Here is a 131,547-nt window from a genome sequence, read left to right on the forward strand (position 1 = left end):
CGGCTTAAGAAGAGGGGATCCTTAGTTCTTTGGTAGTGTTGTCCCAAGTTGGGTGGGTAATACTCAGGGGAATTGGGTGATTACACATCAATTATGTGCTTATTTTAATATATGTTAGGGGAAAAAAACAAACCTGTATTTTCACACAGATGTTACTGTGTGAAACAGTGCTACGTGGGTGGATTTAAAGTTGATTTTAGAAAAATATGAAATAAATAATAGTATAGGTGTTCTATGGAAATCACAGACTGACACTGAGATTTGGTATGGCAGGTAAGGTGTTCTGGAATTAGACAAGTTTGGATTGGGTTTGGATTCTATCATTGCTGGCTGTGTGACTTTGGGCAAGTTATGTACTTTTTCTGAGCCTCAGAGCTGCCTACCACAAAGGCTGTGGCCAGGACTGAATGAAGAATGACTGAAATTCTTGGTATGGAGTTGGCAGCTCCACAAACAGCTTCTCCTATCTCCTCTCCCATTTCACGCCCAGTGAACAGTTCTGGATAAGGTTTTCCCTTTTCTTGACTGGTGTGCTGATATTTTAGGACACTGGCTCCTTCCATCCTCCTGTCAGATCTTTTGACCTTTTCCTCCCATCTGACCTCTCAGCAGCCACCTTGGAATCTATGTGGATCATGTTTTCTGTGTTTGGACTCCCCATCCCCATCTCGGCCACAGAACTTCTCCTGGCCTCTGCTGTCTTCTGCCTGGTATTCTGGGTGGTCAGGACCTGGCGGCCTCGGGTCCCTCAAGGCCTGAAGAGTCCACCAGAGCCCTGGGGCTGGCCCCTGCTCGGGCACGTGCTGACCTTGGGGAAGAACCCACACGTGGTTCTGTCGCAACTGAGCCAGCGCTATGGGGACGTGCTGCAGATCCGCATTGGCTGCACACCCGTGCTGGTGCTCAGCGGCCTGGACACCATCCGGCAGGCCCTGGTGCGGCAGGGCGATGATTTCAAGGGCCGGCCCGACCTCTACAGCTTCACTTTGGTCTCTGACGGCCAGAGCATGACCTTCAACCCAGACTCTGGACCGGTGTGGGCTGCCCGGCGACGCCTGGCCCAGAATGCCCTGAAAAGTTTCTCCACCGCCTCAGACCCGGCATCCTTGTCCTCCTGCTACCTGGAAGAGCATGTGAGCAAGGAGGCTGAGTACCTCCTGGGCAAGTTCCAGGAGCTGATGTCAGGGCCTGGGCGCTTCGACCCCTACAGGTATGTAGTGGTCTCAGTGGCCAATGTCATCTGTGCCATATGCTTTGGCCGGCGCTATGACCACGATGACCAAGAGTTTCTTAGCCTCATCAACCTGAGTAATGAGTTTGGGGAGATAACTGCCTCCGGGAACCCAGCTGACTTCATCCCTGTCCTCCGTTACCTGCCCAACACTGCCCTGGACCTCTTCAAGGACCTGAATCGGAGGTTCTACGTCTTTGTACAGAAGATAGTCAAGGAACACTATAAAACGTTTGAGAAGGTATACCCTAGGGAGAGGCAGGTGGGTGGTAGGGGGCAGGTAGAGTCAGGGGTCAGGAGTCAGAGATAGCTGGGGCCCAGTGGAGTTTGGTAGGCTTTCACAGGCCTTCAGCCTGGGATTTTGAAGCCAGTAGTGGAGGGGATTCCATCCTTGGCAGGAAAATAGAACTTTTTATTGTCCAGCCCTTGTAACTATCCATCACACAGCAGTATCTACTGTAGAGCCAGTCCATGCAGGACCCTAAGTTAGTTGTGGTAGGAACCAAGAAGAGTTGGTCTTGGAAGGAACCAAGAAGAGTTGGTCTTCTGGCCTCATGGGAGAGAAAAGTGTAAAGGGCGTGTGCAGATGATAATGTTACTAGACTCTGTCAAATGTCCCTCGAGTTGGGGCTGCACATATTCTGGGTCAGGAGAGAGCCTTGGAAAGACAAGAGAAGCTGGGAGGGTAGGGGTGGGTGTGTGTGGTCACCTCTTGGATAAAGATGCTAGGGATGGGAAGGGACCAGGTCTGGATGGAGAGGCAGTTCTGGGTTTGGGATCTTCCTTACCTGTGGGCCTTCCCTACCCAGGGTCACATCCGGGACATCACAGACAGCCTGATTGAGCACTGTCAGGATAAGAGGCTGGACGAGAATGCCAATATCCAGCTGTCGGATGAGAAGATCATTAATGTCGTGATGGACCTCTTTGGGGCCGGTATGCATTACCCCATTATACCATTCCTATGGCCAGCTGGCCTGACCCACCAAGTACCTAACTTCTCCCTCTGTTCTCCCCTGGCCAGGGTTTGACACAGTCACAACTGCCATTTCCTGGAGCCTCCTGTACCTGGTGACAAGCCCCAGGGTGCAAAAAAAGATTCAGGAGGAGCTGGGTAGGTGGTGGCTTCCCTCAGAGTGCTCAAGGCAGGAGGCCCAGCCAAGGTCTGAGTGGCCCCTGACCTATCTGGTCCTCTGTGCTCTGCAGACACAGTGATTGGCAGGGCGCGGTGGCCCCAGCTCTCTGACAGACCTCAGCTGCCCTATTTGGAGGCCTTCATCCTGGAGACCTTCCGACACTCCTCCTTCGTCCCCTTCACCATCCCACACAGGTGAGGCCCCATGGATCTGCTGCTGTCTGATGCTGGGCCTGATCAGGGTGGTAGGAAGGACAGGGTATGGGAGGCAGGGAGATCTCCTTGTGGCCCTGAGCCTGACTGAGCTTCCTCCCTCCTCAGTACCACAAGAGACACCAATTTGAATGGCTTTTACATCCCCAAGGGGCGCTGTGTCTTTGTGAACCAGTGGCAGATCAACCATGACCAGTAAGTCGAGAAGGGGCGGGGAAAGCTCCCCAGCTCCTGAGCTTCACACTTTGCTGTCTCTGGGCCACTTGCCTGAACCCTATTCTTTTCAGCTGGGGCTCAACCCGCTTGATGGTTCCGAGTCCCCAGGCTGCCTCTTCAGTTGCTTCTCTCTGATTACAGGAAGCTATGGGAGGATCCATCTGAGTTCCGGCCAGAACGGTTTCTCACTACTGATGGCACCGTCAACAAAGTACTGAGTGAGAAGGTGATTATTTTCGGCTTGGGCAAGCGGCAGTGCATTGGTGAGATCATTGCCCGCTTGGAGGTCTTTCTCTTCTTGGCCATCCTGCTGCATCAGGTGGAATTCCACGTGACCCCGGGTGTGAAGGTGGACATGACCCCCTTGTATGGGCTGACCATGAAGCACGCCCGCTGTGAGCACTTTCAGGTGCGCATCCGCTCTTAGGGGAGCGTCCTGCAGCCTAGACAGCCCATGTGCTCTTGGGGGACAGACAGCCCTGCCCCTGTCTGGGCAGCCAGGCCAGGGGCCTAGCCCAGGGGAGCCTAAAACCCGCAGACATTGTTGGGCTGATTTTTTTGCTGTCTGAGCTATGGGCAAGCTTGAGGGATCATACCTGCCCCCCATCCTGGACTTGTCCTTCTGCACACTGACCACAGATAGCAGACACATCAGAGGCCACACAGGAGCTGATGGAGCCCTTCTGAAGTTGTGCTGGAAGGGCTAGAGGATCCTTAGGCCTCTGGAAACCTCTAAAGAGGTTTTGGGAAGCCCCTGGGCCCGGCCCACAAGCTGGTTGGCTTTCCATGGAGGCTGACTGGCTTGAGAAACATTCAGAGCAGGTCACACCAGGGCCTGACCAATCTCTTTGACAGTTGGGAGCCATCAAGACTGAAGGGAAGAGGCAGTCCAGAATACTGACATGGAAGTAGTCTCCCTGCTTAAACAAGACTGAGCAATCTGACCACTAGGGTCTGGGACACTCTGCCTGTGAGATGACCTTCCTCTCTGCAGGCAGGGGTGGGGCTGCTGCCTGGCCTTGTTCCTGTCCAGGGAGGGCTGAGAACTTGTGTCTAACAGAAGCAGAGAGCAGAGGGAGGGCCCAAATCCAGGCACCAGGACTGGATCAGGAGGGAGGGGGTGGTAATCGAGTCACTTTCTACTGCATCTCCTTTCAATATACCCTGTGTTAAGTCTTTTAAAAATTTTAGCCTGCATTGTATTTGCATGTTTGTATTTACCATATATGAGAGCTTAAGAGCAGCTTATTGAGAGCCATGAAGAAAATTCTAACCCAGGTATCCAGAAATGTGTAGGAAATATCTATCTACCTGAGCTAAATAAAGATATTATTCAGAAGTCCTTATTGGTGGAGACTTTAAAAATCTTGAATGAAGTCATCTACATGCCGATTCTGAGCCCAGTCTCGTGTCGGGTTTTGCTGTGGGAGGACACAGGGGGAGGAGGAGGCGGTGCTCTCAGGAGCTGTCAGAAGCCACTGCTCTCAGGCAGCTCGCAGTCTGGTTTGGGCACAAGACTCTCACTTCACTGCCTTCCTCCTTCTCTAACTGATCACACATTGATGAAGAGCATTCTCTGAAGCAGGCATTGGGGGAGATAAAATGAATAAAAAATGGTGCCTTCAAGAGCCTCCTAAGCTGGTTAGGGGAACTAACTTATTAACACATCATCCAATTCATTGTCCGTGGATGCATGCTAAGTTGCTTCAGTTGTGTCCGACTCTTTGTGACCCTATGGACTATAGTCTGCCAGGCTCCTCTGTCCATGGGATTCTTTAAGCAAGAATACTGGAGCGGGTTGCCATGCCCACCTACAGAGGATCTTTCCAATCCAGGGACTGAACTCACATCTCTTATGTTTCCTGCATTGGCAGGTGGGTTCTTTACCACTAGAGCCAACGGAGAAGACCCCAGTTCATTGTGACCGGGTCTCTAACAGCCAGATACACAACAGGAGGGTGAAGCACAGAGCCAGAGCGGGCTGGGTGGGCAGGGGAGTGGGTGTGGGAAAGGTGACCAGGTCTTGGGGATATAGGCACAGGGCCCTCCTTGAAAGATGGGAGGCAGACTCACTTGGGTCTCACAGCAGTAGATCTCAAGTCCAAGAAGTAGACTGTGGTCACTGTATTGGGTGGGGGTTCTCAGCTCAGAAGTCACGGGCTGCTTGCTCTTCACTAGCCATACCAGGCTCAGGTACTGCACTATATTAGATCCCACAGCTGGTCACAGGTGGAGAACAAGGTGTTTGATCATCGGGTCCCATAAGCTGACTTTGGCCCAGATTTCAACACTAAAGTCATAGTGGTAGCAAGTAGGGACAGAGACGGACCTACATGCTATGCTGTGCTTAGTCACTTAGTCATGTCCGATTCTTTGCAACCCCATGGACTGCAACACACCAGGCTTCCCTGTCCATGAGGATTCTCCAGGCAAGAACACTGGAGTGGGTTGCCATGCCATCCTCCAGGGGATCTTCCCAACCCAGGAATCAAACCCAGGTCTCTCACATTGCAGGCAGATTCTTTACTATCTGAGCCACCGGCTGCTGCTGCTAAGTCGATTCAGTCGTGTTCGACTCTATGTGACCCTGTTGACGGCTTCCTACCAGGCTCCTCTGTCCCTGGGATTCTCCAGGCAAGAACACTGGAGTGGGTTGCCATTTCCTTCTCCAATGCATGAAAGTGAAGAGTGAAAGTGAAGACGCTCAATCTGAGCCACCAGAGAAGCCCATGAATACTGGAGTAGGTAGCCTATCTCTTCTCTAGGGGATCTTGCCAACCCAGAAATCGAACCAGGGTCTCCTGCATTGCAGGTGGATTCTTTACCAGCTGAGCTACCAGGGAAACCCCTGGACCTACATAATCAGGAGCTATTCTAACTAACGGACTCCGAGAGGAGATGCATCTTGTGCTGTGACCCTAGCCCAGCCTTCTTCCTGAAGCACTGTGCAGTGACCAGGGGTTGCCACTCATGCACTGTGCTTTCAGTCAGGAAAGCACTCCCACTCATCAAAAGTTTCAGGCTACTTCCAGGAAGGAGCTGAAGTCAGCTGGAGCAACCCTGTTTATATAGGGGGATGAGGAACTTGGCCTCCAATCATTCTTATATTGATTTATTTTTTACTTAAAAAAAAAAAAGCTTGTAGGACTTCCCTGGTGGCCCAGTGGTTAAGAATCCACTTGCCAATGCAGGGGACGCAGGTTTGATCCTTGGTCGGGGAAGATTCCACATGCACTGGGCAACCAATCCCCCGAGCCACAACTACTGAGCCTGCGCCCTAGAGCCCACAAGCTGCGACTACCGAGCCCCTGCACCACAACCGCTGAAACTTGCATGCCCTAGAGCCTGTGCTCCGTAACAGAGAAGCCACCCCAGCAAGAGGCCCATGCACCACAACCAGAGAGTAGCTCCCTCTGTCACAACTAGAGAAAGTCCGTGTGCAGCCGTGAAGACCCAGCACAGCCAAGAATCAATTAAAAAATCAATAAAATAAAAAGCTTATATGATATAACATAAATGAGCCTTCAAATCATGATGCTAAGTGAAGAAGCCAGAGATAGCGGGCTACATATTGCATGTTTCCATTTATACGAAATGTCTAAAACATGCAAATGCAGAGAGACAGAAAGTTTTGAATAAATTAGTGGTTGCCAGGGGATAGGGGGCGGGGAGAGTGAAAGGTTCAGGATTTTTTTTAGGTTTGATGGAAATATTCTGAAATTAGATAGTGATGATGGTTGTATAAATTTGTGAATATACTAAAATCCACCAAATTATGCAGTTTAAAATAGCTGAAACAGTGAAGAAAAGAAAATCTATACCAATCTTTATTCTAAAGAAGGGACAGAATGGAGACAGCATATGCACAACAATTTATAGGACTGTTCTCACTAATAGTGTTGGTAATGGTAATGCTAGTATTTTTTATTTTGAGACTATGGAGTGTTGTGGGTTAAGGAGGTACGCATGTAACATACAAAAGGTTACTTTAAAAAATACATTGTATATATGTAATAGGTATTATATATTATACATCATAGCTCAGTTGCTAAAGAATCTGCCTGCAATGCAGAAGACCCTGGTTCAGTAGCTGGGTTGGGAAGATCTGGAGAAAGGAAAGGCTACCCATTCCAGTATTCTGGCCTAGAGAATTCTATGGACTGTATAGTCCATGGGGTCGCAAAGAGTCAGACATGACTGAGCGACTTTCACTTCACTTCACTTCACTTCATATTATATATAATATATCTTATGTATATATATTTCTAAATGTTAGAAACCATGACCAACTCAACAGTGAGCATCCTGAATGCTTAAATTACCATCCAAGGCTTCCTGGAGAAATGCTGGTTACAGAACCAGGGCAGAAAATGTAAAAGATGACCTGAAACAGTTGTTCATATCAGACAGCAAAGAAGCCACAAATACTATCAAGTCAATCAAGCCGTGCAGGAGCCCAACAGAAGAGCCTCCAGCAGGTCAAAGATTGGACAACTTGACTGTCATTAATAAAATTGCTGTGGATGAAAACCTATCAAATATCTTTGAATCCATGAGTCTGCAAGGATACATATATACATGCACATATACACATGTCTTTAGACTAGTTGTTTATCTTCAGAAAAACCAATTCATTACCTTAAAAAATGAAAAACAAAAGCAGAATCAAGCATTCACCCTATCTTTCCTGTATGAACTATACTTGCAGATAACAAAATAGTACATAAGAAGAAGCATCTCTTTTTAAAAATTTATTTATTTTTAATTGGAGGATAATTGGCTTACAATATTTTGTAGGTTTCTGCCATATATCAACAAAAACCAGCCATAGGTATACATATTTCCCCTCCCTCTTAAATCTCCCTTCCACCTTTTACTCCAAGAAGAAACATCTCTTAATGAAAATATTCCAATTAATAATTGAAAAAGAATTAATAGAATTGGATTATCACAACATTGTTAATTAGCTATACTCCAATATAAAATAAAATCTTAAAAAAAGAAACAATGGAATTGAAATGTCAGTATTTTGCATCCACCACTGCTTCCAACAAATGCCAGCATCATAAAAGGAGAGAAAACCATATATGTGCCTCCTGGTAAAAGAAGCCAGTACTGCCCATGGTCTTTCCCAAGGGGCTGAACCAGAGTCTGGTCAACTCTCTGCCTCCGGCTGCCAATTTGCAATTAATATAGGAGATGAAGAAACACGCTGAATGGAAACACCAGGGAATAACCAATAAAATTCAGACTTTGGGAAAATCTACAGGTCAAAAGCCCTGGGGTCTTCAACTGAAAAAGAGTAAGGAAAAGAAGCAGATGGAAGGAAAACTTGTCCACTTAAAAGACATATAAATTTTGGGGGGCTGCATTAGGTCTTAGGTACAGCATGTGGGATCTAGCTCCCTAATGAGGGATCGAATCTAGGCCTCCTGCATTGTGAGCACAGAGTCTTAACCACTGGACCACCTGGGAGGTCCCAACATATTGGATTTTTAGAAATGAACAGTGCTAAACAAAGGTGTCTAGGAAATACACACTTGGCTTGTAAGAATGAGGAAATAATTACTTCTAAGTCTTGTAAGAATGAGGAAATAATTACTATAACAGTTTGGAAAATGGTTACTTTTGCAGGGAGGGAATGAGTTGCAATTGAAATAGGATATATAGAAGGCTTTTTTTTGTTGCTCAGTTGCTAAGTCATGTCTGACTCTTTGAGACCTCCATGGACGGCAGCATGCCAGGCTTACTTGTCCTTCACTAAAGTTCTATTTCTTAACCTGGGTGTGGTTCAAGAATGCTTGTTTTATAAAAATGAAAGAAATAATATAAATAATTTGTATTGCTCGTTGCTTTTTAAGAAATAGAATTTTTAACGTTTTTTAAATTTATTTTTAAATGAAGAATAATTGCTCTACAGTATTGTGTTGGTTTCTACCAAACAGAAATATAATTTATGTTGTCAGTGCCCTTCAGTCAAAGGCCACCAAGAACGCACCTAGTTAAGCAAGCTGGGTTTCTTATTCATCACAGTGAGAGAGAAAACACATCATGGGGAACTGGAAGATCTCAGTAAAAGGATGTTAGGGAAGAACTTAAATGATTTGGGCTTTGTGGGGAGGGTTAGCTATAGACTGGATGTTGTCAGAAAGGTGGGACAATAGGGTATTTGGTGGGTAGCATTATGACCTTACTTTTATTTGTGCTTAGACAAAATTATAAAGTAGCTTTTTTTTCCATTAAAAATGTTGATAAAATATACATAGCATAAAATTTACCATCTTGACCTTTTTTTTTTTTTTTCAGAGAGTAGAAGGCAATTTATTGTGAATTTGATCCTGGCTAAGTTCAGTGATCTGGAAGGCAGCAGAAGTGAACATCACTGAGTTACTGATCCATAATGTATTTATGGAGGAACTAAAGAGCTTATTGATGAAAGTGAAAGAGGAGAGTGAAAAACTGGCTTAAAACTCAACATTCAAAAAATGAAGATCATGGCATCCAGTCCCATTACTTCATGGCAAATAGTGGAGAAACAATGGAAACTGTGACAGACTTATATTTTCTTGGGCTCCAAAATGCAGATGGTGACTGCAGCCATGCAATTAAAAGATGCTTGCTCCTTGGAAGAAAAGCTATGACAACCCTAGACAGCATATTGAAAAGCAGAGATATTATTTTACTGACAAAGTTCTGTCTAGTCAAAGCAATGATTTTTCCAGTAGTCATGTATGGATGTAAGAGATGGACCATAAACAAAGCTGAGCACCAAAGAATTGATGCTTTTGAACTGTGACATTAAAGAAGACTGTTTAGAGTCCCTTGGACACCAAGAAGATCAAACCAGTCAATCCTAAAGGAAATAAGTCCTGAATATTCATTGGAAGGACTGATGCTGAAGTTGAAGCTCCAATACTTCGGCCACCTGATGGGAAGATCTGACTCACTGGAAAAGACCCTGATGCTGAGATAGATTGAAGACAGGAGGAGAAGTGTATGGCAGAGGGTGAGATGGTTGGATGGAATCATCAACTCCATGGATACAAGTTTGAGCAAGCTCCAGGAGATAGTGAAGGACAGCGAAGCCTGGTGTGCTGTAGCCCATGGGGTTGCAAAGAGTCAGACATGACTGAGCAACTGAACTGAACTGAAGTGAATGCATTTATGGCCACACCTTCATGTCTCTTATGCTCAAATGAACCATCTTAACCAGTTGAAGTGTTTAAATTCATTCGTAATGTTAGGCAGGCATCAGCATCATCCATATCCATAGTATCAGAACCCTGAAACTCTATGCTTATTAAGCAATAACTCCCTATTCTTTCCTTCCTGAAGTCATTCTACTTCTATGTCTATGAAGAATTCATTTTATATGTTCTCAGAATAACCTGTATGGGACAGGTGTTCTGTGAGGAAAGAACCAGAGAAGGGGAGAACACAATGGCCTTGGAGCACCAGAACAGCCTGTAATAATACTGTGTGGTCCAGCTGGGAGCGTCACATCAGTTCCAACTGTCAGGAGCTGCTTTTTCTCCATCCTCCTTTTTGGTCAAGAAGAGACAAAGTTAGGTCTCAGGACACACTTACATTATATTCAGATTTTCATCATTGCCAAAGTTTTACTGATTAAGATCAATTTGCTAATTAAGAAGGACATTCACTGAATGCAATCAATCATTGAACTGGACCATCTGATATGACAATGGCTGCCCTACTAGTAGCGCCTCAGTGGTACTTAGATTTTGGATAGGCTGTTTTGTTATGTATTGGAACATAGGCAGTTATCAGAATCAAGGTGACTATTAGTTGTTATGATGGGTCTGGAAGCCAAGGACCTAGATTATTAACTACTTGCAATCAAAACATGTCCCAGAATTCAACTGGATCTATTTCAGAAAATCAGGTTGCTTTCTCGGTTTGCCCTGTAGTATTTGCATAGGTGTAGCAGTGTTGACTTGGTGGAGTAGAGAAAACCATGGGCTATATGATCATCCATGATAACTCCTGTTAATTGATTTAGAGTATTTCGTGGGCTTTCAGAGCAGAAGTGGGGTCCTATATGATTTCTGGTACGTCAAAGACAAGTTTTAAACATTTTTTAGCTGTGCTATTCCCACTCAAGGAACTGTAACTGGCAGAGTGTGTATAAAGAGGGAATCAGTTATTCCTCTTGGAAGTTCTCCTGAGTAATCTGTGCTTGCCTCATTATGGAGGCTTGCGTCCATATATTTTAGTGTTCATAAAAAGAAACACTCATATATCACTGTGAAAATGTACAATGATGTAGCTGCTTTGGAAAACAGTTCTTCAAAAGATTAACCATAGAATTACCATATGACCCAGAAATTCCATTTTTAGTTATGCCTAGTTGGTGATGGACAGGGAGGCCTGGTGTGCTGTGATTCATGGGGTTGCAAAGAGTCAGACACGACTGAGCGACTGAACTGAACTGAACATTCTTAAAATTTTTTACATGATTGTTGTGGAAATATTATATAAAATATCACACAAAAATCTGCACATAAATGTTCATAACAGTGTTATTCATAGCAGCTAAAAAAGTGGAAACAATTCACATGTTCGTCATTGATGAAAGGATAAGATAATGTGATATATCCATATTATTCACCATAAAAAGGAATGAGTCACTAATTTGTGAGATAACATGAATGTGCCTTGAAAACATTATGCTTAGTGAGAGAAGCCAGAGCACAGATTATATGCAGGTCACATATTATTCGATACAATTTATGTGAGATATCCAGAACAGGCAAATCCCTGGAGACAGAACGTAGATTAGTGGTTGTCTGGGGAGAGGGAGGAATGGAGAGTGACTGCTAATGCATATAGGGTTTCTTTTTGGGTGAGGAAAGCACTCTGGAATGAGCAGTGATGGCTGCACATCTTTGTGAATATAGTATTGTAAAAGCCGCTGAATTGCACACTTTAAAGGGGTAGAAACAAGACCTCCTGTATAGCACAAGGAATTCTGCTCAATGTTATCTGGCAGTCTGGATGGGCACAGAGTTTGGGAGAGAATGGATACATGTATTTGTATGGCTCCGTTGCTCTGTTGTGCATATGAAATTATCACAACATGGTTAATTGGCTATACTTCAATGTAACAGTTAGAAAAAAGCCTATACTACCTCAAATAAATAAAGGGATGACTATTACCATATACATATTACGTATATCTCAAGTTAACAAATCAGGGACCAGGAGGTCAGAATCAACAACCTTACAGAATGTTGAAGCTGTTCATATTCGGTGTAAGAGCTGATCAGAATTCTCTCTGCATATTCAGGGTAATGTTAACAGTTAGAGGCCTGGCTGAAAGGTTTGGGAAAGATGGTATTTCCAAATGAATGCACAACTCTATTGCTTGGCAAGTTAAATAAATTCAACTTAATCTTTCTGCTGATCTGCTTATTTTAACACCCTCACATCGTGGCAACTCCACAGAACCTTCCATGCTTAAGCCCTCTATTCAGATAGAATAGAGCCCTTCATTGTATACCCTTCCTTGATTATTTTCCAGTTTGTTGCTGGGTGTGTCTTGAGGACAATATTGAGCTTCACGTATTTCTGCTGAGTTCTCACTGCTGTATTCTGTTATCCTAGGATATCCTAGGCTCCTTTGTGGTTCTCTCTCTGGTTAGTACCTTGGAAAGCATTAGGCAATCTTTCACTAAACCTGTTTGTCTTCTGTTACTTTCACTTGATTCGTCAAATGATTTTTTTCCCCATTCCTTGGTAATTTTGCTCTGATTGTTATAAGGGAGCATTTTTTTTTAGGGAATAGAAGCACAGACCTAATAAGTCCCTTTCCACACTGGCTCCTGAGAGTTCTAATAACTTTGGGAACATACTTATACTTTAAAAAAATGTTTTGTTTACAGCAGTCTAAATTCAGCTGGGCATCCTATGTTTTTACTTGCTGAATCTAGCAGTCTTAATGATTGTAGCTTCATCAGACTCGTGGACAAATAGTGCTGGGCATTCTATGTCTTGTCTGGAGAAAGGCAGTGCCTTGGTGGCAGGAATATGGTATTTCTTCCTCCACAGCCTTGCTACAGGATACCATGGTGGCTGCTGGAAGTGAAAGTCAGAGATCTCTGCACCAGTGTGGTACTTCCCAGCTGTGTGCTAGGTTCAAACCTCCATATTTTGTTCTAATCATGCTATTTTCTTCCCTTACCTGTTTGGGTTTGTCAGCATCTTACCTCAAACTCCTTTGGGTTAAATTCTTGCTTCATGCTACTTCTCTTTGTAACCCTAATTCTTAAGCCCATTCGGTTAAAATAGCAATTTTTCATTAAAGACAGTTGGAATCAGGGATTTCCCTGGTGGTTCAGTGGCTAACCTGCACTCCCAATTCAGCGGGCCTGGGTTTGATCCCTGATCAATGAACTAGATCCCACGTGCTACAACTAAAAAATCCTGCATGCCGAAGATCGAAGATCCCATGTGCTGAAACTAAGACCCAACGCAGCCAAATAAATAAATTAATTTAAAAAAAGATTGTTTGAATCACAGTGGTCATTTTAGGGAACTTTTGTGGATTTTAAAAAATTACTTATTTATTTATCTGTTTCCGGCTGTGCCAAGTCTTCATTGCTTTGCGAAGGTTTTTTCCAGCTGTGGCAAGTGGGAGCTGCTGTCCGTTGTGTGCGTGGGCTTTTCATTGAGGTGGCTTCTCCTGTTGTGGAGCACAGGCTCCAGACGCAGGGGCCTCAGCAGTTGCAGCACATGGCCTTCAATAGTTGTGACTTGTGGGCTCTAGACCTTGGGCTCCGCGGCATATGGGATCTTCCTGGACTAGGGACTGAGCTCATGTCTCCTGCATTGGCGGGTGGATTCTTATTTTATAAGTATCTTCTTCAAAACAAAAAGGAAAATAACTCAGTTTTTTAAAGTCTTTTTGTTGGAAAGCCTTTCATTGAATGTACGGTTTAGAAATATCTAATCCATTTAGACAAATCTAACATTAAAAAAAGAGAGAGGAAAAAACTACTAAATCAGATTATAAGGTCCCTTAGAATCCGTAAGAGCCCTGTGTTATCTGTTACAGACTCGTGTGAATGTATAATAAGAAAACTCAAAGAATTTCTAAAAGAAAGAGAAGATTTTAACATACAGCATTTTAAATATGTTAATTCTTTAAAGGTTTTTAAAAATTTTTGTTTTTCTAGCTGAAGCTGAACTCCAAAGGGGAAAAAGGGGAATAATTAAGTTAATGGCCTTGGTTAATAAGTTGTAGTCAGTCAGTTCAGTTGCTCAGTTGTGTCTGCCTCTTTGCAACCCCATGGACTGTAGCACATCAGGCTTCCCTGTCTATCTCCAACTCCCAGAGTTTGCTCAAACTCATGTCCATCGAGTCAGCAATGCCATCCAACCATCTCATCCTCTGCCGTCCCCTTCTCTCCTGCCTTCAATCTTTCCCAGCATCAGGGTCTCTTCCAAGGAGTCAGTTCTTCGCATCAGATGGCCAAAGTATTGGAGTTTCAGCTTCAACATCAGTCCTCCAATGAATATTCAGGGCTGATTTCCTTCTGGATTGACTGGTTGGATTTCCTTGCAGTCCAAGGGATTCTCAAGAGTCTCTTCTAACACCACAGTTCAAAAGCATCAATTCTTTGGCGCTCAGCTTTTTTTATGGTCCAACTCTCACATCCGTACATGACTACTGGAAAAACCACAGCTTTGACAAGACGGACCTTTCTTCACAAAGTAATGTCTCTGCTTTTTAATATGCTGTCTAGGGTTAAATACAGGTCACTCATTTACCACGTCACTCTACTTAACTCCCCAAATTGTGTGTAATTATTTTATAATGTTAGGTTAATCATGTTTCCATTATGGCTTGCAGTTGTAAGGACCTTTTATTTTTTGTCTGGTTAATGATTGTGAAAATTGATAAACATCCTTTACTATTGTGATTATGCAACTATCATTCGCTTAGCACTATTGTATCATGATTGGTCAACAGAAAATAATAGAATTCTAAATAATGTCTCAAAAGCAGAGACGTTACTTTGCCGACGAAGGTCCGTCTAGTCAAGGCTATGGTTTTTCCTGTGGTCATGTATGGATGTGAGAGTTGGACTGTGAAGAAGGCTGAGCGCCGAAGAATAGATGCTTTTGAACTGTGGTGCTGGAGAAGACTCCTGAGAGTCCCTTGGACTGCAAGGAGATCCAACCAGTCCATTCTGAAGGAGATCAGTACTAGGTGTTCTTTGGAAGGAATGATGCTCAAGCTGAAACTCCAGTACTTTGGTCACCTCATGAGAAGAGTTGACTCATTAGAAAAGACTCTGATGCTGGGGGGGATTGGGGGCAGGAGGAGAAGGGGACGACCAAGGATGAGATGGCTGGATGGTATCACGGACTCGATGGACATGAGTCTGAGTGAACTCCAGGAGTTGGTGATGGACAGGGGGCCTGGCGTGCTGCCATTCATGGGGTCGCAAAGAGTCGGACACGACTGAGTGACTGAACTGAACTGAACTAACTAGACGGACCTTTGTTGGCAAAGTAATGTCTCTGCTTTTCAATATGCTATCTAGGTTGGTCATAACTTTCCTCCCAAGGAGTAAGCCTCTTTTAATTTCATGGCTGCACTCACCATCTGCAGTGATATTGGAGCCCCCCAAAATAAAGTCTGACACTGTTTCCACTGTCTCCCCATCTATTTTCCATGAAGTGATGGTACCAGATGCCATGATCTTAGTTTTCTGAATGTTGAGCTTTAAGCCAACTTTTTCACTCTCCTCTTTCACTTTCATCAAGAGGCTTTTTAGTTCCTCTTCATAGGTATTGCTATTCTTCTCCAAAGCTCCAGAAGTATTTCTAACGAGCAGCTGTCTTTAAAAACAACTGGCCTATCTGATGATCTTTTACTTTTATCTAGTTTGTTTCACCGTTTTTGTTTCATATTCAGAGCTCCCATTTCATTTAGTTTGTTTTCCTATTTCTCCATCCCTTTGTTGTTGTTCTTCTTTCTTAAGTCTTTATCAAGGGTAGTACAAAGCTTTTGTACACACACACACACACATTATGTAGAATATAATATATATTCTAGAAAGTTTATGAATTTTTGCCTAGTTAAAAAAAAATCTGACATTTTGATTCCAGTTACTTGACTTAGTATGAATAGAATGCTAGATTTCTAACTTATATTCACTCAAAACTTTGATATAGTTCCATAGATTTTGGCATCTAGTATTACTCCTAAAAGTCTAGAAAATTTTTTATCTTAGTGATTTAAAAAAAGATTTTTTGAATGAGGCTTGAAACTTCTAATCCAGTTCTGAGAATATAAAGAAATACTATGTTGTTAAAAAAAAAACAACCAGGAAATTGACAAGTGATACACTATTATTAACCAAAGTACAGATTTTGTTCAAGTTTCATAAAATTTTATACTAGTGTCCATTATTTGTTTTCATACCTTATTCAAGACTTCACATTGTATTTAACTGTATTGAGCAGCTTTGGCTGTGCACAACAAATTCTGGTAAATTCTCTTTTCACTTTTATTCCATTGCAAGTATTTTTTAGTTTTCCTTGTTATGGCTTCTTAGATATACCCATCATTTAAAAGTGGACATGTAATTTCTAAATACACGGGATTTTGTTTAAAGTTTTTAATGTTAATTTCTCATTTGATACTGATTTATCATTTAAATGGTTTATTCTCTGCAATCACTCTCTCTTTTTTTCAGTCTAACTTTACTGAGGTTTTCAACTTTTCAAAAAGTTTTCAACTTTTCTAAGTGGAGATCTCTCTTGGTAAATGTCACTTTGCTCTTGAAAATACATAAATTATTTAAAAATATCTTTTGATATTAATTTCTAACATAATTCCACCGTGATAAGAGAACAGACTCTGTATGATCTCAATATCTTTAGACCATGAAATTTTTGCACCTTTTTTTATGTCCCTGTGTTCCAGTGACTTCTAGTTTACAGTCTATGGGAACATGAATAGAATTTGTCGTCTACTATCTGGTCCCATCACTTCATGGGAAATAGATGGGAAACAGTGGAAACAGTGTCAGACTTCATTTATTTGGGCTCCAAAATCACTGCAGATGGTGATTGCAGCCATGAAATTAAAAGACGCTTACTCCTTGGAAGGAAATTTATGACCAACTTAGACAGCATATTCAAAAGTAGAGACATTACTTTGCCAACAAAGGTCCATCTAGTCAAGGCTATGGTTTTTCCTGTGGTCATGTATGGATGTGAGAGTTGGACTGTGAAGAAGGCTGAGTGCCAAAGAATTGCTGCTTTTGGACTGTGGTGTTGGAGAAGACTCCTGAGAGTGCCTTGGACTGCAAGGAGATCCAACCAGTCCATTCTGAAGGAGATCAGTCCTGGGTGTTCTTTGGAAGGACTGATGCTAAAGCTGAAACTCCAATAATTTGGCCGCCTCATGCGAAGAGCTGACTCATTGGAAAAGACTCTGATGCTGGGAGGGATTGGGGGCAGGAGGAGAAGGGGATGACAGAGGATGAGATGGCTCGATGGCATCACCGACTCGATGGACATGAATTTGAGTGAACTCCGGGAGTTGGTGATGGACAGGGAGGCCTGGTATGCTGCTGTTCATGGGACTGCAAAGAGTCAGACACAACTGAGCGACTGAACTGAACCGAACTGATTCTGTGAAAATTGTATAAATGTTAATTATGTTGAATTGGTTCACAGTGTTTTTCAGATCTACTATATCCTTCTGCTGCTGCTGCTGCTAAGTCACTTCAGTCGTGTCTGACTCTGTGCGACCCCATAGATGACCTCCTACCAGGCTCCTCTGTCCCTGGGATTCTCCAGGCAAGAACACTGGAGTGGGTTGCCATTTTCTTCTCCAATGTATGAAAGTGAAAAGTGAAAGTGAAGTCGCTCAGTCGTGTCCGACTCTTAGCGACCTCATGGACTGCAGCCTATCAGGCTCCTCCGTCTATGGGATTTTCCAGGCTAGAAGCATTGCCTTCTTCGACTATATCCTCCTACTTCTCTGTATATTTATTCTAGTAATTTTTGAGAGTTTGATATTGAAACTCTAGTTAAAAATCTTAATTTATCTACTTAAAAATTGTAATGTATAGTGGAACTATATGTAACCTTGTTCTGTATTTTCCAAGTCTCCTGTAAATGTGTTATCGTACTTTTATCATTTAAAAAATAAAAATCAAAAAAATTCAAAAACTTGAGGCATCTCACATTGTTGTACTGCCCAAACCAACACAACATTGTAAAGCAATTATCCTCCAATTAAAAATAATTTTTTAATATAATTTAAAAATGGAACTATCTATGTAAATTCTAAAAATTTCTTTTTTCTGGTAATTTTTCTTATTAATATCTTTTCATTTTTTCACATTATATTGTTTTAAGTAACAAATTTAGTTTTTAAGATCTATAACTGATTTGATCTCTTGAAAGTTGCTATTAATTATAAAATAAATAAGGCTTCTCTGGTGGTTCAACAGTGAAGAATACACCTGCCAGTGCAGGAGATGTGGGTTCAGTCCCTGGTTTGGGAAAATCCCCTGGAGAAAGAAGGAAACGACAACCCACTGCTTGTTCTTTCCTGGAGAATCCCATGGCCAGAGGGTCCTGGAGGGATACAGTTCATGGGGTCACAAAGGGTCAGACAATTTAGCAACTAAACAACAGTAACAAACAATTATATGATTCAGTTCAGTTCAGTTCAGTCGCTCAGTCGTGAATCGCAACCCCATGAATCGCAGCACGCCAGGCCTCCCTGTTCACCACCATCTCCCGGAGTTCACTCAGACTCACGTCCATCGAGTCCGTGATGCCATCCAGCCATCTCATCCTCTGTCATCCCCTTCTCCTCCTGCCCCCAATCCCTCCCAGCATCAGAGTCTTTTCCAATGAGCCAACTCTTCACATGAGGTGACCAAAGTACTGGAGCTTCAGCTTTAGCATCATTCCTTCCAAAGAAATCCCAGGGCTGATCTCCTTCAGAATGGACTGGTTGGATCTCCTTGCAGTCCAAGGGACTCTCAGGAGTCTTCTCCAACACCACAGTTCAAAAGCAGCAATTCTTCGGTGCTCAGCCTTCTTCACAGTCCAACTCTCACATCCATACATGACCACAGGAGAAACCATAGCTTGACTAGACGGACCTTAGTTGGCAAAGTAATGTCTCTGCTTTTGAATATACTGTCTAGGTTGGTCATAACTGTTCTTCCAAGGAGTAAGCGTCTTTTAATTTCATGGTTGCAATCACCATCTGCAGTGATTTGGGAGCCCCCCCAAAATAAAGTCTGACACTGTTTCCACTGTTTCCCCATCTATTTCCCATGAAGAGATGGGATCAGATGCCATGATCTTAGTTTTCTGAATGTTGAGCTTTAGGCCAACTTTTTCACTTTCCACTTTCACTTTCATCAAGAGGCTTTTTAGTTCCTCTTCATTTTCTGCCATAAGGGTGGTGTCCTCTGCATATCCGAGGTTATTGATATTTCTCCCGGCAATCTTGATTCCAGCTTGTGTTTCTTCCAGCCCAGCATTTCTCATGATGTACTCTGCATAGAAGTTAAATAAGCAGGGTGACAATATACAGCCTTGACGTACTCCTTTTCCTATTTGGAACCAGTCTGTTGTTCCATGTCCAGTTCTAACTGTTGCTTCCTGACCTGCATACAGATTTCTCAAGAGGCAGGTCAGGTGGTCTGGTATTCCCATCTCTCTCAGAATTTTCCACAGTTTATTGTGATCCACACAGTCAAAGGCTTTGGCATAGTCAATCAAGCAGAAATAGATGTTTTCTGGAACCCTCTTGCTTTTTCCATGATCCAGCAGATGTTGGCAATTTGATCCCTGGTTCCTCTGCCTTTTCTAAAACCAGCTTGAACATCAGGGAGTTCACAGTTCATGTATTGCTGAAGCCTGGCTTGGAGAATTTTGAGCATTACTTTACTAGCATGTGAGATGAGTGCAATTATGCGGTAGTTTGAGCATTCTTTGGCATTTTCTTTCTTTGGGATTGGAATGAAACGGACCTTTTCCAGTCCTGACCTTCAGGTATGACCTAAATCAAATCCCTTATGATTATACAGTGGAAGTGAGAAATAGATTTAAGGGCCTAGGTCTGATAGATAGAGTGCCTGATGAACTATGGAATGAGGTTCATGACATTGTACAGGAGACAGAGATCAAGACCATCCCCATGGAAAAGAAATGCAAAAAAGCAAAATGGCTGTCTGGGGAAGCCTTACAAATACCTGTGAAAAGAAGAGAGGCGAAAAGAAAAGGAGAAAAGGAAAGATATATGCATCTGAATGCAGAGTTCCAAAGACTAGCAAGAAGAGATTAGAAAGCCTTCTTCAGCCATCAATGCAAAGAAATAGAGGAAAAGAACAGAATGGGAAAGACTAGAGATCTCTTCAAGAAAATTAGAGATACCAAGGGAACATTTCATGCAAAGATGGGGTCGATAAAGGACAGAAATGGTATGGACCTAACAGAAGCAGAAGATATTAAGAAGAGGTGGCAAGAATACACAGAAGAACTGTACAAAAAAGATCTTCACAACCCAGATAATCATGATGGTGTGATCACTCATCTAGAGCCAGACATCCTGGAATATGAAGTCAAGTGGGTCTTGGAAAGAATCATGATGAACAAAGCTGGTGGAGGTGATGGAATTCCAGTTGAGCTGTTTCAAATCCTGAAAGATGATGCTGTGAAAGTACTGCACTCAATATGCCAGCAAATTTGGAAAACTCAGCAGTGGCCACAGGGCGGCGGTAAGGAGATACCCCTTGTCCAAGGTAAGGAGCATCGGCTGTGCTTTGCTGGAGCAGCCGTGAAGAGGTACTCCACACACAAGGTAAGAGAAACCCAAGTAAGATGGTAGGTGTTGCAAGAGGGCATCAGAGGGCAGACACACTGAAACCATACTCACAGAAAACTAGTCAATCTAATCACACTAGGACCACAGCCTTGTCTAACTCAATGAAACCAAGCCATTCCTGCGCGGCAACCCAAGATGGGCTGGTCATGGAGAGGTCTGACAGAATGTGGTCCACTGGAGAAGGGAATGGCAAACCACTTCAGTATTCTTGCCTTGAGAACCCCATGAACAGTATGAAAAGGCAAAATGATAGGATACTGAAAGAGGAACTCCCCAGGTCAGTAGGTACCCAATATGCTACTGGAGATCAGTGGAGAAATAACTCCAGAAAGAATGAAGGGATGGAGCCAAAGCAAAAACAATACCCAGCTGTGGATGTGACTGGTGATAGAAGCAAGGTCCGATGCTGTAAAGAGCAATATTGCATAGGAACCTGGAATGTCAGGTCCATGAATCAAGGCAAATTGGAAGTGGTCAAACAAGAGATGGCAAGAATCATACGATTACCTAAGAAAATTAGAATTTAAGGGACAGTTAGAACAAATGTGCTAAGTTAAGATAATAGCTTTTTCTTATTCTTTGGCTACATACAAACACAGTTATCCTTTATAAAGCTTAACCTTTCCCCCCAGCTTTATTGAAATACAACTGACAAGTAGTATAAGGATATTGGCTTCCCAGGTGGAGCTAGTGGTAAAGAATCTGCCTGCCAGTACAGGAGACATAAGAGATTTGGGTTCCATTCCTGGGTCAGGAAGATCCCCTGGAGGAGGAAATGGCAACCCATCCCAGTGTTCTTGCCTGGAGAATTCCATGGACAGAGAAGCCTGGTGGGCTACAGTCCACAAGGTCACAAAAAGTAGGACATGACTGAAGCCACTAAGCATGCATGCACACAGGGACCTGCTAGTTCAGTTCAGCTCAGTTCAGTCACTCAGTCATGTCCAACTCTTTGCGACCCCATGAATCACAGCACACCAGGCCTCCCTGTCCATCACCATCTCCCGGAGTTCACTCAGACTCACGTCCATCGAGTCCGTGATGCCATCCAGCCATCTCATCCTGGGTCATCCCCTTCTCCTCCTACCCCTAATCCCTCCCAGCATCAGAGTCTTTTCCAATGAGTCAACTCTTCGCATGAGGTGTCCAAAGTACTGGAGTTTCAGCTTTAGCATCATTCCTTCCAAAGAAATCCCAGGGCTGATCTCCTTCAGAATGGACTGGTTGGATCTCCTTGCAGTCCAAGGGACTCTCAAGAGTCTTCTCCAACACCACAGTTCAAAAGCATCAATTCTTCGGCACTCAGCCTTCTTCACAGTCCAACTCTCACCTCCATACATGACCACAAGAAAAACCATAGCCTTGACTAGACCGACATTAGTCAGCAAAGTAATGTCTCTGGTTTTGAATATACTATCTAGGTTGGTCATAACTTTTCTTCCAAGGAGTAAGCGTCTTTTAATTTCAATGCAATCTTAAAAACTGTTTGCTGGTTATTTTGTATATCCCTTGTCCTTTTTCCCTCTTTTGTTGCTTTCTTTTGTGAATTGATGATTTTCCATAATGGTATGCTTTGATTCCCTTCTCTTTGGGGATGACCCAGGATGAGATGGCTGGATGGCATCACGGACTCGATGGACGTGAGTCTGAGTGAACTCCGGGAGATGGTGATGGACAGGGAGGCCTGGTGTGCTGTGATTCATGGGGTCGCAAAGAGTTGGACATGACTGAGTGACTGAACTGAGCTGAACTGAACTAGCAGGTCCCTGTGTGCATGCATGCTTAGTGGCTTCAGTCATGTCCTACTTTTTGTGACCTTGTGGACTGTAGCCCATGAGGCTGATATAGAGCATGGTCATGACGTAGAGCATGTTATAGATTTAACAGCCTATTTTTTTTTACTAATTAGCATCTTTTTGTTTCAGCTTGAATAGTAAGAAGAGGACAAAGATTATAATTTATTCTAGGTCATAATTTTTGCTTAGTTATAAGTACCCTTTTCCTGTCATTTTTTTAATCTGTTATTTATTTATTTATTTTTAAAATTTTAATTCCTATCATATTTAAATTTTTTGCTTAGTAACGTTATTATATGGATACATGTAAAGATTTAGTCATACACTACAATGTTGGATGTCAATATTATTTAAAGTTTAACTTTAAAAATATAATTAATGTTATTAAATAATTTTATTAATTTTATTGCTATATTATCAGATAGCATATATCACATTCACTGCTATTTTATATTAAGCCCTAAGTGAGATAAAAGCTTTTCATAACAAACAAAAGCTAAGGGAGTTCATAATCACTAGATTTGCCTCAAAAGAAATGCTAAAAGGAGTTCTTCAAGCTGAAACAAAAAGATGCTAATTAGTTGTTGTGGTCCTTTAATGGACCAGAACCTGGTGGTCCAGCGATGATAAGAAAGCAAAAGAGAGAGAGAGGCTAGTATTCCCTGGGTTACGCAGAGAACCAATAAAGCCCTAGAATAGGGGTTGTACCGCTCATGGAGGCAGGGCATCCTTCGAAGAGGTCTTGAAAGCCTGGGCAGGAAAGTGAGCTCAGCACGTTCCTATGCTCCAGAGAATTAGCCAGAGGGAGAGAAAGAGAGAGAAAGAAAGTATGACACGGGGACCCAAGTCTCTAGTGGAACAAAGGTATTTTTTTAGCAGAAATGCAGGCTTATATATCTTTAGTAAAATGATTACTCAGCCATTACAAAGGATGAAATCCCACCAATTGCAACAAAATAGATAGTCTAATACATACAGGTTTGCTGACACTGAAAAGAGTCATTGAAGGGAGTTACTGAAAGGAATACAAGCAGGTACCTTTTCCCATGATCTCAGTCCTGAGAACTGTGTGCAGCTCTACTCATTCCTGGAACAGGAACTGATAAAAAACAGAGAATCCTTGAGAAATGGCACACAAAGAAAGAAAAGAGCAACATATTGGATTCCTTAAATTTGAACGTCTCCTGACAATTCCCCCTTTTAAAATTTTTTCATAATTGGGGGTGACTGTAGATACTTTAGTGAAAAAGGTCCTGACCAAATGAGTTTGTTTAGTTTGGACAATTTTAGTTGAAAGGCATCAGTATAATCTGCATATAACCATTAGGGACAATTATTAGCATTACAATTTCAGATCTAATACTATGTATAATGCTTTGTAACCATCCTCGAGGGTCTAGCCCAGATAATTGATCAGCTAGTTGTTCAGGTAAAGTTTCCAAATTAGTGGAAGAGGGCAGACTCTTAGAGAAGGCTTCAAAGATTTCTTTTTGTAATAACTGTACATTTAAGGAAGCATTATCATGTAAGTCTTGCAAATGAAATTTGATTTGTTTTCAATTGTAGGCACTATAGTTGAACTGAACAGGGGTAATACAAAATTGAGTAGAATTTCAATCATGTTATAGCAAAGCCCGTTTTTGTAAATCTATTAATTGATCTCCAACCCATTTGATGGCTGTTTTTAGTTCCTGTATTTCATCTTGAATTTCCCCATCTATCTGAGCCTGAGTGGCCCACATAGTATGAGCGTCTTTAGTCCAATTTTGGAGAAAATTATGTGTTTGAATTGAAGTTTGTAAAGCAACACCAGCGACAGCAGCAGTGGTGCAAATAGCTATTAATCCCCAAATGCCAAGAATCAGCCATCCAGTGAATCTTTTAGATAGGTGGAGTAATTTAGTAAGTAACCAGGAAGCGAGCCTGGCTATGGGGCCTTCTTCCCAGGGCCATTGGAGACTTACTGGTAACCACAAATTACATTGAGATCGAAGAATCAGATTTCTTAAGGAAATAGAAGAATTTGCAATTTACACAAGTAACAGAACGTAAAATCTTATTGAATTGTAAGTTTCCTCTAGCTAAAACAAAAGGAAGGGGAACACAAGCTTGTATGAAATATGATTGATTATAGCGAAAGAAATAATTACTATGACCACGACTGGTCCCTGTGAAATGTCCGGTCCAAGTCCCAAGTTCTTCAGTGCTTGTAGCGAGTTTCCAGATGTCCCATTGTTCAGGCCTGATCTGTTTATCGAGGACAATTCGAGGACGAGGGGGTGCCATTTCACCGTCAAGCCAGCCAAGAAGTCTTTTGCCATGGTACTGTTCCATCATAGCATTAGTCGAACTTTCTATGCTACTCGAGTAGCATAGTCACACACAGTACTGTTAATATCATCTGAACAGTTAGATAACCACATACCATGGGGTCCCCAATCGACAGTGGTGTGCTTAGCCAAAAACATTAATTTTCCTGATTTGGCTTGACACCTGTCCCAATGAACAGGAACATACTTAAAGTTCTTATAAGCAAACCCTTTGAATAATGTTTTTTTGTCCTTTCCCTAGAATTTCAGTAGTGTTGACATGGTTCTCATAAAAAGAAAGGGCATTAAATAATCCTAACAAGGTCTGAAAGTCCTTTTTCGGAGGCAGGACGAAAGCCCAAGTTTGTCGGCTAACATTAACGCGTAATTCCACGGGGCCCATGCACAGAGGAAGGACTTCATAACCTAGAGAAATATTAATTAGTCTTCCCTCCTCCTCAGGGTGTGAGGGCCCTTTCATGCTCCAGGGAGAAGGCATATGTATGGAATCATACATATGATGATTGATATGATCGGTCCCTTTTCTGTCCATTCTACAACATGTAATAAAGGGGGGTTGGGTATGTAAGCCCAGAAAGTATAATTAGGTAGTTCAGCTCAAGTGGGGGAAGTGAAAGCAAGCAAAGCAAGCATAACAACAGAAATATTTTCAGGACCCCGAGGCATTCCCTGTTGAGAAATCAGATTTTCAGCTTGATTAGTAAGGGTTTTTATCTGTTCCCAAGTAGGGAGATCATGAGGTAGATGACGCCGAGTGCGATTTTTGGAAATCTCTAAAGCCACCATAGCTTGTACTGGGCATTTCTTCTTTCCGTGGATTTGGTCTTTTCCTCTCTATCTTGAACGCCGGTGGTTTCCTGGGGGCAGATCTTCTGAAGAAGGAGCCAGCTGACTTCGTTGGATCCATCTGGAGAAATATAAGCATGCCCCTTTCCCTGTAAGATTAGTTACCCAGATTTCCATTGATTAGTTAACCCATCTTGGTACCAAATGGGCAGAGGAAGAGAAGTGTCCTTCAGTTCCTCAAAATGTTTTTCTGCTCTTGTCAAGATATCTCCCTGCGGTAAGTTTAAAAAAATTAAAATGAATAAAGCTGTATTAACAATAGTTATAGGTTCAAAGAATAGCTTATTTTGGAATCTATTAAAGTCTGTTTTAGATAAGGAAGATAGTAGTGTTCCGGTGTATTTTCTCTTTTTACATTTTTTAATTTGTAGTTTTAATGTATGATGTGTTCATTTGACTATGTCTTGTGTCTGTGGATTATAAGGAAAACCTATAATATGTTTAATAGAAAATGTTTGTAAAAATTGTTTGAAATAACTTGAAGTATAGGCAGGGCCATTGTCTGTTTTTATAGAACTAGGAGTTTCCATTGTAGCAAAACAAGCTAATAGGTGAGTTATAATGTGTTGTGTAGCTTCACCACGAAGAGGTGTGGCCCAGAAAAAGAAGAATTTGTGTCGATACAGACGTGTAGGAAGGAAGAAGGAAAAAGTTTAGGGCAATGAGTTACATCCATCTGTCATAGTTCATTAGGTTGTAATCTCTGGGGATTAATATCTTGTGCAATGGGTCGAAGATGTAGGAGTCTACAAGTAGAGCAATTATTGATAATTTTTTTAGCCTGGCGGTATGGGATTTTTCATAGCTGGTATAGAAAGCCAGCATTGTTGTGCACCAGAGCATGTTGTTTTTTCGGAGTAGCAAAGGAAACAAGTTTATCAGCCTGTTCATTACCATGAGTCATAGGACTGGGAAGATAGGAATGTGTTCGAATATGTGTAATATAAATGGGAGAAGTGTGGTTTTTAATAATGGATTGTAGTTTGAAAAAAATGTTGTGAATAATAGGTTGATTGGAGTTTATGGTGGAGGTTTTTATATTTTTTATTTTTATTTATTTATTTAATGGTAATTCCATTTTACTTTTATTTTATTTTTACTTTATAATATTGTATTGGTTTGCCATACATCAACATGAATCTGCCACAGGTGTACACGTGTTCCCCATCCTGAACCCCGCTTCCTCCTCCCTCCCCATACCATCCCTCTAGGTCATCCCAGTGCACCAGCCCCGAGCATCCTGTATCCTGCATCAAACCTGGACTGGCGATTCATTTCACATATGATATTATACATATTTCAATGCTATTCTCCCAAATCATCCCACCCTCTCCCTCTCCCACAGAGTCCAAAAGACTGTTCTATACATCTGTGTCTCTTTTGCTGTCTCACATACAGGGTTATTGTTATGATCTTTCTAAATTCCATATATATGCGTTAGTATACTGTATTGGTGTTTTTCTTTCTGGCTTACTTCACTCTGTGTAATAGGCTCCAATTTCATCCACCTCATTAGAACTGATTCAAATGTATTCTTTTTAATGGCTGAGTAAAGCTAGTGGAGGTGATGGAATTCCAGTTGAGCTATTTCAAATCCTAAAAGATGCTGCTGTGAAAGTGCTGCACTCAATATGCCAGCAAATTTGGAAAACTCAGCAGTGGCCACAGGACTGGAAAAGGTCAGTTTTCATTCCAATCCCAAAGAAAGGCAATGCCAAAGAATGCTCAAACTACCGCACAATTGCACTCATCTCACACACTAGTAAAGTAATGCTCAAAATTCTCCAAGCCAGGCTTCAGCAATACGTGAACCATGAACTTCCAGATGTTCAAGCTGTTTAGAAAAGGCAGAGGAACCAGAGATCAAATTGCCAACATCTGCTGGATGATCGAAAAAACAAGAGAGTTCCAGAAAAACATCTATTTCTGCTTTATTGACTATGCCTAAGCCTTTGACTGTGTGGATCACAACAAACTGAAAATTCTTCAAGAGGTGGGAATGCCAGACCACCTGACCTGCCTCTTGAGAAACCTATATGCAGGTCAGGGAGCAACAGTTAGAACTGGACATGGAACAACAGACGGGTTCCAAATAGGAAAAGGAGTACATCAAGGCTGTATATTGTCACCCTGCTTATTTAACTTCTATGCAGAGTACATCATGAGAAACGCTGGACTGGAAGAAGCACAAGCTGGAATCAAGATTGCCAGGAGAAATATCAATAACCTCAGATATGCAGAGAACACTACCCTTATGGCAGAAAGTGAAGAGGAGCTAAAAAGCCTCATGATGAAAGTGAAAGTGGAGAGTGAAAAGTTGGCTTACAGCTCAACATTCAGAAAACAAAGATCATGGCATCTGGTCCCATCTCTTCATGGGAAATAGATGGGGAAACAGTGGAAACAGTGTCAGACTTTATTGTTTTGGGGCTCCCAAATCACTGCAGATGGTGATTGCAGCCATGAAATTGAAAGACGCTTACTCCTTGGAAGAAAAGTTTTGACCAACCTAGATAGCATATTCAAAAGTAGAGACATTACTTTGCCAACAAAGGTCCATCTAGTCAAGGCTATGGTTTTTCCTGCGGTCATGTATGGATGTGAGAGTTGGACTGTGAAGAAAGCTGAGCGCTGAAGAATTGATGCTTTTGAACTGTGGTGTTGGAGAAGACTCTTGAGAGTCCCTTGGACTGCAAGGAGATCCAACCAGTCCATTCTAAAGATCAGTCCAGGGTGTTCTTTGAAAGGAATGATGCTAAAGCTGAAGCTCCAGTACTTTGGCCACCTCATACAAAGAGTTGACTCATTGGAAAAGACTCTGATGCTAGGAGAGATTGGGGGCAAGAGGAAAAGGGGACGACAGAAGATGAGATGGTTGGACGGCATCACCGACTTGGTGGACGTGAGTTTGAGTGAACTCTGGGAATTGGTGATGGACAGGGAGGTCTGGCGTGCTGCAATTCATGGGGTCGCAGAGAGTCGGACATGACTGAGTGACTGAACTGAATACTCCATTGTGTGTATGTACCACAGCTTTCTTATACATTCGTCTGCTGATGGACATCTAGGTTGCTTGCATGTCCTGGCCATTATAAACAGTGCTGTGATGAACACTGGGGTACACGTGTCTCTTTCACTTCTGGTTTCCTCAGTGTGTATGCCCAGCAGTGGGATTGCTGGGTCGTATGGCAGTTCTATTAATACAAAAACTGAATATAAGGAATCAGAGACTGTATTAATGGGGTAGGGATGTAAGCAAATAACTTGAATAAGGGCATATAATGTGTTTTGTTGAGCAGAATGAAATTTAGTGTAAAAGACTTTATATTTTTTGAGAGACCAGAATGAGGCTTTGGCATTTTTAGTCTCATCTATATAGAAAACTTTAGCTTGAGGTATAGGCTGTGGGCTGATGATGTGGGAAATACTAAATTTAGTATTTTTGAAGAAATTTTATAACTTGTTAGAGGGATAATGAAATGAAAATTTCCCAAAATATTTTAGAAAAGCTATTTGGAAATCGGTAGAAGTTTGTAACATATTTTTGAATTGAGATTTATTAATAGGTATTACAATTTTATGGGGATCAGAACCAATTAGAGTTTTAGTCTTATTTTTTTCATTGATAATGATTAGAGCAATTAAATCAATGTAGGGTATAAGTGACTTTATTTTTCTAAAATGGATATAAATCCATTTTATCAGGTGTTTTTGTTGGGCAAGAAGTCTCATGGGAGAATGAAGAGAGGGGAGTACAAATAATTTTAAAGGTAAATCTAGTCTGATGCAGGTAAGAAAATGTTTTTGTAGTTTATTTTGCACTAAATAGAGTTTTTCTCATGCTTCTTGAGAAAGTGATCAAGGGCTATTTAAAGTATTAAATAAATTAGTTAGTTGATAATTAGCAATGTCTGAAGAGGGCCTAATCCAATTTATATCGCCTAAAAGTTTTTGAAAATCATTTAAGGTGGATAATTTATCAGTACTAATCTGTGTTAATTGGGGAGTAATATGTTGTCTATTAACAACAAATCCTAAGTACTGGTAAGGCATAGAGGTTTGAATTTTTTCAGGGGCAATGATTAACCTAAAGTTGTTTAAGCATTGTTGAGCTATATCAAACACATGTTGAGTTTTTAAAACAGGTGGAGGTGAAAATAATATATCATCTATATAATGAATAACGAGAAAGTCAGGAAATTATAATTTTTTTAGCAGCGTGTAATTTCCCTTTTGTAAGAGGTCATTGCTCTGTCTAAATAGGTTCGTCATTTTTTTTTTAAGTTATTTTAATAGTTGTTTTGTTTGTTAAATGAGCAGTGGCCCCTAAGAAAAATGTGGAATGTATATCTGAGTTTGCCATTGCATAAGTAAATCTCTTTTTATTAGATTAAGGGGTGTATCTATCACATAAGGTCTTAATGTTGCAGGTTGGCCTTCTGGCCCCTCACATGTATAAATTCGAGTACTCTAATAAACCTCTTGTATTTTGGCTTGAGAAATTTCTGCAATTTGGCAAGTGATTTTTTTGTATAGGCCAGGATGTGGGCCATAAATGTTTGGATATAATAGTAATATCAGATCCAGTGTTGAGGAGGCCAGAAAATCTTTTACCATTAATTTTGATATTTATATTTGGTCGGGCATATTTAGATACCAATGATGTCCATAAGGATTATTTTTGATCTGTACTGTCGAATCCACCTGTCTGTACAGCATTAGAGGAGTTAATAGAAATGTAAGGTAAGAGAAGTAATTGAGAAATTTTGCCCCCCTTTTTGAATTGTCATAGAATCTGAGATGACATCATAGTTTGAATTTCTCCTTTATAATCTGAATCAATTACTCCAGGGTGAACAGTAATTCCTTTAGAAGTCAAACTAGATTGGCCAAGTAAAAGACTGAAGGTTTGTAGGGGCAGGGGACCAAAAAGTCCGGTAGGTATTTTAGAAGGGACTGTTTGAGGGTAAAGGAGAAAATCATTTAGGGCTGGTATATCGATGGCAGCACTGCTGGATGTTGAGGGTTTGAGGAAAAACATGGAATTTGTCCCTGGTTTTTGTTGAAGGGGACCTGGGCGTCCCCTGTTTGGAATTTCTCAGAATAGGTTTTTTTTCTTTAATATCAAATTTAGATTTACTATCTTTGACCCACTGCATTTTCCTACGGCAGCAAGGGCAGATTTTTGGAGGTTTTTTATTAGCCTTCTTAGGGCAGTCTTTTTTTTTTTTTTTTTTTTAGGGCAGTGTTTTTTTAAATGGTTCTTACCCACACATGTAAAATATCTTTTATTTCCCCTTTTAAAGTAAGCAGCCATTGTTTCAGCTAGCATTTGCATTTCTTGAGTTTTTGACCCTAGATTGTGACAAGCCTTCAAATAATCAATAATAGTCCCAGTCTCATGAATTGGAGCTATAGCTTTTTGACATTTTTTATTTGTATTTTCATATGCAAGCAGTTTTTCTGGTTGTATATTGGGGTTTTTTTCCAATCACACTATGGGAAATAGCAGTTTTTAGTCTAGCTAGAAAATCAGCATAGGTTTCATTGCTGCTAAGTCGCTTCAGTCGTGTCTGACTCTGTGCGACCCCAGAGACGACAGTCCACCAGGCTCCTCCGTCCCTGGAATTCTCAAGGCAAGAACACTGGAGTGGGTTGCCATTTCCTTCTCCAATAGGTTTCATTAGGTCCTTGTAATATCTTAGTGTAACTACCTTTAGGTTCTCCTTGAGGAGTAACTTGATCTCAGGCTTCAAGGGTAACTTTTAATTGTTCATACAATAAAGGAGGGCATTGTATTTGAGCTTCTATTGTCTCAAAGAACAGAGAAAGCTTCTGTCATAGATATTAACAAGGGGGTAGAAAGAGTACTTGTCTCATTAGTTTAAGTGGGACCTTATATATTTTTTAATTAGTTGTTGAGAATAGGTAAAAAGAATACCTGAATGCTGTAAGAGTTCTATTAGGCCCTTTCTCAAGACATACATCCACAAGATGAGCCAGGGAGAACAGGTTCTAGATAATGTCTCTGGGCAAGACATATTGTTGCTGTGCAATCAGGGGTACAAGTCTTGTGATACAAGTTTTTAGGCAAGATTTGTTACAATTATAATCATTAACATAGAGCCTAAGAAAAGCATTTTTATGAGTAAGACATTGTGTTGTGTAATCATTAGTTCTGGACGTAAAAAAAGGTCAGTTTTTCGGTAAGATACATTGTTGCACAGGGCTTAAGGAAAGCATGAGTAAGAATGCTGCTTTTTTATAGGGCCCTGGACTGTCTGCTTAAGCTCTGACTCTTTCATTTTCTCCTGTATTTAGGAGAACATGGTTGTCAGGGAAAGGGGTGGAGAAATCATTTTATAACCTCTTCCTGCTGGGAAGGGGCATAGGCCTTAAACTGTTGAGGCAATATATTATCCTTAGCTTTATATAGAGGGTCTCTGATCTAGGGGCCCTGAGTAACAGCTAAAGGAGGCAGTGGAAACTGCAGGAGCATGAATAATCATTTGTAACTTAAATGTCTAAGCCATTTAGATACAAAAATCATTAATAGTTACAGACATAAAAAGCAAACAGCAAGAATAAGATGACTGCAATTATTACAGTCAAGATAGTTTTCCACCATTTGGAGATAAGCCGCTATTTGTTTGCATGAAACTGAAAGTCTTTGAACTCTAAATAAATGATGAAGTAAAGTAGAAAAAATGATGGGGCTTTCCAGCCGTTTGACCGTTGTCTTAGTACTTACCAACCTCAATAGGTCCCAACTTCAACAGGTCCGGAGTCACTCCGTCCAAAATGTCACGTATACTGGGTTCCTGTTCGGGCACTACTTGTTGCGGTCCTTTAATGGACTGGAACCTGGTGGTCCGGAGTCGACGATAAGAAAGCAAAAGAAAGAGGCTAGTGTTCCCTGGGTTATGCAGAGAACAAATAAAGCCCTAGGACAGGGCTTGTACCACTCATGGAGGCACAGGGCATCCTCTCGAACAGGTCTTGAAAACCCACGCAGGAAAGTGAGCTCGGCAGGTTTCTATGCTCTAGAAAATTAGCCAGAGGGAGAGAGAGAAAGAGAAAGAAAGAACGACACGGGGACCCAAGTCTCTAGTGGAACGAGGGTGTTTTATTAGCAGAAATGCAGGCTTATATATCTTTAGTAAAATGACTACTCAGTCATTACAAAGGATGAAATCCCATCAATTGCAACAAAATAGATAGTCTAATACATACAAGTTCGCTGACGCTGAAAAGAGTCACTGAAGGGAGTTACTGAAAGGAATCCAAGCAGGTACCCTTTCCCATGATCTCAGTCCTGAGAACTGCATGCAGCAATAGGAACTGATAAGGAACAGAGAATCCTTGAGAAATGGTACACAAAGAAAGAAAAGTGCAACATATTGGATTCCTTAAAGTTGAACGTCCCCTGACAATTAGTAACATGAAAACATATGACAATAATAACACAATACTGGTAAAGGGACAATCATAAAAATACTTAATGGCATAAGTAGCTGATGAAAGCGTTATAGACGTGTATTATTCTCAACAGAGATTCTACTTTCCTCATGCTAGTATAGTTGAATATTAAAATAAATTAACTGGAGCCATTCAGTCTTATCATGCTCAAGTAGTTTCTGTTTTGTTTCCTTGCATTTGCCTAAAGGTCCCAGCTCCAAGTTATAGATCAAAACTCAGTCTTCTTGAAGGAACATCAAAAAGTTTCATCACAAACACTTGTCAGAATATGCCAAGTGACCAAGTCAGGATATCCAGGACCTCTGTAGTCCAGAGGCAGGGACTTCACGGAAATGGACACCTCAACTGCAAGACCTTTCAATCAAGATCATGCCTATGAAAAGCGCTACTGATTTACCTTTTAATCCTTTTGGTGGTGGTTTAGTTGCTAGTCATGTTCGACTCTTGAGACCCCATGGACTGTAGCTTGCTAGGCTCCTCTGTCCATTGGATTCTCCAGGCACGAATACTAGAGTGGATTGCCATTTCCTTCTCCAGGGAGCTTCCTGACCCAACAATCAAATCCAGGTCTCCTGCATTGCAGGCAGATTTTTAACCGACTGAGCTACCAGGGAAGCTTTTTAATTCTTTTAACTATTTTTAATTTTTCTAACTATTTTTAATTTTAATGGTCAGAAAACTTGACTTTTTATATAGAGATAGCTCATTTTTTTAGATTCAGCAGCTAGTTCAGGAAATGTAACTTACTGCTGGATTTCTCATTTGTCTATTCAAGTATACTGGTGAGGTCTCTTCTATTAGTGTGTTCTACTAAACTTGCTACCAGCTGCCATTACAATTAGGCTCATTGATGGAAACTTATTTCTGGATCAGATTAGTGCACAATTAATAACTTCAGTGTAAAAAAGTATATAATACAGGTTGATTATATTGAGGAAATAAGACTAGTTGGTTGCAGTTGTTCCAACAAATTACATTGCTTTATTATTTAAGCATTACATTGCTTTATATAATGTATCACATAGATACATTGCTGTGTTAAGTAGTCATTCCCCTTTCCTTGTTGAAAATCCATTGACAAGAGATGTATGGACTTATTTCTGAACCCTCAAGTGTAGTCCATAGACCTATATGTCTGTCTTTATGGCAGCACACACTGTTTTGATTATTGTGGTTTTGTAGGAAGTACTGAAATTGGAAACTGTAGTTCCTCCAACTTTATTTTTCTCTTTCCCTGATAGGATTTTGCTTTTGCTCAATCGCTCAGTTGTGTCTGACTCTTTGCAACCCCATGGACTGCACCATGCCAGGCTTCCCTGTTCTTCACCATCTCCCAGAATTTGCTCCAACTAAAGTTTGAGTCAGTGATGCCATCCAACCGTCTCTTCCAACAGCAAAATTTCTCAGGGTCTTATTTTTAAAAGAACAATATTCCTTAGCACTGTACTTGATGTTGATATAATTTCAAGGAATATGGTTTGTAATATCATACCCTTGATACTGATAAGAAGCACCATGTTTGTCCATTTTAAATCCCTTTCTTCTTCTTCTTTTTTTTTTTTTTTTGCCATATGTGGCTTGTGGGATCTTAGTTCCTCAATCAGGGATCAAACCCTGGCCCCTGGCAGTGGGGGTGCAGAATCCTAATCACTGGACCATCAGGGAATTCCCTTAAAATCTCCCTTTTGAACCTTTTTAATATAACAGAAGAAAAGACCACAAAATTCTGCTTTAGGCCCCCAGATCTTCACAGCTCTGTATATTCCTTCTGTGTGTCCAGGTGTCATCAGATGTATTTATATTGAGATGATCCCATAACTGATCTTTTCGCTACCTCTGCAATGTCATTTAATGAATCAGTTTTCAAAATAGTGGTTGTACAGTAGCTTTTAAGACTCTGAGGTAAAAATGTCAAATGATACTATAAGGAGGGTTTGGAAAATACCTCTAAACTACAATTTAAGGTTTTTCCAAGACCAGGTCATGAGAATTGAGTTCAAACCTCAGCTCCTTCACTTACTGTATGATCCTCAGTAAGTGACTTAAGTCCCCTCATGTTACATTTTCTTAACTACAAAATGAGATACTTCTTACCTATTCTAAGAATGTGTTTACTGGATATATTATGGTAAAGCTGGTGAGGCCATAGGCCTATTCAATAGTAAGACTTGAAAGAAACAAGTTTTTTCTCCCCCCATGGGTCCCAGAGAGGAGGTCCCTGCTTGCCATCAGGGCCACAGCGGAAGTGCTAGGTTTTGGCCAGGTGAAGAAGGCAGAAGCAGAGAAGCCTAGGCCAGAGTCTTTATTTTGGTTTCCAGGGAAAACACAAGGCAGGACAAAATAAACATCTTAAGACTGGCTCCTTTGAATAATTCCAGCGGGCTTCAAGGCATAGGGTGGTCTCTAATTGCTTAGTACCTGGTCCTGGAGTGTTTTAGGGCTGGAGATATATTTCTTGGTGTGTGAGAGTTAGATAAGAAGATAGCTGTGGGATATGGACCCTGGATTGGTTAGTCTGTATGTGAAAAATGTGCTTTGGTCAAGCCCTTTTCTATGTGTAAGAATTGATTATCCTTAGGAGGTGCAGTCTTTCCCAGCATTTATAAGGGTCATAAATGACAGAGCATCAATAATACAGAATTTAAGAAAATATAGTTAATGTAATTAGCCAATGGATGCCGAATAGAATGATACAGAATTTAAGAAGACGCAGAACAATTGATTCTGTGGCTTTTTGTCATTGTTTAAAGGCAACATTGTAATAATGATAATAGAGACCTTAGAGAGCAGGGCATGAGTTGCCTAAGCAGCATAGAAAGCCTTTTATTATGGGGATAAGAAAGGAGGAACACAGGTAGAACTATAAGGAATCCTGTGGGCTGGCCATAACTAAGTTTCCCATTTATATGGCATTAGCCAAACACAGATCGGAACTTTTTGGAGTTTGTAGCAATGTCTTGGTGGCATTGTGGAGTATATTAGAAATATGCTGAGTTCAAGGTGGTAGGTCTGAAAGTCATGTTGTTTGAGGATATAATCTGATAAGTTAGCAAAGTAAACATAAAGGTTAGTGGTATTGTATGTAAGGAGGGGTAGGAACAGTTGTAGTGTCAGAGACACAAGATAGAAAGTTGTGGTGGAAAGCTGGAGGAGAGTAGCAGGAGGAGGCACTGGGGAGTGAATGCTTCTCTTCCCAGGGTGGCACTGGAGTTGACCGACCTAAGATAATTATCTCCATAATGTCCACTAAGCTTCAGAATGGCCCAGACAGTATTAACCTCTATCAGATTTCTCTTTAAGCTTGAGAGTATAGAGGGTCTATGTTTTGGGAAGGAATATACGAGGATCATGGGCTAAGCAGACAGAAGACTTGAGGAATAGAATAGAATAGAATAGAATAGAAATCCTTAGTATCAAAGAAAAGCAGAAATGTCCTATGTCCAGTATGTGTTTTAGGAGAGGCAGTCTATAAGCTCTGCTGTGGTGGAGCTTTTAGCATCTGGGATGAAGTTGTCTTGGGCACAGAGGGTAAAGATATCTCCAACCTCAAGGAAGGTCTTGGATTGGGGCGATGTCACCTCCAGCAGTGAGCTTACAAGCCAGGCCAGTGTTGTCTGGGATGTAGAAGTTGGGGTATCCTTTCCAAGTGCATAGCCACTTGAAAAGTGTGTCTTAGCATTTTAACAAATTTGGTTGAAACAATGATTGGCTTGGGCTTCTGGGTTATAAATCACTGAAAGTACCCAAACCAATAGCAATAAGACCCTGTCCACACAGTAGGTGAAACAGAACTTGAGTGGTTTGCTACTCCTGTCTAAAAGCCATGTCCATGTCCGAGGACTGGGACCTGGTCAACTACCCCAAGCACAGAGTAGCCCTTAGCTATTTACTATTTTGTTTCGCTTGTTACTTGTTAGGAGTGGTCAGCTAATGGTGGCCCAATTTTTCTTTCCTTCCTATATCTATGTCCCTTGCAAAGTGACTTTCTACATTTCCTCCTGTAAAGAGGTATAGTCTATTTCCCCAGAGCTTGAATGTAGGCTGGCCTCATGACCAGCTTTGGCCAACAGAATGCATTGGAAGTGATGGTATGCTAGTTCTGAGCCCAACCTCAATAAACTTCGCACATGTCTATCCTCTCTTGGAATCCTGCCACCACCGTGAGAACAAATCCAGCTTAGTCGGCCCAAGGATAACAGACCAAATGAAACAGGAAGTTAACGAAGTAAAAGCCACCTTAAAGCAGCCAGACCCTAGTCAACGTTGCTTAAGTGAGTCCAGCCAAGACCAACCAGGCTTAGTCTAATTAGCAGAATAACCCGACTAATTCAAAGAGTAATGAGCTAAATAAATGATTGTTATTTCAAGTCATTAAATTTTGGAAGAGTTTGTTACACAGCAATAAAGAACTGATACACTATGTTAATTTTGTTTCCCTTGTTCAACAATAAGCTTCCTTAGGGCAGGCCTGTTTGTTACCTCCATCCCAACTTCTAGCTCTGGGGCTGAGCACATGGTTAGCATACCATGAATACTTGTTCATTAGTCAGATTCTCTCCGATAACTTTATGGATGACTTGGAGCATCTTGTTTTCCTCTCTGGGCTTACTTTTCTCTTGTTCACACCTCTATCTGATCTTTCCAAAGGACTGGGTGATGAGTAAAGATATATTTCCCTATTGGGACTTTTCCTGAGCATCTCTTGGTGGTTCCTTCACAGAATACTCTCAATCTACTTTAGAAAAAGAAAAGAAAGAAAGAAGGACTTCCCTGTTGGTCCAGTGGCTAAGACTCCACGCTCCCAATCCCTGGTCAGGGAACTAGACCCCACATGCTGCAACTGAAGTTCCACAACTAAAAAAGATCCTACATCCTGCAACAAAGATTGAAGATTCCACATGCTGCAACTGAGACTTGGCACAGACAAGTAAATAAATGAATACATTTTTTAAAAAGTAAATGCAAACTTGTGAAACAGAGCATTCTTGGGTTTATCACTTTTTGCAAATGTTTTTACCCTGTATGTGAAATTATTCATCTACTTCCCTCTTTTCCTAGCACTTCCCTTGCAAGGGGAGCATCAGATGTGTCAGGATATGGCTGTGAGGTGAGTGGTAGTGAGGCGGAGAGCAAAAGAGCAAGAAGATAGACAGCTTGCAGTGTTCACTTATTTAAGACATGGGGGATATGCACAAGTGTCCTGAACGTGTAAACATTCTGCACAGTAGTCTGATTCTTGAGATATGCTTGGGGAGGACACCTAGCTTCTAAGTCCCCAAGAGCACAACAAACCTGGAAGGAAGCCCAGACTGTGGACTGTTAGACCTGGTGAGCTGGGAGGCTTTCCCATCCAACCTCCTCCCCACCATCACCTCTGTTATGTCCACCTATGTAAAGGGATAGTTTTGCATTTTGGCTGAAGTCATCTAAGAATTGCCTTTCCCTTCTATCTCATTCTGATGAAATAAACTTAGGAATCACTGCAGATGAGGTTGGACTTGGAGGATTATCCCAAGGAGTCTGTGGTCCACCCCTACCGCTAGAAATTTCTCTCCCTCAATGCAATGTCCTCTCTCCTCCTATACCTCTCCCAGTCTGCACAGTGAAATTGCCTCTCCTGAGCATTTTAATAGTTGACTCGCAGGACCAGATGAGGAAAATCATGAGTGTGTCTGCACGCAACCCTTTAGTCTTGCCTGGGAACCTGAGAGTTGTGAAGCTGATGTTCATGAAACTATTGAAAGCCCCAGGACTGGAGGAAGAAGTGGCAACTCAGTGGCAGCATCTGAAAGGGCCAATTGTTGCTGAGCTGGTTTCTCTCTGAGGATCCCAGAAACGGAAGAAAGGGGAGGACACAGAGGCTGAGGGCTGGAGCTGGGAGGGGCCTCAGGTGAAGCTGGGACCTGGCCAGTGACAGTTGCTGCCTGTTCTCTTCTTGAGCATCTTTTCAGATGGGTAACACACCTTCCCCTATTATCCACCACAGTTCTAGATGTCCTCTGTTCTTTGCTCAATATCTATCCCTGCCTCATTAAAAAAAATTAAGATAATTCTTTCTAGTTTAGACACTGGGAAAGAAGCTTAAAATAGAAAACCAAGGACATGGTAAGGATTACAGGGTGTAGTGGGAGAAGTGTAGGAGGAGAGAGGACATTGCATCAAGGGAGAGAAGTTTCTAGTGGTAGGGGTGGACCACAGACTCCTTGGGATGATCCTCCAAGTCCGACCTCATCTGCAGTGATTCCTAAGTTTATTTCATCAGAATGAGATAGAAGTGAAAGGCAATTCTTAGATGATTCCAGCGAAGATGCCAAACTATCCCTTGACAAATCTGGATTCATTTCTTTGCGGATTCTTGTTTAATGAAATGAGGAATTTACAACAAGTTTGAGGGTGAGACAAAGTCCTATGAGATAAATCCAATTCTCCATTAACTTCCATGATAGACTTGATGTTGTCTATCAAGTGCTTCGCCCATTTTTAAATTGAGTTGTTCATTTCCTTATTGTTAAGGTGTGAGAGTTATTTTTTCTGGACACTATATCCCTATCAGATATATAATTTTCAGATATTTCTCCCTATTCTATGGGACATCTTTTAACTTTCTTGATATTCCTTCAAAGCCCCAATTTTCCTTCATTCTGATGAAGTACAACTTAGCTATTTTTACTTTTGTTGTTGGACCATAAAGAAAGCTGAGCGCTGAAGAACTGATGCTTTTCAACTGTGGTGTTGGAGAAGACTCTTGAGAGTCCCTTGAACTGCAAGGAGATCAAACCAGTCAATCCTAAAGGAAATCACCCTTGAATATTCATTGGAAGGACTGATGCTGAAGTTGAAGCTCCAATACTTTGGCCACCTGATGCAAAGAACTGACTCATTGGAAAAGGCATTGATGCTGGGAAAGACTGAAGGCAGGAGGAAAAGGGGACAACAGAGAATGAAATGGTTGGATGGCCTCACTGACTCAATGGACATGAGTTTGAGCAAGCTCTGGGAGCTGGTGATGGACAGGGAAGCCTGGTGTGCTGCAATCAAAGAGTTGGATGTGACTGAGTGACTGAACTGACTGACCTTTGTTGTTGGGCTTTTGATGTCATATTTAAGAAACTCTTGCCTAATCTAAGGTTTTTATTTTTAATCTTTATCTTTGTTTAGCATTTTATGGTCTGGAACCTGTTTTCACACGTTAGTTACCTCACTTATAAAATGATGTGTAAGAGTTTAAGACACTTAAACCTTTGAGATCACATAAAAGATAAATAATCATATACATAAATAGCAATCCTTGCTTGGTCCTAAAATTTATGCTATATAAATAAGGTGACTATGGAATTTTTTGTCTAACCGGAACATACTTAAGGATAAAGGTAGGTGATAATTATTACAAGTAACAGGTGTGAACTGAGATTGTTTTAGGCAGACTGGGGCATGTTCTGCCTACATATAAGTCATGGAGACCCGAGTCCCAATGTTGAATCCACCATTAATTTGCTAAGCCCTTACCCATACAATGGGGGATGAAGTAGATAATTTCAAAGGTTTCCTTTCATCTCTACCATTCTAGAACTCCATGACAGGTACTGTTAAGTCAAGAACTATAGATGAGTATTGTGCTGTTACTGATATAAGACTTTGTTTAATTCTTTGATGGTTGATATCCTTGATAGAGGGGCTTCCCTGGTGGCTCAGAGGTTAAAGCGTCTGCCTGGAATGCAGGAGACCCGGGTTCGATCCCTGAGTCGGGAAGATCCCCTGCAGAAGGAAATGGCAACCCACTCCTATACTCCTGCTTGATAGAGACTGTTAGGGTGGCCAAAAGCACATTAAGGCAGAAGCAAGTCTTGTTAAAACAATTGCTCCTTCCTATAGTCAGGAACGGAGAAGGCAATGGCACCCCACTCCAGTACTCTTGCCTGGAAAATCCCATGGACAGAGGAGCCTGGTGGGCTACAGTCCATGGGGGTGGCTAGGAGTCAGACACGACTGAGCAACTTCACTTTCACTTTTCACTTGCATGCATTGGAGAAGTAAATAGCAGCCCACTCCAGTGTTCTTGCCTGGAGAATCCCAGGGACGAGGGAGCCTGGTGAGCTGCTATCTATGGGGTCGCACAGAGTCGGACACGGCTGAAGTGACTTAGCAGCATAGGTCAGGAAAGGCAAGTGGGTGCTGTTCACTGGTTTTACCTACAAAACATTATCCCCAAAACACTTACTTCCTGTGTGTATCCTGTAAATGTTGGTGTCGTTCGAAGTTCTTTCTTTGGCCTTTGACCCTTCTTATACTATGTGTTACCCTTGGATACTCCATTATTGGAAATTCAATTACTGCCTGATTATTGATGAATTCTAAACCTCATATCTCTCTCCTGAGCTCCAGATCTATATATCCAGTTTCCCACGAGATGGCCACACGTTCCAGACTATTAAATGACCTACTCCTGGCATGTGCATGGCCAGAGCCAGAGGATACATGGAGGTCCCTATCCCTTCCTCCTTTCTTCCCGCTCCCTTCTGTGGTGAGGGGTTTCTCATGTTCACACATGTGTTCATCTCAGCCTGAATTTCCACTCTTCAGCCTCACTCCTCCCAAGTAGTCCCATTTCTGGCTACTCCTTGGGCTTGGGGGCGTTGTATGATGGTGAGGTTCACCATCAGGAAGACAGGCTTAGGGAAGAGGCTTGTCTACAGGCTGAAAGTGGGCTTGGAACCATTTGGGAGACAGTGAGGGAATCCTAGGAAGGCAAAATGGAGCAGGTCTGGAAGGAGGGGTGTGAGCTCTGAGCAGGCTATCACTTGAACACCACAGGAAAGGAAAATCAGAGCAGAAAGTACCTATAGAGTGGGTCAAGGGCAAGGCTGCCAGGGTCCCAAATCTAAGGATTTTAACTGCTCCCACAGTACCTTAAATGCAACATTAGCAGACCAGAATTTATCATCTTACTGTTTATCTATAAGATCTTCATCCTCTTCTATTCAGTATCTGAGCAAACAGCACCATCAAACAATCTTCAGTCTTAGCCATAAACCTAGGCATTGATTCTACTTCTCCCAAACATTGTTATAAACTGTCTTCTCCTTATCAGCCTGACTTACTAATGCCTTAGTGTGAATTATTGCCATTTCTCATCTGATCTCACTCCCACCAGTTTTGTTTCTCTTAAGTCCATTCTCCATAACATAAGTCTGACCAGGACATTTCTTTGCTTAAAATTCTGCATTTGTTTCCCATTGCCCTTGGCATAAATCCAAGCTCTTGATGGCATGGAAGGCTCTCTTGGATCTGGCTCCTGCCTAACTTTCTGGATCTATCTATCATCACCTCCTCTCTTTATATTTATGCTCCTTCCAAGCTGAACTCCCTGTGTTTCCCTGGGTGGGCTGTGCTAATGCACATTTCCTTGGCCTTCTATGTAACTCTCCCTTCACTGAAATGATCTTTCTCCAAGTTTCACCTAATTAATCCCTGTTCATCCTTTGTACATCAGCTCAGATGTCATATCTAGGAAACCCCGTGCTCCCCTGTCAGTATCTGCTTCTCCCAATTCCTTGTTTTATGTGCTTTCCTGGTGCTCTGTGCTTTTGTATCATGCTCATCTGTGGTTCTTTGTTTTTCCTTCTAGAATGTAAGCACCTTGAAAGCAGTGCTTTATTCCTATCCCAGTACCTAGCACAGTGCAGGACACTTAGTAGGCAGCTCCTCTACAAATGTTTCCTGAACCAATCAAAGAACTATGGAATGAGAATTTTCTTTATATTTTAAAATTTATTTTAATTTTCTTTTTGGTTGTGCTGGGTCCTCACGGCTGTGAGAGGGCTTTCTCTGGTAGTGGCAAGTGGGGGCTGCTCTCTAGCGGCAGTGCCTGGGCCTCACATTGAGGGGGCTTCTCTTGTTGTGGAGCATGAGGCTCTATAGTGTGGGCTCAGTAGTTGCGGTGCATGGGCTTAGTTGTCCCACAGCATGTGGAATCTTCCCAGACCTGGAATCGTTCGAGCCCTTATCTCCTGAATTGGCAGGCTGATTCTTAACCACTGGACCACGAGGGAAGTCTCTGTACTTAAAAAAAAAAAAACAACCTGTTTCTCTATGCTATTAGTAAGCAATTTTATATACTATCAATTGCTATAAGGTAGAGGAGTTCTGAAATAAATTTCTAGTATGGTTTTTGCCGATGACAATCCTCAAATGGGTATAACCATAAAAAGTGCCTCTGTTATAATCAGCCTGGATTCCTCCTCTTCCAAACTCTATGTAACTTTTTCTGGATGCCAAAATGTTGTCCTGGGATGGTAATGCCTACTGCCAGTCTCAGGCTGCCAAGCACATTCGTGTACTGTCGGTTTTTTTTTTTAATATAGATTTTTCATTTCTCTTGAATAGGAGTGACAGCACCAGGTGTACAGTTAAATATGTTTCCAATTAAGTTTTCAAAAATTATCATTAGTGACACATGGATCTTAATATATTTGATGAATTTCTATTGTTATTATTGATGCCCATACTGTCCTACTTTTGACCAATGGGAGCCTCTTCAAGTTGGCATCTGAGTTATTTTGACAAAAATGTAGTAGTTTTTGATAGCTTCTTTGCTATCTTGTACAACAGTATGTTTCAGGCACATAGTGTGTATTTCTTGTCCCAATCAGTGTTCAGTTTTAACACACTGAGTCAGTCTGTATATATGGTGGTTGTAGCAAGGACAAGGAGTTTGGAAGGACTTTATAGCATGACTTCCTGGCTTCCCTAACTCTATAAGATGCTGATCTTTAATCTGAATTTTTTGTGTAATTAGTAAACATTCCCGATTCTGCTGAGAAAACATACCATTTGTGTAAAACTGTGTGAAACAACGATTCTCCATTCTAATTCTGAATGTATTTGCCATTCTCTGTAGATCAAAGGAGAAACTCAATAATTCTTAAGAGCTTTAAGAAACTTAAAAGTCTGGGTGATTGATCTTTCCATGAGGTCAAAGTTCCAAAACAATGCAGCAGAATTCTCTAAGCAGAGCAATTCATTTAGTAGAATTAAGGCAGTTGTTGATCTTTTCCAAAGTTTAGTGACTGATCAGCTCAGACTTCAGATCTGACTAGAGACTCCCAGTTTGAGTTCCAGGGAAAGTCTATATAGAGGATCTTTGGACAATCCTTTCATTCATTCAATACACATTTATTTTAGAACCTACTATTTGGCAGGCACTGTGAGATCAACCCTGGGATTTCTTTGGAAGGAATGATGCTAAAGCTGAAACTCCAGTACTTTGGTCACCTCATGCGAAGAGTTGACTCATTGGAAAAGACTCTGATGCTGGGAGGGATTGGGGGCAGGAGAAGAAGGGGACAACAGAGGATGAGATGGCTGGATGGCATCACGGACTCGATGGACTCGAGTCTGAGTGAACTCCAGCATTTGGTGATGACAGGGAGGCCTGGCGTGCTGCGATTCATGGGGTCGCAAAGAGTCGGACACGACTGAGCGACTGAACTGAACTGAACTGTGCAAGGTGATTGGAGAAGGCAATGGCACCCTATTCCAGTACTCTTGCCTGGAAAATCCCATGGACGGAGGAGCCTGGTAGACTGCAGTCCATGGGGTAAGGCAGAGTCGGACACAACTGAAGCGACTTAGCAGCAGCAGTGCAAGGTGATGGGGATGCAAGAGTAGGCATAATATCCAACTGACCTCTGGGGTTACAGCAGTGTTTGCTACAGAGAACAAGATGAAAGGTTGATTCTCCTGTGCGTTTAAAAAATAACTTGGAGTGGATTATACTGAAGAGACGTAGCACATATGCATACCACCATAACCAAAGGGAGGCACAAGAGAATTAACAACCTTTTGTGTGTGTGTGTGGAATATCAATCATGGTCAGCAAATCTCATTAATTTCACAGTAACTGTTAGCTATTATTTCCAGAGAGGCACAGCTCCTTTGTAAAATGATAATAATAATTAAAAAGAAAAGGTAGAGCAAAGATTCAACTCTGAGTCTGATACACCAGGCGTTTCCAAACCTTGGTCTGCTAAGAATTGACTGGAAGAAACCTTTAAAATAACAGATGCCATGGACTCTCCAGACCTACTAAAACAGAATTTTTAGTGTCGGAGGAAGGAAAGGGACAGTTCTTGAAAACAGAAAAAAATTTAAAGTTCTTCGACTTATTTTGCATGAGCCAGATTTGGAACCCCTGCCCTCCTCTACGCTGCCTGCTCAAGCAGTGGTTCCTAAACCAGATGTCAGGCTTCAAGATGACCTTGGCAACTATAAACTTACTCATTACATTCAGTCTTGATCCTAAACGGCTGCTTTTTTCAAAATCAAGGCGACCGAGATTCTAAAATGCCACAGGAAGGAGAGTGGCACTTTCCCATGTACTGAGTACTAGGGGTGGCAGTGGGGAAAGGTATTCAAGCACAGTTTGGCTGACACTAAGCCCCAAACGAGCTGAAGCTGATAAACTTTGAAGATCAACCACGAAGGAAATTTTTTTCCTTTAATCCATCACGGGGATCTACTAATTGCATCCCACAGCTGCAACTGATCGAGGATAGGGGCCATGAGAACAGAGGCAGCCTCCTAGCCAAAGTCTTCCGCTCTGGTTCGGTGATTAGCATAAGAGGAACTGGCAGGAAAGTCGGAGCTTTCCATCAATGCTACGAGAGGGAAGACAGCTCCCCAGCAACCGAGCCTGGGACGCAGGCAGGACTCCAACTCGAACCCAGACTCCACCCGTATAGGTAGCCGGGGCACAGGGAACTAGGCCTAGCAGGCGCGGTTCTGGAAGGCCACACAGCTGGTCCTAGTAGTTATTGTTTCCAAATTCTCAAATTTCCCGGGCGCCCCGCCACCGGGTTCCGAAGCGTCGCGCCGGAAGTGACCTCACGACGGTGGCGTGGAGACGCAGGGCGCTTCCGGCGGCGGCCGTGGCTGTGGGGGTGGGTGTGAAGAAGACCCTTAGTTTCAGGGTCTTGCGGTGCTTCGAGGCAGGCTTGGTGTGGTGAACCGAGGAGGCGTAGGCTTGGAGGCGTAGAGGTAGGCGCGACGGGGGCCGGGTGGCTGGTGGGCGCTCGTGGGAGGGGTCTTCCAGGGTTGCCAGGGAGTTTGGTTTTAGGCTTCGTGGTTCCAGGCCTTGCAGACTTCTAGAGCGGAGGGTTCGAGATAGGGGCCGCTTCGGGTGCGCTGGGGCCCATTACTAGGACTTGCCTCCGGGGCATGGTTTGAGGTGGAGGTCGAGGGAACGGGACTCTCAGCAGTCGAGGAATTGTGGGAGGTGTGAGGCGTTAGCGGCCTAGGCTCTTAGTTTAGCTTTGTTAATGGCTCCTGCAGCCCACCCCCTCATTGCTCCCTGCCCCAGTTTCCTTTTGCACAGTGGAGAACGGTGGCAGGGAAGAACGCGAGTACCACATCCATGACAGATATCTGGGGGACGGAGATGAACTGGAGTCTGAGAGGAGAGGGTGGCTGAGAAATTAGTGATACCTGGCAGGGGGCAGCTTCTGCTATTCCTGGAGACTTACTTCCCCTTGATTCTTTACTGTTGTTAGTGAAAGTCTTAGTTTCTTATTATCGGTACTCTTTGTGTGATATTGGTTGAATTGATCAGTAATTGACTTGTTGAATGGTTCAAGTGTTTTGGTGTGGGGGAGGCATAGTCCTCACCTGCTTGGCCAGTTGGTTGTCAACAAACTTCCCAATTTCAGAGGTGGAAGGAGTCCAAACAGCCCTCTCCTGGCGTACCAGATGAGGATCTCGAGACCCAGATTGGTTTTGGTTCTCTTTCCTATGGGGTGGAGGAGCCTGGTGGGCTACAGTCCACCGGGTCGCAAAGAGTCGGACACGACTGAGCGACTTAACTTTCCTAGCCACAGACTAAACCGATTTCAGTTTGCGCTCTGTCAAATAAAGGTCTTAATCCCATCAAAACTTAAGTGATTGCCTCTGAGCAGGTCACTATTTCAGCTGGAAACCTGATGGAGTCTAGTCTTTTATTTATGAATGGAAGATTAAATGTACTGAGCACAGAATTCCTATTTTTTGGTTTCTCTGTACGAAATGGAAATGGTTACAAAAAACATAATTCTTTGAGTGCTAAGAATCTTTTGTTGAAGCCTTCTTGAGGACTGTGGGACTAATAGAGTGTCTCTAACTTTTTTGACCTGTGACCCACAGTTAATGTATTTTGCATTCTGACTCTTTGTGACCCCTGCATGCATAGAGTGTGTACACAGGAAACAAAAATTTGCCTTCTATGTGTGTGGTACCCTCTGACATTTTCTATTTCATTGAAAGGAAAAAAAAAAAGTTGATTGTAACTCACTAAACTGATTCTGACCTGTAATGGGTCTGACTGCTAAAGAACTGTAGTTTGAAAAACGCTGGACTAGAAAATGTTTAATTAAGATTCTTGAGAGTCCAGGATTCGTAAGTAATGCAAGGTGGAAAATACAGCATTTTTCTGTTATCAACTACAGGAGCAGGGTTATTAGAATTCTTCAATCAGAACAACAGGACATGACATCCATATTAGTATCCCAAAGGAGTACAGTATCTGTAATGATAATGTGTCCGAATTTTGGCAAGGCATTTGAGTCTTTTCTGGTGACCTGGTGGGTGAGATGGGGTGGGAGATTTGCCCTATTGTGGTTAAATTAGGTGACGGCATGACTTTGGGCATCTGTGTCTGTAGGGATTTGTTTTATGGATACAATTACAGCTGAGAATTTGGTGATCAGTGTTGAGGATCTGTCACTTTTTTATATGCAGTGTGTATTTGAAGCCTTATCTGAAGAGTGTTCTTATCAAATTTGTTGCCTAATGAAGTGAAGAGAGAAAGTATCATCTGGTTAATCTCATTTGCCCAGTGTAGTTTAATGAAATGGAAGGGTCATCATAAATTTAAGTAATTTAAACATTTAATTGAAAATGGTTTAGTATGTAATTTCTGTTAGGTTGTAAATATTGACTTTTGAGAAATAAATACAAAGTTTTCTAAATCTAATAGTAATTTGATGCTTTAAAAGTATATAGATAATCTTTTTTAGATATAAAAGCCCTCGAAGATATGGCTGTGTATAAATGGTGTATTACATTACCTGATTTTCAGATGTTAAGCCAGTCTTGTGTTCCTAGAATGGATTCTGTTGAATCTTGGTGTATCCTACTTTCTATATATTGCTGAATTCAATTTGCTGATATTAAAAATTTTTATGAGGAATATTGGTCTGAGGTATCCTCTTCCTGTGATGTCTTTGGACTGGACTCAGTATCAAGAGTAAAATTACCCTCATAATGTGAGTTGGAAAACGTTATTCTGCTGTCTTCTGAAAGAATTTATGTAGAATTGGTAATTATTTCTTTCTTTACGTTTGATAGAGTTTACCAGCAAAGTCCTCTGCGCCTGGGCTTTTTCGTGTGGGAAGATTTTAAAATTACTCATTCAATTTCTTTACTTGGTGTAAGTCTGTCTGGATTTTTTTTTTTTTTTAACTTTTTGAGTCAGTTTTGGTAGTTTTATCTTTCTGGGAATTTCTTATTTTCTTTTTTCTTTTTGAACTTGTATGCACCCCACAGAACTGTATCCTGAAACAGGAGTCAGCAAAGTTTTTCTGTAAAGGGCTTGCTGGTAGGCTTTGTGGGCCATGTGGTCTCCGTTAGTACTACTCAGTTCTCTCATTGACGTGCAGAAACAGCCACAGACAGTAAGCAGAGAGCTGTACTAGGTTCTGTTCCAATTCTGCTTTGTTAGCAGTGGGCCAGATTTGGTACATGGGTGTAGTTTTCTGACTCCTGTTTTAAAGTAATAAACTTTATGGTTGAAAGTCTTTATTTGCTATCTAGGCAGATCAGCTTCATGATAGAGTAGGGTGGAAGTTGATTCCCTTGCTTCCATGTCTTTGTGTACTCCTAAGGATGTGTGTATTCCACTTTGAAGATTGAGTCTTCATTTCCAAGATGTTGTAGAGGTAATTTAGGCATTTTTGTAGTTTTTCAGGTGAGACGGAAGGTGACCCTCGTAGTATAATTTTCTAGGGCCATAACTTGAATCCCCTATTTGGCCAGTATTCCTTCTGTGAAAAGGAGGTGTTTGTAGGACTTCGCTGGTGGCCCAGTGGTTAAGACTCTGCTCTTCCACTGCAGGGGGAATGAGTTTGATCCCTGGTCAGGGAACAGAAATCCTGCAAGCTGCCCCCCCCCACCCCCCGCCCAAAAAGGGAGACATTTGAAGTAAAATTTGGTATATGGTAAAAATTATATAGATTATCTCATTTAATCTTCACAGTGGTTCTATGAGATCGTTTAATTGGTATACAGTTGACTCTTGAACAGTTGGGGGCCAGGGCCTCCAACCGTCTGCAAAGTTGAAAATCTGAGACTAACCTATAGCTGGCCCTCCGTATACATGGTTCTTCTGTATCTGTGGTTCTGCATCTCACATTCAGGCAACTGCCCATCGTGTAGTACTGTTGTATTTGGTGAAGGAAATAGGTATTTTAAGTGGACCTGCACCATTCAAGCCCATGTTGTTCGAGGGTCAGCTCTACTTCCCATTTTATAATTGAGATAGTTGAGACTCAGATTAGGATAATTTGCTCATAATTCTGGCCTTTAATGTCTGACTTCAGAAGCCCGTGCCTTTTTCACTATGCTGCCTTTTGTGGAAGATAGGGACTTAGTACTAGGATTGTACTAGTAGATGTTTTCTTTCAAGATCTCTGTCATTTCCAAGCTTTTGATTCTATAGACACGTTTCTACATAGATACCTAGTTTTTCAGAAATCCATAACTAACCACTTATCCATAATTGTTGATTTAATTGTCCTTAGCCACTCCAATACTCTTGCCTGGAAAATCCCATGGACGGAGGAGCCTGGTGGGCTGCACTCCATGGGGTTGCTACTAATCGGACATGACTGAGCGACTTCACTTTCACTTTTCACTTTCATGCATTGGAAAAGGAAATGGCAACCCACTCCAGTGTTCTTGCCTGGAGAATCCCAGGGACGGCGGAACCTGGTGGGCTACCGTTTATGGGGTCGCACAGAGTCAGACACGACTGAAGTGACTTAGCAGCAGCAGCAGATCAAAGGATTGGATCTGAATGCTGAAGAACTCTGTCAGATGTGGATGAGATGGAAGTTTGTAGCTCTGTAATCAGCGATTTGCTTTTGAATCGTTTCTGACAGCTACTTTAATTGCATGATGAGTGGAAGACCATTTCGGTCTACCTGACTTTGTTATCTAAAGGCTTCTTACAAGAGAAATGATTTGGTAGCTTCTCATAGTGCGGCATTTGGTAGTCTGGAAATCCTAATAGCATTTGAGTAGAATCATCCTGTGTCTAGTGTGCTCAGTTGCTCAGTCGTGTCCAACTCATTGTGACCCATGGACTGTCGCCTGCCAGGCTCCTCTCTCCATGGAATTTTCCAGGTAAGAATACTGGACTGGGTTGCTGTTTCCTCCTCCAGGGGATCTTCCTAACCCAGGGATTGAACCTGTGTCTACTGCTTTGTAATATGTCCAGCATAAATGGGTACGTTTGTCCACTACAAAGTATATACAAAACTGTTTAATTCTCTATTCATAATGGCCCCCAAACTGGAAATAGTCCATCTTATCAGGACTACGATGGATAAATACATTGAGGCATAGTTATGTAATGGAATACTATATAGCCACTGAAAAGAATGAACTGCTGCTACATGCAACAGGGGTGACTCTCCCAGGTGTAACGTTGAGCAAAAGAAGGCAACACTTTGAGAGAACTTTTATGATTCCATTTATATGAAGTTCAAAAACAGGTAAATGACTCTTTTGTGATAGATATCAGAATAATGGCTACCTTTGTGGGAACACAGTGGAACCTTCTGGGGTGTTCAAAATACTGTGTCTTGATTTGGGTGTGTTCTCCCTTAGTGTGTTCATCTGATTAGAAATCCCCATGTTGGCACTCCACTTGTTTTAGATTTACTGTTTCCAGTTAATAAAGAAATTTTCTTTAAAACTATTAAAAATCCTACTTATTAGTTATTATTGACAAAATATAAACTTGTATGTGTAGTATCAGTGTCTTAAAGATATATGTTGAATGGAGAAGTAGAAGTCTTTTCCCATCTAATTGATTTCTGGCATTTCTTACGGCCAGTTGCAGCTTTTCGTTTTGCATCAATCTAAAGTAATCATCAAAGTAGGATTATGATGAAGTATAAATGATAGGAAAGGAACTTCATATTTTGTGGCATTAAGTAGACACAGGTCAATCAGGAAAGGGAAAATAAGCATAAAATCATGGCTGTTTTGTGCCTTTTTCTGTCATCAGTGTCGTGGAAATTGTGTTGCACTGGAAATTCACTTGATTTCTTAAATTCCTTGAGATAAATTGATAATTGTTGCAACTCAGTGATGAGTATGTGGGGTTCATTATGCTGTTCTGTCTATCTTTGTATATGTTTGGAATACTCTGTAGTAAAAAAAAAAAAATTATGGATGAGCCTGCTAATGCATTGTGTCTTTTATTGTCTGTTCTGTCAGCACAGTTTTGTGATACTTGCTCAGTTAAGTAATAGAGAACTACTGGAGTTTGTCTTTAGGTTTTTGTGTTTCTAATGAGACACTCTTTTTTTTTTTTTTTAACTGAAGGAGTGCTTTTTATGCTCCTTTAAATATATTTCTACTGTTTTTCTTTTTTTAGGCTTATGTTTCATGTAGATATATTTCTGAAATTAATATTTGAAAACTGTTTAAAATGTTATTCTATTTCTTTTCTATTTTTTGTGGAACAGCTAAGCCAGTGTTTCATTTTATGCTTAATATTGTTTGTTATTGTTTAGTCGCTAAGTTTTGTCTGACTATTTGCAACTCCATGGACTGTATCCTCTCAGGCTCCTCTGTCCATGGGATTTCCCAGGCAAGAATACTCGAGTGAGTCGCCATTTCCTTCTCCAGGGGATCTTACTGACATAGGGGTCAACCTCGGGTCTGGTGCATTGGCAGGCAGGTTCTTTACCGCTAAGCACCGGGAAGCCCCTATGTCACCTGCTGTTTGCTGACTTCCCTTTGTGTGTAGAACAGTGTTAGGTTTCATATCTTACATAGAATTTCACATAGAATATGCTTAGGGATATTGTGTTTTTGGAACCATTTCTAAGGAGAGCTAAGGCATTTAGATAACTCTAGATTTTGAGTGATTAACTTCTGTTAGGTTCATTATGTCTCCTTTGATTGAATTACTATTTACTGAGTTCCTCTTCCATTCTAGAGGCAATCTTATTGTCTGAACAAAACAGACAAGGTCCCTTGCCCTCGTGGAGCTTACATTCTGTTGGGGTGACACATACAATATAAATAAGATAATTCATGTGGTGAGTCATTTTGAAATTATAACAGAAAGTGTTGGAGAGTGATAGGGAGTTTAGCCACATTAAATTGGGTAGCCAGGGAAGGCCTCTTTAGTGTGGTGACATTTTCGAAGGTAACTGAAAGACAAGATAGAACTAGCCATTCGTATAACTGAGGAAAGAGTGTTCTGAAAATACCTGGTGCAGAATTTTGGAGAGAACAAGCTTGATGTATTTGAGGAACAGTGATAAGGTCAGTTTGTCTGGAGAACAGGGAAAAGGAGTGGTGAGAGATGAAGCTGTCTGTAGAGGTTAGTAGAAATGGGATTGTGTAGGGCTTGCAGTCTGTGGAAAGGAGGTTAAGCAGAATCATGACAACTGATTTACATTTTAAAATTTACTCTGGCTGCAGTGTAGAGAAAGAATTAGAGGGGCAGAAGTCGAGGCAGAGATATAACGGGACTGCTGCAATTGTGAGATGATAGTGACTTAGAGTAGGTAAGTGGCAGTGGAGGTGGAGAGAGATGGACTTATCTTTGAAGTAGTGACGATAGGGCTTATTGATGAATTGAATGTATGGGATGAAGGACAAGAAAGGAATCAAGAAGACTCCTGACTTTTTTCCCCTTTGTCTAAGCAGTATAGTGTATGTTGATGCCATTTATTGAGATGGGAAAAGCTTGAGGCTCAGTCGCTAAGTTGTGTCCAACTTTTGGTGACCCCCAAGGACTGTTAGCCGGCCAGGCTCCTCTGTCCAGAGGATTTTTCCAGGCAAGAATACTGGAGTGGGTAACCATTTCCTCCTCCAAGGGCTCTTCCCAACCCAGGGATCTAACCCACATGTTCTCCCTTGGCAGGTGGATTCTTTACTTCTGAGCCACCTGAAAAGCCGTGAGAAAAGCTTGGGAAGGAACAAATTGGGGGATGTTGAGTGTTAGGCTAAAGAAATTAAGAATTCTGTTTTGGACATTTATGAGATGCCTAATAGAAATCTTTGCGGGCATTGTCCAGTGTGTGAGTTTTCATCTTTATGTTTTATAGAAAACCTTTCTGGGAAATTAATCTCTTCTTATTGAAGGAATGACTAAATATTCTGTGTCATACTATACTGGTTATGTTGGCTGCATGTAGTTTTCCTCCTTTTTTAAAAAAATTAAGATACAGCTTGCATACAATAATAATGCACAGATGTTAAATGCCCAATTCAGTAAATTTTGCTAGATGTGTACATCCTTGTAACTACTGCATCAGTAAAAACAAAGAACATTTTCTTTACTCCATGAGTCCCTCTGCCTCTTTCTAGTCAATTTTCCGACCTATAGGTGGACGACTTCGGATTTTTCTCACTATAGTTACTCTTGTAGAAATTCTTATAAATAGGCTCATATAAATGTATCTTTGTGACTTTCAGTTTTTGAGTATCATCAACCTTGTATTAGTAGCATAAGTAGTTTGTTCTTTTTTATTGTTAAGTGGTGTTCTGTGGTATAATTAATACCATGATTTGTTTCCTCTCTCCTCGTTTCCAGTTTTTGACTGTTATAAAGGTACTTTGTACGCTTGTATACAAGTCTTTTTGTTAATATATGTTTTTATTTCTCCTGGGTAAATCCTAGACAGGAAATTTTGGGTCACAGATATATATTTAACATTATAAGAAACTGCTGACCTCTCTTCCAGAGTGCTTGTATCGTTTTACACTATCAGCAGTTAAGAGTTGTTCCAGTGCTTTGCATTATCACAGACATTTGGCGCTTTCATTTTTGATCTGTAGTAGTGGATATAATATCTATGGTGGTCTTTTCCCAATCTAATACTTTTTAAAATTGTGGTAAAGTATACGTTTTATCATTTGTATGATAAAGTATACATTTTATCATTTACATACAAATGATAAAATGTATCATTTTAACAGTTTTTAAGTGTACAGTTCAGTGGCATTGAGTGCACTCACATTGTCATGCAGTCATTACCATCATGAACTTTTTTGTCATATCAAACTGAAACTTTGTACCTTTGAAATAGTAACACTTCATTTCTGTGCTCTCCCAGGCCCTGGAAACCTTTCTGCCCCTGTGAGGTTGACTGTTCTAGAGACCTCATGTAAGTGGAATCATACAAGATATGTCCTTCTGTGTCTTACTTCATTTTCACTTAATGTCTTCAAGGTTCATTTATGTTGTAACATACATCAAAACCTTCCTTTTTAAAGACCGAATGATACTCCATTTTTATGGAGTGTTTATGCATTCATCCATCTTGGACATTTGGGTGTCTCATTATGTTTCAGTTCACATTTCCCTGATAATTAATGATGCTGAACAGCTTTTCATATGTTTATTGACTATTCACATAGCTTCTTTTGCCTGCTTTAAGAAACTGATGTTTTTTTTCTATTTATTTGTAAATATTCCTTATGTATTCTGGATCCTATCTATTGGGAATATTTTCTCCTTAACTGTGACTTTCCTTTTCTTTTTTTCTTTTCTTGTTTTGGTGTGGTTATAATAGAGGGCAGAAACATCTTTTTGCCATCATAAATCTGGGAGTTTTCTTGAAATTCTTGATCTTTGGAGGTAGCCTTCATTGGGATGATGTTGAAATGGGGCTAGATTATATGGAATACCTCCCTAAATTTTTTTTTTACAGTACCTTTGTTTTAAATGTATGATTATCTTAACCCATCCAGAGCATGATTCGGTTTGAAAAAAAATTGAAAATGATTTGTTTTGGAGAAAAGATAGTTTTCTACTATGGTGTATTGTAATCAAATCTAGGTGGTTTTACATTTTGACTGACTGAGGCTTTATCTTGAGAAAACTATTCAAGATAAGCACTGAATGAAATTGATCATTGTTGCATTAACTATAATTGTGAAAAACGGAATTATCTAAATTCCACTGAGGAAAAAACTGCTATGTGAATGCAGTGGAATAGCACATACACATGGAGAATATGCTATTTTACTAAGAAGCTGCCTTTATGCTCTGATTATAAGTGTGTAAATATCCATTTTAATCTCTCTGTTGTAAATTCCCCATCTGTAAAATGGGTTAGTAAAGTAATCATCTCATAGGGTTGTCATGAAGATTGAAGGCCCCTAAAGAAGGCCCTTAAAGTTTTAACTCAGTCCTGAGACATAGTAAATGAGCAATAAATACTAGCTGCTGCTATTGTTACATAATATGATGGTATGTGTGTAAAGGTTGTGGGATTACATGTGTTCCATTCACCTTTTATTTTATTAAGGGTGATTTCCCCCCATCCCTTTCTGTTACCTATTACTATATTAAATCATTACCAAATTCAGGCCATCACCTATATCAGTCTTGGTCTTGAATCTCAACTTTTTCCCTTCTCCATTGCTTCTACCTATTCCAGCTTACCACTGTCTCTTAAATAGACTGCTCTAGTTGCCTCCCAGCGTCTTTGTTTTTGACACGTCTTCCAATTTGTATTCTTTAATGATGATTTTTGATGAGCAGGACTTTTAAATTTTGATGAAATCTAATTCATCAGATTTTTTTTCTTTTATGATTAGTACTGTGTATTTCAGTTTTGTCTAAGAAATCTTTCTCTACTGTAAGGTCACTTAGATGTTCTGTTGTTTTGTTTTTTTTTTTCCCCTCAGTAGCTTTAGTTTTAACTTTTATATTATAATGAAAGTGAAGTCGCTCAGTCATGTCCGACTCTGTGACCCTGTGGACTGTAGTCCACCAGGCTCTTCCATCCATGGGATTCTCTGGGCAAGAGTACTGGAGTGGGTTGCCATTTCCTTCTCCAACTTTTATATTTAGATAGTTTATTTTGAATTAATTTTTTGTATCTGGTATGGGATAGGAATAGAAAGATATTTTTTCTCATATATATCCAGTTGGTCTAGCACCATTTATTAAAAAATACTTTTTGATTTCTCCATTGATTTATGTTGATACCTTGTGATCAGAAGTCAGTTAACCATGTTTGTGTAGGTCTGTTTCTAAACTCTGTTCGGTTCGTCTGGTTATCTCCTCACACCAGTACCACATTGATTTCTATAGTTTTATAGTAAAACTTGAAATAAGATAGTGTAAAACAACTGCCTTTGGTTTTCTTTTATATGATTGTTTTGGCTGTTCTAAGTATTTTGCATTTCCATATAGATTTTAGGACCAGTTTTCCAGTTTCTCCAAAAAGGCCAACTGGGATCTTTATTTATATTTGATCTGCAGACCAACTTGAGGAGACTTGACAACATTAAGCTCTTCAGTCTGTGAATGTGTACATCTCTCCATTTATTTAGATCTTCTCTTCCTGTTTCTCAGCAATCTTTTGTAGTTTTTATCATAGAGGTCCAGCACATTTTTCATTAGATATGTTCCTAAGTTTTTGTGTTTTTTAGCGCTATTTTAAATAGTATTTTAAAGTTTTATTTTTGGTTGGTTGTTGCTATTATATAAAATACAGTTGTTTATTTTATATTGAGCATGTATCCTGTGATCTTGCTAAAGTCATGCTCAGTTGCTTCAGTTGTGTCCGACTCTTTGTGACCCCGTGGACTGTAGCCCGCCAGGCTCATCTGCCCATGGGATTCTCCAGGCAAGAATACTGGAGTGGGTTGCCACATCCCCCTCCGGGGAGGGGGATCTTCCAGACCCAGGGATCGAACCTGTGTCTCTTAAGTCTCCTGCACTGGCAGGCAGTTCTTTACCACTAGCGCCACCTGGGAAGCCCTGCTAAAGTTTCATACTAGTAGGGTTTCTTGGGAGGGGTTACATTCCCTAGGGTTCTCTACATGCACAGTCAACAATAAAGTTTACAAATAAAAACAACTTTACATCTTCATTTCCAGTATTTATGCTTTTTATTTCTTTTTCTTACTGCAGTAGCTAATACCTATAATATAATGTTGAATAAGAAGTAGAGCTGGTGAGAGTTGATATTCTTGTCTTGTCCCAGTCTTCGGGGGAAAGAATTCATTGTTTCACCATTAATATGATGTTATCTATAATTGTTTTATAGATGCTGCTGCTCCTTTTTTATATCATGGATGATGTTGAATTTTGTCAGATTATCTTTCTGCATTTGTTGATGTGATCATACATAATTTCCCATTTGCTTCGTTAATGTGGTAGAAGACATTGATTTTTTTTTTTTTTTTACCTTTTTGTTTGAGATAGCTGTAGATCCATATGTCCTTATAAGAAATAATAGAGAGATTCCATATATCCTGCCTGGTTTTCCCTATTGGTAACATCTTTCAAAACAATAGTACAGTGTCACTACCAGGAGATTGGCATCATGTGGTCAAGAGGCAGAATGTTTCCCTAACCACAGGGATCCCTCATGTTGCTCATTTATAGCCATCCCTGTTTTCCTTGTGTCTCTGGCCCTTCTCTCACTCCTGGGAACCACTCTTCTCTTCTCCGTTTCTATAGCTGTCATTTCAAGAATATTACACAAATGGAATCATAAAGAATGTAATCCTTGGGGGTTGGCTTTTTTCACTTTTTCTCCATACTACGGTTTGTGTTTAACCTTTGACACGTGGAAAGTCATCTAGCCTGTTCCAGTTTGAGGCTATTAGAAGTAAACCTGATATAAACATTCAAGTACAGGTTTTTTTGTGAGTTAAGTCTTCCACTCTCTGAGATAAATGACCAGTCGTTCAACTGCTAGGTCATGTGAGTTGCGTGTTTAGGTTTTTTTTTTTAATAGCCTCCATTTTGGCTATTTATTTATTTTTTGGCTGCACTGGGTCTTTGTTGCTGCATGCAGGCTTTCTGTGGTTGCACTGTGCTGGCTTAGAAGTTGTGGAGATGAGCTTAATTGCCCCACAGCATGTGGAATCCTCCTGGACCAGGCATCAAACTTGTGTCCCCTGCATTGGCAGGCAGATTCTTAACCGCTGGACCACCAGAGATGTCTGCTTTTTTTTTTTTTAATAAAAAAATGGCTTCAGCATTTAGTACTTCCATCAGCTGTGTATGAATATATGAGTATGTATGAATGTATGAGTTATTTAATTTTTCCACATCCTTATTTGTACTTGGTGTTGTCAGTGTGTTTTATTTTAGCTGTTCTAGTGGGCATGTAGTGTGTCATTGTGGTTTTAGCTTACATTTCCCTAGTGGTTAATGTAGTGATGTTGAACATCTTTTCATGGACTTATTTGCCATCTGTTTAGTTCTTTGTTGAAATGTCTTTTGTGTCTTTTGCCCACTATGGATTGGATTTTTTTTTTCCATCACTGAGTTTTGAGAGTTCTATTTATGTATTCTAGATACTGGTCATTAGTCTTTGTCATATATATGATTTGTAAATTTTTTTTTCCAGTCTGTAACTTTTTTAAAAAAGCCGGATCCTTTTGCAGTATGAAAGTTTTTCATTTTCAAGAAGTCTGATCAGTTTCTCCTTAATAGGTCATGCTTTTGGTGTCCAGTTGAAGAAGTCATTGCTTCACCCTAGATCCTGAAGGCTTACTCTTATGTTTTTCCTAAAAGTTTTATAGTTTGACATTTTACGTTTAAGTCTATGACCCATTTTGATTAAATGTGTATATAAATTATGAAACTTATATCAGGGTTGATTTTCTACTAATGAATATCCATTACCATTTGTCTTAACAACTGAAGCAAGGTATATGGTATTTGTATTCTTTCATTGGAAATACAAAGCCTGATAAGATTATTAAACTCAGTATCTAGATTATTTTATTTTTAAAAATACTTGTTTTGCTGCTTGATTCAGTATAGAAGATTGTATTAATTCTCTTCTATTGACTTTAAAAATTCTTGAATATTTTATATACTTGTTTTATATTCTATATTATGTTTTGACATAATCATATTACCTAAATGGAAAATTATAGCAGTATATTATTATTAGTGAGTTGTACCCTCAGTGATAATATATATTGTTTAGGCATGAATTAACTCTTTTAATGTTTTTGCCTTAATCTTTTATCTGATGTTTTTACTGCAGCCCTTTCATTTCTTTTATTTATATAATTTGTTCAACTTAAAAAAATTTATTTACAGTTGATTTATAGTGTGTTGATTTTTGCTGTACAGCAAAATGATTCAGTCATATATACATTCTTTTTCATTATCTCTTCTATTATGGTTTTTCACAGGATATTGAATATCGTTCCTTGTGCTGTACAGTTTAGTAGGACCTTGTTGTTTATCTCTGCTATATATAATAGTTCGCATCTGCTAATCCTAAATTCCCAGTTCTTTCCTGCCCCACCTCCTGTCCTCCTTGGCAACCACAAGTCTGTTTTCTGTGTCTGTGAGTTTATTTCTGTTTCATGGATATGTTCATTTGTAGCATATTTTAGATTCCACATTCAAGTGATATCACATGGTATTTGTCTCTCTTTCTGACTTATTTTGCTTAGTATGATCATCTCTAGGTCCATCCATGTAGCTGCAAATGTCATTATTCCATTCTTTCTGTGGCTGAGTAACATTCAACTGTATATGAGTAATGTGTATGTGTGTATGTATATATACACACACATATATTTAAACATCTTTTTTTTGCTTTTGAAATTTTAATATAAAAAAGTAGAAACACAGATGGGGCACAAATGTGCATTTTATACCCGAAGATAATATGGATAATTTGGTTATTACTCATAACATTTTAACGAAATAATCAGAAATTTAGTGATTTACATTAGTAATAACATGAGTCCTTAAAGGAGTTTCTCATATATCATCTCCTACATCATCTCACGTTGGGAGATGATGTGTGCAGTGGGCAGATAGGAACAAAAAGCAATCAATAAAGAAAATGTGATAAGTAATCTGATAGAATTTTCAGAAATTCTGAATTTTCTGGAAAATTCTGAAAGAGATGGGAATATCAGACCACCTGGCCTGCCTCTTGAGAAGCCTATATGCAGGTCAGGAAGCAACAGTTAGAACTGGACATGGAACGACAGACTGATTCCAAATAGGAAAAGAAGTACGTCAAGGCTGTATATTGTTACCCTGCTTATTTAACTTCTATGCAGAGTACATCATGAGAAGCGCTGGGCTGGAAGAAGCACAAGCTGGAATCAAGATTGTGGAAGAAATGTCAATAATTTCAGATATGCAGATGACACCACCCTTATGGCAGAAAGTGAAGAGGAACTAAAAAGCCTCTTGATGAAAGTGAAAGAGGAGAGTGAAAAAGTTGGCTTAAAGCTCAACATTCAGAAAACGAAGATCATGGCATCCGGTCCCATCACTTCATGGGAAATAGATGGGGAAACAGTGGAAACAGTGTCAGACTTTATTTTTTTGGGCTCCAAAATCACTGCAGATGGTGACTGCAGTCATGAAATTAAAAGACGGTTACTCCTTGGAAGGAAAGTTATGACCAACCTAGATAGCATATTCAAAAGCAGAGACATTACTTTGCCAACAAAGGGCCATCTAGTCAAGGCTATGGTTTTTCCAGTGGTCATGTATGGATGTGAGAGTTGGACTGTGAAGAAAGCTGAGCGCTGAAGAATTGATGCTTTTGAACTGTGGTGTTGGAGAAGACTCTTGAGAGTCCCTTGGACTGCAAGGAGATCCAACCAGTCCATTCTGAAGGAGATCAGCCCTGGGATTTCTTTGGAAGGTGATGCTAAAGCTGAAACTCCAGTACTTTGGCCACCTCATGCGAAGAGTTGACTCATTGGAAAAGACTGATGCTGGGAGGGATTAAGGGCAGGAGGAGAAGGGGACGACGGAGGATGAGATGGCTGGATGGCATCACTGACCTGATGGATGTGAGTCTGAGTGAACTCTGGGAGTTGGTGATGGACAGGGAGGCCTGGCATGCTGCGATTCATAGGGTCGCAAAAAGTCGGACACGACTGAGTGACTGAACTGAACTGAACTGAATCTGATAGAGATAATACTGTTTCTAGGAGATAATATTGGAGGCGCTTTTTTAAAATTTTATTTTTAATTGGAGGATAACTGCTTTACAATGTTGTGTTGGTTTCTGCCATACAACAGCATAAATCATCTGTTATACATATATCCCCTCCCTCTTGAACCTCCTGCCCACCCCCACCTCACTATTTGTGAGAGTACCAGGTTAAACTCCCAAAATGTCTCCTCCCTCTTGAACATCCCACCACCCCCACCCCACCTGTTGTAACAGAGTGTCAGGTTAAGCCTTGAAAAGGAACAGAGATCATTCTGTCTGTCTGAGATTGCATCCAAGTACTGCATTTTGGACTCTCTTGTTTCTATGATGGCTATTCCATTTCTTCTAAGGGACTCTTGCCCACAGTAGTAGATAAAATGGTCATCTGAGTTAAATTCACCCGCTCCAGTCCATTTTAGTTCTCTGATTCCTAAAATGTTGATGTTTGCTCTTGCCGTCTTCTGTTTGACCGCTTCCAACTTGCCTTGATTCATGGACCTAACATTTGTGACATTGTACATGAGGCAGTGATCAAGACCATCCCTAAGAAAAAGAAATGCAAAAAGGCAAAATGGTTGTCTGAGGAGGCCTTATAAATAGCTGAGAAAAGAAGAGAAGCTAAAGGCAAAGGAGAAAAGGAAAGATAAACCCATTTGACTGCAGAGTTCCAAAGAATAGCAGGAGAGATAAGAAAGCCTTCTTCAGTGATCAAAGCAAAGAAATAGAGACAAACAATAGGATGGGAAAAACTAGAGATCTCTTCAAGAAAATTAGAGACACCAAGGGAACATTTCATGCAAAGATGGGCACAATAAGAACAGAAATTGTATGGACCTAACAGAAGCAGAAGATATTCAGAAGAGGTGGCAAGAATACACAGGAGAACTATACAAAAAAGATATTAATGACCCAGATAACCACGGTGGTGTGATCACTCACCTAGAGCCAGACATCCTGGAATGTGAAGTCAAGTGGGCCTTAGGAAGCATCACTACAAACAAAGCTAATGGAGATGATGAAATTCCAGTTGAGCTGTTTCACATCCTAAAAGATGATGCTGTGAAAGTACTGCACTCAATATGCCAGGAAGTTTGGAAAACTCACCAGTGGCCCGAAGATTGGGAAAGGTCAGTTTTCATTCCAATCCCAAAGAAAGTCACTGCCAAAGAATGCTCAAACTACTGCACAATTGCACTCATCTCACACGCTAGCAACGTAATGCTCAAAATTCTCCAAGCCAGGCTTCAACAGTACGTGAACTGTGAACTTCCAGATGTTCAAGCTGGATTTAGAAGAGGCAGAAGAACCAGAGATCAAATCACCAATGTCTGTTGGATCATCGAAAAACCAAGAGAGTTCCAGAAAAACATCTGTTTCTGCTTTATTGACTATGGCAAAGCCTTTGACTGTGTGAATCACAACAAATTGTGGAAAATTCTTAAAGAGATGGGAATACCAGACCACCTGAGCTGCCTCCTGAGAAGTCTGAGGAAATATGCAGGTCAGGAAGCAACAGTTAGAACTGGACATGGAACAACAGACTGGTTCCACATTGAGAGAGGAATATGTCAAGGCTGCAGTTGCCTGCTTATTTAACTTATATGCAGAGTACATCATGCGAAATGCTAGACTGGATGAAGCAAAAGCTGGAATCAAGATTGCTGGAATCAATAACCTCAGATATGCAGATGACACCACCCTTATTGCAGGAAACGAAGAACTAAAGAGCCTCTTGATGAAAGTGAAAGAGGAGAGTGAAAAAGTTGGCTTAAAACTCAACATTCAGAAAACTTAAGATCATGGCATCTGGTTCTGTCACTTCATGGCAAATAGATGGGGAAGCAATGGAAACAGTGACAGACTTAATTTTCTTGGACTCCGAAATCACTGGTGACTGCAGCCATGAAATTGAAAGACGCTTGCTCCTTGGAAGAAAAGTTATGACCAACCTAGACAGCATATTAAAAAGCAGAGACATTACTTTGCCAACGAAGGTCGATCTAGTCAAAGCTGTGTTTTTCTAGTCATGTATGGATGTGTGACTTGGACTCTAAAGAAAGCTGAGCGCTGAAGAATTGATGCTTTTTTTTTTTTTTTTTTTTGCTATTTTCTGTTTTTACTTGGGCTGGTAGAAACAATACAATAGTTTCCTTTTTTTTTTTTTTTAATTTTAAAATCTTTAATTCTTACATGCGTTCCCAAACATGAACCCCCCTCCCACCTCCCTCCCCACAACATCTCTCTGGGTCATCCCCATGCACCAGCCCCAAGCATGCTGCACCCTACGTCAGACATAGACTGGCAGAATTGATGCTTTTGAACTGTGGTGTTGGAGAAAACTCTTTGAGAGCCTTGGACTGCAAGGAGATCAAACCAGTCCATCCTAAAGGAAATCAGTTCTGAATATTCATTGGAAGGACTGATGCTGAAGCTGAAGCTCCAATACTGTGGTCACCTGATGTGAAGAACTGACTCATTGGAAAAGACCCTGATCCTGGCAAAGACTGAAGGCGGGAGGAGAAGGGGACAACAGGATGAGGTGATTGGATGGCATCACCGACTCAATGGAAATGAGTTTGGGTAAACTCTGGGAGTTGGTGATGGACACGGAGGCCTGGTGTGCTGCACTCCATGGGGTTACAAAGAGTTGGACACAACTGAGTGACTGAACTGAACTGATGGTTCCATATAAATTGGAGGATTGTTTTTTCTAGTTCTGTGAAAAATATAATGAGTAACTTGATAGGTATCACATTAAATCTGTAGATTGTTTTGGATAATTATGGCCATTTTAACAATATGAATTCTCTCAATCTAAGAGCATGGGATATCTTTCCATTTCTTTGAATCATCTTCAGTTACCTTTATTAATGTTCTGTAGTTCTCAGCGTCTTTCACCTCCTTGGTGAGGTTTATTCCGAAGTTTTTATTTTTAATCTTTGGTGATTTTTAAAAAGGATTGTCTGTTTATATCGCTTTCTGATATTTCACTATTAGTGTAAAGAAATGCAGCCAGTTTCTGTATGTTAATTGTATCTTGTCACCTTGCTGAATTTGTTTTATCAGTTCTAGTAATTTTTGTCCATTACCATTTGTTGTTAAAAACTATATTACCTCCTTTGAATTACTTTTCCACTTTGTCAAAAATCAGTTAGGCATATTTGTATGGATCTATTTCTAGCTTTTTTGTGTTAGTGATTGTGTCTGTTTTACACTTGTATCACTTTTGGTAACTTGTTTTTTAAGGAATTTCTTTGTTTCATCCGAGTTGTCAAATTTACTGACGTAAGACTATCTTTTTAATGCCTGTAATGTCCTGTTGTTCATTCCTGACATTGACAATATATGTTCTCTCTCTTTTTCTTGGTTATTCTAGCTAGGGATTTATCAGCCTCATTGATATTTTCAGGAGAACAGATTTTTGGTTTTGTGTATTTTTCTTGTTTCTTATTTCATTGATTTCTACTCTTTGATTTCTTTCTAATACCTTTGGTTAATTTGCTCCTTTTTGCCTAGCTTCTTAAGATGGAAGCTTCAATCATTGGTTTTAAACCTTTCTTCCTTTCTGATATAAGCATTTATATTAGAAAATATAAATATATAAATTTCTTTTCAAACACTTTTTTAAGCACATCCCACAAATGTTGATATGTTCTATTTTCATTTTCCTTGACTTTGAACTATTTTCTAACTGTCCTTTTGATTTCTTCTTTGACTCATTGGTTATGTAGAGATGTTTTGCTCTATTTACAGTTATTTGGAGAGATTTGAAAAATCTTATTATCGAATTCAAATTTAATTCTGACTTTGGACAAAAAGTATACTCTGTCAGATTTCAGTCCTTTGAAATGAATTGATACTAGTTTAAGGCCCAGCATATGTTGGTGAACTGGAAAAGAGTCTATGTCCCGTAGTTGTTAGGTTTAGTGTTCTGTAATGCCTTCAGTCAACTTTCAAAATAAATTTTGTAGAGGATTTTTTATTATCATTTAAAGTATGTCTAGGTAAGTAGCTAGTACATATGGTTGAAAGTACTTAAAAGAACTATATATGTAATGATATTGCTTATTCATCAGTATGCTTACTCCTAGTGGGGAAAAAAAAGCTTTATTTTTAATGCTTTATTACCTCAGTTAAGGTTGTGATAGAATATGTGTTATTAAGCAGCACCTATTATATAACCTGATACAATGTTTGCTAAATTTTACTGGAGATTTGTCTGTTTCTCAAGGTGCACTGCATGATTCCTTCTCTCCACGGAAATCTCACATCTGAAACATGGCTACAGATTGGCTGGGCAGTATTGTGTCCATCAACTGTGGAGATAGCTTGGGTGTCTATCAGGGAAGAGTGTCAGCAGTGGATCAGGTCAGCCAGACGATTTCTCTCACCCGGCCTTTCCACAATGGAGTGAAGTGCCTTGTGCCAGAAGTCACTTTCAGGTGAGTGTCCTAACTGACTCTTCAAATCCAGTCTGGTGATCTGCGGAGCTTGACCTAGGTCTCATTGCCGATATTCTCTTGCTTAGGACTACTTTTGTCAGGGGGTAGATTTTACCACCTTAGATCTTCTAGTTCTGATGCTGTTTCAGCAGACTTTGTGTAGTGATTAGCTTTCAGCTGATGATTCAGGGTTTGTGAAACATTTTTTTTTATCTCTGTCAGACATGCAATATTATATTTAAATGTGTCAGATTTAGAATCATCTTTCTGTTTTGTTTTTTTTTTTTTACGATTTCAGATTTCCTTTCTCAGTTTTGTATTATTTGTTCTTTCTTATATGTAAGGCCTTTATTGATTCCCCCTTCCCGTCCCCCCACATAACTATCTCTCTTTGTAGATTTGTATTATAATTTATCTCCAGAGACACACTCTAACTAGTAGCTAAAGTCCTTAGCTATAGGAATGTATTTTTTCTTTAGTGTTTGCCAACAGATCTCAAGTTTAGATGTTGTCTTCACATCCCTCTTTTCACAAGTTTCACAGAAACCTTCCTTTCGTAACGTTTTTTTAAAAAAACACTTTCTGGCAAGAGCTTCCTTGACTTACTAAACAACACCCAGACCTAACCTTTTCTGTAGGTGTGTATCCCTCCTTATTGCTTACCTCCTCTGAAGTCTTCACAGAAGGTATACCCTTTGTGTTCAAGGCTAACCTTATCACATATGCTTTGTGTTAGCGTTTTCTGTATCCTTTGAGACCCTACCCCTTTTCTTTTGTGTCTTCACTTTGAACCTTTATACTGTCTCTCTTCTCATCACTTTCTAACTTTCCCAGGCCTCTCCCATAGTAAAAACACTCCTCCCCTTAGCGCACACACCTTGCATTTGCCACTAGTCCACTGTATTTCCCTGACTAAGGACACCTTTCACCCAGGTTAGAAACTTAGGAATCATAATGAATTCTTTGTTCTCTTGATCTTCATGTTCAGTTAGTCACCAAATTCTTTGGATTCCAAATGTTTTTTTGGTTCCATCCTCCTTTCTCTCTTTGCATTGTCACTTGCTGTATCAGTTCAGTTCAGTCGCTCAGTCGTGTCCGACTCTGCGACCCCATGAATCGCAGCACGCCAGGCCTCCCTGTCCATCACCAACTCCCAATGTCCACTCAGATTCATGTCCGTTGAGTCAGTGATGCCATCCAGCCATCTCATCCTCAGTCGTCCCTGTAAGAAACGCAGCAGGAAGAAAGAGCCACCCCTATGGACCGTTGATCAGGGCCTTTATTGGGCGGTCGCTCTCGGGCAGAACTCCAGGGGGCGGGTGAGCAAGGAAGCAAAGGGAGTCTGCGAGGTATGAGGGGTGGAGAAGGGTTTTATAGCCAGGGCCGGGCTCCCATATAAGGAAGAAAGCGTGGGCTCAGCGGTGGTTGGTGTCCAAAGGCTCCGTGTCGGCACCTGATTGGACGGCTTGGTTGTTGGCCCACCTCCGGGACTTGTCTGTGGCACTTTTCCGGGGCATGCCTCAGCACGCCTGGGCATGCCTCAACATGTCCAGGCATGCCTCAACATGCCCGACCTTGCCCGACCTTTCAGTCCCCTTCTCCTCCTGCCCCCAATCCCTCCCAGCATCAGGGTCTTTTCCAATGAGTCAACTCTTCGCATCAGGTGGCCAGAGTACTGGAGTTTCAGCTTCAGCATCATTCCCTCCAAAGAAATCCCAGGACTGATCTCCTTTAGAATGTACTGGTTGGATCTTCTTGCAGTCCAAGGGACTCTCAAGAGTCTTCTCCAACACCACAGTTCAAAAGCATCAATTCTTCAGCGCTCAGCTTTCTTCACAGTCCAACTCTCACATCCATACATGACCACTGGAAAAACCATAGCCTTGACTAGACAGACCTTTGTTGGCAAAGTAATGTCTCTGCTTTTCAATATGCTATCTAGGTTGGTCATAACTGTTCTTCCAAGGAGTAATCGTCTTTTAATTTCATGGCTGCAGTCACCATCTGCAGTGATTTTGGAGCCCCCCAAAATTAAGTCTAACACTGTTTCCACTGTTTCCCCATCTATTTCCCATGAAGTGATGGGACCAGATGCCATGGTCTTATACATCCCCTCTTATTTCTGCCTCATCTCCTAACTGGTGCCCCTGCCTCTAGTTTCTTCACTGTTCTTATAGACACCAGAAAAACCCAGTGTGATTATGATCTGATCCCTAATCTTCTCTTCAGCCTTACCTCCTGATGGCCCTCTATAAGCATTTGTCTCTTTAGTAACACTATAACATTTACGCTAACAACAGTAACTTTTGCAGTTCCTCACATGGCCTCAGTCTCTGAGCCTTGGCTTAAGGTGCCCCTTTCCCTCCCATACTCTGCTTGGCCAACTCTTATTTTCCCTCCCCAACCAGACTTGGCTTAAGTGCTTCATCCATCTCTACCAGACTAACATGTATTTTGCTCTGGGAGGCTCTAGTCCCCAGTACACACCTCTGTCATAGTATTCAACACTTTTGATTACCTACTTGAATTTTCTGCTGAACAGACTTCGAGTTCTGTGTGAGCATATATTACTTTTCGTCTTTATATACCCCACTTCTACTACGGGGGTTACCACATAGTAAGTACCCTGTGTATACCTTTTGAGTGAGCAGGTAGGTAAATGAATGAAAAAAGCCATTAAGCATTCTAGAAATCTAAGATATTAATGATGGTTTTATGATGAACAATAGGTCTCTTTATTGAAGTATAGTTGATTTGCAGTGTTGTGTTAATTTCTGCTGTACAGCGAAGTGACTCAGTAACACACACACATTCTTTTCTATGTTCTTTTCTATTATGGTTTATCCCAGGATGTTGACTATAGTTCCCTGTGCTATACAGTAGGACCTTGTTGTCCGTCCATCCATATTTAACAGTTCGTATCTACTAACCTGAAATGCCCAGTCCATCCGTCTCCGACTCCCTTAACAATAGGTCTCTTTTTTGTTTTCCTTTTCTAAGCTTTTAATTTATTTTTTGTTTCTTTTCTAAAAAATTTATTTATTTTTAATTGAAGGATAATTGCTTTACAGTATTGTGTTGGTTTTTACCAAATGTCAACATAAATCAGCCGTAGGTTTACCTATGTCCCCTCCCACTTGCACCTCCCACCGACTTCCCTCCCCATCCCACCCCTCTCGTTGTTACGGAGCCCGGTTTGAGTTCCCTGAGTCATTCAGCACAATCCCATTGGCTCTCTGTTTTACATATGGTAATGTATGTTTCCATGTTACTCTCTCCATACATCACACCCTCCTCCCTCCCCGCCTCAGCCGTATCCATATTGCCTGTTCTCAATGTCTGTGTCTCCGTTGCTGCTCTGCAGATAGGTTCATCAGTTCCATCTTTCTAGATTCCATATACATGCATTAGTATATGTTATAACAATAGGTCTCTTTTAAAGGTCAGTGCTGTGTCCATTGAATGTTGGTGGCTAAGTCTTGTCTTTAAGTACGCCACCATCTTTTTTAGGTTTTGCCTTTGATGACTCATTGAAATGAAGCCCTCCAAAGGTGTGGCTTGTTGCTGATAATCTCAGTTTCATCACCGTTATCACTATTTTAGTTTTGAGACTTGGACTCTTTTATGTATTTCAGGGCAGGTGACATTACAGAATTAAAAATTCTGGAGATACCAGGCCCTGGAGAAACCCAGCATTTTGGAGATCTTCATCAGACAGAATTAGGCTCCTCTGGTGTTGGTTGCCAAGTTGGTATCAATCAAAATGGCACAGGCAAGTTGGTCAAGAAGCCAGCCTCTTCGAGCAGTGTCCCTCAGAACATCCCCAAGAGGACAGATGTGAAGAGCCAAGATGTTGCCATCTCTCCCCAGCAGCAACAGTGCTCAAAGAGCTACGTGGACAGGCACACGGAATCCTTGAGTCAGTCCAAGAGCTTCCGTCGTCGGCACAACTCTTGTAAGTTGGATTAAGTTAATGTGTTTTCTTAGCTTGATGTTTCATGTCCACTTATCCACTGCTGTTCTTTAAATAAGTCCTTTATTACTCTAATAAAAAAGATCCTGGCAGGGTTTCGCAAAAATATAGCATGGTTCTTTTATTCCAGTGGTATTTCCTCAAGATGTTAAAGGGAAAGGAAATAAGCTGTTGAGGTTCACACCTGCTCCTTGCCCTCTCCCAACATTTCCTTTCCTTCAAAAAATGTCAGTGATCTGGCTCGAGTTCACATAGACAGAAGTGATGTTTTTGATCTGGTAAATGGTGGTAGTAGTGATGTCTGAGTTGAACCTGCATTCAGGCTGTTCTAGGGGATTCTTGAATACGTTTAGTTCTTATGGTTTACCTCCCATCCTCAGTTAGAGGAGAGGAAGGGATGGGCCTAGACATCTCTGTGATCTTACAGTTTCTGACAGACTGACAGTTTTAAATTTACTGTTTTCACTCTCCCTGCCAGTCCACCAAGGAGAGCATACACTGATGTGTGTGGATGTCCAGTTCTGTGTGGTACTGACAAATTGTTGAGTGCCGTTTGCGTATTAGAGAACTGTAGTTAATTCACCCTGAGTCAGGTATGCTCTTTAACGTATTTATTGGAATAATGTTATAGTAGTGAATTATAACAGATTCACTAGAAATTTATGTGGCCCTTCGGAAGCCAAAATTTTTTAAGTTTTGAAGTTGCCTGATTTCTATGAGTATAAACTATTGAAATTTTTGGGAAAAAAAATTAAAAAAAAAAGGTATTTCAAGGCACTTTTCCTTCAGTGCTTCTTAAATAACTATTTGAGTTGACCTGAGACTGAAATTGAATTGTTAATTCTTCTCTGTCCTTTGAAAAACTGTAGAATGCTTGGGTAGAAAATGACTTTTCCCATTTAGACTTTAACCTTCTCTGTTTCTTTATTCTTTCTTTAAAACAAAACAAAACAAAAAAAACGCCTTTTTTCTTTACCAAAAAATTGGCTTGTTTGTTAAAAGTTTGAATGTTCAAGCAGTTTATAATCTCTCATGCAGGAAGATAATCTTCATTAGCAATTTTCAAATTATTTTTTCCTGTATATTTTCCCCATTAGTAATATCTTACATTACTGTGGTACATCTGTTACATTTAATGAACTGGTTTTGATACATTAACCAAAGTCTATATTTTATTCAGATTCCCTTAGTTTTTACCTAATGTCCTTGTTACAGGCTTTCATCCAGCACGCCACGTTACGTTTAGTAGTCATGTCTTCTCTTGGCTCTTACGGTTTCTCAGACTTTCACTGTTTTTGATGATCTAGACAGTTTTGATGAGTACTGGTTAGATATTTTGTAGCATATTCCTCAATTGGTATTTGATGGTTTTTTTTCATGATTAGACTGAGGTTATGTGTTTTGGGGAGGAAGACACAAAGAGAGAGTGTCATTTTCATTGCACCATATCAATAGTATGTGCCGTCAGCATGATAACGACTTTTTTTCTCGGCTGCCCTCAGTCTTGTCGCTGGTTGCAGAGCATGGGGGCTACTCTCGTGTTCTTCGGGCAGGCTTCCCATGGTGGTGGCTTGTCTTGCGAAGCACAGGCTCTTGGGTGTGCAGGCCTCAGTAGTTGTAGCACGTGGGCTCGTAGTCGCTGCTCACGGGCTTAGTTTCCCCGTGGCTTGTGGGATCTTCCTGGGCCAGGGGTAGAATTGATGTGCCCTGCATTGCCAGGTGGATGCTTAACCACTGGACCGCCAGGGGAGTCCCACATTGTATTTCTTTTGACACTGACGTTGATTGCCTGATTGAGGTGGTGTGTGTCAGATTTCTCTTTGAAGTCAGTATGTGCAGCTCACATCCAAGGAGTGGAGAGTTATGCAGACTATCTACATAAGTTACTTGGAATTCTTCTCTACTAGAGATACATCTCTTCTTTCTCATTTATTTGTTCAGTTATTTATTTTTATTAGTATGGACCTACAGGGCTTCTCTAGTGACTAAGCGGTAAAGAATCCACCTGCAATGCAGGAGACGTAGGTTCGATCCCTGGGTGGAGAAGGTCCCCTGGAGAAGGAAACGGTAATCCACTCTAGTGTTCTTGCCTGGGAAATCCCATGTCAGAAGGAGCCTGGTTGGCTGCAGTTCCTTGGGGTGGCTAAGAGTTGGACATAACTTAGCAATTGAACTACAACAACAGGGACTTACAAGTGTTTATTTTACACTTTGGCTTATAATTCAGTGCCACTTTATTTTGGTAATCAAATTGTTTCGACTTTGGCCACTGTGAGCTCTTGCAGTTGGCTCCTGTGTCCCTTGGACATGCTCTCATCATTGTGGATGGGTTCCGCCTCCCTCAGTACTTCCTTACTATCTACCACTACAAGGTGCTCCAGGTTTATCTTCTATATTTCCTGCCCCAGCCCTAGACTCAGCCATGTCTCCAGGGAGTCCTGTCTCCTTTTATTGGAGAATGGCATTACAAACTGCTGTCTAGGTACTAGGTGTGCTCCTTGCTACCGGGTGTCACCCTTTCAAAGGCTGACAGAGCAGGAGAATATATATGTGTATACTTAACCAGCATAGATACATATATCTGTAAATACTTCTATATGTAACCGTCACTACTAGATTAAGCTAAATGAGTTCATGATGTGACCAAGTTTAATCCATTACCACATGGATCATCTAGCCTCCTCCTCATCTGTAACCTCTCCCTCCAGCTGTGAGAAACCCGTACTATCTGCCATCTGACTTAAATTATTCAATTCCAGTGTATGTATCAGAACTACGGTACTAACCCTAAGGCATACCCCCATTCCCTTCATTGATTTGTTTCATGTGTTTATAACAGATTGCTTCCCTGCATTCTGCATCCCATCTGGGGATCCTCCAAACTCCTCCCTCTTTTGCATATATTAAGGCTCACTCTGTACTCTAGAAAAAGTTCTGTGGGTTTTAACAAATACATATCTTATATCTAATATCTTTACAATACTAAGCAGAATTCCTTGTGTTTCACCTATTTAGTCCTTCCCTTTTTCCCTCCCTGACTGCCTGCTGCAACCCTCCTCCAAACAGCTACTGATCTTTTTACCATCTACCTCTGTAGTTTTGCCTTTTCTAATCACATAATTTAAATCACACAGTATATAGCCTTTTCAGAGTAGCTTCTTTCACTTAACATTATTTATTTAAGATTCATCCATGTCTTTTTGTGGCATGATAGCTTATTGCCTTTTTTTGATGAATAATATTCCATTGTATGGATATAACAGTTTGTTTATCCATTTACCTTTTCAAGGACATCTTGGTTGCTTCTAGCTTCTGGTGATTATGAGCAAAGCTGCTGTAAATATTTGTGTGCAGGTTTTATGTGGACAGGACTTTTTAGATGAGTTGGGTAAATACCCATGAGTATGATTGCTGGATGTATGGTGGAACTATCAGTTTCTTTCTTTTTCTTTTTTCCTCTGATACTAACAGTTATAGCAACTCTTTTGAAAGAGTACAGTTAACTTCAAAACAAGTAATTTATTTGATCTTTAACAAGTCACTCTGATCTAGTAAAAAGTGGGGTCACTCTCAGAAGTATGCTCTGGTTAGTTGATGCTTCTTTTGCTTTTGCTGTTTGATCCATTCTCATTTCCTAGATTATTACTGCATGTAAATAAGGTTAAGAGATCATGGCAGTAAAATGTTGGGTTCTGTTTCCAAAAATTTATTTTGAATCCAGATTTGTGTGGAAGATGGCCATGGCCTGGGAGTTCGGTGATTGGATGTGATGGAATTGGTTTGTGATGGAAAGCAGAGTAAATTTATTTAATCAGCAAACCCTGTAAAATAAGAAGAAAGGTCTGCTGGGAATTGACTGATTTAGCATTTATGTAGCATTTTAAGGATGTCAAGGAAGTATATTGGTTTCTTCCCACCACAACTGTAGATTATTAATGTTTTTTTCCATTGATGGAAATGGAGATTAAGTATTTTTTTCATTAGAGAGCTATAAATCAGGTTTTTTCTGGTGTGTGTAGATTGATGTTGAGACTAGTAGATTGATAAAGCTATAAAAATATAATTTCTCATAAATTCTGGCTTTTAACTGTCTCTCAAAGTTAGTAATGAGTTGTTGAAGGATTTGTTGGTTCTAGTTACCTAATCCAACATTGATGAGAGATTTAGCACGGGCAGATTTTAATCTCTTCTTTTAGGTTGAGAGTTGAGAGGGTGGTTATAAAGAATAGTTTCTATAACCGCGATTGCTGAACTAACACTTGATTGTCAAGTAGGAACATTAGTTGAATGGAACATTAGTTCCACAGAGCAGAGGGAAACCTCTTAAGTCCTCTTATATGGTCTGTTTAATGTAACAGTGATCCCACCATCTAAGGTCCTAAGATTATTTTTTGCCAAGTTTTCATGGTCCTTCTGAGGTCCTAATGTGACTTCATTACCTCCTTGGATGTGCTTCATATATCCAGCAAACTTGAAAACCCTGGTGCTGCTGCTGGAACCCAAGAGGTTGATTGATTACTAGGGTCTAGAATTTGGGAGTTGAAAAGAAGGTACTAGATACTCTCAGGAACCTCCTCATAAAGCCCATTGAGACTGGCACTAAAACGTTTGTAATTTGACCTTCAAGTGCCCTTTAGCGTGCTAAGTGCAGGACAGAGTTCCCCTTTACAATATGTGTGTGACAGACTCCAATAAATAAGTAGCACTGAGTGTTACACAACAATGGGTTTGTTATAAGTCATCCTGGCCAAAGAGCCTCTGTGCCAAAGGCTGGCAGCAAAATGGCACAGGAAGGTGGCCAGCCTCTAGTCTTAACACACACTTGGCCCTGGTAATTGAAAGGTAAAGAAATCTGGGAAGCACTGTTTATCTTTTCCAAGGGAAGTGCTTTTCTCTCCCAGGGGCCAAAGGCCAGTCTAATACAGGGCCAGGCCCTTTGGGGTGAGTAAGCCAAGTTTTGAGATAGTTTATTCCCCTAGGACTTCCCAATATTTTTTTTAAAGTATGAGGAAAGGGAAGAATAAGGGACAACTAAGCATGTTAGCCTGCCTTTAATTTATCTTAACATTCTCTTTATCTTTTTCTTGCTAATATGTGATGTCATAGTATTTCCTCTTAGAAGGAAATTATTTTTTTTGCTCTCTGCTTTATTAAAAGCATTTGGAGCATAGCTGATCCTTAGTGTATCTCTGTCAAATGAGTGAATGGAAGTTCTGTATTCAGCGGGAACATGAGAAAATAGCTGATGCTTTCTAAAATAAGAACTGTGGGTTTGTGAGTTATGTTTGTAGTTTGTGTCAAGCCGCCAATGGTCTCCTGTTTTGCTGCTTTTCCTCTGTCTTCTTTCCCGTTGATTAATTGCTTGTCTTCATCTGTCACTGAGATAGGTTCAGGACAGTTTAATGTCAGTTCACGCTGCACTTGACTGAACGCCTTTCCTCTGGAGTCCTTGCCTCGTGCTCCCTCTTGTATTGTGTTGACTTCATCTTCCTGTCCTTTTCAGTCACGCAGCATGCTTGGCGTAGTTTTTGATGGTTCCCTTTCTTTCTCATAGGTTAGTCTCAGGTTTCCCTTTCTTTTATAACCTCTTTAGAGTTTTGTTTGTTTGTTTGGGGGTTTTTGTTTTTTGTAGTGGCTGTTTTGATTTTTAATTCATCAGAGGTGGTTTTTTTGGTATGCTTATGGTGTAGGCGTGGTGCTGGCTGGCAGATCTGAATGGCAAGTGACAGACTTAACACCGTGAGTAAAACAGAGATGCAGAGAATTCTGGTTAAGTTCAGTGAATTTCAAGAAGAAAATATTTTTCCTTTTTAATTTTAATGGCAGTCTTAGCTGGAGAAAATACCTCTGAGAGGCATGATGTAGAGCAGAGTGAGCAAACTTCTTCTATAAAGGGTGAGATATTAAATATTTAAGGGTTTATGGGCCATAAGGTCTCTGTCTCAAACATTTAACTTTGTCTTTGTAGCCTTAGACAATATGTAAACAAAGGAATGTGACCATATACCCATAAAACGTTATTTACAGAAGCAGGTGATGTTTGGGCTGGATTTGGCCCCAGGGTTATGATAAAGAGTATACACTTAGGGTGAAGTGGTAATCCATATTGATTCATGTTTGGAATAACTTTGTTTATTTTTTAATTTTGGAGGCTATCTTCTTAGGTCTGGTTAATTTTTAAAAACACTCTGGTTAAAGAAGGCCTGTGAGAGGAATAGAGGAAGTGTTATCTCTGCCATTCTTTGGTTCACTTATGGTTGCGTTATTGGCATTATCTTTATTGCATTGTTTTTTTTTTTAAGGTATCTTTTAAAGCCACTTACTCATTTTTGTATGCTTCAGTAGTTAAAAATGTATATAGTTGTACGGCATGAATGTACTTAATACTGTTGAACTGTACACTCAGAATGGTTTAAATGGTAAATTATATGTTATGTATATTTTACAGCAGTTTAAACATTTTGATGTAAATCCACTTGTTGTTATGGAACATTACTCATTCTTCAGGTAGCTCAAATACTGCCAGTGACTGGGTAGTATGAAACTTCTTAAGGGTGCTGATTCCCATCTGTGCCTTAAGTTCCTCTTTTTAGTTAGAAGAAAAAGTAAATAAAATACTCAGTATCTTTTCCCCACATCATCCTTTGTGGGTCATCAGTGGGTCGTCCTTTGCCCTCCTGGGTGTGCACACAACCACTGGAGAGAGACCGCTGGGCCAAAGACCTATGTCCTAATATTGATTTAATAATATTGACTTAATATAGAGGCAGTACAATGATAGTCCGCAAACTGGACTTTTTCTCTGTTTCTTCCCTTGCTTGCAAATATTGCTAATGGTGTTATCCTGACCGTGTATTTTCATGCTTGTTCTCTCCCGTTCCTAATCCAGCTCTCTTTTCTCATCTGTGCTTCTATAGCACTTTGTGTAAACTTCTCATTTTATTTTATTTTAGTTATTATATCTCTCCTTCCTTATGGGTAACTTGTCTTGATTATGTACTGTATTCCAGGTACTTAGCTGTTGCACACAAAATGCTCTCATTAAATGTTTTTGTCAAATTATTGAAACTAGAACTTCATCCACACTTCGACAAACCTCTCAGTGGTTCGTAATCTCAGCTTTTTATGGTGACTCAGCCAACTCTTCCTTCCTTTTATAATTTTGGTCAGCCTTCGATTTTTCTCTGAGGCCTAAATCTCATCTTTACTGCCAGCATAGCCCTTTTCCATATCAATATTTGGCACCAGGAAGATTTAGACATGAGTTACATATGCATAGTATACATCTTGCAGAATAATTGTAATTAATCTTGCTGATGTGGATTTATTCGTTAAATATTTATTGACGGACTGCTGTGTACTAGAAACCCTGTTAGGGGTACCACAGTGAGCATTTTGCATACAAGGAAATTGAGAAGTTGAATGATAGATATAAGATTATATAACATGTTAATAACGGAACTGAAACTAGGTCCTAGGTCTCCTGACTCATGGTCCACTGGATAGAAGGGAGTTGCTGTGAGAAGTTAGAGCAGTATAGTTGGGATGATCTGTATGAGGGGGTTTGCTCATGATCATCCTAACCTCTACTTGAGTGTTTTAAAAATTGAGGAGCTCAGTCTTACAAAAGGAAGTACATTATGTTTATTCAGACTATGTTGAAGGTTCCATTTGGCATACCAGTCACCTGGTTCATCCTTTTGGGGTGGTCAGATGGGGATCAAACTATAAATTCAGTTCAGGATTCTCTGGGATGGTGTGGTTTGGAGAATTCTGTGGGGTCTTTGCTGCTGGAGGAGTAGTTGACTGACATGTGGTGGCCAGATAGAGTCTCAGAGACAGAGAGTGACTTGAGTGCTGTGGTGTTGATATGCACCTTGGTATGGCCTCTACAGGATTACGTCAGTATGGTCCTTGTCATCATTTGATGGTTCAGAAATTGCTAACCCAGAGTGATAAAATTTTAAGAAAAGAGGTCACCAGAAGATCTAAACACAGGCCTGTAAGTCAAAATACATCAACTTATAGTGACAGATGTATATCCGTCTCAAGATCTGTAATCTGTCTAAACCCAGGGATTCCCTTCCTGCTGAGGTCTAGCCTGAGACTGAGTTAAAAAATCAGAAAATGGCTTGCTTGGTAAGCATGGGATTCAGAGCCAGTTGGCCAGAATCTTTCTTTGAACTTCAAGTTACGAGGACTTGGCCTTCTTTTACTCTGGTTATTTCTCTCTTAATCAATGGCTGGACATTCAGAATCAGACCACCTGGACTTGTGTGGAGAGACTGCTGTATTCTTGCCCTCCACTTTTTTGATATAGTCAGTTGTCAAAAAAGCCTTGATCATTACCAATTCCTTTATGAAGGGCAGAACTTCAGATTTTCAGGAGTACTGTGTATTTCATATTCACTGTTACTTGGGTACTTTATGAAATCTACTATTCCATGAGATTTGTGGTAATTTGTGTTCCCCACGGAGCACTTTGTGTGAGCATACTGACTTTAGTCCCTGTTTTTTTTCTGCAGGGTCATCTAGTAGCAGGCACCCAAACCAGGCAACTCCAAAGAAAAGTGGCTTAAAGAATGGCCAGATGAAGAATAAAGATGATGAGTGTTTTGGGGATGATATTGAGGAGATCCCAGACACAGATTTTGATTTTGAAGGGAACTTGGCCCTTTTTGACAAGGCAGCTGTGTTTGAGGAAATTGATACCTATGAGAGGAGAAGCGGTACCCGTTCCCGGGGCATCCCAAACGAGAGGCCTGCTCGGTACCGCCACGATGAGAACATCCTGGAGTCAGAGCCCATTGTCTACCGTCGGATCACAGTGCCCCACAGTGTGAGCAAGGAGTTCTGCACAGGTACGTTAACCGCACACCCCACTGGCTATTCCTCACCCCCGCCCCACTTTTTTTTGGTGCTTGAATCAGAGAGATGCAGATTCTGAGTCAGAGCCTTGTAGTAGGAAGTGGCTTAAGTGGCATGGTCATTGGCCCATTATATCGTCTTTTAGAGATTGTGGCCAATTTATCATCCTGCTTACTGCTCGATTGGGATGGGGGCTGATTTTTCTACACACCCATTTATATCCTGTGCCTGGCAGGATCTGGTCTGCTGTTTATTAAGTAGGTTATGGTTAACAACTAAAGGCATAGAGGCTAACTCTTTAGCTTGACATACATAGTTAGATCTGTTTTCACTTTGGCTTTCCTATTACTGCCTGTAGATTTTACCAGAATTTCAGCTGTTGCGCTGGTTGTTTGCTGGGGTAAGAAATGGTCAGAGCTGAGTGGTTGAAACCATTGGCTAAAAGTAGGGTTTCCATAAATTACCTTTGTGTACTATACTGTCCTCATCTCCTGCTGGCCCTGGTCATTAAGGAGCTAGTCATAAAGTTCAATGACAGTAATCTTGTAGTAGTACCTATACTTGGTACCTTGGTAGTTATGTATAGGTCACTGTGTCTGTTAGCTCAGTAATTTTAAAGTCTTTATCTCTCTTTTAGCATAAGAAACTTTTCTTCAAATGTGGCCTTTGAGGCAGCTGTGGGACAGGTGGTCTGTGTCATCCCTGTCTCTGTCCCTTCCGCCCAAACTTATTAACTTGGCTTCTTGGAATACAAATAGAAACTATCGTTATTGAGTGATTTGGGAGCTAAAGGGGGAATCATGTTCATTTTAATAAGGATAATAATCATTTTGGCTTGAAGTCTTGAAAATAGGGTAGCAGTAGCTTGAAAGCTAGTAGCAGTTACGGGAGATTTATGGAGACAGCATAATTTCATTTTGGGGAAAATCAGATACGGTGTGGCATTTTTGTAGACATCAGTGGGGCTCTGTTGTATTTGGTTTTGCTGGGTGTAAAAGGTTCCATGTGAAAAGAAAATAAGCAGATTGTCAGTAAAAGATAGAAATTAGTAGTTTTTCTTAACCTTTCAGACTCTGATAGGCATGCCTCTTTGCTAACGTAGATTACTTAAGTGATACCAGCAGTGTGACTTGATGGATTCCTTTAATTTTTTCTTTTTTTTTAACCACCCATGTTAAGGCAAATAACTTCATTCAGCAGGCTAGCAGTATACTTAGATCCTGCCACCCATCCACTTTTGACTGCTCTCCTTTTTACTGCCCTCAGTGAAAAAATAAGCTGCTTCTACTGGTAACTCTCTGGAAGCTGAGGTGGTTGGCTCATGCTGTATGTGACTTCCTGGAGGTTCCTAAGCTTGGGGAGATTATGGCCTGCCTCAGAGTGAAGTGGCTAAAAGGGAGACAGTAGCTGCAAAAATCAGGAAAGATTCTCAGATCCAAAAGAACCTAAAAAAAACATTTGCCAAGGTAGACAACAGGAGACGTGGGAACTTTTTCTTACTATGTACTTCATTTTCCCAGCTTAGTCTTCATACTTTGTTTAATTTAATGAAAGAAATGAAAGTTCCCTCCTCTTATATTTTTAAATCACAATTGTGATTAACAGACATACTGCAAAGCACATGTGCTAGACGTTGGCCAAGAACTCAGGTATGGCGGCTTGTGGTGTGTCGCAGCCAGTTGGATTTCACTGGAGCGTCGACATTGAGGGGAGAAGACGTCCTGTAGCGTCATCTGTCTGGTTTTTCTCTTTGTTCTCAGCAGTGATAAGGAGTGAAATTGAAGTCCTTTTGTCAGGCAGGGTCTGTGCTGGAAACAGAGTGAGCACGCAGTTATCTTGCTGAGCAGTTTCTCCCACAAGTGATTTTGTCTCTGCTCCGGCTTCAAGGCACAAGTCTTGAAGCAGGTTTTTACTCAGTGTTATTCACATAGTGCCTGGCTGGGGGCACTTCTCCAGTTGGATCTCCTATCCAAATGTTAGTATAAGAATAAGGCGGCTGCTGCTAAGTCACTTCAGTCGTGTCTGACTCTGTGCGACCCCATAGACGGCAGCCCACCAGGCTCCCCCGTCCCTGAGATTCTCCAGGCAAGAACACTGGATTGGGTTGCCATTTCCTTCTCCAATGCATGAAAGTGAAAAGTGAAAGTGAAGTCACTCAGTCGTGTCCCACCCTCAGCGACCCCGTGGACTGCAGCCCACCAGGCTCCTCCGTCCCTGGGATTTTCCAGGCAAGAGTACTGGAGTGGGGTGCCATTGCCAATAAGGCAAACTGTCTGGAAAATGTGGGGAAACAAGCTAGGACCAAAAGAGTTAGGTTACTTGATCACCTAATGTAATTTTCTCATTTTTGCAGGTTGAGGACATTGAGGTCCAGAGAGGCAAAGGCACTTACAAACCTTGTCTGTCACTTTTCTTTTCCTTTTCTGAATGTAGATAAGTTAAAAGAGAAAGAAGGATATGAGAAGGATAGTGTAATGGCACTTAGATTATAATATAGTCTTTTCTCTTTACTTCCCTTATAAGTAGACCAACTTAGATCAGCAATTGTGAAGAGTGGCTTGGCTTGCTCCCCAGTCTAGCCTGTGGCATTCACGTCCTAGAACTCCAAACCTATTTTCTGCGAATACCAAGAGTTGCAAAAGAACAACGTGTTTACTACCCATTTGGTAATGGTTTGGGTGTCAGGAATCTGGCAGCTCGCTGCTGGTATCCTACACATTGGCTGCATGCTAAGTGGTGTCAACAGTTTCTAAGCTGTTATTCTCTCATTGCTCATATTCCTCTTGGCAATACTCTTTGCCAACTGTGTGTGTGGTGGGGGTAGTGTTATAAAAGGTCTATTGATTGGGAAAACACATTCAGGAAGCAACTAAATTTAGCTCTTTGTTTAACCCAAATCTTTTCTCTCTGGAAAGCCCCTCTGGGTCCTTGAACTGTGCTCCTGTCTCCAGCAGATTGTCGGACACTGCTCCAGCTTGGACCTACCCTGCTAAATAATATTATCCAGCGGCTGCAGACATGTTAGTGAAGTTTGGCTATAGAATGCAAGGTGTGTGTGAGCACTCTTATGTTCAGAGGTGAGAGGTCCCAAAGAACACCAGTTAGGAGAGTGATAAGTCTTCAGAGAAGAATCTTTGCTCAACATTAATAATATTGTAAAAGTCATATTTAAGATAGTTTGGGCCAGTCAAAATGCTGTGCTTATTATGTGTAAGTCACTCTAAGACAGTCCTTGCACCCATGTTGTTAAGATGTACTGGGAAATGGAAAGATGCCATATATGCTTGAAGTCCAGTGAGAATGTGGACATTAAATCCATGGGGTGTTGAGAGGCAGGAGAGGTCCTGAAGGTGGGGTGATCAGGGAAAGCTTCATAGAAGGGGCAGGGCAGAAGCCTTGAAACAGTCTTGGGCAAGATTTCATCAGAGAGGAAGAGGAAGATATTTATGGGTAGGCTGGGCAGGTGCTGGTGCAGAGTGTGAGTAAAGGGCTGTGTGGGAGATTGGCTGTTGGCAGGTTTGACCAGGGTAGAGATTTTTGTGGCAGGTGGAGGGAGGAGTGGGAGTTGAAAACAGCTTTAGACCAGAGCACAGAGAGCCTCATGTGCTAATGCTGTCCCCTGTTTTATGGCCATGAAGAGCAACTGAAGGATTCTGAAAAAGACATGATCCAAAAATCTGTTTTAGAAAGATTCATTAGTCTTTAGGAAGACAGGTCTTATACAGAATTCAGGTTAGAATTTAAGGAGAGAGACCAGAGCAGGAAGAAAAGTGAGGCTGATGACACAACTCATGTGTCAGGAGTTTGGACTTATGAGTAGAAGAGAAGACAAATGTGGGAGAAGTGACAGAGGGGAATTTGATAGGATTTCATGATTGAAAACAAATTGAAGAGGGTTGAATGAGCAGGAGGATTCGAAGGCATAGTATGTGCGGGGCATGAATGGCGATGAGAGTCTAGTTGTAGTTAGATTGCATGAATTTAGAATAGGCCAAGTCTACATGTTTTTGTGATTTTCTTCCTGCAGTGCTTTTTGGCTGAGCCCTAAGAAAGCAAATAGTAGTGTTGCCACAACAAGGGACTTACTAATCATTAAAGGCTTCCGTGAAGAGACTTCTGTAGGGTCAGAGAATTGAGTTATGTAGCCATGTGGGGACTCCTGAACCTATTTCCTTATCTACAAAGGGATACTACTTGTCATTTAAATGAGGTCATGTGATTGCAGCCAGTCAAGCTGACCGTGCTGTTTTCCCCGCTTCCCCCGGGGGCCTGGTGTGCAGTGGCTGCAAACAGCGCCCTCCCCGATAGTGTGTGCAGCGTGTTGCCCTAAGGGGCCTTGGAGATAGCCCTTTCCAGTGGACGTTCGTGACGGCCATGCTGTCATCAGTCTAGGCTCCAGACTTGTATGTTAGGTGCCTTTGGAAAGCCCCAGGGCACAGTGACCAGGGTCCACACTGGCCAAGCCATGATGTCCATTCATACCAGGCTTCAGAACAAGGAGCATGTGATTGAGGCCGTCTGCAAGACCACGTTCAAGTTCCTTGGCCGCCAGAAGATCCATATCTCCAAGAATTGGGGACTTGCTAAGTTTAATGTGGATGAATTTGAAAACATGGTGGCAGAAAAGCGGCTCTTGAATGGTTGTGGGGTCAGATACATCCCTAATCGTGGCCCTCTGGACAAATGGTGGGCCCTGCACTCACAAGAGCCTTGGCGCTGCCCCTCCATACTCATGCTCACCAATAAATCCTGCTTTCCTGTCAAGGAAATGTAGAAAGCAGCTAGTGCAGTGCCCAGCTTATAATTATTGTTCAGTCAGTAGTGTGAATTGCGGAGACATTCATAGTAAAGTTACTTCAAAGCATCAACATTTATAAAATTTTTACTAGGCACTAATTTTTCTGGATCCTCTGGATAAGTCATTGTCCATCACCTTAGGGGCCTTAGAGTATAGGGTAACCAGATATGTAAACAAGTAAATTATGGAGGCGTATGCAAGATTTAGAGGTGGCAGAAAGGGGAGGGGAAGGAGAAACATTATAGTATTGGATGTTCGGGGGTATCAGCTGTATCCTGGGCACCATTCTAAGCTCTTCATATGCTTATCACAGTTTTCGTAACATCTCTGGGGTTACACTGTTATATGCTTCTTATGTATTTATTTTAAAATTTATTTGTTTTTGGTTGCACTGGGTCTTCTTTGCTGTGTGCAAGCCTTCTCTAGCTGTGGCAAGCAGGGGCTACTCTTTGTTGCAATGTGCAAGCTTCTCGTTGGGTGGTTTCTCGTTGTGGAGCATGGGCTCTAGGTGTGCAGACATCAATAGTTGTGGGCTTAGTTGCCCTGCAGCATGTGGGATCTTCCCAGACCAGGGATCAAACACGTGTCCCCAACATTGGCAGGCAGATTCCTATCCCCTGTGCCGCCAGGGAAGTCCCAGAGTTTTAAGAGTTTAAGTTCAAACTAAGGGCTGGGGTTCTGGAGCCATCACATTATAGCCTGACACCTGAGTTTTGATCAAGGGACCAGTTTGTCATTTTAAAAACTGAATTGGTCTCTGCAAATGTGACTTTTTTGCTGTTATATGCTCTTTGCCATTTCACAGCCACAAGTGTCTAGCCAGAGCAAGGAACAAGTTTGATTTGAGTGTATCCACCATCCTGCTTGAATTCAGTATATCAGAGCTAAGTTAGTTATTTACTCCCACCCATATCTTTTACTGCTTAGTATTCCCATTTCTTTTAGTGGAATCACTATTCTTTTAAGTGTCCAGCGTGAAACTTTGTGGCTATCTTTGCCTCATAAAAATTCATGACTAGAAAGAACCCTGGAGGCCATTTTTTTCTAATTTAATAGACACTGATTTCTTTGCAGCAGTTTTGACAAGGAGTTTACCTTTATCCTCAGTGTTCATTGACTCCAGAGTCTCTTCTTCATGTGTGGCCCTTGAAATTGTCATGATCTTCTAGTTTATGGTGCTACCCTGCAGGCTCCCTTTGTCTCTTGAAATTAGTTCTGTATAACATCATCCTGTATGAAACAACCTGGCTTATAATGCCTTCTGACGTCTGGCCCCGCCCACCATCCTAAGCTAGCCCTCCTGTGGGCCTTGGACTCCTGACAGGGAGTTTTCATCTGCTCCTGCCACACCCATTCCAGCCCCTGGGTTTGTTCATAGCCCCTCCCCCACCCCAGTACGCTCTCTCTCTCTTATCACTGTGATTAGGATTCTGCCTCTTTCAAGTGTGGTTCAGATTGAGGGTTTCACACTACCTGCAACTCCTGGCTTGAAATCCACATTTTACACTTGTGGTCAGGCTAACACAGTTTTGTGTTCTCTGGGATTTGCACACATATAGTTTTTTCTTCCAGCTAGATTGTAAGACTAAGAATGTGGTTTGTTCTCATATTCTTTCTATTTATTCTGTTTCCTGCCGTTCCCCACCCTACCACTGGCTTGATGTATTATTACATTTGTAAACATTTGTTGATCATATTTGGATCTTTCTTTTTTCTCCCCACCTTTAAAACATTTTTTTATTTATTTGTGGTTGTGCTGGATCTTGGTTGTGGCCATGTGGGATCTAGTTCCCTGATCAGGGATCAAACCTGGGCCCTCCTCATTGGGAGCATGGAGTCCCAGCCACACTGGACCACTAGGGAAGTCCCTCCCCAACTTTTTATATTGAAAAAAATTCAAAATTTCAGAAAAGTTACTAGAATAATATAATGAACAAATTTAGATTCACCAGTTAACATTTTGCTACATTTACTTTATAGAAATAAACACACACCCCTGAACAACTTGAGATTTAGTTGAACTCATTATATTTTGTTTTTTACATTTCACCCCTACTTATGTATGTATTCAACAAGATGTTGCTCTCTTCAGTCACACTACAAGTTTGCCCTCAGAAAATTTAAAATTAATACAGACGTATTATCTAATATATATTTCATATGCAGAGTTTTCCTGTTGTCCCAATGGCATCCTTTATAGCTGTATTTTTAATCAACCATTACGTGCTACATTTATTTGTCAGGTCTCTTTCATGTCCTTTAATCAGGACAGTTCCCACAACTTTTGTTGTCTTTTGTGATACTGACATTTGTGAAGAGTCTAGACCAGTTGATTTGTAGAATACCCCTTAGTTTTGATGTATTGATTGTTTCCTTCCAATGTGTTTCGTGTTAAACATTTTCCCCAGAGTTTGGTGGCGCTCTGTCTCTTGCGGGGTATCACATGGTAAGAGGACACAGCATCAGTTTGTCCTTCCCTGAGGCAAGTTTGATCACTTGGTAAGGTGTTGTCCAACAGATTTCTTCTTTGTAAAGATACTTTCCCCTTTGTAATCAATGAGTCATCTTTGTCAGGAAGTCCTTTACCTCTTGAATCCAAAGCTTGTTCCACTAGAGCTTTAATCTGAAGGAATGAGGTCCAGTGAGGCTAGGAGGTTGGTCTTGTTGTTACTGGGGGAAGGAACAAGTGGGGAGTCAGAAACATCTTACCCACACTTGCCTTTGGTTACAGCTGGACTCTTATCCAGCTGCAGGATGGAATGCCCCAAGGCTGTTGTACAGGTTTCCTTCCCATCCGTTGGTGAATTCGGCACACACCTCTGTAGCCCCTCCACTAGGCACTGTGCTAGCACTGAAGGCGCGGTGGGAAAGGGGATATGGCAGTGAGCAAGGCAGACAGAGCTCCTGCCTGCGTGGCGCTTACAGTCTAGCAGAGTAGATAGTCCAGAGGAAGGCACAGGTTATTTACAAATGCATTAAGCACAATGAAGGAAGTAAGCAACACGCTGAGACTGAGGGGTATTTAAACTGAGACCTGAAGAAGGAGGAGTCAGCCACGTGTGGTGTGGAGGAGCATTGGGAGAGAGAGGAGAGCGCCAGAAGAGGGGGAGCACGCGAGGGAGCGAGCTTCCTAAGCCCACACAGAACCTGGAGCACTCAGAACCCAGAAGGCAGCCAGATGCCTCGAGCCTCTAGGGTTGAGCTCCAAGGTAAAGGAGCTGTAGTATGCAGGGCCAGATCATGGGAGGCCTTGTGGACTCTTATAAAGAGTATTAGGAGTGTTTAGCTTTCTTGTAACAAATTCTTCTTTCACAGGTACACCTGACACCAAATTGCGTTTTATGGCAGCCTTAATATACGTCTACAGAGGCTGTCTGTACATTGTGTGTCTGAAGGTGTGAATTTACCAGTGGTTTTATACTCCAAAAAAGAACTCATGATATCACCACCCAGTTATGTGACCACCACAGGGTGGAATAAAAATTTATACTCCTAGAGAAGTCCCTGTGCCTGTAACTGAGCTCTGCTCCTCATTGATAAGACATGGGATACACACAGCCTTTCCAAGTACAAGGCCCTGCCAGTGTGAGGATTGAGTTTGGATTGGAGAGGACACTTTGCTGTGGGAGCCTTGTTACACAACAGAAGGGCTGGGAGGTTTGAAGGAGTGGGAGGGATGTACATGCAGAGGCTGTGGAGGAAGACTTGACATGCATGGCACTGGAAGGCTTCTGAGGGTGGGGAAGTACAGTGGAGGGTGTGAGGACATGTCCGCGTGTCCATAAGGGAGGGAAAGGCCCCAGGTGGTGTGTGCTGAAAGAAGCAGTGTGAAAGTGACAGAGACAGGAAGAAGGGGCAGCGTACATGATGCCGAGCCTCGGGGCTTCACGGCCCTGCCTCTATCTGTGGGGCGAGCTGTGCGGGGAGGAAGCGTCTTCTCTCCTGACCTGTACTGGGTGTCCTTAAGCCGTTTTCCTTGATACCCTAAGGTTAATTAGATCCTAAGAAGGGCTCTGCTTGTCACGGACTGGCTATAATTATCTCTCTCTTATTTCACCGACAGCTGTAAAGAACATATTAATATTGAGAAGCCCTACCCACTAATGTTATTGCCTTGGTTCCCAAACAATTAACATCCACCTTCCAACCCAAACATAACTGGGCTTGGCCCATGTTCAGGCTTCGGCAGTGTTATTGTCTGCCCTTCACACGCTATGTTCTTGGTGTCCTTCCTTCGGAGTTTATTTTATTCCCTCTGCCTGTTTCTGATAAGCCAGGCTGCCTGTTGGACTTTGTGCGTAAATGTTGAAAAGGAACATTTTGTGGTGCTGGCATGTTCCTTTTAGAGATACAGAGTAGAGTACGGTGAAGTCCTGGATGCCGTGACTGGTAGACTGAACAGAAAGGATTCCTGGCCAGATCCTTCCCTGGGCTGCAAAATGTGCCAGTTCATCAGGGCCCCTTCCCCCTGGCACAAATCAGTGAGATATTATAGACACGGTTTCCGGCTGCAGTAGCCAGCCATCGAGAGTAGGGTAAGCTCTCTTCCCGCTGTACCATCAGTCTTGTACCTCTAAGAACTGTGAGGAGAAAGCAGAAAATGCTCAATCTGCCCCTGGAGAGCCCTCAAAACTGGAGAGGAGGCACCTGCATATGTCACGCAAGACCTAGTTCCGGAAAGGAAGTTTGGTTAGTGGAGTGCCAGGCACAGGATGCACTGCCCTGGCCTATTTCAGATTCACCAGAAAGGGAATAAGTAGGCAAAGAGCTGCACAGACTGAAGGGGAAGCTCGCCTTGCGTGACTCTGCAGGTGAAGAGGGTGTTTGAAGTAGGCAGGTGCGTGACTTGTCTGACAGGTTTAGGGTTGTTAGTGTCTTAGGATTCCTGAGAATTCATTCACCCTTTTCACACTGCTATCAGTGGTTCCCAATTAGTTCTGATAATATGTGCATGTCTGAAACCGACCATAATAAATGGCTGTTTAATCAGCTGTTGACATGCAATCAGGCTACAGCCTCCAGCATCAGCATCTGGGGTGTCAACGGCTCACATTTCAGAAGGGGCGAGGCAAGGCTCACTGCCTGTCATGTCTGCCCCCAGCAGGATTAGGACTCAGACAGGTGGAGGAGCTCAGTTAACCAACAGGGCAGTGTTCATTTTGACATGGAGATGGTTTTTATTATTACATTATTATTTTGCCTTTCCTTGAGAGAATACAGATGTGGGTACTGTAAGTTCAGTCTTTATGCTTGGGTTTCTGTTGTTAAAATGTATAGCCACAGCCTGATTCTCTGTGGTTTTAGGGATCTATGTAGGCAGGACTGGATAACTGATAGAACCTCAGGAAATTTCTCCTGAAATCATCAGTGAGGAAGAGAAATTTTTCTATACAGGGTTCTGGAACCAACAGGATGGTGATGAACTTTCTGATGAAAACTTCTGCCTTAGAGTTTTATACATTTGAGTACCTAATGAGATCTTGTCTCTTTTGGTAAATAAATACAGCTGAGATGACAGAACTGAGGTGGGGATCGAGGAAGGAAGAGGCTTATTTCCCTACTCTGAGGGGTTTACAGTCCAGTATAGATGAGGACACCGGATCTAAAAAGGCACCTGAGGGACTTCCGTGAGCATCCAGTGGTTAAGACTCCGCACATCCAATCCAGGGGCCCCAGAGTACATCCCTGGTCAAGGAACTAGATCCCACATGCCAGCAGCAGATAAATTTTTAAAGTGGTGTGGGGGGCATGTGATCCATCCAGACAAAACTAGATATATGCAAAATCCCTTGATAACTTGCTGATTGGAACCTGTATTTCTCGGTCTTCCAGGCAGAGAGTTTGCTCCCTTGGGGCCAGTCCAGTGGCTTTAACCTTTGTAAGGTGGCATTGGATATCAAGGCAAAAGATCACAATTTTTGACTTTGCTGTTTCTTTCCTATCCTGGTTTTCTGGGCTCTGAAACAGCACCTTGCTACTGGACATGTAAGGCTCTAGACTTCTTCAAGTGTACCAAGCTGCTGAAGACTTTGACCTTGTAAAACCAAGTATTTTTGATGGTGTACTTTCAGTGACTGTGATTTTCCCTAACCTTTATAGAGTTGCAGTTCGTTTATAGTGAGTAAAAGATTTCTTCTGAGTAGCTTAAAGGAAACCATAGGTTACTTTCCATGTACTCTTTCTCTTTGGTAAGAGTTTTAGGTTACAGTCACCCAAAGGGGGAGAAAACAACAAATTATTCGAGAAAGCAAGTTTCTAGTTGAATTTCTTTGGTCAAACAGAAGGGGTAAGTAGAGTAGAGTAGGAGGAGGAGGATGTGGGGAGCAGGTGGGATGAACAGGTCATCCTGCCTGAGAAGTGAATAGCGGGGACCAGAGGGTCAGGAGGGTTAGCTAGTGTCTGTTCCCCTCTAGGCAAGAATAAGGGGTCTGCTTATGAGGAAAACCTCACAGACGGGAGTGGCATTTCCCCTACTTTGAGAAAAGCATGTTTTAATGTGGTTGGCAGCCTTTTCTTGATAGTACCAGGTACATGTTGGTGGATTTGGCCTTCATGGTCTAAAGGTAAACTTAGAGGTTAAGTTCTCCCCAGCTCTGTGGTAGCCTGAACAGGTTGTTACGTAGTTCCATATCCACTGCTTGAGCTCTGGAGAGCTGCATAGCATGCCTTTGTCTTGGACTATGCAGATGGGCTGAAGAGGGTCAGTCTTGAAGTCTTGGCTTTCATGGACAACTTCACTATTTGAAGAACTGATTTCCTGTAATCACTTTGCCTTTTTCCTCACGTCCTTTCAAACTGCAGACTCTGGCCTGGTTGTCCCAAGTATTTCCTACGAGCTGCATAAAAAGCTGTTGGCTGTGGCTGAGAAGCATGGCTTGACTCTGGAGCGGAGACTGGAGATGACAGGCGTGTGTGCCAGTCAGATGGCATTGACCCTGCTCGGAGGACCCAACAGGTAAATGCCCCCAGGTGGGTGGGGGCTGAGTGTGGGATGACGCTGCTCTGCCTCGGCACCACCATGGTGCCTCACACACGCAGGGGTTCTGCTGCTGCTCTTCTAACGTGAGTCTGTGTGAAGTCACTTTCCTGGACACTTCACAGCTTTTGTTTGCCATTCTCACCCTGTCCTGGGAGTCCTCATTATTCTTCCAATGCTTATGCATGCTCAGTCGTGTCTGACTGTTTGTGATCCCATGGACTGTAGCCCCACCTCCGGCTCCTCTGTCCATGGGGATTCTCCAGGCAAAAATACTGGAGTGGGTTGCCATGCCCTCCTCCAGGGGATCTTCCCAACCCAGGGATTGAACTCGTGTCTCTTAATGTCTCCTGCATTGTTGGCAAGCAGTTTTTTTTTTTTACCACTAGCACCACCTGGGAAGCCTCTTCTCCAACAAACCACTCTTTGATTCTTCCTTCCTGGTAGCAGTTGACTCTAAGACTCCTGCCAACTAGCAGAAGCTTGCCTTCTAAGAACCTCCAGAGACCCAGTTTTGGTACAGCTGAGTGATAGGGAACTGCTGAGGGTACTTCAGTAATGCTATAACATGATTAGTTTTGTGTTTTAAAAACTTTGGCTGAGTAGATTAGCAGAGACAAGATTGGTGGCCGTGAGACCAGTTAGAAAATTGTAACAGAAAACTGAGCCAGGGGCCAGGTGATGGTAATCCCAAGTAGGGAGGGCGGGGATCAGAGAAGTGGGTAGACTAGGGAGCTTTTTAAGGTAGAATCAAGAGGGCAGGGTATTGAGTGGATATGAAAGGTGATTGAAAATAAAGTGTCAGTGATCACTGAACTTAAAGCATCCTAGCCTGGATACTGGGCTAGACAGTGACAGCAGTCACTGTGATAAGGAATGTGGGAAGAGGAGCAGGCATGGAGGAGGTGGTAGGCTTTGTTTTGGATATGTTGAGTTTAGGACTGTGAGATATGCAGGTGGACTATTAGCAATCTGGATCTGAAGTTTAGAAAAAGGTCTGAGCAGAAGATAGAGATTGGAAGTCATCAGCTGGTACGTGGTATAAGAATAGGCAGGCTCCTTTAAGGAGAAGGTATGAAGGGAGGAAAGGGCCTGGGATAGAATTCTGGGAAACATCAGCATTAAAGCCTAGTTAAGAGATGAGCCTTCCAAAGTAGCTAAGAAAGTTGAAAGCCAGAGAGGTAAGAGAACCAAGAGGGCAAGGCTTAAGAACCAAAGAAATGGTGTGTGAGGAATAAAGGGATGGTTAGCAGTGCTGATGCTGAGCGAGCAAGCACATTTAAGGTTGACAGGTGTCTGCTGGGTTTGTCAGCGAAGAGGAGGACATTGCTAGTCTTGTGGGAGGGTTGTGGCTAAGGTGATCCACACTGACAGTGAGGTTTCCCCTCCTTGCTTCTCCACGCCTCTCCCTGTAGAGTTGTGTTCATCCACCTTGCCCCTTGACTCAGGCCTGCTTTCCCACCCGGATCTCTGGCCTGGCCTGTGCTGGGGAAGAGCCAGTGGAGACGCAAAGGAGGACATAGTGCAAGTTGCCCTCTGCAGTATAGCATGCTCTTGGGTCTGCTGACTGTTGAACCTCCTCCCAGAGCAGCCATAGGGGCAACCCTTGGAATAAGCTCTTCCTGAAAGTATTTGAGGCCATTAAGTGGCTTCCCAGAAATAGCAGTTTGAGGGCAGGACCTGAATGTCCTTCTCAAGTCCATTCCTCTTTGGTCAGCTTCTTGTGGTTGACTGTCCTTGTGCCTGTCTGTTCTCTCAGTGTTTGAGCTTTCAGAAGGGCTAACAGTACTGTTCTTTGCAACAGTTGCTGGCTTTCCTTTGAAGAAGATACCTCCATAATCACTTTCATGTTTGTTAATTGTTGCTCAGTGATGTCCGACTCTTTGCGACCCCATGGACTGCAGCACACCAGGCTTCCCTGTCCTTCACCAACTCCTGGAGCTTGCTCAAACTCATGTTCATTGAGTTGGTGATGCCATCCAACCATCTCGTCCTCTGTTGTCCCCTTCTCCTCCTGCCTTCAATCTTTCCCAGCATCTGTCCGTTCTAACGAGTTGGCTCTTTGCATCAGGTGGCCAAACTGTTGATTGGAACTTCAGCTTCAGCATCAGTCCTTCCAATGAATATTCAGGATTGATTTCCTTTAGGATTGACTGGTTTGATCTCCTTGCAGTCCAAGGGACTCTCAAAAGTCTTCTCCAATACCACAGTTCAAAAACACGAGTTCTCTGGCGCCTTCTTTATGGTCCAGCTCTCACATCCATACATGACTACTGGAAAAACCATAGCTGACTAGACAGACCTTTGTTGGCAAAGTAATGTCTCTGCTTTTTAATACACTGACTAGGTTTGTCATAGCTTTTGTTCCAAGGAGCAAGCATCTTTTAATTCCGTGGCTGCAGTCACCATCTGCAGTGATTTTGGAACCCAAGAGAATAAAGTCTCTCACTGTTTCCATTATTTCCCCATCTGTTTGCCATGAAGTGATGGGACCAGATGCCATGATCTTAGTTTTCTGAATATTGAGTTTTAAGTCAGCTTTTTCAGTCTCCTCTTTCACTTTCATCAAGAGGCTCTTTAGTTCCTCTTTGTTTTCTTTGCCATAAGGGTGGTGTCATCTGCATATGTGAGGTTATTGATATTTCTCCCAGCAGTCTTGATTCCAGCTTGTACTTCACCAACCCAGCATTTCGCATGATGTACCCTGCATATAAGTTAAATAAGCAGGGTGACAGTGTATAGCCTTGACGTACTCCTTTCCTAATTTGGAACCAGTCTGTTGTTCCATGTCCGGTTCTAACTTGCTATATATATCTGTGTCTCTTTTGCTGTCTTGCATACAGGGTCATCACTGCCATCTTTCTAAATTCCATATATATGTGTTAGTATACTGTATTGGTGTTTTTCTTTCTGGCTTACTTCACTCTGTATAATCGGCTCCAGTTTCATCCATCTCATCAGATCTGATTCAAATGAATTCTTTTTAACGGCTGAGTAATACTCCATTGTGTATATGTACCACAGCTTTCTTATCCATTCATCTGCTGATAGACATCTAGGTTGTTTCCATGTCCTGGCTATTATAAACAGTGCTGCAATGAACATTGGGGTACATGTGTCTCTTTCAATTCTGGTTTCCTCGGTGTGTATGCCCAGCAGTGGGATTGCTGGGTCATAAGGTAGTTCTATTTGCAATATTTTAAGGAATCTCCACACTGTTCTCCATAGTGGCTGTACTAGTTTGCATTCCCACCAACAGTGTAGGAGGGTTCCCTTTTCTCCACACCCTCTCCAGCATTTATTGCTTGCAGACTTTTGGATCGCAGCCATTCTGACTGGTGTGAAGTGGTACCTCATTGTGGTTTTGATTTGCATTTCTCTAATAAAGAGTGATGTTGAGCATCTTTTCATGTGTTTGTTAGCCATCCGTATGTCTTCCTTGGAGAAATGTCTGTTTAGTTCTTTGGCCCATTTTTTGATTGGGTCGTTTATTTTTCTGGAATTGAGAGCGCAGCACTTTAACAGCATCATCTGTTAAGTGATGTTAAGTACCATGGTATGTTAAGTACCATGCGTGTTTTCACTGTGCCTTCCAATGGCATTTAATTTGCTCCCCACTGCCTCACCTCGAAGGTGAGTAGTAGACCGGGGTTAAAATGAGCGAGCCAGGGCTCAGGAGAGCAGAAGGACTTGGCCCACGTGACGCTGGCGGCTCTCGGTGAAGCTCTGTCTCCAGCGCCTGGACTCTGACCCCTGCCGGTGGGTCTGTGGGTGTCTGGTCTGCTTTGAGTTCTCAGATGGGGCATGCCTCTGTGAGAGGAAGAGTTCATTTAGGGAATAAATCCGGGCGAGTCAGATGAACTCTGCAGTTATCTGTGAGCAGGAAGGAGTACTCACCGTATATTTCCTTACGATGCAAACGTGGTGGAGCAAAATGAATAACTTGGTGTATATGAAAGTACATCACCGAATTCCCCTGAATTTATTTGGAGAGTGAGGGTTTCCTCTTTGGCTTGACATCTGTCTTCCTCTCTTTGGGGAAAACCCATAAGTGACTGTCCCTGCTCCACCCCAAGCAGGGACCTAAGCCTCTTTCTGGCTGTTCATCTCCCCTGCCTTCCTGCCCAGGGGCAGACAGCACTGTCTGGGAGTTGGGCATAGCTCTAGGGCTGATTTTAACTCCCTTATTTATGGCTTCTCTGGACCACAGGGGTCTCAGCCTTTCTTTTGGGGTGTGTGGGGGTGTCTCCTCTTTGAATGGCATAAGAAAGTGACTTCATCAGAAGTGAGTGTCCAAGGCAGCTCCCAGCCGGGGAGCCATTAGCCTTCTACGTTCTCTGTGACCAGAACTATAGTGATACCAGCATCAATTGAGCCCTTTCTGTGTCGGTTCCTATTCAGAGTGCTTTACATCCACTCATCCACCCAGCAGTCAATGAAATGTAGTAGCTCCAGCGTTGCCCGTATTAGCTTACTGGCAGCTCAGAGACGAGAACTTGGACTTGCAACTAATTGAGTATGATATACAGCTACCCTCTTTGGTACTTGCTGTGAGTCTCTTAGGAACTGAGCCAGAGTAACCCTAGAAGGAGTGGGTCAGAGATTCGTAAGTGAGGGGCTCTCTGGGCAGGTGAAGTAGTTTGAGCAGAAGCAAGAAAGAGCCTTCAGGTGCCAGAGAGAGTGATGAGACCAGTCTTGCTGCAGCAGAGCAGGCACACTGGGGAAGAAGAGTCAAGAAGGCTGCAGAGGTGGGAAAACCTCTTTGCCGAGAAGTGTTTGATGTAATAGGTCCTACAGTGTATAGAGCAGAAAGTGTTCTTGGTTAGCAAGCAGAGTTCTGGCAGTGGTGTTTCACCGAACAAGGTCACCGAACTACCTAGTGCGTGTTAAGCCGCCTCAGTCGTGTCTGACTCTTTGCGACTCTGTGGACTGGAGCCCGCCAGGCTCCTCTGTCCATGGGATTCTCCAGGCAAGAATACTGGAGTGGGTTGCCATACCCTCCTCCAGGGGATCTTCCCGACCCGGGGATCGAACCCAGGTCTCATGTCTCCTGAATTGGCAGGTGGGTTCTTTACCACTAGCGCCACCTAAGAGGACCCAAAGATGAAGTCTGGGACAGTGGGAAGGCCACCCTGTGAGCTTGGCCTATAGTGGACTTTGTCCATCCCCTCTAGAACCTTGGCCCTGAGAGCAGCTGGTGCCAGGGGGTGTCCAGTATACCAGTATAGGGGGCAAAGTTTTGGCAAGTCTCGGCTGATGATGCTTCTTTACCTTCTGTTCCAGGCTGAATCCCAAAAACGTTCACCAGAGGCCTACAGTGGCCCTGCTATGTGGGCCTCACGTGAAGGGGGCTCAGGGTATCAGTTGTGGAAGGCACCTAGCCAACCACGATGTCCAGGTCATCCTCTTTCTGCCCAACTTCGTGAAGATGCTGGAATCCATTACCAATGAGCTGTCTCTCTTCAGCAAGACCCAGGGCCAACAAGTGTCTAGCCTCAAAGGTGAGCCCTTGCACGGGGTTGGGGAGCCCTCAGTGCTTTCATGGTCTGGTGGCGCCGCCCAGTGGCGACAGGCGGAATAGCACCACAGGTGTAAAGAGCACTTTGCTCATGAGTAGTCTTAGAGTCTTAAGGAAATAAATACCTTTGGTGTCGACTTGCCTACTTCCCATCCCTTCACCTTCCTCCTCCTCCCACCACTCAGATGGAGAGGTGGGGATCCATTTACTCGTTTCACAGATAAGTACAGAATGGGCGCTGTTCCTGACACGGGATATGGCGATAGATTTTTTTTTTTCCCTTAATCCATGCTTTTGTGGAGCTTACATTCTGGTTAGGACAGATGACAAGTGACATTTCTCTCAGGTCAGATGGTAGTAAGTGTTATGGAGACAAATAAAACAGGGAAGGGAGCTCGAGAATGTTGGAGGGCTGGGTGGAGGGAAGCGGTAGACTTAGACATTTCGGGGCCCATCATACAGGGCCTGTGGGTCTTTATGCAAGGCTTGAACTGTTAGTCTGAGTGAGATGGAGAGTCACTTTAGGAATAAGTAGCAGAAAGAATCCAGCTTGGGTTCCAGACGATCATTATGTCTGTTGTTTGAGCGCAGACTGTAGATGTACACAGAATTATTAAGGCTGTTGTAATAATTAGAATAAGAAGTGATGGTGGCTGAGACAGCATGAAAGTGATGAAAGGTGGTTAGTTTCTGAAGCAGTATTGAAGATAAGAGTTTATAGATTGGATGTAAAGGATAAGAGAAAGAGAAGGGTAAAGAATGACTCCAAGGTTCTTGACCTGAGTAACTGGAAGGATGGAGGTGCCATCACTGAGATGGGAAGAGCTGGGAGAGGTTTGGGGAAGAAGAGCAGAAGCTCAGTTGGAGATGCCCTTTGGATAGGCAGGTGGAAATGTTGATTGATGGAGATGAGTCTGGAGTTAAGAGAAGGGATCCAGTCTGGAGTTACAAGTGTGGGGAGGTGGTGTTTAAAGCTGTAATGAGCCTGGATAAGGTATCGTCTAGGAAGAGAGACTAGATAGGTTGTTAGAGTGAGTTCTTTGGATAGAAGTTTAAGGGACCAGCTAAGAGACAGGGAAAGAGTGGTCATTGAAGGAGAAGGAAAGCCTGGAGAGTCTGGTACCTGGAAGACAAGTAAAGAAAAGAGGGTGTGAGCAGCTGTGTCAGCAAGCCTTTCTAGGTTGAGTTCAGATGGAGATCGAGACTTCATCTGAAGTCTTCAGCCACCATCACTTCTCGATCCAGTTATTACGACAGCCTTAATAATTCTGTGTACGTCTACAGTCTGTGCTCAAACAACAGACGCAATGATTGTCTGGAACCCGAGCTGGATTATATCTTTCTGCTACTTATTCCTAAAGTGACTCTCCATCTCACTCAGACTCAAAGACTGGACTGCTGGATCCAGCAGTGTGGATGCCCCTAGTGATCTTGACAGGGGCAGTTTTAAGTGGTGCAGTGAAGCGTGGTCTGATTGGAGTGGGTTGAAATGAGAACAGGGGAGAAGTGGAGCAAGTAAATGTGGCCCAGAGAAAGGGCCTTGCCAGGGATCAGATGGCAAGATAGGGCCAGAACCTCAGTCTCTTACCTCGAAGGGAAGATGCCATTCCCACTCTCAAAAGCCTCAGGGCTCACAGGGACACCCCCATCCCCACCTGTGGTGGCCTGTTCTGAGACTCTAATTAAGGTATGTTAGTACTTAAGGCTGAGACCTGGGGAGGGGTTCTCATATGTGGATTCCCCCTCTTAAGAGCTGTAATATGATGCCCTTTTTCAGGCAGTTATTCTTCCTTAGCTGCCCACAAGGCTTCCTATCCCAGTTGCTCCAGGATGTTTACCCTTGAGTTTGGTCTGATTTCCGCTAGTCTCAGTTTAACCTCTTAGGCTGGTCAGGACTTACGTGCTTATTGAGCCATCTGTTCTTACACTGTGCCAGAGGCTTGGTGAGAGCAGAGAAGCCTTTTTAAACACCTGGGAGAAGTGAGAGATTCCTTCCCTGTTCTTAAGTTTGGGCTGCAAGAAGGACTCATTTTTATAATAGGGGACCAGCAAGGCCAGTGTGGGAGCAGGCCAGACTGGTATAGAGTGAGCACGCTCTTGCCTATTCACACTTCTTGGGCTAGACGGCAAATGGCAGTCAGCCCAATTCTCCTGGGCCCTGGTCACATCCTCCCCCTCAAGGCTGACTTGGTAATAGAGCCCACCTTCCCAGAGCTTATAATTTACCAGGAAGTTAGATGTGCAGAGGAGGCAGGCGCCTCATGTCCTGAGAAGCTCTGCTCACCCAGCACGACAGTGCTTCAGCCTGGGAGCTCCACGAGGACAGTGGTCCATTGGGCTGACATACCCTTGGTCTCCAGCACCCAGCCCAACCAGGTCTTGGAACTCCTGGAGCCTGAGTCCCAGCCCAACCTTGAAAAGCCTGGCCTCTGCAGAGGCATTGGAGTGGTGTCTGAATAAGACACTCTTGGTTGGGGTCACTGAGGTTCTTGTCCCAGCCTGGACTGCTCTCTGCTTTATAGGGGTTACAGATGGCACTCTTTCCACCTGCAGATCTGCCCACTAGCCCTGTGGACCTGGTGATCAACTGTCTGGATTGCCCCGAGAATGCCTTCCTGCGGGATCAGCCCTGGTACAAGGCAGCTGTGGCCTGGGCCAACCAGAACCGGGCACCAGTACTCAGCATAGACCCTCCTGTGCATGAAGGTGAACAGGGCATCGATGCCAAGTGGTCGCTGGCTCTGGGCCTGCCTCTGCCTCTGGGGGAGCATGCAGGCCGTGTCTATTTGTGTGACATCGGCATTCCCCAGCAGGTCTTCCAGGAGGTGGGCATCAACTACCACTCGCCCTTCGGCTGCAAGTTTGTCATCCCACTGCACTCTGCCTAGAAGGGCTCTGGGTGGGCTGGACCTCGTAGTCCCCTTCTGCTCCTGACACTGAACTTGACAGCGAACGCCTTAAGGATGTGAAGCTTCATGGACCTTGTTGTTGAATTTTTTCTCTTTTCATTTTGTTTCTTTGAAAGAACAGATCATATTTAAAACTGACCTGTCATGTGCCCTGAGCCAGGGAAAGCTTCCCTGCTGGGGGCACGGGGTGAGTGGCAGGCTTAAGTGCACAGTGGCTCCAGGCATCTCTACACTCGGCCCCCTGCATGGTCAGGTGGGGCTTTGTTTACAGACATAGGCAGCTCACAGACCGTACATGTCAGGTTTACAGCCGCTGGGTCTGGGCCGACGCCTCACGGGGTGGGGCAGCCCTGTTCGGGGGGGTCTGTGCTTGCTCTGGTTCAGAGCTTGTGGCTTTGTCTCCCCTGCTTCCTCCACCCAAGCGGCCCTTCCTCTGATCGTGTAGAACTGGCTGCGCTGCCACTGTCCGCTAGAGGGCAGACTTGCATTCTCGGTTCAGTTTGAGGGCTTTGAGGCCTTCCCCGAGCCCCACCGTTAAGATGATGGGGGCTTTGACCCTTTCTCCTGAGCTGATCAAGTTTTATGCTAGATTTTTTTTTTCCCCCCCAAGGGTCCTTCCTCCTTTCCACTCCATCACTCTGAGAGGCAGGGAAGGGGGAGCCAGGGTGGCATCTGAATGGTATTACTGTATTGGGATTTTTTTTTTTAACTGTTTTTCTGTTGTCTTCAGCACAGGTAGTATAAGCTTATGTTACTGTAGAACCACAGTGCCCATCTTGCCAGCAGTGCCCCCCAATCCCATACTCTCTAGCTGGGGACTGAGCCTTTGCCTAGTCTGGGGCCAGACCCCTCAGGGTGCAGCTTTAATGTTCAGTATTGGGGAGGCCCCTGGGGGAGCCTGGTGCTGAACCAGAAGAGGCTCCCTGGTGCTTCTGTCCTAAGCCACCACGCCCCCTCCTCTTTGCCTGCACCCAGACCCCTACTTTCCTGCCCCCTCTGCCCTTCCCCTGAAATGGTCCTTTGCAGCTGTGGGCGCATGTCCCTCCCACCCCCCCAGCTTTTAGCATCTGGGCCTTGAACCCTTTGATTGTCCTCTCTAGATGTATAGGCTCAGGGCCAGCACCCTGTCTCACAGATGCCAAAATGAGGCTAGTTCTGGATGAGCTAGCTGGTGGGCCTCAGCCTTAGGAACACAGTGCTGCTCAGATCCTAAGGCACTGAGCCCCTATTCACAGTCCCTGGAAGTTGGCAGAACGGGAGCCATGTCCTGAAGTTCCCGAGAGGGGCCCTTGCAGAGGCTTGTGCTTTAAAGCCTTTTTCAGAGCTTCAGGCTTCCTTCTGCTCTATGCCCACCCAGTATGGTTAAGGGGTTGAGTGGAAGGGCTTGCCAAGGATCATGGACGCAGGGTAGGCCCTGGTACCCTGGGTTTCAGGATACTTACCACTTTCCTTATAGGAGCATAGCTGGGGCAGATTAGGCAGGGCAGAGAGGGCTGGTCCCTCCTTTCCTCCCAGCCTCCCTCAGAGAGTCTCCAGCAGTAGAGGGAGGCCAGTGACTGTGAATCCCGTGCTGTGTATCCTTCCTGAACCTCTGCTCACTCTCAGGGCCGAGAAGCTCCTGAATGAGGCCCTCTCTTCAGAGGTGGGGCCGTAGTTTGAGGAGCAATGCTGGGTTACAGGCATTTTAGTAAGCAACCACTCAACAGGCTCTGGCTGCCTGTTAATGCGGTGAGGTCTCCTCAATGGGTCCAGAGAAAAGCAAGCTAGAACCCTGGCCCAGAAGACTCTGCTTGCTCCAGTGAGTCATGGTGACCCTGTGGCTGATGGCCTTGTGTTGAGGGGCCACTGGGAGTTGGTGCCCAAGCCTCTATTTTCTCCCCAGGTGGCACTGGAGCCTCTTCCTGCCCTCAGCCTGGGCCTTCCCCAGTGGTGGTAAAGATGGCATGATTCCTCCATCTTCACCTCTTTTCAGAGGCATCCTACCCACAGTGCCCAGCTCCCACGGGGCCCGTCAGGTGGCCAAAACTCATGCAGCTCTTGGGGAACCAAAAACCAGCACTAAAATAAAGCTGACGACAGGAATCTTGTGTGCTGTGGTACATTGCTGTGTGGGCTGCAGTGCAGTGAGGCACTGGATCCCCAGCCCTGAGAACCTGCCTTGATCCTCACACTTGACCTCAACAAGCCAGTTATTGGGCATACACAGCCTGACGTCTCGGCCAGAGACAGGGCTGGAAGGAAAGGTAAAGCTGGTGGGCCAGTCTTGGCATGTTCTTTGGGGCTGAGAGGCACAGGGGCCAGCAGGGAAGCAGGTGCAGGACAGGCCCAGGTGCCTTTCCAGACTTGAGCAGGCCTACTGCTGCTCTCCTGGGCTCGGGGACACCCGAGCTGCTGGCTAGCCTTTCCGGGCCTGGCCCAGTTCACACGTAGCTCTCCACAAGTGGCACCGCTAAGAAAGACTTTATTAATAAGGTAGGGAGGGGAGAAGGCAAGGAGCCTGGAGATGGACAAACTGGTACCAGGGGTTACAAACAGTAAGAAACACTTTATTATAACTTTACAACATATAAATAGCTTGGGTCAAATCTGTGCTTTCTGGCAGCTGGGCATCAGGTCTCCTCCCCTGCAGGCTCCTGCCTTCCTTCACATTGCACTGTTCACTGCGTGGCTCTGGCCCTGGGGCCGGTGGTAGAGGTTGGAGGAGGGGCCGGGCAGTCCAGTCCCGCTCTCCATCTCCGGTGCAGTGGCTGCACGCCTGTCATCTGCTTGGGTTGCGGCTGGTGTGGAAGGACCGCTCCTCAGGGGTCAGACCAGCAAAGAAGGGGTGCAGCAGGGCCTCCGCCAGTGTGATGCGCTGGGCAGGGTCAAATTCTAACATCCTCCTCATCAGGTCAAACAGCTGCACGTGCTCCAGAGTGTCTTGGAGCATGTAACTCTGCTCAGGGACACAAGGTGCCTCAGTGTGATGGCGGGCCGTGGGAGGCCACAGCTGGTCCCCTTGCCTCTGGGAAGCCTTGCTGCATGGCTGAGGAGGCAGCATGCCCCCCTGGAGGACGACTACTGCCCTCCTGGACAAGGAACAGCTCTTTGCTTTTCGCGCCTACAATCATGTCTGCTCTGAACTTTGTCAGGCTACCGGGTATCTTGCTGACTTGATGCCTCTGCCCCCATGTGCAAAGTTCTGACAGGTGGGTACACAGCCCCTCTGTGAAATTCACTTGTCCAAGCACCAAATGCAGTTGACAGAGGCTTCCTGGCCATGTCTAGGTCTTCCCTCACCCTCCCCTCAGTCCTGCCAGGTGAGAAAAAAGGGAATGGGAAGTAGCAGGGTCTCGGATATCTGGCTCTTCGGATGCCCCGATTACATCAGAGCCACCCTGTGGGGAAGGGGAAGAGCTAAGGGCCCCTCTAGTTCAGTTTGCAAGAAGCCTCACTGCCAGCACCTGGCAGCCGTGGGCACAGGCTCCCACAGAGCTGGAACGAGGAGGCCATTTTTAGCTGTCTGGCCTCTGCCCAGTGCCTGGGGTCTCCTTGGCATGAGTTGAGCTGAGGGAAGCCAGAAACTGACCTTCAGAGGTTTGCAGTTCTCCTTCACATACCGGCCGTCAGAACTGTTCTCATCCCAAACCAGGCCCCCCTTGTAGAAATATTTCTGCTTCCTGAAAACAAAAGACAGGAAGGGTGGAGTCTTAAAGCCAGAAAGAGCAGCAGCGCAGAGAAGAGCAGCGAAGCAAGGCAGGGGACCCTGGCCTGACCCAGCAGGAAGGTCTGGGCAACAGCTCAGCCAGGTCACTCCGAGACACATCCTTACCTTGTCCGGTGGATCATGTGTGATGGGATGGGCCCTAGGATCTTCTCCATCATCACCAGATGCTCTCGGTTCTCGTGGGTCTGTGGAAGGGTGAGGGACACAGCAAGTGGGAATCATGACAGCCTCCACCCCCTCAAGGTCCCTCGGAGAATAAGGGATAAGAAAGACAGTCAAGGTTTCTCCCTGCCCCAGGAGGTGCAAACCCACCAATGGGATAGCAGCCGCAGCCCTTCTGATGTGGTGGCAGCCTGGGACCAGGGAGGAAGCCAGCCTCTTCCCTCAGGGTGACTTCTCGACCCTTCCAGTGTGCTGCATGAGGACTCATTCTGGCTAGTTCCTCCCTCTCCCCAGAAAGTGCCCTGCCCCGGCCCACCTCCATGCCCTCACTCACGCTGTGCCCCTTGCCTGGAACACTCCTCCCACCCCAGTTCTCCGTCCCTGATGACTGACTGCAGGAGTCCCTGAGTGTTCCAGCTACCCTGACTGACCTCTTCCTTCCCAAGCACCTACAACCCTCAGGAGTCTAATCTCACAGCATGCTGATGGGTGGGTGGGGGTCCCTCCCACACCAGGCCTCTGCAGCTTAGGGTTGAGGGGTGATGAGGGAGAGGCCTTACCTGGAAGAGTGTGAAGCCCCGGTAGTACTCAAAGAGAATGCAGCCGATGCTCCAGACATCGCAGGGCTGTGCCCAGCCCAGCTCTGAAAGCCAAGATGGGGTGGGCTATGAGACTCAGCTCTGTGCTCCCAGCCTAGAGGTCACAGGGCAGCTACCACGCTGTCTGGCAAGACTCCTGGCCCAAACCCAGTAGAAGTCCCTTTCTTAAGACCAAGTCAACAACCACAGAGACTCAAGCCATGGCTCCAGGTGTGGACAAGCACCACACTCCCTGTTTTCATAGCTTGCCAAACAGTGCCTGCTCTATTGGGCTCGGAGCTGCAGTCACTCACCAAGGATCACCTCAGGTGGACGATAGTGACGGGTGGCCACGATGGTCGTGTGATGCTCATGGTCAAAGGTAGCACTGCCGAAGTCAGCCACTCGGATGCTGGTGTTCTTCACTGACTTCTCCTCACAGCTCTGAAGGGCAGGGAAGGGGAGCCAGGTCAGAAGTCTGCACTGGTAGGTAACCGACTCCTAGAACAGGGCCTCAATCTTTACCCCACCAATAAATACCTTGTGCTCATTGTAGAGGGTTTCAAACTCAGAATTCACAAATAGGATGTTCTCTGGCTTCAAGTCTGTGTGGGTCAGTTGGTTCTCATGTAGAACTGGGGGAGCAGGAGAGGAGGGAAGCAGACACTGAAAACCTGGGCTTCCTCTCTGGCCCGCCTGCCAGCGCTAGGCCAGCTCCCTCCTCCAGAGCCAGCCTGCTGGAGCCCTCAGCCCCTAACCCCAGCAGTGGCACACTGCCTCTGCCAGGGCTTCCCTCTCAAGGGTTCTCTGTACTTATGAACTCAGAGGGTTCTAATTCTTGAGGGGGCAGGGGAGATGCCTTCCATTTAGAAAACCTCCTTCCATCTGTCTGCAGGGGACCAGGTCTCTCACCAAAGCTGCAGGATCAGTCTTGGGGTGGTTCCCTCTCCCAAGCACCTGCTACATAATTTGCAAGGCCCAAGGCAAAATGAAAATGTAGGTCTCCTTATTCAAAAGTTACTTAGAATCTAAAGATAGTAGTAGGAGAGCATTAAACCAAGCACAGGGCTCCCTATGAAACAATGAAGCCAGTCCTGCCTTTCTCCCCTCATCCCCGAGCAGGGGGACGTCTGCCTTTTCCCTCCAACCCTGTCCCACCGATGGTTGTACCCTGCCATTCATCACTTTTTCCATCTGGCACTCGACCCCCCCGACAGTGTAGCCCGTCTCTCTTTACATGGGCCCTCTCTTCACCACAGTGAGCTGCAGCACATGCCAGGCTCTGTGCCAGCGCTGGGTGGCTCACCTGGCTTGGAACGCTCTCCCCAGTCCCGCCATCTATGCAGACCCTGCTAGTCTAGCTCTAGGTCTAGCCACCTTCTCTCCAGTGAGCCTTTCCAACCTGTTTCAACCACTACAAATCCTGCAGCACTGAGCACAGGTACCACCTTAAGAGACTGGCGGACAGACGGGAAATGATGGTGAGACATGGTGTCTGTGTGACAGGATCTGTGGGTGGGATCTACCAGGTCAGTCTGCGACCTCTTCATCTTATGCAGGAAGGTAGGCATGGGGATGGTACGGGGCTAATCCTAGAGCAGCTCTCTCCCTTCTCTTCCGGAGAGCCTGGGGTCAGAGGCCAGCTCCGCAGGCCCCTGGAGGGGACTGCAGCCTCTCCGTCGTCACAGATTCCTACTTGGAGGCCTTTCAACCAAAGGGGCCCTAGTGTCTCGGGCCCAGCAGAACAGTCAGCAATGTGTTGGAGCACCTGATGGGAGGGCAGGGCCACCAGGTGCCTCTGCTGCAGACAGGAGGCTCCCCCTGCTCCACTTGAGGTGGGAACTTACATCTAAGGGCGTGGCAGAGCTGGTAGGCCATGTGCCGGACATGTGGTAGAGGGTAAGGCTGGAAGTTATTCTCCTTTAGGAACTCAAAGGTGTTCTTGCCCAGGAGCTCAAAGGCGATGCACATGTGACCGTGGAAGTTGAACCAGTCAGACATCAAGACGCACAGGCTGGAGAAGGACGGATGGGGCTCAGGGTCTGTGCTGGGGGCTGGCTGCCCACCTGCTTCCTCAGGTGAAGACAGTCCCCACTCCCTCCCAGGATGCTGGGTCACAGACAGGATGCAGATTCACAAAGAGAAAACTATGGGCACAGTCCCTGCTCTCAGAGAGAGATGGCATAACCAGGCCACTCCACAGGACAAGTGCCCTCTGCCGAGCTTCCTGAGTCTGCAGGGCTCAGCACAGTGCTTAGCGGAGGGGAACGCTCCGTGTCTGTGTGCTCCTTCGGATATCTCTGACTACATGAGCACCCTGAACAGTTTTGGGTTTATATCTTGTCTAATGCCCACCACAACCCAGTGAAGCCTCTAATTCACAAATGCAGGGCAAGGAGGCCACCTCAGAACAGAGAGCTGGTTGCAGTGGAGCTTAGACTGAAACCCAGATGTTCCTTCCAGCAAGACTCACTCACCGGACTCCCCTTGCTCTGGCTGTTGGGAGAAGGCATGGTGCCAACCCGGCAAAAGACACTGCTCAGTCCCAGTGGGTCTGGGCCACTGGACCGGACACACACTGACCCCTAGGAAGCTTCCCACCCATTTCCTGCCGACACTCACAACTTGTTCTCTTTGTCCTTCTCCTTGATCTTCTTGAGAACGTTGATTTCTAGCCGGGCGGCCTCCCGGTACTTGCCTACGTTGCGGATGATCTTCAGGGCAACCTGAGACTTCCCTCTGGACCGGGGAAGGAAGCAGCAGTCCTCATGAAAAGGTATGCAGCCCTTCCCCCACCCTCCACCCCAACCCAGCGACTCCTGGCAAATGCTACTTAGGACTCCAGGAACAAGGCTGCCCTGAAGACAGCAGACTCTTGATGCCCAGCCTGCCCCACACAACTCCAGACCTCTACCTGTGCAATACGAAGCTGCTGTTGACAACCGTGCCAGTCTTAGGTTTTTATGATCTCAGCTGCTGCCAGCCCCTGGGTGGAGTGGGCAGAGGAGCAGAGCCCTATCCTGCTGACCAGCACCAGCCCTAGAGCTTGCTCAGTTACCTGACCTGGAGTCCAGTCAGTCCTGACCCTGGCTAGGCCACCCACTCAGAACCCTCTGCTGCACCTGCTGACTTTCCTGAACACATCACCAACTCTACACAAACTGCTCCTCCTGGGCTTCCAGGAGGGAGTGAGAGCCTGGCAGGAGGGAAAGGTGCCAGCAGAGGCTCTTCCCCTCACTGAACCCCAGGACCGATCCCTCAGTGAACCTCTTGGCCCCACCTGCCTCAATACCAGCCATGGCATTTGTCAGAGACCCTGAGTGCCAGGAACCCTTATTTAGTGTCCAATGAGGATTTTAATAACTCCTGCTCCACACCTCCCACCTTACCCCCAGAACTACCCCTGTATGCCACGAGCAGGTGCCCAGCAGAGAATGACTGGGGCGGTTAGGCTACCAGGCGCAACACTCTCAGGAAGGGAGAGCCAGTGCTCATATGCCCAGTGGGAAACCAGAGTGATAAGCCCTGGCCCACAAGGGTGTGGCCTAAGGCCTCTGGGAAGCTGGCCTTGGTGCCAGAAAGGTTCACAGGTCGAAGGGCAGAGGCATTTTCTAGAACACCGTGCATTTTTCTCATCCCATTTTTCCAGATTTTCAGGGTAGGAAAGGACCTCAGAGGAAAAGCCGTAACTCCAGACTCCTGGAACAGCATCCCTTAATAGCATTCCGACCCTTGAGACGAGCTCATCACTTCCACACAGCTACTGCCAGAGTTGGGCGGCCCTTCCTTATGTGGAACTGAATTCTGCCTTCTCACAACAAGCCCACTGGCCAACTCCCTCTGGACTCGCTAAAGGTTCCCTGAACTCTGGGCCTGCCCTTTAGTGACTTCAAAGACTCGCTTCCCATCTGGCTGCTCAGAGTGACAGCACAGAGAGCCCCAGGCGGCACAGCTCTCAGATCTGCCACCTCTACCACTGTATACTCTACATGTCCCTAACTTCTTGGGCCACAAGGGGTCTGAAGGGTGTTTAAATGGGAACTGGGTGCCCAGGGAGGCTTCGTTGGTAATAATCACCACCTTAAATTGGGGTCACATGGCGGGCTGAATTGCTAGGTTTAACTGTCCTTTCCAGGCACCCCTCAACATGGAAGCGCCAAGTACAGCAGTACCCAGGCTCCTCCATTCGAGAGCTGGGGGATACAGGCGGACCCTGAGCATATTTCTTCATCCCTAAAATCATACAAGAGTCACGTACAGGCAACACGTGGCTCAAATGAGACAGCAAGGACACAAGCACTTTCTGGCCAAAGTGCCACACCAAAGAGAGGCCATTTAAGGCTCAAAGGCAGTGGGTTCGCAGGCGGCAGCCTCCCAGCCTAAGGGAGAGGAGGCAAGGGTTCTGGTCTCAAGGAATGGCAAGGGACAAAAAAATTTTTCACTCTTCAGTCTATAAGGGGGCAAGGGACCCCCAGCAGGATCCCAACTCACACAGGTGTACCCCTGCTCTACCCGAGCACACTCTAGCCACGCTGCAGAAAGCAGCAGCCCACTTGGTGAGAAAGCCCAGGGTCTTGCTCCTCTCAATGGGGGCCTGCATGACCTCTCAGGCAGACCTCCAGACGGTGGAGGCTCATGCTTGAGTTGGACTCAGCAGTATGCCCAAACCCCTGCCAGGCCCCTAAAAAGAGCTCATAGGAAGCAGATCCAGACCATGGAGGGGCCAGGGTTTTGCCCTGTTCTGATCACCACAGCCCTGAGGAAGTGGGGAAACTGGAACAGCACCATTCAGTGACCAACAGTTCTTAGGCAGAGATGCCACACGCCCAGGAATCCCAGGAATTTCTCCCTATTTTAGGGGATCAGCAAAAACCCAACATGCACAGGAGTTTGGTGCTACTCTTCAGAGAGAAAAAGGTTAAGCTCTGCCACCACCTTCAAGAACCTCGGGCCAGCTCTTCCCAGGAAGAGAGCTCACCTGGCATGGTCCAAGCACTCCACCACCTTGCCAAAGGTGCCTTCACCCAGGTTCCCCACGATCTCATCTAGGAGAGAAAAGAAACAGGGCATGAGAGCCTGGAGGACGGAGGGCTGGCAGCTCCTGCAAGTTCACAGCATTCAAATTCTCAAAAACATAAAAGGTTTCTTTCTCACTGCTACACTCTTAAAAACAGAAGTTGCTAGAGTCTGTGTCATTCAGGCAATTACTGGTGGCCCCTCTAAGGCACCACGCGCAATAGCGGCCCCTCGGGCAGGAGAGGTCTCGTCTAACAAGGGGGATAGAAAGTAGAGAGGTAAAGTTTTACGAAAGGTGGCTGTACATCGCTCTTGGAGCCAATCGCCGATCCGGCACACCAGGTGGCCCTCCTTGTCATCTTCCACACTCCGGCTGCTGCGCTTACTGCTCTGTTGGCTTCTCTGCATGCACCGCCCCCCGAAACGCCATCCGACCAATCGCATGGTAGGCGGTTCCGATTGACAGATTGAGGTGTCAGTCAAAGGCAGAGGTGGAGACGGTGAGGAGCCGGTGGGTTGGTTGATTGGATTTTCCAGATCCCAGCATTTCATAAGGCACACAGCATATATAACGATAGGGATATTGCAAGGGACACGTCAAGACACAAACTGACTTCAAAAACAGAAAAGTAAAAACAGCTACAGGTATGTAAAGAAAACTCGGACATTATCTAAAAGAAAGGCGCCGCAAATGCTCAGAAAGACGCCCAGCCTCTGCCGCTAAGGGGCCGGGCCATGTGGAGAGTCGCAGGCCTGACTCCCTCCTCCACTGAGTCTCCCCCTCCCGGCCCTCCCGTGTCGGCTTCAGCCAGGGTGAAGACGCAGTGAGAAGGGTGCAAGAAGACGGCGGGCCGAGCCTTGGTCAGATCATCCAGAACGGTCAGAGGCCACTCTGGTTCAGCTGCAGAATGCCCAGTCTGTCTGCCCACGCGGTCCTGCACACACCCGACAGCTGCCACCTGCCCCTAGACAGCATCTGTGGCCAGACTCAGCATCACCAGCAGAACCAGCCTTCCGTCGGCAGCCCTTGCACCACCAGCCTCGAGCAGAGAAGGAGCGCTGGATCCTCTGGGCCGGCCTACTCTCCAAGGCCTACCACCACAACGGCCCACACAGGCCCCAAGCCAGCTCCTGCCCTGGCCTTGGCACCGAGGCGACTCACAGGCCAGACCCAACTTGAGCCTCATGACAACAAAGGGCACCAAAAAGAGAAGAAGCAGAGCCACACACCTGTGGCAGTGTGCAGAGAGGGCACCAGGCCATGCCGTGTGCCCAGTCAACCCTCAACCCACGGCCACTCAGAGAAGTCACGGGAAAGCTCGGCAGAGAGACACCTGGCCCCCCTCCACTGCGGCACCACCACTCCTCGGGGCCTCGAGGCCGGGAGCCAGGGAGCCAAGGCAGAGGGCTGGGAAGGGAAGACAAGACGGCATATACCCTCCAAGACACAAACTGGCCTTCCTTCCCAGAGAGCTGAGCGCAGAGCAGGATCCTGGTCTCAGCAGAGATCTGTACAACACTCCGCAAGAAGAATGCTTCCAGGCCCTGCTCTGGGCGTGTGACCTGCAACTGGACACGGCCTGGAGCTGGGGCCTTTCTGCCCCGCCCCACAGGCAGCTCATCCCCCTCGCCTTGACTGCCCCTCACATGAAGAGGCTAGACTGAAGAGGGCAAGCCTGAAGGTCAGAGGGCAGGTCCCAGTCCAAGCTCACTGACGGACGGACCCAGCCCTCCACCCATGGGCACTCCAGCCTCCAGGCCTCTGGTGAGGGGTGTGGAGAGGAGACTGCAGAGGTGGATGCAGTCCACGCCAGTTAGAGCACTCAGCTGTGTGGCGGGGCAATCTCTGGGTGGGAAGGACCAGGTCAAACAGCTCCAGACCACATACCAGCAACCCTATTAAGGATCCTGAAGAAGTGACCCTGGCCACTCACACACGTGGCCTGTGCCTGGAGCAGTGTGGAGACAGGGAGGCCAGAGGCCAGCCAGCGCCGGAACCAGAACCCCTAAGTTGCCATTGCCAGTGGGCCAGAAGACAGAGGAGCTGGGCCCCTGTTCAGCCCTGCAACTGGACCAGACAACACATACACACACACACACACCAAACGCGCGTGCATACGGCTGGCAGTACTCACCCAGACCAGCCACCTGAGAGAAGGCTAGAAAGAGACGAGGCCTTCAAGCCCCAGCCAGCACACTCTGGCCACCACTCACCGAGGAGGCGCTGCTACAAGACCTGGTGCGGCGTTTGTGACAGTGGTGGGCATGCTTGCGGGTCCGGTACGGCTCCCTCTCCCGTGATCGCCGGCGATGATGGCAACGTGAAGATCCATAGTAGTCCTCTCCAAAGGATGGGCTCCGGTCTTCACACCGGTATGTGTCGCTGTCACGGTGCTCCCGGTATCTCCTCTGGTAGGGCAAGCGGTCATGGCTGCCAAGAGTCACTGGTCAGAATTTCCTCCCCCCACGCAGGCTCCTGCTGCCAGGCAAAACTTGTGGTGGGGTGCTTGCAAAGGGCTCACAAGGGTCGTCTTTTGGAGCAGAGGCATCTGGACTATGGGAGGTGGGGAGGGGGAGCACATGTATGTGAACTCCAGTCTCCAGACCTGGGGCTCCTGAAGGCATCCTTCCAGGGCAGCAAGAGGCAGAGCATGGGGGGTGGGGTGGGGGGCCAGGTAGCGTGGCAGAGGGCCTCTGAGGGCTCCCCTATCACAGAGCTCTCGGTGGCCTGCTAAGACTGTAAGTTTGGCCTAGGGCTGGAGATAAGACCAGAGACCAACCTCTGGAAAGGGCTGAGATTATGTTCCTAACCCACACTGAGGAAGGCTCAGAGGTCAGGAGGGGAGATGCTGGCCTACAAAACAGGGGAACATGTTAGGAGAAGGAAGACTCAAAGACAGACAAAGAAGGGGTGGCAGGATGGCGGTGAACAAAGGCCAGGGGATGCAGCTGAGATCAGAGGAGGAGACGGGAGAGGGCAGGGTGGTGACCCAGGTGCAGCCAGGCAGAGGCGCAGCCGCCTGAAGAGGCCCAGGGGTCACAAGCCTCCAGACCATCTCCCCAGCCCAAGGGGGAAGGGGTCCTCCCTTCCCACCTAACTCCCTCTCACCTTCTAGACCGAGATCTCCGTGGCGGCGGCTCCCTTCGAGACGGGTATCGCAATCTCCCTTCGTGTTCCCGACTGTAAGACCGCCTCCTCTTCCATCGGTAGCTCAGGTATGGGTCTGGCTCAGGGGAACGGTATCGCTTACAGTGATGCATCTGGGCCACGGAAACAGAAAGCCCTGCTGAACATGCAGCCAGCCACTGGGCTGCCTAGGCACTCCTGAAGAGGCCCATTGTTCTGTTTGGGGGCAGCCCCTCCCAGGGGTTTATGAAGTGATGAAGAACTCTGAGGTCACACTGGTCAAACAGCAGACAATGGGTAACACCCTTCTCTACTGGTGAACAAACAAACAGCTGCCTCCCCAGCACAGCTTTGGCCTAGTGGCCTGAGCACTCAGGGAACCAGGTGAGCCAGGACCGGTGTTGAGGCCAAATGCAGGAAGGGGCTGGTGAGCACCACCACAGAAGACCCCCGGGGAAGAAAGGGAGCCTCTCATGCTCAGCTCCCTCCTGCTCGTCTGTAGGGTCCTAGGAAAGGCCTGTTCTGTTGAGCCAGAGGTCACAGTCAAAAGGCTGCTGGCAGGGAGCCAACACGCAGGAGCAAGGGGTGAAAGACCTCGAGTTTGAGAAGCCAAGTTGCCTGGTTGAGGCCCTGAACGGTACCCCACTCAAGGGAGTCAGGACTACAAATCAGTGTGAGGAGCCACAGGCAGAAATGAGCAGGCTAGTCCTCGGACAAAGAGGGGCCCCAAAACATTCCCGAGCCCACCTGAGGGTCTGGTCAAGCAGACATGGGGGTCTATGCAGCCCTTGTTGGTCTAAATTCAGTCTCAGAATCAGCAAAGATGCCAGGTGTCTTCAGAGCAACCAAGTTAGTTGCCTGAGGCCTATTTCGCACCCTTACACCACCTGCCACTGGTGCCATGCCCAGGCAGTGCCTCACCCCCAACAGGACCATTATTGTTCCCTCTTCTAAATCCCCTGCTCCAGTACCCTCTTCTGTGCCCATCTCAGGAGGAGCCAGAAGGCTGTCTGTCTGACAGGCTCTATGTTCACAGAGGCAGGCCAAAAGGGCCCCACCCCATTACTCCTAGTTCAGTGGGAATTTACATTCACCACAGGAAATTGCCAGGTTGGTTCAGCCATGTGCTATGTGAGGCCAGCTCCCCGTTCCACCCATACCCCAAAACATGACACTGCCTCCTTGGGAGGGCTCGGTCAGAGACTGCAGCCAGCCTCCCTCCCAATCCTTCACTTGGCCATAGTCAACCAATGGTGGTCAGTCCTGGGCTTGCCTGATGAAGCACATTTTTGGAAAATCCATTGAGGCTGCCCCATCTCATGAGAAGGGTCTGTCTGGAGGAGAAAAGGATGGAACAGCTCTCCTTGAATGAGCAGGTCACCAAAGCATATCTGATAAAACACCTGGGAGCTTTCCTGGGATCCCAAGAAAGTCACTGCCCTCAATCTCCTGGCTAGCAGCTGTCTTCTGCCCTCCACCTGAAAGTCTAGGCCCCAGCAACCCTTGAATACTGGAGTGGTTGCCATGCCCTTCTCCAGGTGATCTTCTCCACCCAGGGATGGAACCTGCATCTCTTACATCTCCTGCATTGGCAGGCGGGTTCTTTACCACTAGCGCCACCTAAGGACATTTTAAAAGTCCCTTCCAAAGAACCATAGGGGAGAGAGCTCTGGGTAGAAAACCCTGAACAAAATCCCAGTGCTGCTGCTTACTGGTCTCTTAACCTTTTACAAATCACTCAAAACCCTAAATATTCTGTAACAGCTCAAGAGCTCAGACTGCAGCTCTGTTTTGGTTATCAGCAGATTAATGTTTCACTGTTTCCCTGCCATTATGGCTGGGTCAGGTCCCCAAGCAATGCAATGAAGGCAGTATCTCACATCTCACTAAGTGACACGGAAGATGCTCCAGTGATCAGAACAAAGGCACTGCCCATCCTCACTGGGCAAAGCATCAGACCTGGAAGACCTGATCTAGTTCACAACAGGCCAAAGACTCCCTCCTGGGACCTACAAGATTCATGTACAGACACGGTCACGTTAATGGAAACAGCATAGCTTCAAAGTCAGAGAGAAGTCAATCTGAATCCTGGCACTGCCATTTCCAGCTTGTGCCTTTAGGCAAGTTATTAAACCACTGCAACCTTCAGCTTCCTCTTACAACACGGGGATAGCTCTGTGAGGATTAAATTATGCCACCCTGTAAGTAACATGCCTAGTACATGCCTTAAGGTCAAATGCCTAGCACAGGTCTGGGCCCACAAGATGTACTGAAGGCAGCTTTTCACTAACAACATTAAAAAGGTTCCAGGTAACTCTGTGTTAAATGCCTTAAGAGCATTGCATGTGCGCATGCTAAGTCAATTCAGTCATGTCTGACTCTGTGACCCTATGGACTGTAGCCTGCCAGGCTGCTCTGTCCATGGGATTCTCCAGGCAAGAATACTGGAGTGGTTACCATGCCCTTCTCCAGGTGATCTTCTCCACCCAGGGATGGAACCTGCATCTCTTACATCTCCTGCATTGGCAGGCGGGTTCTTTACCACTAGCGCCACCTAAGGACATTTTAAAAGTCCCTTCCAAGGAACCATAGGGCAGAGAGCTCTGGGTAGAAAACCCTGAACAAAATCCCAGTGCTGCTGCTTACTGGTCTCTTAACCTCTTACAAGTCACTCTGGGCCTTGGTTACCGTATCTGGAAAAAGGAGATAACACGACCTCCCAGCCAACTTGGCAAAGGAGAGGACAAGTATAAGAGCTATATAAAACACCACACACAAGGCAATCATAGAGAATATAACTTCCTTTAACACATTCTAGGCAGCTGAAATATTGGAAATACCAGATGCTCATTATTTCCAGCTAGGGCTCTAGGGCCCATTTCTCGTCAATTATCTCTAATTCTTAGACCTCTGCAAACAGATTGTTAAAAGAAGGTAAGGGCCACAATTATGCTCTGGAAGGCTCTGCTCTGCACAATGAAGAAAAAGGTAATGCGAAGAAAACCAGGCAGAGGATGCCAGCTTTTTTCTGAGCACAAGCTTACATCTCATTTGCTGCTCCTGGCCAGAGAACTGGGCTGACAAGAAGAGCAGCCAGCCAGGTCAGCGGCTGCCCGCCCGGATCCCTGCCACCCCAGCGCCCCACGGTTATTTTTGGCTGACGCTGCCCCACCACTGCAACCTCAAACCTGCCACCTTGCAAGCCGCCACCACCGGGTGAAACGCTCCTCCTTTTCAAGGGCATGGAGGAGGGAAGCTGGAAGGCTGCCAACTCCGCTTCGACGGAGCCCTGGCTCAGGCGATTCCCACCCCAGCCCTACGCCAGGACACCCGCACCCGGAACTAAAGCACAGAGACTCCCGGAGCGAGGAGCAGCCCGGGCATTTGTACTGTCAGCTGGGCCTGGCCCCTCCTCAGTGCTGGAGCGGATCCATCATCACAACAAAACAAGCAGGGGGCCTGCGGCCCTCGCTCGCGTCCCTTCCTGTCGCTCGGGTCCCAGAGATCTCAGAGCCCCGTCCCCCGTAACCGCCGCCAGTGGATGCGAGGGGCGACCTGGGGTGGGCGGGTGGGGGGTGGGGGGAGGCAGGCCAGCTTGGGCTCGAATCAAACTCCAAGCCGCGCGGGGAAGGTGTCTGCGAACTAAGCCTCGAGCCAGGGGGAGGGGAGGGTCTGAAAGCCCCTCCAGGGTATTCCAGGTAGGGCCCCGACCCCATTCCGCGGGCAGGCTACAGGGCCAAAACTGAATGGATCTCTGCAGGGGCCTCAGGCCTCTCACGCTCGGACGCCGACTCGCGGGAGCGAGCGGTCGGGGTCTGTGGTAATCACCCTCTGGGGAAGAAGCGGCGGGTCAGGGGTGAGAGGTCGGGGCAGCGGCCTGAGGAGGGCCGAGAAGAAAACGAAAGGGAGTAGCCCGAGACCGAACCAAGAGCCCCGGGACCCACCCCTAGCGCGCCCTCCCCGCCGACTCACCGCCCTCCACTGCTCCCGTCGCGGGCCCGGGCCCCACACTCACGGTCTCCCAGGCTCAAGCTGCTGCTAGGCCCCACTCCCCGCTCCGAGCGCCTCTTCCGCTTCCGGCTCCGGCCTCCGCCCGTGGCAGCCCCGCCCCTCCCGTGACGCAGCCGTCCTCAGCCCGGGCTAGACCTGGCTCAGCCCCGAGGCCGCTCTAACCCCCGACTCGAAGGCTCTGGAGGACCTGTCTTCTCTGTACGGCTCCGAGGAGCAGCGGCAGAACCTGGTTCCTCTAGGGTCGAGGGGAAGTCCTTGACCGCGGTCCGCCCTCCCACCGTGTCGCGTCGCACGTAGGCCCTAAAGACGCTACGGGGGCCCAGCCCGTGGCGGACAGCTCCGAGAGCCCAAAGCTGGAGCCCCAACCCCGCCGGTGCCTGTCTGTCCCTTCCTGCGCGCCGGGAAGAGGGCATTGTTTCGCTGTCGCCTCCGTGAAAACCAGGCGGGGCTTGAGCGCAACGCCTGGCTCCGGGGCCCAGGAGGGCGCTAAAGATCACGGAGACTCGAGCAGACGGTCCCAACTACCGGTTATGTGGAAGAAGCAAATGAGACCTTATTCTTTGTGCAGGTTTTTTATTTTTTTTAAGCCGTGGCGGCACACCCAAGCCCCAGTGTAGGTGCACAGCAGTTTGAGCCGATATCGGACAGTCTTGTACGCGGGGTCTGTGATGATAGGACGGGGTCTGGAAGAAAGGGGATGGTGGTGTGTGTGTCTTTTTCCTAGAGCATCGTTGGAGGATGGCAGTAAGTGGACCAGCATTGTTTCGCAGTTCATAAGCCCCCACCAAAGAAATGCCCTGCGCTCCGCCGCGGCCAGACTGGGCTGCAATTTCGCCCCGAGTCTCTCGCTGAACCTCTCTACCGCGGCTCACCAAAGCCCCGCCCACCTACAGTTCCGCTCTCGGCCAGGGCCGGTTAACCAGGCCCTGTTTTCCAAATGACAAAAGTGAGGTCTGGTCTTTTAGGTTTGCGAGCGTGCGCTCCCCGCCCCCGGGCTCTCGCTGGCGTCGCTAAGCGAAGCGGCCTCTAATTGTCCCCGCGCCACGCCAGGGACACAGCATCTCTGCAGACCCCGCCCCTCCCCGGCAGACCACACCGCGGAAGCCGGGTACCCGCCAGCCCTCTCCCCGGCCCAGTCCTGGTCCCGCCCCAATGAGAGCTGGGCACGCCCGAGACGCGAGGCTTAGCCTCCCCGCCAACCAAGCTCGGCAGGAGCGGAGCCGCCCCCTCGGAGTAAGGAGCTCTCCAGTGTCTAACCTTTGGCTCTTCTTTAAACTGGCGTCTGACGGCGTGGCTCGAGCGAGTGCTTAGTACCCCCAAAATCTCCACTAGTTCCACCATCCCTACTGGAAGTAAACAACCGAAGTTAAATAAAAACGGGGTGCTTGCTATACTGCTGCAGCCTGAAACCGGCTCCTGGTCCCCCTCCAACCAAATGCACCCAACTCCCCAGTATAAAAATTCAGGAACCGCTTCTAGTGTGCAGTTGGTGCCCGAGAGCCTGGAAGCCTGCGCCCCTAGATCCTGGGCCTTTAGGAGTCCGAACTGCCATTCTTGCGTGGGCCTCGAAGCTTGGCCCATGGCCTATGGCCACAACAGCCAGGTTTCTTCTAAGGGTTTCATCCACTCAGTCGCGGTGGGAGGACTCTGATATCTCCTCCCACCTCTTTGTGCTGCCCGCAGATCCTGTGGCTCCTGGAAGCCGGGATCACATTGGCAGCTGAGGGAGGAACAGCTCAGAGAGGTTTCTGTCCCTAGCCCTGCTGTGGGCACCAGGCTCTGAGGGGGTAAGTCGGACCCTCTTCCCACTAGCCCTCCTACCATGGAGAACCCAGGGGAAAAAAACAGAGCTTTCTTTTGCAAAAGTAAAATAGAGGACTTCCCTGGTGGCACAGTGGATAAGAATCCGTCTGCCAATGCAGGGGACATCGGTTCAATCCCTGGTCCAGGAAGATTCCACATGTCTTGGAGCTAGAGCCAGAGCTCTAGAACCCCAGAACTGCAACTATGGAAACCTGTGCACCTCGAGGCTTTGCTCTGCAAGAGAAGCTAAGCAATGAGAAGACCGTGCACCCCAAGGAAGAGTAGCTCCCACTCACCACAACTAGAGAAAGCCCGAATGCAGCAATGAAGACCCAGTGCAACCAAAGAATTAAAAAATAATAAAATTCTTTTCTCTTTTCAATTCCTGGTTATACTTTTGGAGAGGGTTGGCATTATAATTTATTTTTGTAACTTTTTATCTTGTATTAGGGTATAGCCAATTTACAGTGTTGTGATAGTTTCAGGTGAACAACAAGGGACTCAGCCATACATGGACATGTGTCTATTCTCTCCCAGCCAAACAGAATGCGGCTTTTCTGGTAGCAGTATTGAAGGCAATTAACTTAAAGGAGGGCTTCCCAGGTGACTCAGCGGTAAAGAATCTGCCTGCCAGTGCAGGAGATGCAGGAAACATGGGTTCAATCCCTGGGTCGGGAAGATCCCCTGGAGAAGGAAATGGCAACCGACCCCAGTATTCTTGCCTGAAAAATCCCATGGACAGAGGAGCCTGGTAGGCTAGGCCATGGGGTCACTCCCTCTCTACAATCTTAAGTCCAGCAACTGTCCTGCCTGAAATCCTACCTTAGAGCCTCATTCTTTTGTTTCTTTGTTCCTAAAAGAACTCGCACCTAGAAGAAAGAGAGGCAGAGTATCAGGCACTTGAAAAAAGTAAAGTATGGGCAACTCCTTCACCCCTAGTTCACACACCCACACCCCTCATTCCTCCAGTGCTGGATGGTTGAGACCTTGGCAGTGGATGGCTGAGAAGCTCAGGGCCTGGGCCACATGCAGAGAAGGTTTACTCCACATCCTCCACCCCTTAGGTCCAAGCTCTTTCTCAGAGCCTCAACCCATGTGCCCGCCCAGTCTTTTCTGTGCCACACCAAGGAGATGCCTCTGCCCTGCACTCTGCCACTAGCCACCTGAGCCTCACAGCAACTCCAGTCCCCTTTCATCTCCCTTGTGCCCCCCTGGGCTCTTGGCTCAACTTACCTCTCTCCAGACCCCAGCTTTTCTGATCCCCCTCCTTGCCCTGCTGTTCTTGCTCGGTGTGCCACATCCATCTCTGCCCTTTCCAGGACAGTTAATTCACCTTCAGGCCATAGCCCAAGGGTCACCTCGGGAAAGCCTTCCTGGGAGTTCACAGGGTGGGTCAAGCGCCCTTCTCTCTCCTCCCACAGCCCTTGGTGGCTGTGCTTTCTCTGCGCTGGCCACACAAGCTCAATGGCCTGGCCTGTGCCACTAACCACTGTGATAAATCCTCAGTCTTCACCCTCAAACCAAGCCAGGCAAGCTCAAGGTCTCAGTAATGGCTGGGGGCTGCCCATAGAGAGTCCCTGCCTCTAAGTGGGAAAGACAGAGCACTCAGCCAGGGTGGAGTTATGGGTGTTGTGCCATGAGCTGGTCCTCATGGTCCATTTTGAAGATGATTTGTGTGATGGTGAACCCGAGGGGCACAGCTGAGGAGAAAGCTATAGGAACCTGAGCCTAGAGTTCGGAGAGGAGAGTCAAGGTGTCTAGAAGGGAGAGGGCCTGGTGGGTGGAGGTACATCCTGACGGAGGCAGGTTGGGAACGTATGTGAGGAGTAGGCAGGTCAGTTGTGGGTAAGGCCCCATCTTCCAGTTGAAGCCATGAAAGCTAGAGAGGTGCTGAAGCAGGGACTTGAACTGAGGGATTCTGACCCCCTATATCAGAGCTAAAATGCAGCATCTCCCCAAATGTTCCCTTGCCCCCTGCCACTGCTATACTCACACACTAGGAAGGAGAGCAGCAGAGTGGGGGAACGTGGGCCCAGGTCGCAGTGGACTGACTACCTGTGTGACCTGGTGCAAATGAATTCCAAACTCTGAACTTCCGCCCCTCCCTACCCGGAACCAGGGAGGATCAAATGAACCCGCAGTTGTTCAGCACTGGCCAGGCCATAGTCAGCACTCACAGATCATGGAATCTGTTGGAACTGAGAACTGTTCAGGAGGTTGAGGCTGGTGTTTATTTGAAATCTGAATCACCAGGGAGCATACTGGGCGAAAGGTTGGGGTTGAAGGGTTTAAGTGCCTGCTCAGCCCCAGGGCCTCAGTTTCCACATCTGAGGAAGGGCCTCCCCTCTGTCCTGTCGGACCCACGGAAGCAGAACCCCAGGAACTGATGCCTGGCCTTGCCTGCTGTCCCCATCACGCCCATTGCCCCTGGCCACTGGAGTGTGCTTGCCACTGAGCCCCGCTGAAGGATACGGGTGAAGGTAGGGGAGGCGGGCTTGGCAGTCTCTGGCGCCCCTGCTGAAGCCTGGCTGCTCTTTTCCTGGCAGGTGCTCAGACAGGGCCCCTGAGCAAGCCTGGAGGCAGAGAAGGGTGTGGTTGGCAGAGAGCAGGTGGCAGTGGACCAAGCTAGCTGGCTGCCCGCGGGCAGCACTGGAGGCCCGTCTGAGCAAGCACAGGTGCTGCGGAGGGGGGAATGCGAGCTGGGACTCAGCAGGGCCCAGTGAGCTGCTGGCTCTGAAGCAGAAAGTAAAACTCTGGTCCTCTCCCCCTGATCCTCCTTGCTGGTCCAGAGTCCCAAGGATGTCGCCTGAGCAAACAAAGTCCCCTTACTAGACTGAAAACTCCAGAATGCTCAGGGCTGGGGCCCACATCTGGTGTCATATTCTCAGGAAGAAATCTTCTCAGGGTCCAGGGCATCCAAAGGAGACAGAGGGAAATGGAGTCCCCAGCAGGGCTACCATGGTGAAAGCGTCATCTGTGAATGGACCCCTCGGAGGTGTCTCGTGCATTGCCTGCTGAGGCTGGGAGCAGCAGACAGACGCAAAGGACAGACTGGGGAACCTCTGCCCCTCCCCTCCCGAGAAGAGTAAGAGGGAGGGAGGTAGTTGGTTTCAGCTCAGTGGACAGGAGAGTTTCCTCAGAAGCCCAGGCAGCCCTGGTGAAGCTTCAGTCCCCAGGGAGGCAGAGAGGGTTATGCAAACTGAGGCTTCTGGGGGAGATATCCAGCACCCCTACCCCATGGGAGCCACCTTCAATGGCCTAGGAGCCTAAGCCTTTAGTGGCCTGGGGGTCTTAGCCCACAACTGACCCTTCTAGAGCCCTGGCTCCCTACCAGACCAGGAGGGACCCTGGGAACCCAGTTGACCTGCCTGTCAACTCTCCAGCATCCCACAACAGCATCCCCTGTACTTTTCCTGGAGCTCCAGAACCATGAGGAGCTGGGCGGGAAAGGGGATGTGTCTTGAGTCCAACTGGAGGTGGAGGGTTTCACATCTGGAGCTGGCAGTGACAATGGCTGGGCAGCTCCTCAGAGCCTCAGGGCACAGGTCCCTACTGGGCCCCCAGCTAGGCTTATCACAGCTGGTGGGGTAGGCAGGACCTGCTTTATCAGGGGCTACAGACCCTGCCCTGCTGGGGGTGGGGGATGTGTGTGGTGAGGCTGGACCCGCCCTCTCCAGGGGTTGGTGCTGCCTTCAGCCCTTCCCCTCCGCGCCCCCACCAACCCAGCAGGTGGAATGCTCTGAGGTCTGCCTGGAGCAGCAGCAGCACCAGCTGTAGGAATCACAGGGACAGAGGAGTGGAGGAGGCCAGACAAGGACACAGAAGACCAGTGATGGTGCCGGGAGGTGGGAGAGGGTGGAGTGTCAGAGGATGGGCAGAGTCCCTTCTGTTCCCACTTTCCTGCTACTGCAGACAGAAGTGGAAAAGGCCCAGCTGTGTCTGGACCGGATGAGCCAGACTGTCAGATGAGCTGACAGTCCCCTGGCCCTGGGGGCCCCTGAGGTAGGGATGAGCAGAAGCCCCCTTCAAGTGGGAGCCTGGTATGGCCCTGAACACTAGCCCCCCTACACCTTCAGCCCTCCCTATACTTCATTCCCAGGTCTTCATTCTTGGAGCAGTAGCTAGGGAAGGAGGGTGGCACAGGAGATGCTGGACACCCTCTCCCTACATTTGGGAAGACCTGACTCTTCTCCAGGTTCAGATGGGAAACCAGTCGAGAGGGCAGGGAAGAGCTTGTTCAGGGCCCTAACAGTGGGTCTGAAGACTGGGAGGGGCCCCTAGACTGAGTGTATCTGCAGGAGATGCTGGTACTAGGCCAGGAGCCATGGTGGGATGGCCTCAGGGCCCAGATGGAGTCTTGATGGGGGCAGCTGAGATGCCCACGGGCTCAACTTTCCTGCAGAAGCCACTGTTGATGCTCACCCTGGGGGGCCACAACAGGGAACTTGTCAGCCCTGCAGGGAATCCAGGTACTAACTCAGCCAGGCTGTGCCCACCTGTGCTGTGGGAAGAGAAGCAGGGGGGCATGCTGTCCTTGGGGATCCTGAGGTTGAGGGGCCCTAAGGACACCATGGAAAAGAATGATCAGGAGGGACAGCTTGGAGCAGGGCCCCTACACAGCTCCACTCTGGTGAGCACCGTTCACATTGTAGGTCCACCAAAACAGCACCCTCTGCTGGTGGGCATCGAGGAACTGTCCAGCCTTAAATCCTTTGGTCCAGAGTTGAAGCCTGGAGTTCTAAGAAGCCTCTGTGGGCTGTGATGGTCAAAGGCGGGCCCTGGAAGAGTTGAGTCTCAGACAATGTGGAGGTCAGGAACTCAGGAGGAGGGAGCTGCAAGGGTAAAGGCCCAAGGGCTAGCCTGAGCAGACAGATCCCAGGCAGTGGAGCCCCTCACCGGCCCTGAGGCTGAATCATGACTCGGGGCAGAGTGGGGGTCTACACAGGCGAACAAGAGACTCTCAGAGGAACTGGGCCAGGGCCACCAACAGCTAGGAGCCTGCTTAGAGCAGCTGCAAGGTGAAAAGACAGCTTTGTGTGGCCCTGGAAGCAGAGCGTGTCTGGCTGCTTGGAGAGAAGTTGGTGCTGCTAGCAGCGCTGGGGCAGCCCTGGGCCAGGAGGCTGGCCCACCCCGCAGTGTCCAAGCTGGGCTGGGTAGGGGGTGCTGTTCTCACACTGGTGGGATGGTCTGTGGGCAGGAGGTGGGCCAGCCTCTGTCAACACAGGCAAAGGAGAGGAGACTAGAGCCCCAAACCCCAAATTATGTGGCCAAGGTCAAATGCCCTTTCCCAGGTATCAGTATTCCTGGATACCACATTCTGGATCATTCTTGGGAGCATGTGGGAAACCTGTCAGTGCCAACAAGTCCTGGATTCCCTCCTCATGGCTGAGCCCCACTTGCCAGCCTAGGGCTAGGCCAGAGGGAGGTGAGGTAACCTTAGCTGCGGAGCTCAAGTCAGGATGCTTGCGAGTGGAAGCGCTCAGGACAGAGGGCTTCATGTGTGCAGGGAGGTGTGATGGAGCTGTCTGCCCCACTCCCCATCCCCGCCATCAGAACATAGTGAGAACATCCATGCAACTTGGACAGGAATCACTGAACATGGGTGAAAACGAGGTGATCTGAGGTCCATGCGGTGCCCAGACCGCCCCATCCCTACTACTAGCACACTCAAGGTCTAGCAGGTCCCTGTGCCCTCAGGAAAGAGTTGCAGGGGCAAGAATCACATCTCAGGCTTCACGAGAAGGTGGCTGAGTACCGGAGGGCATGCTGACAGCAGGGAGCAGTGGCCCTGAAATTTACAGAGGAGGAACCGCAGAGGCTTCAGAGGCAGAAAAAGGTCTGGGCCTCCCCAGATCCGTGCAATCTGTGCACCCCTTTCCTCTCCTTTCCCATTCTCATCTCCACTGTCCTGCCTCTCCCCGGCATGCCGATGAACCTCCCCCCCTCTCAGGATGCCCCTGGCTTTGTGCTCCGCTTCTTTCCCTCTGTCTCTTCCTCGTCACGCTCGCGCTTTGACTTCTCATGCAGCGTGCATGCACTAACCACCCACTGCATACCTGCCCTCTTTCATACACAGAAGAACCGAAGTCAGGGCAGACCACTCCCTGCCCCTCAAATCTTCTGGTATGGGAGGGGGCACACATCAGGCAGGCAGTTAGAATTTAATGTGTCTGATGAGGGGAGGGGCACTCAGAGCTGTGGGTGGGGCGGCAGACAGCTAAGTCTTCCCCAGAGAGGGGGCTTCTGGGCTTCAAAATCCTCACTGAGGGATGACTAGGCATCTTCAAGGAGCAAAAGCAAAAAGGGCATTTCAGGACTTCAAAGGGTAGTCCAGAGGTTAAGACTCTGAGTGCAATGCAGGGGGCGTGGGTTTGACCGCTGGTCGGGGAACTAAGAGCCCACATGCTATGAAGCATGGTTAGAAACCTTTTTTTGTTTTTTTTTTCTTTTTAAGGGCATTTCAACAAGAAGGAAGAGCTATTGCAAAGGCCCAGAGAGGAGAGATATGGAGCTGGGTGCGTTGTGAATAGTCCCTGATCCAGATGAAATGTGGAGTAGGTGAGGAGTTGCTGTGACGGGTGGGATGGGGCCAGAGCACCGGCTCGGGGGTCCCAGGCCCTGTCCACCTGACTTCCACTCCAGCTCCTCCTGGAGGGGGCCTCTTCCTGACCAGCATCCTCCCTTAGTCTCCTGGCCATATGCACACGTGCACAGGCAGACAGTGGGACACGCGCACATACCAAGACACACCTCAGACACTCACCCAGAGACACACGCACATCCTCCCAGATGTGCGCACACACGGACACCGAGCAATAGATACAGATGTTGAGGAGACGGCTGAGAGCCAGGGGGTGGAGCACTGTGAGGACCCGGATGGGATGTGTGCTGTGCGACAAGACCCGGACCAGAGTCGCTCGACTGCTGTGCCTGAAGCAGAGGGACGGGGGTCTCCGCCTCAGCGCTGAGCTGGCCTCAGGCCCCAGAGAAGGTGGCTGTGCTGTGTGTTGTTCTTAGTCGTTCAGTCGTGTCTGACTCTTTGCAACCCCATGGCTCCTCTGTCCATGGAGATTCTCCAGAAAAGAATACTGGAGTGGCTTGCCATGCCCTCTTCCAGGGGATCTTCCCAACTCAGGGATCGAACCCAGGTCTCCTGCACTACAGGCAGATTCTTTACCGCCTGAGCCACCAGGGAAGCCCCAGAGAAGGTGGAGTTGGTCTAAATCAGTGGATCTCAAACTGGGGTCCAGGGCTGGGCTCTGGGAGGGCTGCCAGTTCCTGAAGAAAGCAAATTTGCAGTACCAGTTCTGCCTCCGCACATGCGTACAAAAAAAAATCTCTGCTTTTGTCTGTTTCTCAGCCCAGACTACTGAAGGTCAGAGAGGTCTCCATGGGGGCCTGGAGGGACTCTCTTCTTTATGGGGTGTGCAGTGGCCCATGTCCAAGAGAACACAGTGACCGAGGGCTGGGCCCTATGGGCAGATTGAGGCTCTGGGAAGGAAGGAGGTGGACCCTGAGGAGCCCTGTGCAAACACTAGGCAGTTGGCCTGTAACCAGTGTAGATGTGGGCCCCAGCACTAGGGTCTCCCAGCCTCCTGCCTGTGTCCTGTGATATCTCCCTCTCTTCAGTTCCTGGGAGCCCCTCCGGGGACTCACCTGTGAGTGAATGTGAGCCCCAGGCCCTGTGCTTGTGCAGAGGGGATGACCTAGAAGTTGGTCCTGCATCATGGGGGTCCTGTGTGGAGCAGCCAATGGGCCAAGCACAGCAGGGAGAGGGGGCAGCAGCTGGACAGGGTCTGATGCTGCACCAGTGACTGGCTGCAGGGGGTGTGAGGGGTGCCTGGGGCCTCCAGCACTCTCCACCTCTAGTCCCATCCCCCATCTCAGGCTCCTTCCACCCTCCTCGTTTCAGAGTCTCTACTTCAGTCTGTCTTCCTTTGCAGTCCCAGGATTCTGTGGGCTTCACTATCCCCAAAATAGAGCTTAAGAATCCACCTTCCAATGCAGGGGACACGGGTTCGATCCCTGGATGCCACATGCCACAGGGCAACTAAATCGGTGCACCACAACAATAAAAGCCCAAGAAGGCAAAAAAAAAAAAAAGACTGTGGGCTATGGAACCTGACCACTAGCTCATTAAATCCTGACCCCACATTACACTATTGTGTGCCCACATTGTATACTCCATCTCTCTGGGAAGTGAAGTGAAGTGAAAGTCGCTCAGTTGTGTCTGACTCTTTGTGACCCCAGGGACTATAGAGTCCATGGAATTCCCCAGGCCAGAATACTGGAGTGGGTAGGCTTTCCCTTCTCCAGGGGATCTTCCCAACCCAGGGATTGAACCCAGGTCTCCTGCATTGCAGGTGGATTCTTTACCATCGGAGCTACCAGGGAAGCCTCTTTGGGTCTCATCTGTAAAAATCAAGAAGAGTAACAGTTTTCCTCCCTCAGCAGCTGGCTGTGAGGGTTAAACTGGACAAGCCTGTAAAAGGCTCAGCGCTGTGCTGGACACGTGGCACATAGTCCTAAAATATTAGCTGCTATTGTTACACTTCACTGCTACTAGTGTTACTTCACACTACTGCAGGCCTGGCTGCTTTGAGGCAAAAGTCCCCCTTCTGAATCAGGGTCCCTTTAGGGCAAAGAGCTGCCATGGGGCTTTGATCTTATGTACCCTCTGGGTTAGCCTGTTAGGGCTGCCACCCTCCCTCCTAAGTCACTTCAGTTGCGCCCGACTCTTTGTGACCCTATGAACTATATATAGCCCACCAGGCTCCTCTGTCCATGGGTTTCTCCAGGCAAGAATACTGGAGTCGGTTGCCATGTCCTCCTCCAGGGGATCTTCCCAACCCAGAGATCAAACCAGCACCTCCTGCGGGTACTGCATGGCAGGCAAATTCTTTACTGCTGAACTACGGGGGAAGCCCCAAGAGCTGCCATAACCCAGTACAAGGTAGTACTTAACCTACAGAAACTTACCGACGTAGCGCTGGAGGCTGGAGTCTGAGATCAAGGTGTTGGCAGGGTTGGTTCCTTCAAAGGCTGTGAGGGGGCCTCTAGTCCCACTGCTCCCCCAGCTCCTGGCGGATGCTGACAGTCTTTGACACGCTAGCTCATAGAGGCATCGCCCTAGCCTCTGCCTTCACGTGAATAAGGCACTCTCTCTGTACCCGTGTTTTTAGATTTCCCCTATTTATAGGGTTGGATCCCTAGGTCAGGAAGATCCCCTGGAGAGGAAATGGCAATCCACTCCAGCATTCTTGCCTGGAAATCCCATAGACAGAGGAGCCTCTTTGGCTTACAGTCCCTGGGGTTGCAAAGAGTCAGACACGACTGAGTGTCTGAGCACAGCACGGGGCCCACTCTAATGAGCTCATTTTAAATGTACTTCCGTACAGACCCCAACTCCAACTGAAGTCCCACTCTGGGGCATTGGGGGTTAGAATGCAAACACCTTTTTCTTTCGGGGGGCACAGTTCAACCCACGACACCTTCCAATGTGCTTCCTGCTACCTTCTTTTTAAAATCTTTTCCATTCTTCCTCTTCCTTTTATTTAAAGAAAAAATTGCTTATTTGGCTGTGCTGGGTCTTAGTTGCAGCATGTGAGATCCAGCTCCCTGACCAGGGATGGAATCCGGGCCCTGTGCACTGGGAGTTTGGAGTCTTCGTCCTGGACCACCAGGGAAGTCCTCCTGCTGCCTTCTTGTTGGGTGGGTTGGATGTGACTTGGGATCTTGGGGACCCAGATGTTCTTTGTCTTGTTTTTCCCCTCCTTTAATTCCAGGACCCTGACACAGCTGCAGAGGCTGGCATGTCCACAGGAGGGGCCACTTAGTGAGCCCCCAGACACCTCATCCACATAGGGGTGGAGGAGGCTGATTGGAGTCCAGGTTGGAAATTGGGCTTCTCTCTGCATGCCAGACCCTGCCCAGATGGAGGAGCCTGTGTGGGGGTAGAGGATGGGGGTGAGGCTCCCCTCAGATGGGGCTGCAATCTGTCCTTCCTTGCCTGGCCCTGGCTAGTGACAGGAGCAAGATGCAGGCTTTGGAGAAGAAAAACAACCAGAGGGCTGCCAGAATCCAGATGGAAGATGGAAGGAACTGGGAGCTGTCCGGGGTCAGGGGAAGAGGGGCCCATCTGGAGTCAGGACTCCCATGAAGCCCTTCCTGAAGGGCTTAGAGTCTTCCCCAAGCCAGAAACCAGGGACCTGGTGCAAAAAAGCAGGCAGCCCCAGCTCTGTCATAGGGACTAGCCCCTTCCCTTCACGGGGCCTCAGATTTTCTGTCTGCATAATAGGTCCCAAACTCCCTGTCCGGGCCTCTGCAGAGCTGGGGGCTCAGGTCCAGAGTGGGGAGCCTCCTGGGCTGAGGCAGCCCTTCTGCTCACAAATGGACAAGGGCTTTGCACTCCAGGCTGAACGGGATGACTGGGGGCAGGAGCAGGACTCCGAGTCCAGCTGGCCCTGGAAGCTGTAACGAGAGCTACTAGAGGCAAGGGTCCGTGCCCTCAAGTGAGCGTGACCTAGGTCTGCCCACACCTGAGGAAGGGAATGTGAGAACCGGGACAGTGCAGCCGGCCAAGAAGGGGGGCCAATAACCCAGGTGTTCCCGAGTCTTCCGCACCAGCCCCCTTCCCAAGGTGCAGGCCCCAGCAGAGAACCCAGGCGACTTCCCGGAGTCTGTGCAGGCAAGGTGGGCTCCATGCCGGTTGGAGGTCTGGGCCCAGCTTGGCTTCTCTTTGGAGACCAGACTGGCATTTACTGAATGGGCACCTTCCAAGCCCACTCCCCTCAGCCTCCAGTCCACTGTCTGTGGGGCAGGCTGCTGTGGAATCCTTCCTGGGTCTCTTGGCAGCAGGCTTTCAGGAACACAGAGATGGGCTGTGGCCTGCTGGCCTTGGACAAACCCTCTGCTGACTCTGGGCTCAGGTCCCCATCTGTGTGCTGGGAGTGGGCTGGCGGGACTCAGGGGTTCTGACTCCTGGTGATACCGTGACCCTATTTGGTTTACCCACTGGGTTGCCGTCCCTCAGTCATGCTCTGTCCACCTCTTTATGGCCTGCTTCCCAGGGGAGTGGCCCACTGGCCTTGGTTGGGTTAATGAGGTTCAGAATGGGATGAGGGTAAGGGGCCAGGATCCTGCCGTCCCCACCAGGCCCCAGGTGCTGCCAGAGCCGAGGCCCACAATGGGACCCAAGGAGTGTCCAGGGTGGGCCCCCTCAGAGACAGAGAGGAGAGCTTGGGAGCAGGCCCCCGCCCACCCTCACAGAAGGTGACAGCTGGCCTGGCTGGCCCTGGCTGCCCTCCCTCAGGGCTGGGGATGAGGCTGAAGTAGGGCCTCCCAGACAGAGGATGAAATGGTGTGGGCCAGGCCCTCTAAGACTACACTGGGTCCTTGTGCCCAGGAAACAGAGGGTCTGGGACAGAGGCCGAGGCCATCTGGGAGGTGAAGGTGGGGTGGACTATGGAGGTGGAGAGAAGAAGGCTTGAGACTCAGGATCAGGATGTCTCTACTGAGGGCCAAGATCTGAGCCTTGGTGCCCTTGCTCCATCTCGAGGTGGCCCTGGGTGGGGACCAGGCACTCAGTCCTCACTGGCACAAAGCAAATGCCTCAGGGTCAAGGCTCTGTGGCCCCGACCTGGTGCAGGGACTGCATGTGGGGAGACAGGGAAGGATGTGGAGACTGAAGGGGATTTAGGGACTTGGGCTTACTCTCAGGCAGCTCTCCGGTGGGGTAGAATCAGTCATACAGGAAGCACTGAGGGAGTATCACCCATCAATATTTTTGGATTCAGGGAAATTTTTAGTCACTGAAAAATTTGGAGGGGAAGAAAACTGACCACCACCAACTGACTAGGTTAGCATGAACAAGTCTGCCTTCGCTATACCTCTGTTTCTTCATCTGCAAAATGGGGATACTGACAGTACCTACTTCAAAGGAAGATGTGAGGATCACCGTGCCTATTTCTGGTGCCCCTGAGCTTCCTTATACCTGGGGTCCAGTTTGGGGATCAGTATTAAAGTCATAAAACCAGAGACAGACCCAAGATCAACTGTGTAGGGGGGCTTTAGCCACATAATCTATCCATTGTTCCACCAACAAGGCATTGTTCCCACTTCTTATTAAGTTCAGGAAACAATCGGATACAATGAGCAGCCACCAATGACAGACAATGTAGCATGTTCACAGCCTGGAGCTTATGTACTGTTCATGCTTGGATACCCTACTAACCGTGATCGGGCCTCATCCTTATGACTCTGCATGGAGGAGCTGGGTGGGGGCTCCTTTGCCTAGCTGCTCTCTGGGGATCCTGAGCAAAGCAGGGCAGGTCCATCAGTGGACCCTCAGGCTGGGAACTGCGTCCTCAGGAAACAGGAGCTGGTGCAGCTCCGAGCATCAAGGGCTCCAGTGCTGGGAGGACAGGCACCTCCAGCCAGCTCTCAGCTGAAGGCATCATTTGAGGATTCTCCAGGGGGGCACTCCCTACCTCTCTGTGTGATCCAGGCCCAGTTTCTCTCTCTGCCCTTGTCTCTCCATCTGCAAACTGGAGGGAAAGTCAGGGGCCTGAAGGGTCCTTCCAGTGTGGGCCTTAGCTAGTTCACCTGGCTTCCTCAGCTGCCCGGCCTTCCCTGAGGCTACTCCATACCTGGTACCTGCCCTGCCCCTGTGCCCTCTGTCGGGGGAAGCCTCTGCCTTATCCATTCCCAGACCTCAGCCACAGCCCTGGAACCACAGAAGAGAGGAGTCTCAGAAAAGCTGGCGGCCAGGGCCAGTGCCCAGGCTGGGGAAGAAAAGTGGTGTGGAGACTGAGGCCCAGAGCCACCAGGGAACAGGCTCACAGCCTCGCCCTACAGCACACGATTGAGGTCATCCCCTGGCCCAGCCCCCGTAAGCCAGGCAGTCCTAGCACAGAGGATCTGGACTGACAGGCCTCAAGAAACCAAGGAGCGGGGACAAGGACTCTTGGGGAGAGGGGAGGACCCTGTGTCTATGCCTTTAGCCCTCAAGGACAAGCTCTCTGTCAGTCTATTGTAGGTAGCTACAGTCAGAGGCTGTCTTTGTCCCCCACCTGCCATGGGGCCTGCAGTGCTCATGTGGCATAAGGTTCCTGACTCTTCATGGGTGAGGACGGCCTGGCCCTTTCCCAAAGGGACCCTGTGGCTCAGAGTAGAGCTGGGCAGGGAGTGGCCAGTGGGGATTCTGGGATCCTTGTGGGGCTTGGGTGGCTCACTGATTGCCCCTGAGCCAGCTGAGTGATGGCTAGGACCCTCTGTCTCACTGCCTTGGCACTGGGCTTTCGACTTTTCACAGTGCGTTTTCATTTACTTGTGGTCTACAGTGTCCATTTCACAGATAAGAAACTGCCCAGAAAAGGGCAGTAACTTGCCTGAGGTCACACAGCAAAACAGCAGGTAAGCCCCCTGGTTCCCTAACCTGTCCCAGAAGGGTGGTTTCTTATTTCACACTGTCTATTCTGAGCTTGACAGCAGGGCCACCTTCAATGCCCACGGGCCAGACCACTTAGGGTTACATCCCCCTCGAGGTCATCTGGCTGTTTTTCTTTTTCTGAACTTCCCTCCCTACCTTCCTATATGCTTCCTTCTCTCAAAGAGCTCTGTCAGCTGGGCCACATGCCCTTAGAATCTTCTTTGATGCCATCACTGAACATTCCCTCCATCAACTGCCTTAAATGAAGCAGGGTTTTGCCGAGGGTGACTCTGGCAGGGTGACAGGACAGAACATCTCTGGGATTGTTTCCCCAGCATTGTCCTCTGCAAAATGTTCTCTGCCATCCCTGCCATAAACAGGCCACTGTGGGGGCTGCCAAATTCTCCATTGAGAGATCCAGCACTGGGTACCAAACCCAACTGAATCAACGTTCTCCTTCTAGGGCCACTTGACTTGGGACAAAAGAGTAATCCATCCAAGGCTGAAGACTGGACACATAAAACTAAACTGGAGACCCTGTTTTTCTCTGTGGAAAAAGCTGGATTTCAGTAAGAGCAAATGGAGCTGACAAGTCTCAGAAAGTTAAATTGGGACAGAGAGATTTTGCTTCAGCCCAGGGGGTCTTGTGCTTCCTTAGTGGTTCAGATGGTAAAGAATCTGCCTGCAATGTGGGAGACCTGGGTTCCATCCCTGGGTTGGGAAGATCCCCTGCAGGAAGGCATGGCAACCCACTCCAGTATTCTTGCCTGGAGAATCCCCATGGACAGAGGAGCCTGGCGGGCTACAGTCCATGGGGTCGCAGAGTTGACAGACTTAGCCACTAAGCACACACACCAGGG

At 45.5% G+C, this 131,547-nt stretch overlaps 3 protein-coding genes, 1 long non-coding RNA gene and 2 other non-coding genes across 11 annotated transcripts in view; 5 read left to right on the forward strand and 1 right to left on the reverse strand.

The window, feature by feature from the left end:
* Positions 1-4,137, forward strand: part of CYP1A1 (cytochrome P4501A1) — a 5,858-nt gene extending 1,721 nt beyond the window's left edge. The window contains 7 exon segments of one of the 3 annotated variants that reach the window (NM_001129905.1): positions 613-1,472; positions 2,041-2,167; positions 2,256-2,276; positions 2,279-2,345; positions 2,438-2,561; positions 2,688-2,774; positions 2,937-4,134. In NM_001129905.1, the coding sequence (NP_001123377.1) occupies positions 627-1,472; positions 2,041-2,167; positions 2,256-2,276; positions 2,279-2,345; positions 2,438-2,477 (1,101 nt within the window). In that variant the 5' untranslated portion in view covers positions 613-626 and the 3' untranslated portion in view covers positions 2,478-2,561; positions 2,688-2,774; positions 2,937-4,134. 3 annotated transcript variants of the gene reach the window in all.
* A 36,679-nt stretch (positions 4,138-40,816) lies between these two features.
* TRNAS-GGA (transfer RNA serine (anticodon GGA)) lies at positions 40,817-40,889 on the forward strand. Its single transcript has one exon. It is a non-coding gene; the product is annotated as a tRNA-Ser (tRNA).
* Positions 40,890-46,034: 5,145 nt separating this feature from the next.
* EDC3 (enhancer of mRNA decapping 3) lies at positions 46,035-100,937 on the forward strand. 2 transcript variants are annotated; one of them, XM_012098695.4, is made up of 8 exons: positions 46,035-46,174; positions 54,529-54,579; positions 65,603-65,813; positions 69,449-69,768; positions 78,312-78,647; positions 90,254-90,407; positions 95,712-95,929; positions 98,500-100,937. In XM_012098695.4, exons 3-8 carry the CDS (start codon positions 65,650-65,652, stop codon positions 98,832-98,834), a joined length of 1,527 nt encoding a protein of 508 aa, XP_011954085.1. In that variant the 5' UTR covers positions 46,035-46,174; positions 54,529-54,579; positions 65,603-65,649; the 3' UTR covers positions 98,835-100,937. The 2 variants fall into 2 exon arrangements, with proteins under 2 accessions (XP_011954085.1, XP_004017901.1); XM_004017852.5 differs by lacking the exon at positions 54,529-54,579.
* LOC114109203 (small nucleolar RNA SNORA70) lies at positions 82,874-83,002 on the forward strand. The gene has a single exon (XR_003585884.2). It is a non-coding gene; the product is annotated as a small nucleolar RNA SNORA70 (small nucleolar RNA).
* Positions 100,938-101,380: 443 nt separating the features above from the next.
* CLK3 (CDC like kinase 3) lies at positions 101,381-115,507 on the reverse strand. 3 transcript variants are annotated; one of them, XM_004017854.6, is made up of 13 exons: positions 115,460-115,507; positions 111,427-111,578; positions 110,532-110,748; positions 108,623-108,719; positions 108,280-108,346; positions 105,924-106,040; positions 105,149-105,315; positions 103,842-103,936; positions 103,616-103,745; positions 103,284-103,366; positions 102,667-102,746; positions 102,424-102,514; positions 101,381-101,790 (listed from the first exon to the last, which is right to left on the reverse strand). In XM_004017854.6, exons 2-13 carry the CDS (start codon positions 111,576-111,578, stop codon positions 101,614-101,616), a joined length of 1,473 nt encoding a protein of 490 aa, XP_004017903.1. In that variant the 5' UTR covers positions 115,460-115,507; the 3' UTR covers positions 101,381-101,613. The 3 variants fall into 3 exon arrangements, with proteins under 3 accessions (XP_004017903.1, XP_004017902.1, XP_027812986.1); XM_004017853.5 differs by having other exon boundaries at positions 115,417-115,507; XM_027957185.3 differs by having other exon boundaries at positions 111,427-111,601; positions 115,417-115,507.
* Positions 115,508-115,559: 52 nt separating this feature from the next.
* LOC132658085 (uncharacterized) lies at positions 115,560-117,640 on the forward strand. Its single transcript, XR_009597096.1, has 2 exons — positions 115,560-116,199; positions 117,139-117,640. It is a non-coding gene; the product is annotated as an uncharacterized LOC132658085 (long non-coding RNA).
* The last annotated feature ends 13,907 nt before the right edge of the window (positions 117,641-131,547 follow it).

Source organism: Ovis aries, chromosome 18, assembly GCF_016772045.2.
Source record: "Ovis aries strain OAR_USU_Benz2616 breed Rambouillet chromosome 18, ARS-UI_Ramb_v3.0, whole genome shotgun sequence".
In the NCBI taxonomy this organism is placed as follows: Eukaryota; Metazoa; Chordata; class Mammalia; order Artiodactyla; family Bovidae; genus Ovis; species Ovis aries.

Bases quoted from the DNA above. Each gene is read 5' to 3' on its own strand.
- EDC3 (XM_012098695.4), top strand. From the start codon at position 65,650: ATGGCTACAGATTGGCTGGGCAGTATTGTGTCCATCAACTGTGGAGAT. The intron at 65,814-69,448 runs GTGAGTGTCCTA...TATGTATTTCAG, and splicing joins GTGCCAGAAGTCACTTTCAG to GGCAGGTGACATTACAGAAT. The intron at 78,648-90,253 runs GTACGTTAACCG...TTCAAACTGCAG, and splicing joins GAGCAAGGAGTTCTGCACAG to ACTCTGGCCTGGTTGTCCCA.
- CLK3 (XM_004017854.6), bottom strand. From the start codon at position 111,578: ATGCATCACTGTAAGCGATACCGTTCCCCTGAGCCAGACCCATACCTG. The intron at 105,316-105,923 runs GTGAGTGTCGGC...GTCCTTCTCCAG, and splicing joins AAGGACAAAGAGAACAAGTT to CCTGTGCGTCTTGATGTCTG. The intron at 102,747-103,283 runs GTAAGGCCTCTC...ACCCTTCCACAG, and splicing joins GGGGCTTCACACTCTTCCAG to ACCCACGAGAACCGAGAGCA.